Below are 144,179 nucleotides of genomic sequence, written 5' to 3' on the forward strand. Positions count from 1 at the left end.
TGAATTTGGCCTCCAGGTAGCAAATTCTTCCTTCTGTTGTTTCACTACAAGCTCATGCGCTTTTTCTGGGGCAGGGAACGTCCTTCTGTTCAGTGCATGTGAAGGGCTGTGTGCACTGCGGTTCTGGGACATGGTGTAGGGCTCCTAGGCGCTACCGCATGCTGCATAATTAATATTAGTAATGAATACTAATACTGTTACTAATAATAACAATAATAAGGGCTGAATACAAGTGAACCCCATAACCTTGCCCTTGGGTGCCTGAGTAGGAAACACGAGCCAAGGCAGTTCAAGAGAGACACCAACAACAGAGTTAGAGCAGTCCTGGCAGTTGGTTTTCCTAACAAGCATTATAAATGTGGCTGGGAGGGGGAGGCAGAGCACAGCAATTTCACATTGCTAGGCTCCACGTACAGGGCAGTGTACCATCACCGATGGAGTCATTTCAGTCTTGACTGGAAGCCCAGTGGGAATTACTGCTCTGAAACATTTTCCATTGAAGGGAGAACAGCCCCAGGAGCAACCTCTGAGAGTGGCACTGGGGTGTAAAATGAATTGCAAACAACTATTGCTTTTATGTCTTCTATACAAATGCTTGAGTGGTGAGACTCAAGCTATTATGGAAGGTTGCTTCATGGTGCCAGCCAGCTGGCTATCACTGGGATGGTTAGCGGCTCTACCTGTCACCTCTTCATTCAAATGAAAGGGATACACTTTGATTCTGCAGGTTCCTACTGACCCTTAATGTGATGAGGGATACATCCTGAGGGGATGCTGAGCATCTCCGCCTTCCAGTGATGACTGCTCTTCTCTCAAAGGAGCATCCTCTTGAAAAATTATAACCAATGGATGACTGGAGTTTGTATTTCTTACCCCACTGTTAATACTGCTGTTTTGCCTTCATTGTTAGGCCTGTTCTTGTGGTTTCAGAAAGCTATTTGATACCCCGAGAGGAGGAACCTAGTCTTCACATCGCTCCTTCAGCATGGTGTTCCTGCTGCATTAAAAAACATCTGACAGCATAACTTGCTCCTCCACAGCAAAGCCCGGGATGTGTACTGGCAGCTTATCATGTATTTAAGTCTTGTGTTAAATAAGAACAGACTGAAGCTTTGCAACCAAAAAGAAAAAAGGGTTTGGTTCCATATCCCAGTGATAATGTTTCTCACGGCTTCTGTTTAGCCCAGCATTTATTGCCTCTCCTAGGAAGACCCTTCAGCAAAGCAATTGTCAGAGTAAGCAAATATTGTATGGATGAAGGGCATCAGCGTGCCAAGCCAAATCCTGCCCACTTCCAGTCTGCTCTAAAGTCAAAGAAGCTCTCTTGACTTTGCTGGCCTTGTGGTGAATGCAAAGCCCAGCTCTTCAGGGCCCTTCCTAGTTGTTCCTGGAAGGGTCAGCCTCTGCTCTGAAATTCACCACACCCGTGCTCTTGCCAGCAACCAACTCTTAGGTCACAACCATTAACCTACTGCCAGTGCCTTTCAATTAGGTTTTAGCCCCAGCTCCTCCCCCATGGAAGGCTTTTCCTGAACTTCACTCCTCTGATGTTTAGAAATCATCAAATTTCCAGCCTTACGGGCCAGTTTGTTCTTGTGCCAACATTGTCCTTTTGCTTAAATAGCTCATTTCCCTCCATGGCGCTTACCCATCTTCCCCTCCCTGCAATATATTTATAGAGAGCAATCATATTCCCCACTAGCCAGTGCGTGCTCAGCACCTTCCAGTATAGGCCCTTGGCATCTGTCTTGTAGAAACGACATAAAGTGCTTCCTCTGCGTCTGAACGCAGAGTTCCCACCCTGTTCCAAACATGGTGCTCGCGCACGCTGGACCTGGTCCAAACGGCCTCAGGATTGTCTATATAAATTTACATGGCAACAAAAATAAATCGCAGCCTCACGGGACAGGCTCCTTGCAAAAAATGGAGATCTGTGCCTTTCTCCCAGTTCCCTCTACCTGGGGAAAAAAGGGCAACTCTGAGTTGCTGAGACTGAGTTCCCTTCTTGCCTCACTGATGCTTTTCTTGGGGTCTCACTGGGGACAGGAGCCCCTGCAGTGGTGCTGATAGGACCGGAGTTGTCTGGCTGCCAGGGTGAATCAGAACAGCTCCGTCTCTAACACCCTGCTGCCTGTTAATTAATGCATTAATGAATTGCCTTCTAATTCCTATAATCATCCTTATATTTGGGGGTGAACGGGATTTCAAGGTTGCAGAGCTTGCCCAAGGCCACGCAACAAGTTAGTGGCAGAGCCAAGAAAGAAACCCGGGTGCTCTGACTCCTGGGCTGGGTTGTGCTTACCAGGCAATGACACCCTTCGTGGCTGGGCCAAATTGCTCTCCTTTTCGTAAAACATCCTACGCACCGTTTCTGTCACTCCAGCAAATGCACTCGATGTGACGAAGCACCTTTTTTATTTGCCTTACAGCAAGACTACATAAAAGCGTGTAACAAACTGAGATTTGAAGCTGCCTTCAGCCTCTCGTAATCTCTGCAGACGTTATACTCTTTGTGGTAAGGAGCTTGGAAAGCTCTGCTTGCCTCCTTTGTGAAGGCAGATACGTGTAGCTGGCAGGGTATTGTTTTCAGTCCTGAGTCGAGCTCGCCTCCTGTATGCAGATAAAACTTCCTTCAAAGTCACTAAGAGTTTTGCTGAAGTTCATAAGCGCGATTTGTTTTTAACTTATATGTTACCTCACTGGCACAAACAAGTACAAACTAGTGCTAATGCTTTATGCAGCCAGTGCAGCAACTGCAGAGGGAGCTGAGCTGTGATCTGGTTAGTGCATCGCTGGGAAAACTCTCAGTTTGGATGACCAGATGTCTGTTTTTCTGTAATTAGTAAGAAATGGATCCTGGGTTTTTTAGCTGTTCATACCAATATGTTTTTATCTGCACATCTTAAAGTATTATCTGCACCTTAAAAATATCCTCCCAGAACTGCATGTGTTAACACGAGTGGTGTTGTCTACAGTATGCTTGATGTTATCATTATTACTTATTGTTATTTTACTATCACTATTATTCAGAGTTCATTACAGAGGTAATATTTTAAGACAAATTAGGCAGAATTTATAGAGACCAAATTCATCCTAGAGCTACCACATTGGCTTTGAATTGACTCACCTTGAGATGGTTTCATGGACTTTGTATACAAAGTGACAATTAGCTTCTTTTCAATTTCCTGTGTAGTTGTTATTCACCAGTGCAGCCTTTCTATGCACCAAGCAAGAATCTAAATAACAAAAATATGCATGTAGTTTATTATATGGATTAATCCTTCTAACACATTAATGTTTCCTGTGAGAGGTGGAAGGCTCTCCATTTATGCTGATGGTTATGGCTTTTGGGTGGGAAATTTTCCCTTTTGGAAAGAATCTGTTTATTTTCATTTTAATTTTAATCTTTTTTTTTTCATCTTTGAAAACCTGAAAGATCTAGAGTTGCACCAGCATTGCTGAGGGCTTGCCTGCACTCTGCTTATGACAGAAACTGAAAGTCATCGTGATTTTATATTAAAGGTTATAACAAGCAACAAAGTTTGACCAGGTTCTACCCTGCATTGCAGAAGTGGGATTTCAAATATTTTTTACGCAAAGGTAAAACCAGAGGCATAAAGTCCCACCTTCCAAATGGAGAGATTTTAATTGCTCAGCCTGCAGCTTCCTCTCCCAAAAGGGCTGGTCTGGGGCGATGGGATGAAAAGTGCTGTTCTCACTGTTCATACTGCTTGCGTGAGAGAAGGCATAAGAAGGCTGTTCAGGATTTATGGAGAAGAGGCTATGGAGTCCTTAAAGAAAGAGATCAGAGGAGGAGGCAGAAGGGAGGCTCCTGCCTGGTGGTATGAAGATTGCTGATTCAGGGCTGCAGCCCTTGCAGGAGTTAGTGTGCTCTGCGATGCGAAGGGAGCCAAGCCACTTATGCAATATTAATATTAATAACTGCTTTGCACTTCTATAGTGCCTTTCATCCGAGGATTTCAAAGCGCTTTACAAACATTAATTAATTAAGGCCCATAACACCCTGTGAGGTAATGCAAGTAGATATTACAGCTCATGCAGAGGCCAGAATTGCCAGCATTACAGGTATAATCCTCTAGCAAGAGTTAACTTCTTCTTGAGCAAGCTTTCTGACTTATAGGCATAAACAGGCTTCCCTTTAACACTGAGCACGTTGGGGTTTTTTTTCTTCTTCCCCTTGATCCGTCAGTCTTCACACGAGCAAAACTCCCACTGCGATGCAGCCAAATGAGGTGAATGAGCAGTACTTCCATCTCCCATCTCCCAGCTTCCTCTTTGATGGGCTGATAAAATTGGAGGATATCGAAAGGCTGCAGAGTTGTGCCACATATTAGTGTCCTGCTTCTGTGGGGTTTCCCTGCTCTAAATATACTTTGCACTAAGGAGATTAAGAAAGGAAGTGAACTAAAATATGTTTTATGGCACCTGCTTATCAGATGACCTCCAAACAACCTGCAGACGTTAGCTAATGTAGCCCTCATCACAGCTGGCCATAAATGTCATTAATGCCATTTTAGCCAGGGTTTTTTTAACCATTCCCAGCTCCTGCATTTCAGGGCCAAGGCAGGAGCTGGTGGGGAAAAGGTAGAACTATTAAATCTACCTCTCTACTGACTGCAGCCTTTCATTTAACTCCTGTCTTGCACTTTCTCAGCTCAGCATTTGTGCCCATTCTATTTTCAGCCTGCCTTTCCCTCCATGGGAAGGTGCAGGTCACAGAGTTGTGGGGTGCTTTGCCATCCAGCCCTGTGTGGGGCTAGAACCAGAGCTGAGCTGAGTGAAGTCCACACCATACAGCTCTCCAAAGGGGTCCTGTCCCAAACCCCAGCACTGAGTGCACACAGAGACCTGGGTTAACACCGCTTGGCCACGCTGAGTCACGTCATGCAATTAAATACCCTGGCGCGTGTTCCTCGGTGCATCCTGGCAGGATCAGACCTGGCCAAGGGGAAGCTGGGTGGTTGGAAAAGCCACATTTGTGCTTTTATATTCCAGTGCTCTCACGTACACCGTGTTTTGCAACAGGCAGAAAATTGCTGTTTATTGTATGGGCAAGAAATACCCATTTTTCTGCCACTAGCCTCCTGTCTCCCTCCTGGGACTGGATGCTCTACGTAGTCAGGGATGGAGCTGACTTCTGCTCCAAGCTCTGCATGTGATGGGAGTGTTATGTCTGCCCTGTTTTGGTAACTGCTTGCTACAGCTGGAGATGAGCAAAGGGACCTTGGGGGGGAATTAGTCTAGAGTACAAGTTCTCCAGGATTTGCCCATTCAATTGCATTCTGAAACTGCACAGACATTAGCTAATTAATGTGGTGAGTTCATTAAACCAATTAATTGCATTTCTTTCTGTGAGTGGGCTGGGCCTATCAGTCATCTTCATAGAGTGCAGTTTAGGATGTTAAAAATATTCTCTACATCAAATTAAACTTTATTAAATAATAACTCCTTCCAAATTCTAGGCTAGGAATGAACAACGTCACTCTAACCACAAGAGCTGTTTATTGCGCATAAACTTCTTTTACTGCCCTGCCAGCTGTGATAAAACCAATTCAGATGCTTATTCTCAGTACAGTAAGCACTTTCTCCCCTTTCATAGTCTTGCATTAACCCACCCAACGACTTCGTCCTTTTGTGCAGAGCTCCCACTGAAATCAATGGGAATTTTGTGTGTGGAAAGAATGCAGGGTTGGGAAGTTATATATCCACATATTGGCCAGCAAAGACATTGTGCTTGCCACAAGGGGCTTTCTGGCAGGCAACAGAATGTTTTGCAATTTTCAAAGACAGACAGAACTGAAGAAACACCTAAAGGCAAGGAAATAAAAGTTGTTTTTTACTTGGTTTTGATTCTGCTTAATTCTAGAGTCTGAAAATACCTCTTATTTTAAAAGAATTTTAAGACTTGTGTTTCAAACTCCCCCCTTTTTTAAGGTTAAAAATTATTTCATTTTATTCAACCTCCCAAAACTCATGGGTTTGTCATTTAGGAAGTGTCTTTATCAAGGCTTCCCCCCTGAATGTTTGTTAGACAGCAGACTTGGAAGGTGCCAAAATAAAATAGCATTTTTTTTTCAAATGATTCAACAAAAATATTTTGGTTTTAGATTTTAATATCTACATTTATGCTTTATAGGTCTAAAAGTTTTTGAGAGCCTTATTTTTGGCTAAAGGCACTCCGGAAGTTTTCTGTGTTAAGACAGTCTCAGCACCATGCAGTGAATATCGGATCTGCTTCTTGGCATGGACATTTAAAAATGAAAACAGCCCAAAATCATCACATCTTAGTAATAGCCTATCCATAATTTCTTCCTTGATGATGTACTTGATTTTGATTTATGGCTTCCCAGGAGCAAGAAAGAGCGAGATTTCCAAAGCTATTGTAAGAACAAAGGACACAGGTATCTATGTGTCACTGCAGGTGCCTTTGTCTTCAGTACCCACTCAGCACTTACCCCCATTGCATGATCTCTGGTGGTCATCAGGTCCAAGAACCAGTCCAAGTGGCCCTGCAGCATCCCTTGCAAGATGCCACCTCACAGGGGCAAAGGAAGGAAGGACATGTAGTGTCCTTTGTAGGTGAGGAAGGACAAAACCATTCACCTACCTCATGGGCAGTAGCTCAAGCTATATGACAGCTAACACTGTGCTCAACTCCATGTGCACCTACCCATTGAAAAAAAACCCCAAATCCCAATTTTTGGCTTGTTGCAACATTTGAAAGAACTGGGGGGAAGAAATCTGTTGGAATATTGTGTTTTTCCTTTCTCCCACCCCCTTGTTTTCTACAACATGCTCCATATTTCTACAGGAAAGCTTAAAACTGCTCAGCCAGTTAGGCTTTTTGGCTGATCTGTTTTCAGCCAAGCATTTCACCTCCACAGTGACAGCTGAATAGCCAAAACCCATGTTTTGGATTTCTTTGTCAGTCTCAAGCACCTAAAATGCAGGCAGTACAGCGTATCTAAGTCCTTTCATCGGGTCTAGCACTCAGCTTTGCAGCACTTTCAGAAACATCAGCCTTGGAAAAGATCTGCTTTACTATGTCTAGGATGTTTACGTCAAGACCTGGTAACATGAAGATCCTGCTTTCCAGCTTCCTCAACTCATCATTCCTCTTCTTAATTAAATTAGGGCAATTTATATCAAACACGCTAAGAGTAAATTGGAGACTCTTGGAAGAACTCCATCCAATTAGAATGACAGCTAAAAATACATTCATATCTAAAAGAGAAAGAAACCTGAAAGACCACAGCAGGCCACTGTAAGAACTTGAAAATAACGCTTCAGGGGAAAAAAATCAATTGCATTGTGGCCAATATTAATCTCCCATCAATAAACACCATATCTTTCACTGCTTATGGTAATTGCCCGAGTGATTCCTCTTAAAGTGGTTCTCGAGTACTTAGAGGGCCTCTTGATAGCATCTTATCAGGTCTCAAAGCAATGGTGTGAAAGCACAAATAGGAGCTGTGGCCTAGTCTGAGAAAAAATGTGGTCTTTAGAATGTGCTGATTTGACAAAAGGTTGCTCTTTGTCACAGACATCAGTTTTTCTCTGCTTAGTGGATAATTCTTTGAGAGGGGACTCTTCAGCGTCTCTCTGACACTGCTCAGCTCAACATGAGGTGGATTTTCTAGTAAAAGAAAGTATTGAAGCCAAGTGGGTCCAGACTCCAACTGCTGCTTGAAATGGACCTTTCTGGAATGCTCTGGGGGTGCTTCGGGGTGGCGTGTGACTTTGCATGGGTTCCTGCCTGAGGGCTTCTGCTTTCTTCAGCCTGAAGAATGACAGAAAGGAGGCCATGTGCTGTGAAAGTGCTGTTGTAAAGCTAGTTGTAACACCAAAGGGAAGTGGTCTTGGTGGTTTTCTTCTCTTGGAAAGTGTTTCAAGTCAGAACTAATGTCCATGAAAGCTGATTGCTGCCCTTAACTGACTTTTGGGAAGTAGGCACAGTGTCACATTTCTTGTGTGCACAATGCACTCCATTTGTTATCAGGCTCATCAACTCCCCTGCATGGATTTTAAGGATTATCCAGTTGAGTCTGCTTCTTGTGCAACCAGGACGCATATATTTCACAAAATACATAGGCCAGGTCCTGCAGAAAGTGGCCATCAGTGTGGAGTGAGCTGTTTGGGTCTTGAAATTTTGCATGTCTTCACAACTCAGGAATCATTTTGCATGTACATTTTATCAGTTGCTGATGACCCTACCTGATTTCTCACTGTACAGCTCAAAAGATGCTTGAACTGCCTGCATGATATGTAGCAGGAAGTATTGGCCAAACACAAAAAGGTTTCTGGGAGTCTGTTCAAGTAATACCATAGAAAGTCAGGCAGCAGAAGAGATGCACATAGGGATTTTCAGGCATCCTTTGATTGCACATACCGAGTATAATCTTGTGACTTTCACTTGTGCATACATATATGTACTATACTCTTCTTGAAGGCCACACACAGAGTTTTATGTCCTTATGTTCTCTCACCAGTGAGTGTTATATTTTGCTTATTATTTAGATTTCCTTAGGTTTAAGTGGCATTTTCTAGATTTTACAGAAATGTTCCAGAATTTATCCCTTCCAAGGTGGCATGTGCCATTTGAAATTAAACTAAAAGACATCTCTTTGATGTTATTTTTCATTCTAAACTTAGCCATCACATGCCAAAGCGCCAGTTTTGATTAAAAATGGCTTTCTTCATTTTTGTAAGTATTTTTTTTTTAAAGTAAAAATCTCATTAAAAACTAAATTTTCATTCCCCTGTAATGTATCGGCAAGATTACAGAACTCTGATTTACTGTTAGGATCGGAAATTAACTTCAAAAGACAAGAAATGGAAAGTGGTGGCTTATTCTCCCATGGCATATTACTGCAGTGAGACAGAGTGATATGGTGATATCAGAAATTTATTTTCTCCTCAAATGAAGAAAACTATATAAATTCATTTCACACCTACATATTTACTTCCATTTCAGGACACTTTTCTACCCTAAGTAAACATCTGGGACAAGTGACAGGCTGGTATTTACTACTGTAAAAAATGCTGGTAGATCAGAAGTTTCACTTTTCTACTACCTCTGATGCCAGCCATTATATCCTATTATATATTTTTAACTTAAATTAGGCGAAGTATTGAGTGTTATGGCTTGCATCCAGTTGTGCATTTAAACCCAGTCTTGACTACAAGCAGGAGTGGTCCCGCTCAGCCTGGTTATATGCCATAAAGAAATACATGTTGAATTGCCTAATTGGGTCTGTGCCAGGGTACAGAGCATTTTGAGGATCCAGGACATCCCACAGTCATTCTCTATGGTTTCTGAGTATCTGCCTTAAGTCATTAAATTTTCTGAAATGGCATCTCTGTTGTGGTATGTTATCCTTCCTTCCTTCATAAAAAAACTCTATTGAAGTTTCAACTCTGTCCCTAAGGCCTGATCCACACCAGGATAGGAGGCACTGGCTGAAGTCATCCATGTGGGTTGAGGTATCTTGCTGGAAGAGGCCCTTTTCTGACTCTGCTTGGTTTTAGCCTTAAACAAGGCATTTGATACTTATTCCAAATGGGAGAACTCATGGGCACATGTGCCCAGAACAGACCCCAAGCTCAGTGTTAGGACCTCAGATCACTATCTGAAGATCATTTAGTGCCTTAGAAAAGACACCCCAAAGCCCCACACTGCGCAGTGAGTGGTCAAGAAAGAAAACACAAAGCAGAATCAGTCTTGCAGGATAGTGTGGCTGGGACAAGTAGTCCCGAGGCTTCTCCTGAGCAGGTCTTCAAAGCACTGAGCACAGCCAGCTTTGTTTTGCTTCCATCAAAAGATGCAGTCTCCAAAGGAAAAGGAGGAGCCTCTCCCCATTTATATCGTAGTCCGGTGGTTAAAACCACTTGCCTAAGAAAAGCATGACGAGCTCTCGGTTTGCCTCTGCCTGGGAGGTTTAAACCTACGTTTCCCAATTGCCATGGGAGTACCCCGACCACAAGACTGCAGGTGACGCTGGGTGGAGAAAGCATTTCTGCATTCCTTGGTCAAGCTGTGGGACTGCTCAGGAAAGACGAAGAGATTCCCACGACCCTTTGTGAGGAAAAAGGGACGCTGGGGTTCTGAAAAGGGAGCATTTCCCCTTTTCAGTCTGATGCCTGCTTAACTAGATGAACATAAGTTTTGGATTTGGAAAGGGGGAGTGTCAATTTCAGGAATGAGTCAGGCATTTAATGAACAAAGGATCTTCTCCTACAGATTTATACCCTCTACAACCTTCAAATCTCAGTCCACAACTCTGTAGTGCAAAGTACTTGCGCAGCAAAAAAAAGAGGAAACTGAAACTTAAGGCAAGCACTAGGACATGGACTCATATTCTGTTTGAAAGTCACCTTTGGGGTATTGTGGCTTTTTCATTTCTTTCTCTCTACTCATTGGCATACCTTGAATGAGGAAATAAATGCTTTCTCCTCTCCTCCTCCCCATGCCCTGCATCTCACCCTCACACGATAACTTGGGGTTTCAGGTGGTTTCATGGGAAATGGAAACTCTGAGCCCCTGGGGCTGAGGAGGGCCCAGAGCCCACTGTCCCACTTCCTGGGTAAGCGCTTTAATCCTGAGGTTATTACAGGAGCAGAGGGCACTGGCACTGCTGTCTCCTCCTCTGCCAGCTGCATTTAAAACAAGAAAGCAACTATGACTGCATTCTTGAAGGGTGTGATCCTGCGAGCGAGAAGTAGGTGTGTTCCCAGCATACCTCCAGGATTGGACCCCGCAGGGGACTCTGGTGCCACTGTGCCTCGCTGTGCGAGATCGGGATGGGGCTGCCCAAGCCAAGCCAGGAGATGCCGATGAGCAGAGCAACCTCTAGGGTTAGATGGTGGAAGGAGGGAACTTGTGACTTGACATTTCCCCAGGTCTTTTCTGCTGGGTGTTATCAGCAAGCACTGAGGCCCTTCAGGAAGGGAAACCTCCATGAAGAGTCCTGATGGAGATGTGGGCTTTACCAGCAAGGTTTTAGCCCTGCCTAACCACCAGAATCCCCCTTGGGGATATTCTCTTTTGTTCACAAATGATAGAGAGAAGCTACATAGGTACCTTAATGTAGTACCCTGATCACTTAAAATGACATGTGGGCTTCAGAAGGATGTCTTTAAGTTGAAAGAGGGTAAATTTAGGTTAGCTATAAGGAAGAAATTTTTCACTGTGAGTTAGTGGGACAATGAAAGAGCTTGTTCAGGGAAATTTTGGTTGCCTCATACCTGGCAGTGTTAAGGCCAGGTTGGATGGGGTCTGCAGCAACCTGCTCTAGTGGAAGGTGCCCCTGCCCATGGCAGGAGGATTGAAACTGGATAATCTTGAACCCAAACCATTCTATGATTATATATGCTTGGGCTTATGTGCATGGTCTTAAGCATTGGGCTTACGTACATGCGTAAGTGATTTGAGACCTTAGACCTTGAGACGACCAGGAAGCAGCTCAGCTGTCATTGCCAGCTCATTCCCTTTAGACTTCCACTGCCGACTGAGATCCATCTAACAAAGAGGCTGCAGCAGTATACATCAGGCAGACTAAAGGCAATTTGCTACCTTCCAGTGGACTCATCATTACTTTTGTTTTGAAACAAAAACATATTTCTAAAAATGGCTTCCTGCATGTGCTGAAACAACATGGGACATTAGTCTGGAAAACAGGGCCATGTCTCCACTGAGGTCATGCAGGATCCTTTTTGTCTCACCTACCACGATTTCCCAGTTTACGAGATGGAAATAGCTTTCCTGTGACTGAAGGAGTCTCTCACACACTGTTTCTTTAAATTATCATTTGCAATCCCTCAAAGAGAAAGAGGCAAAGGAAACTGGGTGGGAATTAGTTGCTCCTTCATGTACATTGCACTAGTTACTGTGTGGGAGGATCATTATTTCTAATGATGATGGATGGTTCCTATATGAAAGGTTTTTTTGCCTCTGTTGTTCCCCAAGTTGAAGCAAGAAAGGGTTACTATTTTAATGAGAGAAGTTGAAATACAATTTATTGAGAGGGATGAAAAAGAACAGCCATAAAAGCTGAATCAAAACAAATGGAATGCTTTACCTGATCACTTCCATGGCATTGCTACTTTCATAATGCACACACACACACATGCACTGCCACCGATCTTTGACTTCAACTGTTCTGTGCAGTCTTTTTTTCCCTTCTATCTTCAGAAGGCAGTTTTCTCGAATAAATATTTCCAATGTGTATTTTTGCTCAAAAAGCAAAGAGGGGAAAACATGACTACAACAGCTTATATGCTCACAGTTTGTTCTTCTTTTTTAATAGCCCTCTGATAGGGACAGGTTCTACTGCTTAATGACAGAAACCCCAAACCTTATCCAACCTACGTGCTGCTGTTATTCAGAGCATTGAAGGTGCTATCCAAAACAATGGCAAAGAATCTGCTAAACAGGGACTCTCATATAAACACATAACTATCAGAATAAAAGCATCGGTATATTCCAATCTGCACTCATCTGATTAAACTGAGGAGTTGTCACGAAGATAGATAGATAAATAAATTGATCATATCTTTTTTTTTTTTAAATAATTGCAGCCTTCAAACTTAACATATTTTGACAGGATAGTACATTAAAAGCCATTAAAACAGCTGTTTTGCTGTAGGGAATATTACTTGTGGGTTGAATGCAGAGATATGTGCAGGTATTTATTCAGTAATCAATCATAGAGAGAAAAGACCTCGAATTTCAGTTGGAAGTTTTTATTTTTATCCTTTTCCTTACTACTGGTCTTTAAACCTACTCTGAGGAAAGCTATACATGCCCGGCTGGTGCTCATCAAAAGCAAGCAATCACAGCTAAATCAGCATGCAAAATGCCACTCAACCTTGGGCCTTTATTAAAATTTGCTGGGACTCAATTTGAGATAGCGATCGTTCTTATTAAAAAGCAAAATGTAAGATAGTTTTTTTATATAAATCTCTGGATGGAATGGAATTGTTAATCAGCATAGGCTGATGTGATTTCTCTGTTGCAAATCCTGCCGAGGGCTCAGAAGTGGCACATTACCATAATTCCTAGGCTAGAGCTGGCAGCTTGAAAAAGACCTGCAAGAATCTTTAAAATGCTTAAGCAAAGCTGTAAGTCACAGCAAACAACACACGCTGGGGATGGGTACCGCAGGTTCGCTGTGTTATATAACAAAGTTTCTCCCTTCAGTCTATTTGCTCTCACCACAATTTGCTGTTTTGTTGGGTGATTGTTTATGTTTCCTTGAGAAAATGGGTAACAACAGCAAAATCCCAAACCTGAGCAAAGCTCTGTTATTGCCCCTAAAACCCCAACCTATTTTAATACAACCCCACCGCAGTATTCGGAATTCAATATGTGGAGTCACTCGGCTATATGCATCTATACATATATATTTTCAACTTGAAACTAGCACCTATTATTTCAAGATCACTTTAGCACCTTTCCTATTCCCTGGTCCTATATTGCACTTATGCTGGTGCATTTCAGCCCTAAAGTATCTGTAGGTCAATGCAAAACAGATCCCCATTAATATTTTGTCTATTAATTTCAAAATATTGTTGAGTTAATTGTTATCCCAAGCACTAACAAAATTAGTCTATTATTATTGCTAATAATGAACACCAAGTCATGCAAATTTCAATTATTTTGTACGATGGAAAATGGTGCTGATCACTGCAGATACAAAACTACTCAACTGAACTCTGCATTATCAGTAAAATTATGATTTATATTTAATATTAGTATAACATTCAAAGTCTGTTGTTGTGACCACATTAGACACTGAACAAATGAATAGCAGGGAAGAAGAGTTTTTCTATGTATGTTTTATTCCATACACATTGTGAGGGTTAATAGCAGGTAAAGCGCAGTCAACGCAAATGTCATACTACCTCACTGGCAACACATTTTGGAGGCTGTGGCATCGATAGGAAGTGTTTTCATTAACTCAGATGCTTTTGGCTAAGGATCCAAGGCAGACGGTGGCTGCTTTCTTCTTGTCTTGAATCAGGAACGCACAAGAGGCAAAGGAAACAAAGAGCCTTTTAATGAGGTACTTCTACCTTGATATTGTTGGTCCAAATCTAGTCCAGGACAGTAAAATGGACGATTACAATTATTTTCTTATTTTAATTTGTTAAGGGTCTGGGAAATAAAGATGTTACTCACAGTTTATTTCTCATGGGAGATGTGTCCACCTAAGAAACGTACCTCCTCTGAGGGGTTTGTTGAGGTGTTCTGCATTAAGATGCCAAAAAACTCATTGCACAAAGAATGAGCTACCTGTTGACCTACAGAACAGCCTTTGCGAACTGATGCATATGGAAAGAGAAACTTGTTCTGATGTTGATTCTTCTGTACCTGCCTTGAAGATTGTGAGAACAAATCGGTCATAGATTGCTGCCTGATAGTCATGAGCAAATTTTAATTCCAGCATGCAGGCACTCCCTTTGGAAGGGAAAGGCAGGTTCAATTGCACATGGAGAGACAGAACTGCAACCTTGCAAAAATAAGAGACTTTGTTTCGAGAGCCAAACAAAATTGAATATGTTCCCCCCACACACATACATACACTATCATCAAATATTATCAATTTAATTGCTCCGCTCCTGCAGCTGTGAGCACAATATATCAGCTTGACTGGAATGGAATTCGTAATTCTCTAAGACACGTTCGAAAATAAAATACTGAGCTAAGTTCTCAGCTAATGAGAATCAGCATAGTTCCACTAACCTCAGATAAGCTACTGAGCAAGTAGCAATTGTTTGAGTCCCTCTGACTTAGTTGGATGCCTTTGCTTAATTCATTTACTCCAAGAATTTGTGTTTCTGTGCCTTTTTTTGGGATCTGATATACAATCAGCGCTTGGAATGAACCAGTACTATGTGATATGCCACAGCAGATCTCTAAAAATTAGTGGCTCTTCCATATACCACTATACTGGTGAACCCACAGTCATGGGATGCTGTGAAAGCATAAGAATATACAGACCTTAGGGGGGCACTGGAGAAATCAGTGGAAGAAAAAGCTGTTTAAAGTTGTTAAATTTAAGGACATGATCTCTGGCTCAGAAATTGTAGATCTGCAAATTGCTGGCATATTTGGGAAGCATCATCACATGTCTGCGCTTTTCTTATGTTCTTCACGGGTTTACTTTTGGCCTTTCTTAAAACAGGATCCTCAGCTGGGAAGGCCTCTGCTCTGGCCAAGTATTGCTGCTTTTAATTTTCCCAAAAATAGATTATGAACCAGAACTTTTTTTCTTCATTATCAGGACTTCTGTCTCCTCTTCCCCTACTCCAAGACACACTTTCCCCTTTATTTTGAACACACAAAAATGAAAAAAAGCAGTTAAGACAATAAATTTTATTTATTGTCTTATTTATTATTTATTAGATCATAAATTTCACATACCCATTTTCAGCTATTGTAGGTATAAGGCAAGAATGGTATTTTTTATGCTGGGTAGATTTCCCACTCCATACAATACTTTCAGTGCACAGAGCTGTAGTAATGCTAATTTTACGAACTAAGTAGAATATTTCTGTCTTCTATGCATTAGTCAAATTATTACCACTAAAGTTGAAGTCTGAATTGTCTATACCTATGATATAGATACGTACACACCCAGGTATATATGCATACTTAAATATATATATATGTTACTAGAAAAAGAGATTCTTTTTTAATCTTCGAGTTACTAACTTGTTCCTGCACAAAGAAGATGAAAATAATAACACCTTTCACTAGTTGTGCTGTGTTATTAATTATTAATTATTATTAATTTCCTTAGGTGCAAAGTCACAATAATTGGGCGTTTTGCATTTAATCCGGTGTGTTTCCCAACTATTGCCATGTGGCCTATTTGAGTGAAAGTTTAGCATTCTTGAAGGGTTATGTAAATGTGTATGTTAGTGAATAAACAGATGGCCTCTAATGAAAAACATCTTTTCATGAGCTGTGTCACACTGATTTGATTCTTCATTTATACATCAGATCTTTGATGTAATGGAAAAAGGCATAGAGCTGAGTTTACAAAGTCCAAATTTGAGCGGACATCTCTTAGAAAGGTAGGAAAATTTACACTGCATCAACTAGTGGTAGGTGAACTAGTGCAGCCAATTTTAGTGCTTGCGAACAAAAAGATGCAGATTCCAATCCAAGGATATATGACTGCCAAACAGATCTGTTTTCTGGGCATCCGAAGTGCTCGGAGAGATCTAGGAAAACAGCCTGGTTTTTCAGTTTGAAATAGCAATCAGATTGGAAGAGACAGAAATTATCTTTCAGGGGGGAAAAAAAGATATTAAGGAAATCAAAAACAAAGCCAAAGGAAAAACCCGACCAACGTACAACTTAAAGAGATGCTATGTTTATTTCCATTCATGTGAAGTGAAAATGGAAGAGGAGTTGACGCCTGTGCTGCATTTATTTAGTTTTTCCTTGAATAACTAGATGGTTTAGAATCAGGTTACGCAGCTGGACTTCACATTGCATTTGCTGCGGCTGCTTCATCAGAAATGCTGGTAGTATTTGTCAGCCTGGAAGTGTCTTGAGGCTGCTTCTGAGAGATACAAGGAGGCAACTGATAAGGAGAGCATCAGAAGGGCAGTTAATTGCCTCCAGTCTCTCGGTGCCGGGGAATATTTAAAATCTATGGGATTAAAGGCAGATTAAAAACTGTGGAAGCAGGAGCCCAATAGCGCTGAAAGATCATAATCAGCAAGGGTAATGGCAGAGCAAAAATGAATGTGGCAAATAAAATGACAGATAGGAAATTCAGATCCGCTTCTAATGCTCGAAGTTCCATCTTGTAAGCACAATTCATCTACGTGTAAATCATTTTTTGGCTTCAAGCTTATCAGCCAATCGGTGAATTAAAAATGCTCTTTCCTTGGAGGATTAAAGAGGTTGATTGAAGTCAGTGTGAAAACTGGCTAATAAGTCTGGAAATGTCAGGAGGGTGCTTCATAGGAACTCAGTGTACTTTTTCTATCAGTGCTATGAAACAGGAAGTTTGAAAAGCTCTGTAGTTCTGTTACTTTGAGAAATGCTTTTGTGTGCCTGCTTTTTTTTTTCTCTCCTGTATGTCAGAGTGTCATGCAGAAATATTTTAATTTGCAAGATGAATAGTGATAGATGCAAATGCTGAAAAAATGAGATTGGGAGAATTTGCTAAAATATGCAGAGAAGTAAGAGAAATTTCATTTCAGAAAGCACAGTCAATGTATATCACAGCCATGGGAAGTTCTAGGTTCCAGGCCATGAACTGCTTAGACATGTTCTACCTTGGAGGGGATGTTTAAACTTTGCTCCTTTTCCATGCCTAAAAAGCTAACGTAAGTGGTAAGGCCAGGGATTGTGTTAAGGCAGTCTCTCCACTAAACACTATCCCTAGCAGCACACCTCTAAGGATGGTGCATATACAAAAAACACACTCCCATATGGCATGAGGGTTTGCCATCAGTGCTACTAAAAATTAAACAACCATTTCAGAGCTTTATGTGCAAAAACTGTGTTGTTAATGTTTCCACAGCCAATATTCCATCTGTAATGCCCAAACTTGTAAGTGCAAATATAGTTACATGAGTATATTTATAGAATTTGACTGTGGTTGTCAGAAATGATTCTCCATACTGGTTGGACTGTGGAATAGTAACCTCTCTTTGTTTCAGCCCAAAATCACAAAGAAGGTCAAAAATGTCCATAAACAAGAGAATTTTCTGGAGGGAAAGCTGCTACCTGGGTATACAAGTTTCTTTCCTCCTGGGCTCTAGGGAGAAGGAAGTTGAGGGATGTGTTCAAGGGAGAACCCACAGTACTAATCCAATCTTTCGTTAGTATAGGGAGCATTATCCCTTGGGGTTATTAGAGCCATGAAAAGCAGTGAATGAATGAGAATGCAGATGGGGTAAGAAAGGAATTGATCATTCAGGTCCTCATAAGGATTCCCCAACTCACTCTCACAATTTCCTTTCTCACCTACCCTATGACCCAGATATGGCTGGTTGGCCCAGTCTGTTAGTGGAGACTTATTGGGAGCCCCATGCTTTGGCAGCAGCTTTCTGCTGCCTTTTGCCCCAAGTACATGAGCTGCCGCATGGTCTCAACAGGACCAAATGTCCCCATCACATCCTCATTCTCTCTCTCTATCGAGCTATTCTGGGGAATATAACCTTACCCTCCCCCCCCAAAAAAAAAAAAAAAAAGAAGGAAAAAATGATAACTTGTTGGAAAGAAATCATGCTGATGATTAGATTGCCCAGAAAATGTCAAAAGAAATGTACCTGGATGCTTACCTGCTTCTGCCCTCTAATGTTATTACTATGTCTCATGCTTGGGCTTGGAGCACCAAGTTGACAAGCTGACCCATGTTTTCGTTTGCCAGTTCATTCCTAACCACAACCAAAGAAACGTCCATTAATTCATATAACCCCTGTAAAAAATGATATCAAAACTCTCTGCAGCTCCCAGACTCTGAGTCTTTGATACAGGCACCTCCAGGGAGGAGAGGCAATGAGAGATACTGGATTCCTCTGCCTGCCGCGAGATGCGTTTCTGTTCTTTTTCACCATATAACTGCTTTTCATATAAAAGGCATTAACTACTGCAACTCTAACCCAGAGCTCATGTCGGCCAGCTGAAAGTCTAACTGCTATAATGCTGAGCAGTGGTCTATGTGCGTCTGGGTTATGGGAGGTTTCTTTGATCTCCTTATGCCCCCCGGAATGCATTTCTGCACAGCTTCAAGAAGAAGAGGCGGCTGCGCATCCTATCTCCCCAATCTCAACCTCACTTTACCCCCGTTGGTTCAGGCTCTCTCTTGGAAGGTGGGAAATGTGGTTTTGATCCCTCCGGGCTGAAGAAAGCACTGAAGCCAGATTTCTCACTTCATGGGCCAGCGCTTTCGCTAACTCGTCTCCTTATATTAAAAAAAAAGAAGGTGTGTGCACCCCTGTCTTGGTCCGCGTTTAAAAAGAGTGAGCAAAGCTCAGTTCTGAGTTCTTCCAGATGTCTCCCCTCAGGAGTGGGCTCGGCCCTCTGGAACCCAAATGGAAGGAGATATTTTGCTTTGCAAGACCTGATTCATGTACCTTAGGATGGGTTGGAGTTTGGGCACACCCTGTGTGCTCAGCATTTCCAAATTGGCTTGCTTTCAGTGGCTCCCAATGCACCACATGGAGTCTTGCCCCAGGGCTTCTCCCAGTTGCAGCAGACTTCCTGGTTTTAAGCCTCCAGGCTTGAGGCTGTAGCAGGACCAGAGAGGAGGTGTATGGAAGTGCTCCACTCTATGAGATAACTAACGCTCCTTATGCATTAGGTAGGGAGAGCCCAAGGGCCTAATGCTGTGTTTTGAGTTTCCGTTTTGGGGCCAGGCACCAAGAAAAATAGCACTTGCATTCTTTTTTTGAATCTAGTATTTAGTTTTTAATTTGGGAGAACCCTGTTCAGTACCTGTCTGTGCCATGTATTAATGGAGTTACATTGCTGGACATATTTAGACTTCTGAAAGTGGAAAGGATTTCTTGGAAAGCTTTCCAAAATCTTGTGGATGTAGTCAGTCATTCCTTAATCTTCAACAGTACTGAAATCAGCAGGACTCTAGGTACCTAATTATATCCCTGCAGTCACATCTGCAAACCCTACTGGGTGTTTCTGTACAGCTGAAAGCACACAAGTATCGTTATAAATAAGGCCCTCAGTGTCTTTGGGTACACCTCCTTAGATCATTTTGTATAATCTTACGTTTACATGTGCCTCAGCCAAACTGTTGTTTTTGTCAAGGTCTGTGTTAATTTTTTGGATGTGAACCCTCCAATCCATGACCTGTATGATACCTGACATGACTGTAAGGGCATCTTGTATGGCCTTGTAGTGGGATCTGTCATCATGGGCTTCTCTCTTGAACAGATTTGGATCTGCCATCCATAAGGGTAAATGGGACTTGCTGATACCATCTTTCCTGGCAGTCCCTCTGTGGTATGTATGGTTGTCCATGGTGGAACTATGGGCTTCTTAAGGGCAGCAGACTGTTGAAAAGCGGTATGACATGATTTCTTCAAACATTGCAGCAATTTCAGTTTCGAGTTAGCCTGTTACTATATTATAGCTACACAGGCAAGCAGGCAAGGTACTGTCTCTGTGCACAGTACTTTGAGCTGAGGATTGTTGGGCAAGATGGATCCTGCAGAAATGGGTAAAAGCTGTGAGGAAGAAAAGATGCTGCTGTTGCATTAGCTTATTATCACGAGGTCATATTCTTCCTTTGGACACAATACTCTCCCTTAAAAAAGCTATTTGCTTGGCAACACCAGAAAGAGACAGCAAAGAGATTGGAGCCCTTCCCTAAATCTATATGTGGAAGGGAAAACATGGTGTTTCTGATACCACTTTTCTCCAGTGGGACACCTGCTGGGTTTTTAATGGTATATCTCATGAAGTACACCAAATCAGAAACACTAAAGACTGCTAAGGTGGAGATAAGTAGCTTATGTGTGATGTGACAGAACTAGAGAAAGGATGCACAGAGCAAGGCTATGTGACCAAAGCAACACACAAAGGGAAGGGTCTTTGCAGCTGCGTTCAGGGTTGAGGACTAGGTAGAAGTGCATGGTTAGGAAAGCCTTTTCCAGTCTTTGTTTGCACAATGGGTCTCAGATTATGAGATTTATGATCAAGTGACTGAGGTCTACTTCACTGGACAAAAAGTCCATAACAGCAAAATCTCTTGGTCTTTAGAGAAGGTGAAATTAAAACTCTTTAATCGTAGGATAATGTTAGGGCAAATTACCCCAACTCACCACTGGCTACAAGTGCACACAAACATTACCATAGTTTACCAAATATCTATAGCTTAAGCTACAGGTAACTTGGTTTGTACCATGAAATGTAACCTTAAGGTACCTCAGGGTTATGTCGGGGTACCTGTGACCTTAAAATAAGCTGAGGTCCAAAATGCATAAATAATAATAATAATAATAGCAACTCCTTGGATGCAGCTGGACGTACGTGTCAGGAATCATCCTTAATAATGATGTGCATTAATGAAATTACTATCTGATAACAGTGATTTTCCACACATCTATTATAGCAGATAATCACAAAAACCAGAAAGCTGAGGTTTTTAGGCCCACCTATCAAACAGGAACACCTCACTCTTTATCTTTGTAATCACAGCTCCACAACCAGCTCTCTGGGGATGTCTTTTCACCTCTGGAAAACTGGGAGGACTTCAGTCAGATTGATAGGCTGATGCTATCCCAACCAAGGATAGCATAGCAAAATGCACCTGTGGGTGCCGTGAGAGTGTATTGAGGGTAGAATTTGGACAATAACTTACAGCTTCTTTCTTGTTGTCTGAGAAGGAGATAAGCTAATGTAGCTTCCAATGACCTGTATGTGTGTCTGAACTTCCTGGGTTTTGGTGGGCAGGTTGACCAAGTGTTTCACAGGTTGCTCAGTAAACATGGTTAATAAATCTTTCTGTAACAAATCTCCAGTGCCGCAGCTCTCACATTCATTTGATCAGTTATTGCTGGCTTTTCTGTAAAAAAGGGCTGCTACTGCATTTATCTTTTATAGTTCTCCTATCAGAACCATGCAACGTGGCCTGAATGTGACACTGGCAGGAAGATGGGAATGCACTATTGAGGAGCATGATGTGGCAGGTGAATTCTGCACAGCTCCCTTGTCGTTTAGCTCTGTATCCTTTTCCCTCTCTCCTCTTCCTTTATGCTTTTCTCCTCAGCTTGCGGTGATGCTCTTCTTCTGAGCTCTGGGTCCATGTCTCAGCCTTCTTTGAAGAAAATAAACTGACTCCAAACTGCAGCGGGCTGACTGCAACAACAAAACCCATGAAGAGATTCCCCTTCTCCTCCTTTTGTGAAGGCTTTCCTTGCTCAGTCTGTCCCAGGGGGATTGAATGCCTTCTACCACCTCACTCTTGAGACATTGAGACCTTGAAATTGAAAGAAGAGTGGCGTAGTCTGGAGGAAAATGGACCTGTGTTCGAACCCATGCAGCTCGTGATACGCACATTGTCGGGTGATAACAAAGGATTTACATAGGATTTACATTTTTCTTAGGGGACGTTTAGCGGAAAGGGAGCAATCAGTAGCAATGACAGATGAATCCATTTGGCGGCAAAGGCTGCCTCTTTCACACAAATAACAGGCTTTCTCTTAATCTACAATTTGTCACTGTTTATTCTGCAGTGCAAGCCTTTTAATTGCCCTGCGGCATCCTATTCTTGTGATCCCTGGGAAGCCAGGGGGTAGTTTGGGAGAATTAGAGGGCATTTCTCATATAAACCTAGAAACCTGAACAAGGCTTTCCAGAGCTCAGTCAAGTTTTCTGGGTGAGAATATAGGTGGAACGTGACTTGATCTGTGACTCATGTGTGGGCATGGTGTGGAATGAAACAGTCTGGCTCCCATCACCAGTAGGCAGGTTGGCATTGGTGTTCTTGCTGCTTAGCTCTTGCTTTTCCGGGACTGGTGCTGAAGTGGATTCACAGCTCTTTATTAGTCTCCTCAGCTCCTCTTTACCTCCTGACATGAGAACTATGAAAATCTGCCTCTTGCTCCAGGAAGGCAGAGGGCACGAGAGGAACTTCAAGCAGACATATCTCCATCAACTTTCATGCAAAGCTGCTTGACCTAACACCATGTTTGCTCCCAGCTTGCTCCTTGGTTATTGGGATGTTGTCATTCTGGCTTTTGTTCCAGTCATTTTATTCCTGCTCCAGTCATTTGTAGTCTCAATCATTAACAGAGTACTGATTCAATTTAGAGATGTAGAGGGTGTTTGGGAATAACAATTCCTGGCTGGAAGTCATGGATAAACTATGTGAAAACTCCACAGTCTTCCCAAAACAGTGGGTTCCTGTTGAACACAAGATGGTCCTGGGTGTCTATGCCATTTTTCCCAGAGCCAAATCAACATAAAGCACTACTCTTCCCAAAAAAGTCTCCTCTCAAGTAATCAGAACAAGAGCTATGGCATTTTTAGTGTAGTGTCCACTGCTTAGTTTAAGCCACTCCTTGTTCCCCTGTTAGCTTGATTATATAATCCTATTTTAAGGTCTCTCTTGAAGGTGACAAATGATATTTAGGAAAGGGTTCCTAATGCATAAACTCAGTTATGCATCCATATGGAAGCTGATATTTACTCTAAGCAAGTAACCAGCTTCAGTGTGGTTCAGAATTGGTGGTCAAGCACTCGGAAAGCAAGAAATGCAGTACTGAGTTTGGGAAGTCATACACTGGCTAATCCAGATGGATCTTTGACTTCCTATATATATGCCTGAAAACATCTTATTATATGACTACAGATTCCTTGCCCCAGAATGCAACACTGACTATAATATAAAGCTGTTCTCACTCTTGGTTGTTTTGAGCTTTGTCTTGAGTTTCAATCAGATCTATATATCAAGCTAAATTTGGAAAAATGATCTGTTTTTTGTTGTTTGTATATATGCATTTGTGCAGAATTGGACAAACTTCCTTCTACTTTATTATGAAATGAGAAGAATTTCAGGGAAAGTAGTATATTTCAGAGAAATATGAACTGAAAATTCCCTCCAGGGCAGAACTTAATTCTACAATAAAACTCCCATTCAATGTATATGCAGAAAGGTAGCTCAGCTGCAAACTTAATAGCAACCCCAGTATTTGTCAGTGTCTGCAATGGACTTCAGATACTCCTCCTATTTAGTGCCTTGGTCAGAATCTACATCAGTCACTGTAGTGGGTACAGTTGTTCTCCTGTGGAAATGATTAATTGTCTAGATAAGATTTGTAATATCATTAGCTTTGTCAAAAGTTGTATGTAACTGAAAATCATCATAGAATTGGTAGTAATGACCCAATATATTTCATTGCCGATAGCAGGGATGACTGAGGACTTTTGTTTTTTCTATTAAAAACTCCAAACAAAACCAAAGCCCAGATTTCACCAGAATCTTTGTCACATACATGAATGCTTAGATCCCCCTATTTTGGTGATGTTTCCAGGTTAGCAAGAGTAGATCCCATTTGCCAGAGACATTTGAATATATAATAGAGAACGAGAAGGGGATTTTCAGAAGGAGGGGCTTAGTCAAGGAAGCTGAATCCTCACCTGGAGAGGAGCTCTGTCCCTGTTGGTGTTGCTGAGGTTCCTGGAGAGATTAATGAATTCTGGGTGTCCCTTTTATTAGTCCCCTAGGAGCCTTATTTAGGTCTCTGGCTTTGCAAATGTGCTGAGCCATTACTGTGGCAGTTAGTTAGAGTTGATAGGATCTATGTCTGGAGTATAGGACAGTTTTAACAATGCTGAGGTCTTAGGAAAGTCATACCCTAGAGAGGTAAAATGAGGCACCTTAAATCAGTGGACATTCTTGACAATCTAAGTTGACTTCAATCTCTTGTTCTTAAGTACACATGGGGAGCAGTAGCACCCTTTTTTGACCTAGTCATATAAAATGGGAAGAGTTTCAGCTTTTCTTGCCTGTCATATAATGTCTAACACAATTTGACTATAACATTTTCTACTACCTCTAGATGGTAGTGGAATGCAGATCCAATTATTGCTACTATTACTATTATCCCTGCTTTTATTTAAAATGCTATTTTTACAACGATTACTTTTATTAGTAATGTGATCCTTATTGATTAATACCACCACTGTTGCTATGAATAATAGTGGCTATGGTTTTGCAGGCCACCCTGGCTAGGTTATTCTACACACAATCATTGCTGATTGCTGAGAAGTAAGGGACAGGGCAAATGATCTTTCCTTGTAGATGGAGTGGGTAATCTCTTGGTCAAAGTCTGGGCTAGCTGGCAGAAGACTGTGAGAAATGTTTGTTATCTTTCTTAACTATTCCTGTTTTTCTTCTCTTCTATTTCCTGCTATATTCAAATAACGAAAATAAAAAGAATGCCTAGAGGTGGATGAAGAGCGGGTGTTACATGAGCCAGCAATATACTCTTACCACAAAGAAGGTGAATGGTATCCTGGGCTGCACTAGATATAATACCAGCAGGTTGAGGGTGGTGATCCTTCCCCTCTACTCAGCACTGCTGAGGCCATACCTGGAGTGCTGTGTCCAGTCCTGGGCTCTCCAGCACAAGAGAGATGTGGACACACTGGAGAGAGTCCAACAAAGGGCCACAGATGTGATGAAGGGACTGAAGCATGTCTCCTATGAGCCTGAGAGCACTGGGACTGTTCAGCCTGGAGAAGAGAAGGCTCAGGGGGACCTCATCAGTGTAGGCAAATACCTGAAGGGAGGCTGTAAAGACAACAGAAACAGGCTCTTTACAGTGGTACCCAGTAACAGGACAAGAGGCCATGGGCACAAACTGGAACACAGGAGGTTCCCTATGAACATCAGGAAACACTTTTAAACTGTGACAGAGCACTGGCACAGGTTGTCCAGGGTGGTTCTGCAGTCTCTTTCCTTGGAGATGTTCAAAGGCCATGTGGATATGGTCCTAGATCCCTCAGCATCTTTCGAGTTCCAAAGGAAGTTGAGGTCAGGCCAGGACATCTCACATGTGCATGTGGAGAGCAGCTTTGCAGCTACTCTTCCTTTGGCCTTGGGGATCTAAGGAGAAGCTGTGACACTGGGCAGGGCAGCTGCTGGGGCTTTGTGAATCACTGCATGCCTGGGGGCAGAGGAGGGATCTAACGGTGGCACCTTAGCTTCCTTGGGCTCCTCCTTAAAACTGCACCTGGATAAGGTGGACCTAGGAATCACGGACCTTTTATTTTGTTATTATTTTTCATTCATAGGCCAAGTTTGCTGTGAAATGCAATTTTAGCTGTTAAAGTCCCTTGCAACTTTCAAGTCATCTCTCTTGGTAACTTCACTTGGGAGAGTTATTTGTAGAGCAACTTCACCAAAAAAGTGAAGGTGAAAAAAGAATAGGACATATCAGTCTCATCAAGTGATTGCTCAGGTGCTGGCTTCCTTGTGTAGGAAGTAGGAAACTCGGTTTCAATATTTCTTCTTTCTTGGAGAGTTCCCATGCTGTTGGGTATGAAGAAGCGTAAATGTACTCAACCCTTCCTGTCTTATTTAATGCTAATATGCAGTCACAGAGAACCCACAGACAACGTGCTAACCCTCAGGAATTAGTCCATTTAGTTTTTGCACTGACTAGGATTTAAATTCGTTTTCAAGATTGGAATAGATCCAAGGGGAGGAATTAAGTGCAGTGTGCTCCCATAGCACTCCCCAGGGAGGTGAGTAGGATATTTAGTGTGGAGGCAGCTGAATCAGGAAGAAAGTTGGATTTGAGCAGATGTTTCCCAACCAGCTGCTGAGTGGCCTAGCCTCCCAGCTGGAGGGTATCCGAGGGCAGCATGATCTGGATGGCTCTGGAGCCTTTCCACTTGGCAGGCAATAATTCAGAGCTCACACAGACAAAGAGCCAGGGTGAATCACCAGTCTGCTGATTAGGCAGCTCTCCTGGGAGGGAGGCACCTGGATCCCAGATCCAGGTTAGGGCTGCAAAGTGGAACAGCATCAACTGGGAGGGATTGGAAATACTTAATGCTGCCTGGTAAGGAGGCTCTTCTTGTGTGGGAGGCATGAGTTTGAATCCACTTGGAGCAGGGAGAGAATTTAACGCAGATCTCCTAAAAAATAAAGGAAAGCTCTTATCACTACTATATAATTATGGAATTATGGGGATGGGATGGCTCTTCCTCAGCCATTGGGTGTTAAAGTGGACATTTGATGTTGCTTTCTTAACAACAATACTTTTTGATCACCAGGACATTCTGCAGAGAACAGAAGAAAAGAGTGACTTGTGGTGATACTTTCTGTGGGATTATATTCTTCTTATTTATTTCTTTTTAAATGCACTGGGGCTTTTAACCTGCAAAGCAGACAATTACTCACAGTCCCCTTATTGGCAGTGCCATACGCTGCCTTAGAAAGTGATGAGAACATGCTTGTATATGCAGCTAGTCACATTATCCCTGGGGATGGTCTGGTGGACTGGGAGCCAAGGATGGCCACAGAAAAGTTCGATGGGCCTGGGAGAACCTGTAGCTATGAAAAGAGAATGGGAAATTTTATTGTCTTGGAAAAAAACTCCATAATTTTCTCTTAAATGGATCCGTTAATGGTAAGAAATGTAGTCTTAGGGATGGATTCTTTTTCATTTGCACCAGCTTAAAGCTGAGTCAATTTAACCCAAGGGGGTTATTCTGAATTGAAACTTTTGTAAAACTGGGAAGAAAAATGTCCAAAATTATTTATTTGTGTCAGTCCTATGAAACGTGTTAAGAGGAGTCTCCCCGCCTTGAACAGAAGTGAGCTTTAAGATCCTATCTGGTCTACCGCTGTCAGCTTGGCATCTTCGCAGTAGTCAGTGGTTGCACAAAACTGGCCAATTTTTCCATATATAGCGTTGCTAAATTACCCTTTCTGGTTTTGTTTTATTACCCCCTCAGAGCAATGATCTCACCGATCAGTGTTGTGTTGCTCTAAGGGAGTGGCAGGGGTGGAGCGGGGTGGGATGAGCAAAGCCCTGAGCTTTTTCCAGAGTTCCCTGCATATGCAGAACATTTCATTGTCTTCTTTAACACGCCCTCACCTTTCACACAGACTGGAATTTGACACACCAGGTTAGAGAAAGAAAGCGAGGAGAAAGGGGGTGGAAATAAGCACAACACAAGAAAAAACCCAGCAAACAAGATCTTATCATGGAAAATATCCATCCACCCTCCTGATAATAAAAAAAAGCCCCAGGTTAGGAAAATAAAAGAATGACTCTAATGAACACTCAAAATTAACATGCAAATACACCCATGGTTCCTGGCACAGATGGGGAGACTGAGCATATCCCCCTTCCAAAAAGGCATTTTTCACACTTCTTGGAAAAGGGAAATATTATCCCAATTATAGATAGTTTTGTACTGTCTTGAGAAGGTTTTCTTCTCTGTTGAGGAAAGCTCTAGATACTGCTGCTCCCTCACCCCACCCCATACCCCACATTCATTTTACCAGGTGGCATGACGAAACCCTCCAGATCAAGGCAGGTTTCATCAACAAGGCTTCATGCCATGCCACCCATAATTCATCCCAGCCTGCTGTGGCTTTCTCCCAGCGAGCAGCACCTCTTGCAAAACCAGCCCCTGTCTCACACTCCTTCCAAACTCATGTTCCTGAGCAGCAGCAAGAGTATGAATCACTAACAGAGCATATAGACCTTCACTCCACTCCGGCCAGTTTGTGTCATTGCCTTAATGTTAATTACACACCATAATATGTGCATTTAATTTCCGTGGTGTTTCAATTAAATTAATCAGGCAATTAAAATTAATTAAAATTACAGAAATCACCTGCAGAAGTGCTTGAAACGTGGGGGAGGGGAAGGGAGGGGTTGGGAGGGAGCTGGGAACGTAGATGGCTGTGTTTTCACAGACCTTCCTTCCCTTGATTAATTTTGGGGATAGACTCTTTCAGAGCAGGTTATTTAAGGATTTAAAGACTGTTCCAAGGCCCACTGAAGCCAATGGAAATCTTTCTGTTGGCATTGATAGGCTTGGGACCAGGCCACTAGCCCCAAGTGCTCAGGAGAGATTTAAGCGGTAGGTGATGAAAGACCTGATGCTGAGCAGAAATCCCTCAACACCTTTGAGGAACAAGGCCAAGGGCCCTGAAGTACCAAATCAGGGTCAGATTTTGAAAGGCCATTGGTTAAGGACAAGGATAATATCTGTGGGAGTTGGGTGCATCAGTACTTCCAAGGTCTGGACTGACAAGGTATTCTAAGAAACTTAAAGATGTTCTTAGGGTCAAAGGACTTTTAAAACACTACCAAATGTATCTCACCCTGAACTTCCACTGTCTTTTGTAGCCACTGAGAGTGGGTCCTAATTTCACAGAGGTGTTTCCTGCCTCCTTAAGTCTTGGGGAAATTACTTAGCTTCTCTTTGGGTAAGCTATTTAGCCTTTCTTTAGCAACTCCCTTCCACTACGCAGGGATTACTGCATTCCATTGCTTCACAGATGGATTGGACTCTTCTCTGTAGAAGAATTTGAAGATGTCACATCGACCTGGACAGTTCTCTTGCGGCTTATAACTGTTGTACCAAGCAAACACAGTCACATGCTTGTCTTTTAACCAAGCCATAAGTTTTTCCCCAGCACGGAAAGGTTGGCCCTTTTAGCTTTTAAACAGCTACTTCCTCCACAGCATCCTACTAGCCATCCCCAACTAGTTCTCATGTCTGGGAGACAGGTTAGGTCCTTCCACACTTTCTTGGAAAGTCTCTGCCTGGCACACTCCTGTCTCAGTGGGTGAGTCACCCATTCTTTGCTCCCATTCTTTGACCCACAGTTGGGGATATTTATACCGCAGTCACTGAAGCTGATGCAGGTATCTCTGAGCTGCCTTTAAATTAATTTGCCAAAGTACCATTGTTAAGATAGCTGTAGTTGTAGGGAACGCTGTGTGGGCTGAAAAACCAGGGGATGAAGCAAAGTAAATGTTCATAATTAGGCTGAGCTGTTCTGGCTGCCCTGGCTATTGGAATCTGAGCTCGCTGTTTTAAAGATGTAACTGCTTTTTCACACATTATAATTTCCCTCACATTGCCAGATAATCCCTCAGAGTTCCATAGGCAATTACCCATGCTTCCTTGTGTCCAAGAGGGAGTAAAACCTTATCACCTCTGCCCCGATGGCACCCGCTTCTGCTCTGCACTCGTGAGCCACCTTATTCTCTCCAGTTGTTTAGATGATTAACATAATTAAGTTATGCACACAGCAAATGTTTAAGGCTTCTACTTAGACTGAACTTTACTGCCAGCTTCAGATCAGAAAGATTTAAGTGCGTTATTTTTTTCCAACCATATCAGTCCATATTTTCTCTTTCTGTATACGTTGCATCTTTTACACTCTTAGACAACTGGGCCATAATATTCCAATTATTAGCCACTTCAGCACAGTTTTCTGCTGCCTTTTTTCTTTCTCAAGTCACCACAAAATATTTGTGGATATAGAGCATTTTCCCACCTTTTCAGTGTTTCGATCTGTATCTTTATTTTTTGTCTTATATCTTTCTCTACTTCCCGTTTTTTAAAAAAGTAGGAAATAAAAAGTGCAGAAGGAGAAGGAAAAAACCCACCCAAGAACAGAAAAACTTGATTTTCAAAATTAGAAGTTTTCAGAGGATGATGGCACTTTTCTTCTGAACAACCCCAAATTTTAATTACAAATCTGATGATGAACACCCTTTCTTGTCTCCAAATTTCTCTAAGTGACGAAACACCCCTCTCTCATTTTGCTAATTCTCCTCCATCTGAATTCTTTGACACGGCTTCTTGTGTGGCCTTTGGCACATCGCTTCACCTCAGTTTCCTCATCTATAAAATTGCTGTTAATCCCTATATAGTATCACCCACGCAAATTGCCAAGGCTTATGCCTGAACAGTGCTTTGAAGATAACTGACTAAAGTTTCAAAAGGACCTAAGAGATTTAGGAGTGAAAGTTTCATTAGCTTTCCATCAGATTTGTACTCTTCTATCTCTGAGAGCCTTTTGAAAGTCTGCAGAATGCAAGACTTCACTCATCACAGTCATACTTCTTGTTGTCCTCAAGGAAAGGGATTGCTCCAGGCTAGTTTTGGCAGAAGATCTTGTTCCTCAAAAGAAGCAAGGTGAGACTTGGAGCTCTCCAGTTTCTTCCCCTTCTCTGGGTACAAGATATGAAACCCTGAATGCATGCTTTAACCATCCCAGGCAAAGCGGTATCGCTCAGGCATTTGGTATTTATATCGGTAGATCTACTTGGTTCATTTTGACTGAGAGAAGGGAGGGAAGGCAAGTATCTTCAGCTTTCCCGCTGGATTTGAGATAGTAACCTGGGAGGCAAGGGTGAGCTCCTTTGGATGGTGCAGAGGTACTCACCGTCTTCAATTAGCAAAACTGCTTCTTGAAGAGAGAATTATTCTCTTCTTTTCTGTGACGGCAACTTGATGGAGGGGTTGCAAAGATGGCCCGTCAATCTTGGGGCATGCTGGTTGATTCAAGAAGAGTCACAAAGTTTCTCTAACTGCAAGAGAATGATCTTACTGCTCCATTTGTGAGTCCCAGGTTCTTACTAAAAGAACAGCACTGAGAAAAAGTCAAAATTACTAGGCAGACATACTGAAAGAATCAGAATGGCTTGGGTTGGAAAGGACCTCAAGATCATCCACTTCCAACACCCTACCATGGGCAGTGAAATTCAAATATTAGGCTGTTTTTTTAATTTTTGAATTTGGGTTTGCTATCTTGAGTTCCCCTTTTTAGTTTTTCTCAAAAACTATGAAAAGGGAAAGAAAAAGAAACTGATCAACCAAAAAAAGCTGTACAGATAGAAGTGGCTTAGCTGTTTGGTTTGTTAAGCTTCAGCAGCTAAACCGCTATTCTGAAACCACCTGGAAAGGAGGTTGTTTTTCTCTGTGGGACTTTCCTTATCAAAATGAAAATAGAAATGAACTTGTGAAGAAAGACACATTTTCTTTGGCCACAAATTAAATATTTTATTTTCATTTCTATTTTACTGGCATATTTAATGCAGCAGAATTTGAAAATGAAATATGATTTGAAAATAGGAATCCGGAAGGTTTTGTTCCAATAATTTTGAGGCAAATAAATAGACTCAAATGTGGGTTTTTTTTCCTCCAAAACTGCCATATTTGACATATATGTGTTGATTATTTTGATCAACTGGACACTACATTTTGCCTAAAATGACATTCTATCTATCTATCTATCTACCTACCTACCTCTCTACCTACCTACCTCTCTACCTACCTACCTATAAATTGTCCTGAGTTTGGAAAATGGGTCCTTAAGAAAAAAACAGTAAATATCATTATAATACTGAAAAAAGACTATTTTCAGGGATTGACAGCACAATGCTCTGAATAGTCTAATGCAATTTTGATCCCACCCATTTTTGTGAGGGGGATGTGGTGGACCAGCCATTCACAATAGGTCCTTTCAATCCTAATTATTCTGTGATTATCTAAGTATCCGTCTTTAGTAGCTTGTCCTTATTATGACAAAATTGGATACCTTCCAGTTTAATACATTCAGCCTTTAATACTATGTTTTTCTTCAATTTACAAGAGATGGAACAAACCCAGAATCAGGTCACAGTGACATTTTCTGGCTGAGTAGGCAACTGAGCCTACAAGACTGAAGTCTCAAAACAATGTCACATTGTAGGTTTCCCATTTTCTCCTCAGTGGTGCAAAATCTAATAAATGCCAAAAGCTCAAGAAACATCCCTAAAATTCTTGTTTGGGGAAGTCTGACCAACAAAAAAAATTCTCTTGGGAGATTTTATTTCTCAGTTTTAGATTTCTTCAAACTACAGTGGAGTGCAATTGGCCTGAAAGCTATGTTTCTGCAAGGACTTTGATAGTGTCCGTGCCTACTGCCAACCACAATTGAGAAAGACAGGGGACCCAAAAACCCCCAGGAAAATTTAGCTTGTGATGGAAGGTTCTTGGTATGCAGCAGAGTTTCTTTTCACCTCTGGAATTGCACAGTAGATTCTAATTAGAGCTGTTAATTAAATACATTTTGTTAAAACATGTTGCATCAAAGCTGAAGCATTTTGTAGAGAAGTGTCTATTTTGTTAAGCGTTTTCTTGGAGAGATTTTTGAGGTTCAGGGTTCTGGTCAGGGAGAGTATTCAAGGAGAAGCAGAGTCTCATTTCTGGTACAGGGATAACACAGAAGTGCCATTAAAATTCCAGTGTCTTTTAATTTAACAAAACATTTGAAAAGCTTTTTATTTTCCTCTTTTTTCTTCTCTCCAGTGTGGAGAGAAAACAAATTTAAAACCTCTAAAACTGTGGTAGAATGGAATTGTTGTCCTGTGGACAACTCCTGTAATAAAGCCAACAAACTTGTCATGCAAAGTCCAGTTCCTCCCTGTTGAACACAGCAATTCACTTATGCAGCCTTACCAAGTGTTTCATGCATTGCTAACAATTATGGGTGCAACTTGGTGGTCATATTGAATTCAATGGCAATTTTCCCACAGATTTTATCAGGAACAGAATTTATCCCTATATGTTTTAATTGTATAACTCATTTCTGTTATGGCTTAAGACTCCCCAGTCTATGCCAGCATGTGAAATTCTGATGAAGCTTAATGTTAGCGGCCGCTGCTAACTGTTCCTAATTATCTGATAGTCATCTGAGGCCTGAATTTCATAGATGTGCAGCTCCTCTTATTCCAGTTCTAATCAGTGGTAATTTGGATACTTTGTCCATCTCTAAATCAGACCTTTAAATGACATTCCCAGTCCCATTGTCTCTAATGGATGCAGGTTCATACTTCCAAGGCAAAACCTTTCCTTCAGTTAGCAAAAGAAGTTAAAATGAGCTTGGTTAAAAAATTCCAAACTGTCCTTTTAGGTGAAATAGCAAGTTTTATTCCTTTTTCTTTTTTTTTTTTTTTTGGTGGGGGGCATCTCAAATTTAGGGAAAACCATAGACTTTTTCACAAAATATTCTGATACGTCAGCACTGAGCACAGCTCTGATACCAGTGTGTGATGGGGAATTAGGCGGACAACAGAAGTCCTTGATGTTCCCCACTGCCAGAAGACACACACCATGCTAACATGAACACCCGTTAGAGCTCTCATTTAGTTACCCACTGTTTGGGAAGGCTACAGGCCTGTACTCCAAAAGCTTGATTTAAATTAAGATTCAACATAAGACCTAAAAAATTATTTGTTAAGTTATTTCTATGTTTAATCTCTATTTCTCTAGTGCCAGATTTCCAGATCCTCTGTTTTCTTCTTCCCTTTTGGGAAAAGGGAAGTTTTGCACTTCTTTTTAGTGCCTTCTTCCACTGGCATTGCAAGGACTATGAGCTGATGCACACTCCCACCAGCACACAATAGAACTGCAAGGGTGAAATGGTGCCTGCTGGCATGTTATAGGAGATTTCAGCATCTCCCCTCCCTGCTGCCTTGTGGGAACTGTGAATTGGGCAGTACTGTGCATCTGGGGGTATCTGCAGCAGTGGGTTCACAGGAAGCTAGTCCTCCCAGGGCTATACATTCATGGTCAAGCGCATGGCTGGATGAGATCCTTTGGCACCATAGGTTTTGCCAAACCCTTCTCAGCTTTGTAAGTTCAACTAAAAGGATTTTCTCTCAATGGGAATGGAGAGTTACCTTGGTTCAAGGCTGATCTAAGAAATTGGAAAAGGGGGTTTTAGACTCTTCCCACTCGGATGTCAGTCATGTAATCAGGATTCACATCTAGGCTAACACCCTGCCTCGCCTTAGCTGTAACTGAAAACGAAAAAAGAAAGAATGGAGTCTCTATGCTAGAGGCACAATTGTATCAAAAGTCTAAATTGAAATACAGGTATTTTTGCCCTTGGCCACCCAAATCAGGGCATCTAAAATGCCTGTTTTCCAGTCAGTCGATACTCAGAAGTTTCAGAAAATCAGCTCTTGGAAATACCAGAGAAAAGCTTCCAAATTTAAGAAACTTTCTGTCAAAAATTGGTGCTTACTGGTCAATTTTGGAACAATTTACATATCCTCCCCACCCCAAAATGCTTTTAGGAGGTTTAAATGACCATGAGTATCTTTTGATTTTGGGGTCAGACACAAAACTGCTCCCAAGATAACACCATACCTACCACATTCCTGGCCTGGTGGGAATACTGGCTTTGACATGGAAAGGTTTATGTCAGGAATGTTGACACAAGCCTAAACGGAGTGATGTGGGAGTCAGGGAGGAGTGTAATGTGGGAGCTCTTTGAATCTGTCTTTCTTCTTTTCTTTGTAAGGGGCTGTAGAAAAGATTAATTTTCTATATCAAGTTTCATTCACTGAAAGGGCTTGGAAGATAAAACTCATGAATTAAAACCAAAACTGAAGCAAGGACACAATGTGGGCAAAAAGGGTTAAGGGACTGAAGAAGACACAGTAAGTCTCCCAAATGCAGTCCAGATGTTTTCTGACATTTTAAAAACACACAGTCTCTTCCATCCCTACTTACCTTTACGATGCTGTGAATTGTTGAGATCAATGAGACATTACTGAAGAGGCAGTTTCTTTCCAAGGTTTCTTCTATTTGCATCATAAAGTATATGGGCAAAAGAATGCATTAATAATAACAGGAGCAGGTCTCACCTGGTATAATTGTCACAGCTTCCTGAAGTCAATAGAAGGTCTCTGATTCACTTTTGTCCAGCAGGGTGATTGCCCATGCCCAGTGCTATTACAAGAACCTTTATAGATAATGTCACATTGCTCAATATTATGTCTATGCAAGGCTGTGCCACGTCAAATGCAGTGGTGAAAGGTATGTCAATAGAGAAAGGCCTGCAGTATACATGGGAGTTTCGAAGTCTCAGGATGAAAGAGTTGCACATCTAAGAATGAGAAAAGAGATGGCAACAGCATTGGTCAGTAACTGCAATGAAAGCAATCAAGTGCATGAATAAAGATCTGCAGCTATAAGGATAGAAGGAAGGATTATGAAGAACTGAATGACACCCAAGTAGAAGAAAAATCTATTTTATTTGTTATTTCAGTTCAGATTAAAATCAGAAAAAAAAATAAAGAAGGACAGAGAGGAAAAGTTTTGCTGTATTAGGTAGGTCACACCACGACCGAATGAACTCAGGTTGATTCTTTCCCTGTCATGACTCACTTGTGCATGCTCATGAAGGGGTGCTGAATTTGGCAGACAAAACACAGAGGCAGTCATTTCACATTTTGTAAATCCTGTTGGCTCAGTTTAATCTGCATCCAAAAATATTGCCTGTGTGATGAAAGGGATGGGCTGAGCAGTGAAGAGACATTTCAGTGTCCAGAGTGGCTGCTCTCATCACCATTATCTTGAGCCTCTCAATTCATTCCTTTTGTCCACCACCCACCGAAAGCTGATGGCCTTTTTTCCTAGGGGCAGGAAATTATAACAGCAGCAAAGACAGCCAAATTGAGGGAAGTTATGCCTCTTCTATTTAGACACTGAGCAATTTGGGAGCAGTACAGTTGCTGGATGTTTCCCACCACAGTCACTTGGAGCAGTGTGGCAACAAAGGTGCGGGCAAACAAGCTGAGCCAAACCCTTAAGTTACATGCATTAAAACTTGCCCTCTAGCCAGTGGCTGGTAAATCTTTTTGAAACACCATGGGCTATTCCAAAAGTAATGTCATGGAGGTCAGAGGGGGCAGAAGGAAATAGCCTGATCACAAATCCGGAGCATTATTCTGGTCTAGGATGAGATTTAGCTTAGGGTGCTGCAACTCAGTCCCATGACACATAGCTTTTTCTATGGGACATCTTTTGTAGGGAATGTCCACCATTTAGCCATCTTCGTGCTTCAAAGGCAATAATGACTTCAGAGAGGACTTAACCTACAGATGGTAGCTTCTGTAGATAATTGTATATTTCTAATTTACTTAAATACTTATTATATAATACTTTTATAATTTACTGTCTACTTGGTTGACTTGGTATCTGTGTGTCTTTTATCTTCCTTCATTTAATTTTTCCTTCTTCACCCATGTCTTTATTATCTGTTTTGTTATTCCTTAGAAAGATAAATTACAGATGATGCCCTGCCACTGAATATATCTTTAACCAATGTATATTTAATATCCTTTTTTTCTAAACTCTTTTGATTTACTGTCTTTTCCTTATCCCCTGTGATAATAACCAGCCAATGCATTACCTTGAGATTTTTCTTCCAAAATTTTCTCTTCCCCTTTTCATGAACCTAAATATATGTTGGCCAATGGCCAAGTAATTTTCCATATCAGCAACCTCTCTGCTTGCATGCAGCCAGGAGAGATGTGCCTCTTGTAAACTCTGCTTTCTCTAAAATGTGAAGTTCTTGTCCTCTGAAAAATCCCCAGACTTTCTATTTAAAATTAGCTGGTCAACCACATGCTGGCTTCCTGCTTTTGATTTCATTATTTTCATGCACTTTTGTTCAGGTCTCCCTACCACTGCTTAAGACAAAAGTAATACCTCTTTCTAAAAGCGCTCTCACTGATGTCAATGGTAAATTCATGTTGTCAGGTATCATGAAGATGAAGAGTGGTAAAATTTTATTCCAATTGATATTAATTTCTTCACCACCTTTGACACTACTCTTAGAAGCTGTTGAGTATGGATTGGTGAGCTAAAGGTAGTGGATGGTTTGGTTTTAGTGGTCTGTGATCCAGAGAACCAGGTATGAAATCAGGAGCTAGCACCAGTTTTACCTGAGAAAGATGGGAATAGGGTGGCAGAGTCTACAGTAGAATAGTCCAAATATGGCTCTGAATTATGCTTCTGTAACTACAAGATAATTTGATGCATCTAGATTAAATTAATGATGTACATCAATGTAGAAAAAAGAGCAGAATATGGCTCTATGTGGTAGATCATTTTTATTTGAAGCCTAAACCTCTACTGTTACATTAAACAGAGCAAGCACTGTCCACACTGTTTAATTGCTAGCACACCTTTTGGCCCATGTTAACTAGCACTTTCCCCAGCAATTCCCCTGTGAGGGGATATTCCCAACAGATAGCATGGAAAGAGATAGATCTCCCAGTTTTTTGGGGAAAGAAGAGAATTCAGCCTTATGGACCTATCCTGCAGCATTTGGTTTCAGAACCAGAGAAACCAATATATGATATTGATGTAGCTGACACGGATAGCAGGCAGTATTGCTGTGCAATACATGCTCTCCTAGCGTGGTCAAGCTGGCAGTGAATCAAATACAGACACATGAGTTTTCAGCACCAAGCTGAAGACCCATTTATGGTAGCTGCACTTGCAACAGAAAAGGATATGTAAAGGGTTAAAGCATATCTATTAGGATGACATGATTGAAATGGTCCTGTGTACTCTGTTGTAGGTAGTTCTTGAGTATGCACAGCAGTAAAAGGAGACAGAAGGCAGGAGTGGAAATCTAGTTGAAAACACGTGTACTAGGAAGGGACTTTTGGCATGTAATAGCACGAAAAGGTCACACAAGCTAGTGTGGGTGGTGGAAGACACCACAGAGACTAGCACCCTCACAAATGTATGGGCATGATATTTATCACTAAAGTCTGTAAGTACCAAAACAAAGACACAAAAGGAGACAAAGGGGATTGACTGTTTCTGAAGATAAAATCAAGTGCAAAATGAGGGAGAGGAAGGGACCAGACGCTGAAGTGGGAGTTGGAAGGTGCCTTTAAAGTAAACAGTGAAGGGACATAAAGGACAGTGATAGGTGAAGGATATGGTGGGTCTGGCATTTTGTTCCTTGGAATCAAGGAAAAAAAGTCTGTTTCTTTAGGAATATAGGGTTGGACCTCACTGGATTTTAAACGTACTATGTTAAAATACCTGCAATATATGGGATGAAATATTCGTTGGCCTTATTTTACAGAAGATCCTTCAGTTTTATTTAATCTACTATGAAGGGGTAGAACTATTTTGATCACTGCTGAGTGAGTGATGGAGACAATAACACCCTAAAATGCAAGGCCCAATATTAACAGTGCTCAGCCCCAGTTTTGCTTATAGCCAATCAGGGACTGGCACTAGAGATTTCTGAGCCCAAAGTGTTAATGGAGGAGCAAGTACTGTGGCTATTGCAAAGGAAATTATATTAATAAAAATATTTCAGAAAAATTCTGGAATCCTTCCAGTCAGTTGGATATTTTTATTATGTTTAAATACTCATGTCAAAGTCTCATTTATTGCAGACTTTTAGGAGAGCAAGAGGCATTCCTGAACGTCATGTTCCATATTTTTCCATTCTGTCTCAGACGCATTAGATTTCATTTCATCAAGGGAGACACTATTACTATTCTCCATGAAAGTCTACTGTCATGTAGGAGGAAGAGCATGGTAACTACATTTTGCAGATGGGTCACTGAGGCAGAGGGAAGTGATTTATTCAGAATCACCCAACAGTCAGCCCCTAAAGCAGAACTGAGGGCAGGGTCCACACCTCCAAAATCTCAGGGTAATGAATAAGCACTTAAGTCCAGCCTGAGCTCAAAGCCAAAGGAAGTCTAGTTTTGCACTGATTTTCAACTTGAGGGTGTTTTGGACACAAGTTACTTATTCAGGTTATTAATTCCCTCTGATCGTAGAAGAAACCATTGGACTTTAGAGTCTCCCTGCTAATCCAGTGTATAGACTCTAACACATAACATTTTAAGCTGAATAGGTTACTAAGGATTATTCCCAAATTTGGCTTCAGCAGCTGTTCAACTCCTCATACTGCCTGTCATCCTCATAACAGAGTACCCGAGGGAAGAGGATGTCCCATGATGTGACCTAATTAGCGGATGGGTCCTTTTCTGGTCTGATCTCATGTAAAGAGTGGGGATCCTCTTCCACTTCATGTAACACAATGCAGTAACTCATCTTTGCAGCCATGCATTTCACACTGGATCATACCCATCTTGAGGGTCATTTTCCCCTCTTGGCTTTCAGCATCAAAAAACTGTGGATAGAGACGTCCTTCTTAAAACAATATGAAGTCAACAGGTAAAAAACCCCTTCATATGAAATAAAAATTTCAACTGTGTGGATTCCAGTTCTCTTAAGTACTGTGTATCCCAGTTTCCAATTCCAGGAATTTTTCTTACACAGCAGAACCTGGCAGAAGAAATGGCTCCCATTGTGTGGGAAATTCCAGCATTTCCAAATTTATTTTGTTCATTAGAAGTTGTGATGTTTCATGGAATTGAAAGTCTAAACTGTTTTAAGAGAAATACAGAAACACAGAAACACACTTATCAAAAGGGAGGTCATTAACCTGAACATCTTGGCACAGGTGGGGACTCAGCTGGCCTGAGGTATGTAGTCCTGGCCACCACACTTTAAAAAGAGTAACAAACCATTTGGAAAGGACCCAGAGGAGAGTAACATGAAGGGAAAGAGGTTTAAGAAAACATGACCTATAATGAAAAGTTGAAGGAATTGAGTTTGTTTAGTCTAGGAAAGCAGTGAAGGAAGGGAGGTATGATAGGAGTCTTCAAACATATAATAGGTTTTTTAAAAGAGAACAGTGATCAATTGTTCTCTATGTCCACTGCTGGTAGGACAAGAAGAAATGGGATTAATTCGCAATGGGAAGAGTTTTAGGTTAGTTATAGTAAAATCCTTCCAACTCTGTAGACAGGAACAACACAACCTTGATGGGCTGCAGGATCATTACCTCTGGAGGGTTTTTAAAGCAGGTTGGATACATATCTGTCAAGGATGATTTAGAAATATTCGACGTTATATCAGAGCAAAGGGTCAAGTTGGAAGTCCTCTTGAATTCCTTGCTACTTTACTCTCCTGCTGTAAATTGCTTTATCCTGATAATGCCTGCACATTGTCACAAATCACAAGGTACATCAAACATCTTGTACTATTGTGTACGGTCATTCAAAGCAATGAATGATACTTGCAAATTTTTAATATTAAAGGTCAAAACAAAGAAAAAAACCCCAAATAAAACAAACAAAAAAATCCAAACAAAGCAAAGACTGAAGGTCAAACTAAATATTTCTTTTCATCTTGTTTTTTTGAAGCATTGCCAACAGGAATATTATCACTGTTGACTGCGTCCCAAGAAATATCTTGATTTTGACAAAGCAGCTTTTTCTGATAGGAAGTTGTACAATCAAAAAAAAACAAAATAAAAAGTTAACGAGTGTTGTTGCATGAGGATTGATGGGCCTTAAAACCCTGATGGGTTTTACTCTAGCTATGCATAAAGAATATATTTTAAGCAAAATTTCACCTCCTACGTGGTAGACTTGGGATGGGAAAGGGTATTTATAGAATAATCCTTCTTTCAGAGCTTATGACAGGCAGTTCCTGCAAGGGAGTACCTGTGAACAGATGAGGAGAGTTTCAGAGGTGAAGATAATGAAAGCTTGGCCACAGCTGAAAGGAGCTGGGTAGCTGAGGGGAACCAGAGAAGTTATCATCTCTCCAAGCAGGACTTGATGTGTGAGGCATGATCCAGTCTCTGATAATTTCTGTATGCATGGAAGTGGGGGAAAAAAGAAGGCTAAGGAATTCTCCAACAACTAAAAAGTTGTGGAGAATAAAGACCTAATTATCTCTGTCTTCTAAGCCTTGCTGCAAGTTGCATCGAAATTCCTTTTGGGTCACAGAAATGCAATTAACTCAGTAATCTGTAGAGAGATGTCAACCTATAATCAGCTGATGTTTGTTTACCAGCAATTCTCATTAGATTTCCCTTAATTAAGAAGCAGCTACCTTGTATTTAGGGCTCTGTGGTTGTCATTGATGCTTTCTTAGAGTGAAAGCGGCCCTAGTTTGTCAAAGTGGATGTGCTTCTGTTAAAACCACATGTTGTCCTAGGGTTGAATGACGGACCTGACGGACCAAGTCTTCCTATATGCCTTGGGATTCTCAGGCTTTTGATTACACAAGGCTTTTTTTTGCTGTCATTGCAACCACCTCCTTGAAATGACCCTACCCCAGTCCAATTTCAATCTCTGTGATGTGATAAGGTACTTTGAGGTGTATTTAAAGGGATCTGAGTTAGATGAGACTACCCTTGGAAACAGTCAGTATGGGATTATTACAGCCTAACACGCAAGTGCTCATCCTTCTTGTAAGGAGATGTTACAGATATCCATGGGGAAGCCCTGAGAGGTGCACGAGTCAGCCTGAGGAACTCCTTGAGGAAGGGGCACCAGACCTTCACTGCGTGCTCCCTGTTGCCAGTAGTGGCACCATTGCAGATGGCTGGGTTTCTAGTAGGAAGAGAAGTTGCAAGAGAAGTTGGTGAGAAGGAAATGACCAAGAAAGTGAAAAACTAATTATTTGATCAAAAGCTTTAAGAAAAAGTTAACTAAAACCTTGGGTTTCTGACACGTTCTGCCCAATAACTGTAACAACAGGAACTGAGATGGGCACAAATGACTTATGCAGAGACCTGATTGGAGAAACTATTTTTCTTCTTTTGACTCCACTAAAAAAGACCAAGTGTGGATGAATGTTGGATGTATAACCCCCAAAGGAAATAATTCATAATGAATGCCCTATCCCATTTTAATTCATTTTGTGTTGTCTCTGTGTGGCAGGATGTCTAGAGGCCAAATACTGTTCTCCATAATGTTGGTGCAGTCCCATTGATACATTGATTTCAAGAGGTCACACCAGATTATCATAATGGCTCCTTCAGGCCGTAAAAATCTATGAATACGAAAACATGGGAGAGCAAGTTGAGGAGAATACAGAAAACTTCACTTCGTATTTTGTGTGGAGGAGACAGGGGAGTATGAGGGACTGTAATCCAATAGACATAGGGCCTTCTGATCAGGAATGTGAACACTTTTCAGGTTGGTACCTGTTGAAAGCTGCTACTGTTTGATGTCTCTAGAGTAGTTTATGTGAAACCAGCTGAAGGTTTCTGTACAATTCTTTGGAGCTAAGTCTAGTGAAGTCTATAAAGAGGCTTCATTGACTTCAAGAGGGCTCAAATCCGGCCTTAAGTGAATAAATATTCACAATAACATCAAACTGTCCACCATATGACACCTCCTACATTCAATTTAACCCTCACTTCTTTTCCCCTCCAATGCAACCCAGCTTTATCTGAGCATCTGCTTTGAAACACAAGGAGAAACAACAATGTTCTTTTAAAAACAGGCTTTCAAATGGGTACCACTGTAATAAAAGATTGACACTCTCTAAAAACAAATATTGCAGTGAGAACCGATTGAATTTCCTCCATAAAAATCTCTTAAATACCCACATCCTTTCCCCAGGGACAAGCTTTCCATAAACAGGCAACATTCTTTTGTTGTTGTTGTTGTATTTTTAGCAGTCTTGTACAGTATCTTGTCAAGATGTCATCAATACAACCGCATTGACATTTTTAGTGCAGCATTTGGAAAGCAGGCTGGGTTTTTCAGTCTGGCAAGCCAATATAAGTCAGTCTCCAATACTTAATTTCTCTATGAGATCCTTCACTTCTATTATAAACAGATCCAGCACTTGAGAGATAAATTTCTTGGTAACAGTTTGGACTTTTTTATGAACCACCTGCAAGTTTTCTGCAAACAACATGTTTTATGGGAGCTCAAGGCAATGTTCACCCATCAAGACCTGACAGTAAGAAGTGGATGAATGAGGCCTTATCTCAGCCACACATGTAACCTTCTGTGTCCCCTGGCTTGACCTCCCTCTGCACTCATTTATGAAAATGATTCATCTTTAAAGAGCTTCCTCGCTCTGCCTGGAGGCTGTAGATCTTTCTGCACTGGACTTGTAGGCTGAGGTTATAAACTTCGGCATGGAAGGCTTACAGAGGGGCTTAATTTTGAACATTAGGGGAAAAAAGAATGTGTACACTGTGTACACACTTAAAGAAGCAGGTTGAAATGTAGAGAATTGAAAACATCTCTTTTAGTGAATACTGAGATTTTTAAAAGGGAGGTGGCTGAAAAAGTGGGTCTCTTATTGATGTCACATTAGATTTTTAGTTAAGAACAAAACAATTTTGAAAGCTATTTGTTCTCATTTTTTATGCTTCTTGCTTTATGTGTGTTTTTTTTTTTTTCTGGGCAATAAAGAATATAAAATAAGGCACTTCTAATCAGTATTACTCCCTGGCTCTTAGGCATTCACACTAGATTTACCCCGAACTGAAGTTGTCGGGGAGGAGAAGCACAGTCTTTCATAACAAAATAATCTCTTGGAATAATGTAAATGATAGTTTTAAAAGTGAGCAAAAAAGCATTCTAGCATTATTTTGGCACTATTTAAGTTCCTGCAATACTAAACTTTATTCTGTTAATGAAAACCTTCACCATGTCTCAGACTTATTTCTGCTCTTTCACTGCTACAGGAAGTAAACTTCTACTCTTCTCAGCAAACCTGAATATCTGTAATTTAGCAGTAAAAACAACCTGTAAAAAATAAAAGCTGCTGTCAGCTTCTGAGTTAAGTTACATGTTTGAGTTTCGTGGGATAGAATACTTTGGGTGTTATCTTAGGGTTTGTCTCCTTTATATAGACAAGCTACCCAAACTCTAATCTGAAGTGCTTTATCATCCTTGCAGGAAAAAAGAAACACCTTCACCTCTGCTGGGAGACAGTTTAAGCTTGAAGGCATTTATTCAGCTGGGTTAGAGCCTGATTCCCCTTGGAGGTGAAAGCTGTTCCTCAGGACATGGGTGAGAGAAACATTCCTCCAATACAAATAGTCCCTGCACACTGTCCTGCTAACAGCTTCTTTCTTGAGGTCCAGGCATGGAAAGAAAGGTCCAGGCAAATCTTCCCACTATTAGCACAAGAGAGAGACGCATAGTCTAAGAAAGTCTAAGTATGGAAGCCCTTGAGATGGGTCCTCAGGAAGATGTAGGTGAGGGCATATTCAAGGTGGTCACGGTCGTACCGATGGAACTTCTCTGTGGGAATGCTTATCTTCAGGTTAGGCACACCCTGCTGAGTCTGTGAGATACTGGACATGGGCTTGAGATCTAAACCCTAGCATGGAAAGTGTCTGCCCTCACTGACTTTGTATTCACAAGTATCTCCTAAGCAGGTAATATAAATCCTAGAAACGCATAGTTTATGTTTAAAGCCCCCACATTCCTGACATCCTTTGGCACGAAAAGAAGTTCCCCCATACAACTTCTGCTCTAAGGTGATGCAGTGAACTTAACACACCATTCCGGCGAAGTGTTTCCTGTTCTAGAGTAAATAGGACACACAACACATCTGTGTGTGGTGCAGCTTTCTCTAGCTCACAAAGCATCACAGGCAGTCATAACACTAATACCTTTCACCAGCTGATCATCTCAAAACTCACGTGGTCTTGTTTTGGGCTTTTTTTTTTTTGTTGTTCCCCTTACATATCTAAAGCTGTATAGATCTTGATTGCAATCACACCCATTAGATAAATCCCATTGGTTCCGGTGAGAGCACTGGCCTTTATCTCAGAGAGCTTTTCTTACTCTCCCTTGCTTATCTCTGTCTATATTTTTATAAGACACTTCCAGCCCCTATAATCTTCTGTTGCTGAGCATTTTTAATCCAACAAGTTGTGTTCAGACATGTTATATTGATGTAGCACTAAAGACACCTGGGAAATAACTTGATATATATGTATTATAGTGTGTTGGACTGCAGTGGTATGATCTGGGTTCCTGCAAACACTGTGACCACATTGATGTCAGCTCTAGTCTGTTCCTCATCCGAGCTGAGTCACCTTGGTGTGGACACTCTCTCCTTTGATCCTTAGACCACCCTTTTGTCTCCTCCTTTGAAGTAGACCATCTTTCTGATCATCCAAATAGCCTTTCTCAATACTCCACTTAATCTATAGTCATATTTCTAAACATAGGGTGATTGTGCTTATACATATCCAGAATGTCCAACTAAAGGTGTCTTCAAATATACAATACAAGCTATTTTTCCTATCCCCATAAATCACTGAAGAGCTTTAACAGTTCTTGTTGAAATCTGGTGAAGCTGAAGATTCTTTTGGTGGGGTTTGTGGCTGAGCTCTCTGTTTGATTTGTGTTTTGCAAAATCATTACTGAACATAAATCTCAGCTGCTTCTTGATGAGTCTGCAAATGCCACCAGTTGGCCAGGCAAAGCCTGGTTTATTTACAGAGTATCTGTCATTGGCACATAGACCTGGGGGTTTGTAGTTGAACACAGAAGTCTTATGACTGTGTTTATGGTACACGATTTGCCGTAGTTAATACATTTAAGGGGAGGGAAGATTGAATGTGTCTACTTCAGCTAGTCCCTGGGAAGAGTTGAATACCAGCTGTTTGAAGGGAGGGACGGAGACAGACAGACGGCAGAGCTCTCATGTGTAAAAGATGACAAACAGTATGCCTGAGGAACAAGGCAGCTGCCAGCTTTAGCAGATCAAGTGTATCTGAGTTGTGTTAAATAAACTAACCTGATTCAGAGAGGCTGTAGATATTAAAGATCCTGGATACCAATGAATAAGGATTAAAGCTCCTATTCTTTTCTATTCTAATCTATTCTAGCTCTTCTGTCATTTGTGATATCAAAGATCCACATCTACAGAAGGATTTACAGCACTGAATTTAGAAGCTTCTGATTTTTAGGAGCTTTGTTGATACTGGGTTGCCTAATTTAGGCAAGTAAGCTTCTTATGCAATGCGTGGGGGCATCAAGCACTTCACTTCCAAAAGGGTTTAGCATGTGGCAGCACAAGGTAAAAGCCCAGTTTGGTGGCAGGAAAGCCAAGGATAGGTGTGAGGCGTTGTTCTCCTTCTTTCTTAGGAAGCCAGGTGCCCAACTCAAGATTACAGGCAGATACCATCTTTCATTCAGGTTTCACAACCTGCTTGAGAGTCCACGAACTGTATCTCCAACAGCCACTTGAAACACTCACTTGGTATCTTGGAGGCTTTATTTCAGGTCTTCCCAGACTTAACTGGAAGAGGTCTGTGTCTCCCACTTGAATGGATTAAAGTTAAAATGCAGAATAATTCTGTCTTATTTAGACATTTTATGCAAAGGTGGAGCACAGAAGACACTGATGAGCAGAGTAATCTCTGCATTTCAGCTTTACTATTTTCTCAAGAGGTGAAATACCTAGAATCACCTCCATCACTACCTATTGGGGATACTGCGGCTTTGAACTGGGATAATTCCTAGAGCAGTTATGCATTTAATCAGCAGGCTATTGAGACTACCTGCCCATGCAGGCTTCGCTGAGAAGATAACTGAATGGTTTCTATATCTTCCTGCCCCTGGTTGCTGATTTCCTCACTGACATCAAGATCCAGGTTTGTGCCTGTACAAGGATAAAATACCGAGTGCTAGAGCATCAATAAATTCATCAGTGATTCGCAACACTGTAAGAAGCAACTCTGTCCAGAATTGGGATAGTGCTGCTCAGTGGCTTGCAAAACTACATGCAAAGAGCTTGTGATGCCTTTGAATCACTTCTCATTTTGTGTTTCCCACTAACAATCCTCTGAGTGGCATTTGGCAGCAGGAAAGTTACGACAGAAAGGATAGCAGCCACAGGGATCTTTCTGGGTCAGAGGGATATTTTCTGACTGTTTCATGTTTCACAGAATACCAGGCCTGAACCATGGGAAGAAACTGGATGGCCACTGGATGAATTTCCTATGCCTGATTGCCACGCAGGCTGGGAGTTTTCACCCTATTTTGTTTAGATAGCTGCCTCTGATCATCTCTACTTTCTTATTTATTGGCATGCTGACAGCATGCCAGTGGCAAGACAACTCCCTCCAGTAGTTCCCATCATTTGGAGCTCAGCTTCCTCCCTCTCCACCTACTGCAGCTATTAGGCACATTCAATATACACCCAGGCATGCATGCACTAAAATACCTAGGTGAACCCAAGGAGCAGCCAACTCAAACACAAAACAGGCCTCCAAATAATAATACCTGTGGAGCCTGAAGAGTTGCCTTCCTTGCCCAAAAGGCTTTTTAGGGGGTGCTGGGAAGGGAGGGGAATGGCTTTTGAAACCCCAAGGTTAAACCCTGCAGTGAAGATTTCCATTTCTGTGTGCCTCCACACTTCTGGGGTGACCAATCTGGGATACCTGCAATGGGCCTGCAGCTAAGCTTCCTCTTCAGCTGTCAGGTCCCACGGGAGAGGGGTGTACATCACTCAGCCTGGCTTAATTTTGCAGTAGCTCTCTGGCTCCCCACCACCTAAGTGTTAATTTAGCCTACAAAAATGGGTAAGCCTGCGGGACCAAGGGGTTGGCTAACAAGGTGTTTAGCCTATGCAGATGAAGGAGTACTTGGGTGCAGGACAGGACTTGTTCCCTGCGTTAACCCTCCTCAAACCCTGCTGTTAGGAATTGGTAGGAGTGAGGGGGGGATATTTTTCCCTCCAAGGCTTGTTCAAATGGAGAGGCTATTTGGGTAGGGCACCGGGCAGTGTTCTGCAGGATGGAGTCAGTTTTTCCTGACTTTTCCTCACTTTTTTATCATTCCCAGACTAACTTCTATTCAGGGCAGGCTTGCCAAGTGCCAGAAGTAACTGGAATGAAAACCTGGGGGATTTCCCAGCCAATTTTCACATAGCCAAGCATCCCAAATGATGTGTGTTTCTACTGCTGAATCACTACATATTTAGGACTGGGGTGGTTGGTTGTACAGCCCATTTGCCCAGAGAGGTAGAGATCTGAGAGAGGCACCCTTCTTCTTGACACAAGCCTACCCATGTTTTGCACTGGAGCACAAGGAGGAGAGATGCCCCTGAGAGGCCACTGCATCCCCCTCTCTCTCAGAGGCAGCCAGCAGGCTTCAATTTTCTGTACCTTCCAGGCAGCTACACTGCCTCAAAATAAAAGTATTTAGCAATACACCCATTTTCAAATTACTGCTCTATGCCAGAGAAAGAGCATTAAGAAGTGAACAGTATGTCTACCACTGGACACCACCTGGTCTGCTCCTTGAATAAGACAGCTGTAAGAACTAAGGACATAAAAAGAGTTGTACCAACTATACAATGACCCACCTAACACATTTACCTCTTCCTGACAGGGGCCAACACTGAATACACACTTGGGGAAAAGTAAAACAGCAAAGTGAGACTTCCTTAGAGAACTCTCCCAACATCTTGAGATTTGCATGTCAGCGCCTTCCGGAGCCAGAGGTAATGTCTTTGTATTTAATAGCTCTTGAAGAATTTCTTTCATGAACTTGTCCAGTCCTTTTTGAACCCATGTAAATTTACAGCATCCACAACATCCTGTGGCAAGGAGTTCCACAGCTTAATTATACATTGTATGAAGAATCATTTCCCTTTGTTTGTTTTGAACCCGTCTCCTCCATGTTCCATTTAATGTCCCCTTGCTCTTGTTTTGGAAGAGACAGAGAACAATTGCTCTCAATTTCCATGCCTCTTTGATTTCATAGACCTCTGTCATTACCCCTCATTCACAATCTGGTCCCTAATGAGCAATCTGAGGTTTTCATGCTACTCTTGATTGCTTAAAATTGTCCTTCCCACCTAATGGGATTCCATATTGGCCAGTGCAAGGGTTTATAGAATGAGGAAGAATAAAATGTCTGGGTGGATTTGTAATATCTGCAACCATCACCATTTACAGGGAGCAATCTTTGATCTGTGGGTACTTGGGAAATTCCTCTCAAGCATCCATCTGAGGAATTATGAAGGAGTTCCCTGTCTTGCATGTACACTGCAAAAGCAATCAGAGGATAACACCACATTTAAATCTGCTTATCACAACCACTATCAGGAAGAGATGACAAAAATATACTGTATGTTTACCGAAAGATCAGTTCTCTTTGTTAACTTTTGGTTCAAATTATATAGCCAGTAGACACTTAACATGTTATCTCATTGAGATATCAGTGATACTGTATTACAACATTACAGAGAGGTTTATAGACTAGTGACAAGAAGCTGATAGTTTCTCAACTGACATATAATTATCTAATGTGCTTGATGTGCCAAAAATTGCTGCTCAACTTGGATGAACTGAAAGCACAGAAAGAGAAACAGAAAATACCTGAAGTATTTGGTAGGAAGGAGGAAAAGGCAATCCTTCTAGCAAAAGCTGTTTCTTAGAAAAATATTTCTGGAAAACAATAAATCATTATCAGAATGCTGTTTTGATAATAAACTTGAGTTTAATCACTGAAATTACTCATCAGTTTATATTAAGCATATACTTACTTGCCTTGCTTGATAAAGGTCTGACTGGTTCACATCCAGAACACCAACCTATTCATTCATCCTCATGTTCACAACCTGTAAAGAATTCCTGACATCAAAAGTTGAACCTGTGTCCAAACAATTTCAGGCTTTGGGGTCTTTGGAGGAGCTCTAGATAGAGAAACGAACACATAAAATGTTCAGCTTTGGGGTCAGTCATCTGAGCGCTTTAGGTAATTGACGATCTGTGTGTTTGTGCAGTTGCATTTGTAACATCAAATAACTGCATGTTCCTGCCTGGCTCATGTGTGCTCACAGGCTACTTTAATCCTGAAATTTTAGTGAGATTCCAAGAAGTAGTTGGAGAGTTCTCCAGGTAGCTGGAGGGAGGAAGGGAAGGATACATTTCTTCCTTAAAACTCTAAACCTATCTTTAGTTAGCTAAATTAAGAATAGGTATTCAACAAAAGCAAAGATGGGTGGGTGGCTCTTCTCTTTCCTTCAAATGACTATCATTTCTTCTGGCACATTTGAACCTAGTCACCAAGAGGGAAAAGTTTGTATTCTATATACACTAGAAGGTTGATCCAGGAGGTCAGCGTTTGCAGTCCTGCAAGAGACTGACCTTTATTTTCATGAATATCAATTTAGAGTGAATGTGAGGCTCAGATTCAGACATCTATTCCCATTTAATTTGTATACCTCAATATGTTCTGGTATCTGTGCTTGAATATTATTGTTTATTTCAAAAGAAAACCAAAACTTATTTCTTTTAAGATGAATTCAACTGATCCAAAATTAAAAAAAATGCTTGTCATATCAGGGCAGACCATTGCAGAGGTGCACGTTATTTTCTATGCCTGGAAGCATATTCATCTGGCCGTAATTTTGTCCCTGTACAATGGATCTCTCTGATTTTGGTACAACATAGAGTTCCTTCTCCTCATTTAGCAAAACCTCTTCATCCAGTAGAGACATATACAAGAACTTGACATGGCTTATGTGCTGTTCTCATGACACAACTGACCATTATTCTTGATTACCTTGTCCATTCCCTTTCCTGCCCTTTCTGTATCCAGAAGGAATTACTTCTTCTGCTTACCTGTCTTCTGCTTTGATTGCAAATGTTCTGGAGCAGACACTTCCTTTTTGTTCCGTGTTTCTTTGTTCTTTTGTGCAGCTCTCAGCAATCTGAAACCAGTTTTGGTTTTTGGCATGCTTAAGTTTGATGTGACTCCTAGACTACTAAGTTTACATCTACTAAGCATTACACACATACAAATAGCAAATCATAACACCAACATCCGGGTTCATGGAACTTGCTCACTTTTCCGTGCTGTTGGAAAAAGAGCCTTCACTGCCCAGCATCTCAAGATGCAATCTTGCTTGTCAATGGCTGACTCTTCACACTGACATTTCAGTGGGAAAGTCCCATTTTGATTTTCTCTTTTTTTTTTTTCTTTTTCCCCCAGACATGCAAGATTCTGGTAAACGGGATTTTTTTTTTTTTTCTCACTGTTTTTTTTTTCTCAGGTTTCTCCAGCTGTTTATCTCTCTTGCACTCATTTTGGTAAAACTCATGTGCTCAAATCAGGTGTGGGTAAAACGACACGTTTTTACCTTGCAGATAGAAATGAATCAACTTCTTGCTCTGCTTATTAGGCAAGAAAAAAAGGAGGGAAAAGCAGATTTCATTTTAGAACTGCAACTTTTCCTTTAATTACAGCTTGAGAATGAAAATAAATTCAGCTGCTAGGCAAACAATTATCTTTCTGTGAAATTCTTTATCTTCATTAGTGTTAATGTACTTTCTGTGCATCAGACCACCTGCTCTTCAGAAGGCCCATAGAAGTGTTTCTCAAGGGCCCAGCTCTACCCAGACTGTAGCTAGGTGATGGAGGGAGAGAGGTAGACTTGCTATTTACATGATGCAACTACTGAGCAGAACTGCAGTTCTTGTCCTAGGGCCAGCATGCCCCATAGGAATCACAGAAAGAGTAAGTAGAATACTTGTTGCATAGTAGGGTGGAAAAGGAGGAATCTGAGACAGCTCTACTTTCTGTTTTGGCAGAGGGTCATCAGGAATTTGGGGTGGTCTGTGGTTTGCTTATATGTTTGTTCCCCACAATCTCAAACGTGTGATTTGCACTGCCTCCTAGGGTTTAAGCTGATGGCTGAAAATCAGTTCCGTCACACCAGCACAGAATTTTGGGTAACAGATGCAGGGAAATGTGAGTGTTTTATTGCCTCATGAATGCCCTTTTCTGGATATCTAACCAGACTTCCTGTGACAAAAGGGCAAGCACAGTAAGGAAAATGCCTTGTGCTAGGGCCACTTTCTTGCCCACGAGGCTTCAATTTGCATAGTGAGCTGGGTAAAAGGAAGTTCTGCCTATAACAGGCCAGTCTGGTCCCTTAGAGCTTCATTGCAGCACTCTGCAAACCCGTTCCTTCTTGTTTACTCAGTAATTGCTCCTGCCCTTGCTTTCCAGCAGGAAGGGAAAAGGAAAGGTAATGTGACCTTTGGTATTTTGAAATAACATGATAACTAAGCGCATCTTCAAAGGACGTGACTATTGAAGAGCAGCTGGGGATGGTGGTGGGAACAGCCTCCCCCTAACATTAGGCCTGGTGGAGGAACCAGAAGAACCTGCAGAGCTTGTGAGAAGCAGTGGGGGAAACTAGGAGCGGCCAGAGCAAACTCATTGTCCCCTTTCATTATATCTGAGATTGACCTTTATTAGTTGCCTGTGGGTATAGAATGGGCTCAGCTGAAGCTCTTCAGAGGAGGCAGAACCCAAGCACCCATGCAAAGCAAGGAAAAGGAGGAGATGGGGTGGAAGGGAAAGCCAAAGGGAGATTGCTAATGGTTCTCCCTTTAGGGCCATGACTAACCACTGTAGAAGCTCAGCACAGTTTTAAAAGGACTCAGCTTTTCAGCATCTGGATAAACCAGGAAAAGATTATTACTTCTGTTTGTGTGAAACAAGACTGGTGAAGCAGAAGGCATCTGAATGCCTCTGAGGATACTGGTCAGAGAAATTAAATTCTAATTATCCTTCAGAATCATTGCTTAATGGAAATTGAAGATTTCTGCAAACGTTAGCTTTCCTGCAGGGAAAAAAAGAAAAGACCTTTCATCTGAAAATCAGCAGATCCAAAAGAAATATTCTGATTTCTGGAAAAAAGGAAATTATTTTATTTCTCATTTCACACAAAATTATTTTGGGGCACACTACTCAGAAATGACAAATCTCCTGCAGTGATAGAAGAAGCCAAAACCTTCTTACTCTACTTCAGGCTTCTACACTAACTTTGAAAGCACTTGACTGAAAACAGACATTAAAGGAAATAGTCACAGATCAGTTCCCTCATCAGTGTGACCATATGAAATCTTTGATTATGAAAAATAATTTGATTCTTATGAGAAGATGACCTGTGTATAAAGGCCTTGGTCAAAGAAAGGGTTCCCAAATGGATGTCTTTTGTTGTGGGCTAGGAGAAGTTTGTGTGCAGCGCTCAGAGATAATTTCTGGTTCTTCTATGGCCTTATACTGACATCTGACCTCATAGACAGTGCTCCACGAACAAAACCTGAGACTAAGGGCAACGTAACACATCTCATATTTGGCTTATAATAGAGTCTGAATGTATGAATCTGAGTGCTTCAGATTCAGCAGCGATGAATTCTGCGTTTCACTTCTTTACAGTGCTAAGAAAGGCTGGAGGTCTATGGGGTGATTTCACCATTTCTTACTCAAACATAGGAATGGGGTTGGTGGAAGATGAAAGGAGCCTTGACCCCTTCCAACATACTCTTCTGCTCCTTTTTCCCTCCCCTCCATGCACTGGAGTGCATTGCTGAGTGTAACTGGAACAGGGCAAGGCAGATGACTGCCAATGTTTGCTGCTTAGAATCACCCGGCAACAGAAGGATACTGTTTTCCAGCCCATATAGAGTTATGGCATATCTCTATAGTCATGAGAAAGGAGCAGTGTTTGTAAACAGCAGTGTTCCACCCCTTTTGAGGCAGATGTAGGCATAAATGGTTTACTGTGATAGGGGTGTCTAGGTTGACTTGGAAATTGAACCTAAATATGTATTTTAAAAAACTTCCACTCAAACAAGTGATGTTAATACTTTGAAACAATACATTAAATATATAAATAGAAGAAAAAGTCATTTAAAGAATCATTTTGCTTCATTGAAAATAATTATTTGCTGTAAGCAGGGCTCATTTTCAATAGAAGAAGAATTTGGCAGGTCAGAATCCCATCAGCACTGGGGTTATAGACAAAATGCACCCTTCAGAGCAGCTGCCATGGCCTCCAGGCATGCTCAGGTCCTCCAAGATTAGAGTTGGCCACTTTGAAGGTGGAGAAGCCTCACCTTGTTCTTGCTAACGCCTCCAGCTCTGCCATCCTTCCCTGGGGGGATGTGGTGACCTTTGTGGTAAAACTGGACACCTTGCACAGCTGCAATTATTTCTAATGGGGATCATAAATAAAGAGCGTGCTCCACTCTCTCCTTGCATTTTCACATTAGACTCTTGTTTAGAAATGTGAAGGAATGGGTTTTCATGAGAGCTCTGGGATGTAGGAAACAGACCCCTACAAAAGAGCCCTCATCCTACAGGATGCCAGCTAGGAAAGGTGTCAGGATGGAGGTTTGTTTCTGGGTAAAGGTAATCACTGTTTCGGGAAACCTCTCAGCTGCACCGGAGGAAAGAGGCTGATGGTGCACGGACGTGTGTGGGCAAGCTCCTCGCTGACGGGGGAGAGCTCCATGTGTCGGCACCCGCATCCAACCATCAATCATACTGAGGCCATATGTACGCGGCAAGCACTCTGCGACCAGACAGAGGAGGCACATGATGCAATGGGCACAGGTGTGCAGCAGACACCAGGGAAAGGCAGCAGGGCTTTGCATACATAAAACGTCTTCCCTCTGAAGTTCTCAAGGCGATTTGCAAGCATTAATTAATTCCCACAACGCCCAAGGATGGTAGGCAAGGCAGTGTCACTGGCAAATTAATTTTATAGGTAGTGTCTTTGATATCACATGCTCATGTGCTCACTGCATAGGATTTTGATGTATTCTATTACTTACCCAACACACCTGTTGCCCTTCAGCTCTTCTATGCAGCATCCTGGATGAAATTATTATTATTTCTATTATTATTATTGCTATTGTTACTGTTACCATTAGCAGTATTATGGCAGGACTGGTGCTATGAAGTAGATATGTACATTGGAAGAGAAAGTCATTGCCCCAGAGAGCTCATAATCTAAGCAGACAGGATCTGCATTTGTGCAAGTCCATGCTCGCACTCCAAGAATGCCTGCTGTAAAATACCTCAGGAAAGTTTGGGCTGGGATTGACAAAGATGGGTCTGTCTGAAGGGGTTTTTTTGCACTGTTCTGCATTTAATCTGTCTTCATGTTACAGGATGACTGGACATGAAGATATTCTCACCTAAAGATCTCCTGAGCTGAGACAGTGAGTTGCAGCCACCTGAGAGCCTTGTGCATTGGTGCTAGGTTGACATCAATCTAAAGTGATACTCATTCAGATGATTGAAGATATACAGACACTTTTGTCAATAAGTAGCATTCTCATAGAAAATTATCAAAATTTGAAGTAGGTTTTTTTTTTTCTTTTTCAATTTCAGAGTGATCTTAAATTGAAGAAAGAGTGGAAAATGATGTGGGTAATTTTTTCTTAATAGTGGAAGCTAGCAGGAAATAGAAGTTTATTAGCCATATCTACCTGACATTTGCTGGACTTGGGAACAGGCATATTACTAATTGAATCTTACCAGTGGAGTGACTTCGGGCATTTAATGGCATGTTTCAAAACTTGTTTCTTCTATTTCTTCTTTCCTCCTCTCCTGTCTTCCTGGTTTTGTGGGGTTTTTTTGTTGTCTGTGTTTTTTTTGTTTGTTTGTTTGTTTTTTTTGTTTTTGTTTGTTTGGTTGGGGTTTTTGTTGTTCTTTAGGGGTTATTTTTATTGGTTTGGGTTTTTTTTTTTGTCTTTGTTTTTGTTTTGCTTGGGGTTTTTCTTCCTCTTTCTTTGTTTTCATCTGCTCCCCAGTCAGGTGATCCCAGCTATTAGATCCAGATTGCTTCCCTCAGCTGGCCTAAGGCATGCATAAAAAAATCAGCCACTTTCATTCCACAAGGTATCTAACCTCTTCATAGGTACTGATATATCAGTGCTTTCTTATGTGTAACATAAATATTTATCTACCAGATAACAGGATGCGAGTGCCGTGGTTCACAGCATTGCAGAGCTGACCTTCAGTTTGGAATTCATATGTTTCCTCAGTAATTTATGCTATAGGTTAACCTTAGACTTTGTCTTTTCTATCTGTGCCCTGAGGAAAAACAAATAGCCCAATGCCTGTTCCAAGCAGTCTGGATTTGGAGTCACATCTCTTGACAGTGGTATGTTCTGTTTCTTGGGCCTTGGACTTTAGAGAAGAGACTTAGTAGCATCATATCTATGGGGGTATTTCACCAATTCTTCATATGATGTTCTGTAATCTGGTGGAATGTTGATGTTGGCATGGCTTTGTTTGGGCCAGGTCCTTGAATTACAGGCCTGAATGTTGACAACCTTTATTTTTTTTCTGTCATTACAGATAGGTAGATGGTTTGTGCAGATCACAAATAACACAGGTGTGAGTATGCTCCCTTGTGGTAAGCCATTTTGTTGTCACATCATTTACTCCATTTCTGTCAAAGTTCATCATGAAATCATTTGTTTTCTAATAAAGATTGTATCAGTCACATTTAGTGATCTTTCAGTATGATAAGCATTCTGGCAGGGTGTCCCATTAGCTGAGGCAAGAAAAGGAAGCAGAGATGTTACTTTTTCTCACCAATAACGTTGTTGTGCATACCCACCAAGCTCTGGAAGATCCAGGTTCAGTTCCCCCTTCTGCTTAAGGGGATTTGAACTTGTCTCTCCACTTCCCTGACTGCTCTAACCACTAGGTTAAAGAATATTCTAGGGCAGGGCTTTCTCAGTTCCTCATATTGAAACCATTTCACTTTGCATAGGTTAATTAAATATTCATGGAAACAGGAAGATGGCAAGCCTATGCAAATGACTCTGTACCTTAGTGGTATAGTCTTTCATTTGGAAGCAGGGGCTTGGCTTCCATTATCCACATCAATGAATACTTAAATGAAAAATACAGAAACATTACCAGAAGCAGGTACAGGAACTGAGGACTTCCCCTTCCAGGTGAGCACACTAACCACTAAACTAGAAAGTCATTCTCCCCATGACACAGGAAATAATGAAATATGGCATACAAATAAAACTGCTCCAACAAGAGAACTTCAGACAGGTCTGTCTTGAAACCTTGCACTGTGAATATTCACCCATAACTTAAGACTTGTGTTCAAGTTCCTTGAAAAGAAAGCTATGAGTTTTAATTACCAAGGTGTGTGCTGTCCATCCTTAGTAAAAGAAGGGCATTGCCACTATTTCTTGCTCTTGCTTGCCTCCTTAATTTTTTATGCTTCTTTAGATGATCAAAGAGTTATTGTGTTGATGAATGGTGTATTTGTTCTGTACAATGTTTGTTCTGTACAGTATTTGAATGTTGCCTTTTTTGGCTGAGTTAGATAGATGGCTTATTGCCTTCTGCACTTGCTTCATAAGAATAACTTTCCCACCACTGGGAGATTGTGCTACTGAAAGGAAATATATGTTGTTGCTAACTTCATTGTATAGGGGCTTTTTCAGGATAAGGGATAAAGAGGCAGATAAGATATATTCTTGATCTTACATCTTTCTGGCCTCTAAACATGTGTTTCACACCCACCAGAAGAGAGCAAGTACACACTGGTGTTGTTATCTCTGTAAAAGTGGTAAAGATCAGCATGTGGACTCACCTCTTGCCTTTTGGCCAATGGCCTTCCCACTAATTTCCAAGAAACCTCACTATCAATCCTTGTGAGACTGCTTAGGCAGATGTGCTTAGGGAAATCCACTAGCTAGATCTTGCAGTTGAAGTGGGAAGAGGAAGGTTTAGTGTGGATTTACTGGGTTTAGGTTTCAAGGTTTTGGTAGCAGGGGGACTGCAGGGGAGGCTTCCGTGAGGACAGCAAAAGCTGCCCCCATGTTGGACAGAAACAGTTCCTGCTGGTGGCTGAGCCTGTCAGTGACATTGGTAGCACCTTTGAAATAACACATTTAAGAAAGGGTAAAAATATGCTGTACAGAAGGTGGGAGAAAAAAAGTGAAAAAATATGAGAAGGACAACTCTGCAGACACCAAGATCATTGAAGAAGGAGGAGAGGAGGTGCTCCAAGTGCCAAAATGGAGATTCCCCTTATAACCCATTGAGAAGACACAGGTTGTGTCCTTGCAGCTGATGGAGGTTATAATAGTGGAGCAGATATCCATCTGCAGCCTACTGAGGACCCCATGCAGGTGGATGTGTCCTGGAGAAAGGTGAAGCCTATGGAGAACCCATGCTGGAGAAAGCAACTGGCAGGACCTACAGCCCAAGGAAAAGACTCCATGCAGGAACAAGTTTTCAAGTAAACTTCTGCGAGATCTACACATGAGCAGTCCATTCCTGAAGGACAGTACCCTGTGAAAAGGATCCATGCTGGAGCAGTCTGTGAAGATCTGCAGCCCATGAGAAGGGCTCACACTGGAGAAGTTCCTGAAGGAATGTACATCAGGGGATACCATATCCCATTTTGCTTTCCCCTGTGCCACTTTGAGGGAGGAGATAGAAGATTGGTGGGAATGAAGCTGAACCTGGAAAGAAAGGGGACAGGTGGTTGTAGTTCTGTTCTTATTTCTCATTATCGTACTCTGATTAATTAAGAGATAAATTCAAATAATCTCACTAAGTTGAATCTGTTTTGCCCATGGCGATAATTGGTAAGTGATGTCCTTGCCCTTACCCTGACCCCAGTTTTTCACTGTATTTTCTCCCCCTGTCCTATTGAGAAAGGAGAGTGACAGAGCAACTTGTTGGTCACTTGGCCGCCAACCAAGGTCAACTCATCACAACGCGTTTTGTCTCATCTCACTTGAAATATCTACAACAGATTTGGCCTCACCTGAGATAATCTCCTGGGCTTCCCTGGCAGTCAATGGAGAGAAACAAGACTTTCTAGGCAGCAGTTCATCTCATCCTAATGTAAACATAAATACAAAGCAGATGAAACTTATCTTTTAAGTGCTTCTTGCTCTGTTGGCTGTTTAAGGCAGCCTAGAGCGTCAAGCTCAGATGTAGGTTTCTACACCATAGCTGTCAAGAATTAAGTAAGATGGCTTCTGTGTTTGACTATTTCATCGAGATCTATTTGTGGTCTGTGGTTCTGATTGCCCTGAAGACTTGAGATGATTCTGCATATACTCAGTGGCAGAAAAGTTTTGCAGAAGTAAAATACCAGTTGCTTCCATGGGGGACAATTCAGAGCAGCTGAGAGTCCCAGACTAATAGAAGAGGGCAACACTGTGTGATGATACTACCCCACATGCGACGACATCATTGGTGCATCAGCCAGTCACTGGAGTCATTATTACAAGCCCTCAGAAAAGTTAGCTCAAGTGCAGAATGACATCAATACAGTTGATGTCTCTCTTCTTCCCCTCCTTTATATACCACAGAGGTATCAGAGGCTTTAGGACCCCTCGACGGATCTCAAAGGAGCCCAGGACTTCAACCTCATTTCAAAAAGCAGCAGTTAGTGTCCTGCATACCTGTACAGTTTTGGGGCTAAGTTGTTCTGGAAACATCAGCGTTCAAGAAGAGAGAAATGCAAGGGAAACAAGTGTCTTATCCCTTCTCTGCATCTTTATATAACTTTTCTTCCTTATTTTGATCACTATCAGATTCATTTAATTAAAATAGCCTTACATCTGGCTCTAATTCCTTTTTTTCTCAGACAGTAGATCATACTTCTGCATTTTCATCAAGGCGTGAAGAATCAGGATGTACATGAGCAAGCTGATAATACCATTTCATCCAGCAACACGATGGTGCTTCCTAAAGGCATGATGCATCATTTCAGATGTGGCAAAGCTGAGTCACTGACACTCTTAAGTGACTAATCTTAACAATGCGCTTTAATTCCATAATATGTCATTGTAAAGTTTGACAGGTTTGATATGTTCATTTCAACATTCCACTATACTTTCTGTTCCCACAGTGAATCTACTCATTGGGAAGACAAACTGGAAAAAAACCAACCCAACACTTGAAAAACTAGCTAATTTGCCTTTACATTTGTCTATGGACCAAATTCTGCCCTCATCAATGGGATGCAACTTCCATTGACTTTACTATTCATATATCCAAAGGCAAAATCTGTTCCTATCTATCAATCTACCTACTATTTTATCTACTATCTGTCTGCTTAACTCTATTAATTAGTTAATGTTTGTAAAACACTCAAAAGATGTAAAGCCCTATAGAAATGCTAAGTATTATAATTATTGTTATCTGACTGCTGTATCTCTTTACCTATCTAGCTATCTACCTTCTCTATCTATTATAATAACAATAATACTTAACACTTATATAGTGTTCTTCATCTTCAAAGTACTTTACAAACATTAACTAATTAATCTAATCTAGTTATCTTGCAAACAACTCCTTTAACAAACCAGTGGTTGTTTCTGTAAAATAAAATTCTTTGCAAAATAGAAAAATTGTATTTTGGGGGAGTTATTTTGTTCAAGTTTGACTATGATAAGGCAATAAATATGTATAAAAGCAAAGGAAGAACGCGGATTAGAAAAGCTACATCACTAGAAAACATAGAGCTTGCAACAGACTATAACATGTCGTAAGCAGCTACAGACCATGAAGAGATCACCTGAAGAACTTATTACTGAATTACATGATGTCTTAGTTTTGATATATAGACTTCCTTGCTACAGAATGTGATTTGTTTTCCACTTGTTATTTACAAAGAGCCATGAAACCAGTTTCTTCTTCCGGTCTTGTTTAACATCTTTGTCGCTGACGTGGATAGTGGGATTGAGTGCGCCCTCAGCAAGTTTGCTGATGACACCAAGCTGTGTGGTTCGGTTGATCCGCTGGAGGGAAGGAATGCCATCCAGAGGGACCTTGACACGCTTGTGAGGTGGGCTGATGCCAACCTCATGAAGTTTAACCATGCCAAGTTCTACACCTGGGTCGGAGCAATCCCAGGCACAGCTACAGGCTGGGCAGAGAAGAGATTCAGAGCAGCCCTGCGGAGAAAGACTTGGAGGTGCTGGCCGATGAGAAAATGAACATGAGCCAGCTTCAGTGTGCGCTTGCAGCCGAGAAAGCAACCGTATCCTGGGCTGCATCAAAAGGAGTGTGACCAGCAGGTCGAAGGAGGTGATCCTGCCCCTTTATTCTGCTCTTGTGAGACCTCACTTGGAGCATTGTGTGCAGTTCTGGTGTCCTCAACATAAAAAGGACATGGATATGTTGGAACAAGTCCAGAGGAGGGCCACGAGGATGATCAGGGGACTGGAGCACCTCCCATATGAAGACAGGCTGAGAAAGTTGGGACTGTTCAGCCTGGAGAAGAGAAGGCTGCGTGGAGACCTCATAGCAGCCTTCCAGTATCTGAAGGGGGCCTACAGGGATGGTGGGGAGGGACTCTTCATTAGGGACTGTAGTGACAGGACAAGTGGTAATGGGTTCAAACTTAAGCAGGAGAAGTTTAGATTGGATATAAGGAGGAAATTCTTTCCTGTTAGGGTGCTGAGGCACTGGAATGGGTTTGCCAGGGAGGCTGTGAATGCTCCATCCCTGGCAGTGTTCAAGGCCAGGTTGGACGAGGCCTTGGGTAATATGGGTTAGAGCGAGGTGCCCCTGCCCATGGCAGGGGGGTTGGAACTTGATGATCTTAAGGTCCTTTCCAACCCTACCTATTCTATGATTCTATGATTAGTGTCTAACCAGAAGCAAGTACAAGGCTTTCAAATGGAACAGATCAAGTTGGATTCTCAAGTTCCAGATCTGCAAAAGTATGTAGACAAGTTGCTTTTTTCCTTACAGAAACAGTGGTGACAGTGACCCAGAATTTTCAAAGTGTTCAGAAGGTGCAGTGGGGCCAAGGGGTCCGAAAACTTTGAGACCAGGCTCCTTTGAACACAAGTGCACCTCTAAATACCTCCGTGGATCTTCATCTAGACTCACATTGCTCTTGGATAAAGACAGTTATCGCTGCGCATATTCACAGCATCCTGGAGGCATACGGTGAGATCTAAAAGCATGTGCAGGCTTTTTTGGTGCTGATATATAGGTTTAGACCTTTGTGCTTCTAGACAAATGAAGGCCGCACACTCAGATCAAGTACTGCTTGACAATTGTCCTCACTACTGAATTGCCACTTAATTGCCTGACTTGGTTTTAGACTGTACTCAAGAAGAGTCTTCTACAGAGAGGGGTAAGGAAACTTGTGTGTACCTTTTGGCATTGGGAATACAAATCAGTCCTGGCCCTGGCACACTTAAGAAATGAGGCACAGCCATAGTGAAGGACTATCCAAGCCTCATGTGGCTTACAATAACACAAGAGAGCAGAAAATGAAACAAAAACAGAAAAAAAAGATTGTTTTCTGATGAAAGAGTAAGGGTTTGCTCTTTTTTTCCTGTTTGGGGTTTTTTCTTCTTTGTCTCTTGTGGTATCTTTTTATCTGTCCTATTTATTTATCTACATCAGCAAAATGTAGCTTAGTAAGAGCTAACCTAAAAATGAGTTAGGATTCTCCACTGAGCTACTCCAACACAATTTGGCAAGCAGCGCAACTGCGACCACTCTTGGGCAGAGGCTTTTGTCTGTATTAGTTCTGCCAAAAAAACCTCATTGTTTGGCAATTTCCCAAGATCTCTTCCTCCAGCAGCTACGTTAACATAAAACATGCCCCCTCCAACTAAAAAATTATTAACTTTTATGTTTCTTTCTCAGGCCATCTTGCAGTCACAGATGAATCTTGCCAGGTACCAGTCTGAAGAACCAATATGTCCCCCATGCCACTGCAAGAGGTTTCTGAAGTTGCCTTTTGTGCAAATAGCTGTCACTGCAAGAGGTTTCTGAAGTTGCCTTTTGTGCAAATAGCTGTCATTGTGCAACAGTTATGTTTGTAAATGAGAAATGAAACAAAACAAAAAGTGTCATTAAAGGAGGTGACACCGGTCTGGATTCATACTGCACATCAATCACTTTGTCATGCGGACAAGAATGGCATATTGAGTCAGATCAATTACAGGCAAATCAGGCTTCCAATGCAATCAATGCAATAAGCATCTGTTTTTCTGTTGCAGATTCACAGAAGGTGATCTGAATGTGGTTCTTGTCAGTCAGGCAATGAGAGCCAGCTAGGTTGAAATTCAGGGATATGGGCTCAACCACACACTCCCTGATTAACCTTGTACACAAGACCTAACCTAGCCCCTACATTCATATCTTATTTTTTCCCTAGCGATGCACTGCATAAATACAGTGCTTTGATGGTCTTAAATGTTATGCCCAGTAGGGCTTGAGAAATGAAAGTGCTTAGTTAAAGCTATGGCTGCAAAGGAGAAACATGTATACAGTTAGCATCTGACAATGAGGGATACATTGAGATACGAGGTATATAGAAACCTAAAATTAAGGGTTGATGTTGGAAAAAACTGGGTCAGAAATCTGGGATACTTTGCCTAGAAAGAGTGAAGATACCATTTGAGGCTGACACAGAAGGAGGACTTTGGATTCTGTTTAGGGCAGCAGTTAAAGAACTGTAAAACTTTTGATTTTGGAAAGGGTAGATGGCGTTTACCCATCTCTCGACCCCTGTGTTCACTGTGGAGTGTCTGAACATCAGGCCCTGTGCAAATACAACTACAACTCCTCTTTCTCCCACCTCCCCTTTCTTTCTCCTTCCCCAAAGGTTCCTGAAATTCTTCTTCCCTTTCTCTCAACAAACAAAACCCCATGTACAGAAACCCAAACTTTACAGTTTGTTTGAATTCAAGGCACTTTGCAGAGGAACTGTTACTTGTACGCTCTCCTTGGTGACGCAGAGGAAGACAGAACATGTTTTTAATTGCCAAGCCAAATGGTTATGCATGGGTCCTGTCATGCTTGTGTGAACTTGTTCCTCCCCAGCCCTCCCTTTCCTCCCCACTGAGACAACCTTGCCAAAACTCTGAGAGTGGTCACAGGGAAAACACGAAGCCTTGCAGGGATTTTGGGGAGTAGACGTCAATCTGTCAGAGGTGTCACCAGAACTGGATATATCTGCTGATCTGTTACCACTTGCTAATTATGGATTCGGCAGCTAATTGTCATAAATCTCAGTAAGAGATGTGGAATGAGACAGGGCTTTCAAAACGTCATGGCCTGGATAGGTTTGCACTCGGTGAGTTGTGAAGCAGAAATGATCATCCCCATGCCAGGGTTCTGCTGCTGTGTGATGCCCCAGTGAATACCTGTATTGTTACAAGTGCCAGTTTGCTCCAAGCAGCATTTCTGACATTCTTTTGCAGACACGGTGAGCGTCCAGGACTAGAACAAACTGAATCAGTGAGGATTTTGTTTAATAAGCCCAGAGATGCTGGTAGTCACAGCCAGGCAGATGTTTTACAGGATGAAATCTTGCACCCCTCGTCAGGCTGACTTCCTGGTCCACCCTTGAGAAAGCAAAACTCTGCCAAACAGCCCTTCAGTCTCATGCATTCACCGTGCAAACCAGCAAATCAGGCACTACCTCAGCGGGGATTCAGATTGCTGCTAAAGATTGTCCTGAGGATTAACACTCTTGAGATGTGATTCAGCCCGTTAGGAGTTTGGAGTTGGAAAGAAAAAGGTTTAGTAAGTTTCATGTGGCTTTAGGTGCCCTATTCAGTTATGTCCAATTACCTACCACCTTACATTACCTGTTTTAAACCTTTCCATGCATCTTGAAAGCTACAGTTCAGGGTAGAAAGGGTAAAGCCAAGTCTTCAGCATCTCAAAGGAAACTAATTTTCTTAAATGCTGAGCACCTTCTCAGGAAATCAAGTCCCTTCAGGGTATCTGCAGTTGAACATCCAAAAATAACTACTTGAAACTTTCTGTAGTTCTGAGGATCACAGGCTTTGCACTCATGTGAACAAGTCTTCAGGTAATGGGTAGCTCCTGTAAAAAATCTGTGCAAAATCTGTGTTGTTAATAGCATGACTTGTCATTCAGAGAGAATATAGTTAAGGCTGCACGCAGAAGAAATGTCTCTCTTAACAAGTAACTCATGGGTTTCAGAAATTTTGTTCTGCTTCTATTTCCCTAGTTCTTTTCCTGTTTTCAGCCAGTTTCTGTAATGTTTTCATCTTGTCCAAGTTTTTATCTTAAACCAAGATTACCAACCACTTTTGGAAATATAAACCACTATCTGTCACGTATTCCGTTAATATCTGCCAAAATTCGCAGGTAGAAAGACACAACAGTCTATTTTAAGGTCGTTTTTTAGTAAAGCTAGCTGAAAACTCCACAGTGGAATGTTTATTTATCTTCCCAGTTGAAAAAGCTGATTCATAGTAATTCAAACATTTTTGCTGGGATGGATCAGGTTTTGATTCAGATGCGACAAACTCCAAACAGAGTACAATTAACCTCTAATGATGAGATTTCCACTGGAAACTAGACTTGCAAGATGCTGTGGTCTGATGGGAACCAGCTCCTGGGAAGCACACCAGCACATCAGGACTGTTGTCAGCAGGGAATCAGGAACCTGAAAAAGTTAAAACATTTTTGGTTAAAAGTTTTGATGTTTGCTGCTGGGTGGGAAAGGAGACAGAAAGAGGCCAGAACACCATGAGTCATTTCTTCCCTGAGCTTCCATGCCTGGCCGCCTAGCTGTCCAAGAAGTCAGGATCAATTGCTTTGTCCGGATAAACATGGGGAGTTTATTTTGAATTAAACAGAAATTTAATATTAAAATGTTGAAAACTTCTCTACAAAGAATGATTCCCCTTTACAAAGTTCCAGTGCTCTTAACAAGCCATGGCCATCAGTGATCAAGTCCATTAACTGTTCACTTAAAAATGTGTTTAGCCCTCTATCGGAAATGTAATGTTACTTTTTGGGGAGAGAATTTGCTCTGTGTATCACTAAATCTACATAGGCAAAGTTCTTTCTGACTGAATTCTGCAACCCACATCTTTATTTCTGAAGGCAAAAGCTTTTGTGTACTAAAAGCAGCCATCGTTTCCTGCAGAAGGCAGAGATGGACATCAACAGAAACCAAAAAATTAAATGAACAAATGCAAAAATTATTCCCCACAAATCCAAACTTGCTTAAAAAAAAAAAAAGGAAATTGAAGACAATAATTAGTTCCAAAACATCTGTTTTGAAATTTCTGCCACTGTGATTTTTAGGAAAAAAACTTGAAAAGGACCTAAAATGTTTTCTTTGCTTGAGAATGAGATAATTTTTAGTCCTAATTTTACCAAAAACCTCATAGGAAATGTTTTGGGGTTGACTTAAGGCAAGTCAGCTGTCCTCAGCCATACCTCCCTTTGCTTTATGGTAGTGCATTGAGTCCGTGCCAGCCCTGGAACATCAGCCTCTCCAACAGAGTTGACTGGATGACCAGTCCATTTCCACAGTGGAATGAGTCTTATGTAACAGGGTTATAAGTAGGCTCACAATCTGGACTAAACTATGAGAAAAATGACTTTAATTGGAGCATTAATCCTCCATTTAGTGCTCAACTGCTGCCTGAGTTAGGAAAAGACCAGGAAATGCAATGTGGCCCAAAGACCTTAAATCTGTTGCTTTATTCTCCTTGTTGCTCTGGGGAGGTCAAGTAAATAACACCAAACCATTACTTGACGCAGGTGGTTTCCTTCCAGCACAGTCATGTCCCTTCTCCCACTGGAGAGACGCTTCCTAGATGTGAGTGTGTGCTTTGTGTGAGAGCACGTGCAGGTGGCTGTATGCTCATGTAAATCACATCTCCTACTTGCTGACAAGTCCTGGTCCCTCTGGAGTTGGCTGGGTCCCAGCTGTACTCCAGCAAACAAACACACATCCTAAAGACCAGCACCGGGTCTTGTAGTTTCCATCTCAGGCAATCCTTTCCCTTCTTCTGCCCAGATCCAAGCTCAGCCTCTGTCACTGATGACAAATGCAGCAGCCAGGGTGAGAACAGTGTTTGGCTTAATGGTGTTTTAACACTTTGCAGATTGCTGTCCTGGGTGATTATAGAGTCTTCCGCATTTGTTTGGCTGGAAATATGGAAAATTAATTAGTAGCAGAAGGGTATAACTTTGCCAGCCATTAACTGAATTATAAGTAAGTGTTTTCTTTGTCTGGCAATATCTTACCTTGTCCTTGTGCCAAAAATATCTCATAACTTGGTATTATATTCTCTGAAGACAACCTTTTCAATGACTTTATGTGTGAGATAATGTAATACCAGTAGGAGAGGATTATTTTTTCTTCCTTCTTTTTCTTGTGCTGATGAAAGGGGACATAGCTACATTTCTGAAGGTCAAGTGTTTGGAACCAAAAGCTGTTTGCTTATCCAAATTTTGTTTGAACTGTGAGTGAAAACCAAAAAAATCACAGCTAATGATGAGAAAGAGAGAGAGAAAAGAAGAAAGGGGGAACCTTCTCTAAGTCTAAATGCTGTTGCTTACTCATTTTCTGATACAGAGCATGATTTGCTGTGGATTTTTTTTTGGAAGAAGAGAGAACGAGATTTAACATTCAGTCTTTATTTTATAGTAAGCAGTATTACAGCTGATATGTCTTCCATCTGCATATTTGCTCTAGTACAAAGGTTGACGTAGCTTGATAGGTGTTTCAGTTAGAAAAAAAGGGGGGGGGGAAGGAAAAATAGAGAAAAAAAGAGTGAAAGAAAAGAGAAATAACTCATCCTTTGCTCTAGGCATGTTTTTAGAAAGCCGCTATAAAACAGACAACTCCTAATTTGCCTGCTGTCCATTAATCAACATAGCTGCGATGAGGATAAAGCATGTTATCATTCCTCCACTTGGGCCTTCACGCTTTTTCAAATCTTCTCCTTTCCATTACTCTGCTCTGGATAGTGGCTGGGAGCTGAGGATGTCTTCTGTTGACCAGCCCTTTTCTCCAGACCAGTTATTATCTGGCTGCTGGGTGTGCAGCTGCTCATTGTCCTGGCCATAAAGGTATAAAATGTGACTCATGGGAACAGGAGATGCATATTTGGTGTGGCCAAACATGGGCCAGGTGATGAATTTGGTGCATGATGGATGCCTTGCCTGTTGGTTCATATAAGTAGGGAATGGTCTGAGAGGATGGCCTGAACATCTCTTATTGCCCTTGCGTGCAGAGGCACACGCCATTCAGCAGGCTTTCTGCTGCAAGTCGCCCACGAGTACCTGCCTGTTTTCAAAATTAATCAGTGTTGACTTGGAAGCACTTTCATCTGCATAAACTTTCTTTCCCCCACCCCCTTTCTCTTCCTCATGCTGAGACAAGCTATCATGAATGCTACAAGAACAGTGGAGGTGCTGTCTAGACACCCAGAGCATCTCAGCTGTTGCTGTGAGCATGAGACTTGCCATGCCAAAATAGGCGTCCACACATGAGGCTGCTAGCAGGCTCATCTCCTACTCTCTTGGCCAAATCTCCAGCCACAAAAGCCACGTCTAGTCAGTTGGATGTGCTTTCAAATGTCAGTAGTTGGACTGATTAGCAAATACAAGAAATGATCCTGATTGTGGTGAAACCCTAAATTGTCTAAGAGAGAATTTGTGAAGTGCTTAAACAAGAGGTCTGTGTAGAGTTTTCCTATATTTTTTTTGCCTAGCAACACAAATGGATCTGAATTCTTTGCTGCTAACGGGGATTGAAGGCCTCAGGGATCACAAAAGTGCTGGTTGAAGGGGATGGCTTGAGGTCTGCAGTCCAACCTCTAGCCTGAAGGCCCACTTGTAACATCGAAGCAGGTCAGCTGTGGGCTTGAAAGCCCCAAGGATGGAGGTTTCACAGCCTCTCTGAGTGGCCCAATTTAGTGTGGGGCTGCTTTCCTAGAGAAGCTCCTCCCTGTGACCAACCTGGACCTTCCAAGTCACAACCTGTGGACATGGCTCCCTGCTTTGACACCTAACACTAACAAAATGAGATGGGCTCTTTGCAACTCTCCATCTCATATTTGTACGCTGATTAATAAATAGATCAGTTCTTCCTCTTTGACAGTCTAGATAAACCTCCTACAAGCCCTCCTTGTATGTTAAGTGATAGAGGCACCTAAATATTTTGCTAGCTTTCTGATGAGTCCTATTCAGTTTGTCAACGTCTTTCTTGAACTGGATGCAGTATTTCAAGTGCAGCCTCTGTACTGCTGCACAGAGGGAGAATAGTAATTTCTATAACCTGCTGGTTGGTCACTCCTCCAAATGTAACCCAGCAAAAAGCAAGTTATATTCATTGTTGTCTCACATTCAGTTTGGTATCCACTGTTATTCAGCCTGTCCCTACCTTTACTGGTCCATAAGGTTATTCACCCAAGGTGAAGAAACTACCACTGTCTTTTCTGTACTTCATAAGGTCTCTACAGCCTCAATCTTTAAGTTTCTAAAAACCTGCCTGACTTGAAGATCTCCTGTTCAAGTTACCAGCTAGTGATAATATGCTTGATACCATGCAATAAATGGATGTTGAGCTAATTATGACAACCAGTTTTCAACCTGTATAGCATTTTAGTCTTTCTTCAGCATCCTAATGATAATCACAGAATCATAGTATAGTTTGAGTTGAAAGGGACCTTCAAAGATCATCTACTCCAATCCCCATGCAATGAGCAGGGACAACTTCAATTGTGCTGTAGGTGACAAAATCCTTGTTGTATTTAAGATATGCAATGCCTGCTGCTCTTCCCGCGTTGTTGTAGCCAGTCATTTAATTACAGAAGTCCATCAGGTTAGTTAACCATGATTTGCCCTAGACACATCTGTGTAAACTGTTACTGATTGCTTCTTGTCTTTCAGTAGATTGGAAGCGGATGCCAGAGGATGTGCTCCCAGACCTTTCCAGAGCCTGAGGTGAGACTGGCTAACCTATAAGTTCCCTGCTCTTCCCAATCTTAAAGGCAGGCATAATATAAGCATTTTCCATCATCAAGAATTTGCTGTCTCTAGTTGACATGATAGAGAACTTGCAGTCATGTCAGACAGTGCTTGCAGCACCTTCAGGTGAGTTCCTTATGACCCTAGTGTTTGACCATATCCAGTTTATCTCAGTTTTCCCTTATTTCTTGCCTTCTCACTATCTCTCTCCTCCCCAGATCATGCTGCTGGGAGTCAGAGGTCTGGGAACCAGGCACAGTTTGTCAAGACTGAGGCCAAAAAGTCATAACAGCAAGGTTATTGATAAATGCACGCTTACTCTGACTTTCCAGTTGCATGCTTGTGGAATCACTTCTTGCTGGCTTTTATGTGGTTTTAGCTTCAGCTGGGTTTTGGTTTTCCTGATATGCTCCAGGCTCTGAAGGATTAAATCCATTCTGGTTCAAGGGAGAACACAGGAAGACATGGGATTTTGCATGTGGATCAGCGCGTGTGCTCTTGCTGCTCATCCTGAAGACCCACGAAGACCTGCCACGTCCCATGCACCTTTAAACTTTACACGGAACTTTTTCAAGAGGGTTAATTTATGGTTGATGTGTGAAGCCATACAGTTACTTCCCCTCTCAGTGTTCTGCGTGCTGGAAAGCCACCTCCCCTCGGTATGGTACTGTGTCTGGTTGAGGGGGAAGTGGGCTTGCAAACCTCCTTTTGTGCAAGGCACAAAGGAAAAGGGGTGGCTTGTAGGCAGCAGCCAAATGAGAGGAGGCTCTCTCCTCTCTTCAAAGGGCTTCCTTTTCCCCTTCTCTCTCTATTGTGTATTCTTTAAAAAGACCACCCTTCCCTTCTGCAGAGGGAAAACATCAAAGGGAATGGTGTGGTGGGGTATTTCCTTGTGAGCACTGACTTACCTTACCAAGGTGAGGAGTTCACAGGAGGTTCTCTCTTGTGAAGCATGTTCTGGCTGCCTGGTTTTGAATGCTGAGCTCACTGGGAAAATGTTCTTACATCTTCAGGCAAGCAGCTTTGCTGGAAAGCCAAATCTCTTCTCTCTCCCACTTTCTGCTTATACAATTACATTTTTATTTTATTTTATCTTATTTTATTTTATTTTATTTTGGCCTTGAGGTTTTCATGATTTTTTTTGTATGGAGGGTAGTTACAAAAGCTGAAATGCAACAGAAAAATAAAGGTTCTGTTAAGAAGCTGATCATAAAAAATTCACTCTTCGATTTAGTATGGTATATTTACACAGGAGAATGTGAAATTATCCTATCCCAGGATATAGGGAGGAGATAAGTTTGCTCATGCTTGTAGCAGCATAAACATTTGATTGTTTTACTGGCTGATAACCTTAGAAAGAACAGTCAATAAGCAAACAGCTGTATCAAATTCTTCTTGAGGGAGATGGAGTTTAAGTTTAAAGCCATCAGAATAGCTGCAAAGCCCTCCATTTCCTCTTGATTTAGGGCAAACTTGGTGGCGATTAAAACAAAACTCAGCTGTAGGCCAAGAAATTTGTTCTCTTTTTTTCCCTCTGCTTATGTGATTTTATCCTTAAGGGTAGAGCTGTTGTCCACAAAATCAGTGGCTTAACCCCTGTCTGTAGTTAAGGGCAATGAAGAAAGAATTTTCAGCCATGAAAGTTTCATTCCACAACACCTTTTAACACTTCTCTTGTATATTGTGTGCATATATGTATTGTAGATACGTATATATAAATATATATAAAGGTTTTTTCTTTATTGTAAAGACATAAAATGAATAAAAATTCATTTAACCTATAATATATAATTAACTAGAATATATATCACCTATAATATAAATGAATAAAAATTCATTTTACCTATAGACCCATTGAGAACACGTCTGCATGCCTCACCCTGAAGCAAGTTCTTACACCCTATTTCCTTCCCCATGCTTTTTTGGAGGGTCCCAGCCCTACTGCAAGTATCATTCATCTCTTTATGAAGCCATTGCCCAAGCACTGCAGCATGCTGGAAGGCAAATTCAGGCTGCTTTTGAAGGCGGCAGAGTTTTGAGGATGGGAAGATGAGGGTGGGAACCATGTGGGAGCTGCTGGTTTGTGCTGTGAGATTTACCAGGAACACCCAGGATATCAGCTCAAAAGCCCAGAGCAGCCAAATGGGGCTGTTTGTTGCCTCAAACCCACATGTCGCTGAGTCTCAGTACTATAGCCACGTCTGGAATTCAGGTATCTAGACCTAAAAAAAGAGAAGGATTTCCCCTTCACCTCCCCCCTACAAACCACGATATATTTCATATTCACATCCACGATCTCCATCCAAAATGCCTCTGCTTAGAGCCCAGAGGTGTGTTTCAAGCTAAATCCCAGATGTGACTCAGAGTCTTATAGCAGAGTGCATGTAAATACGCTTCATCACGCTGGGAGCCAGTTGTGCAATAGCAGGGGGAGAAAGGCTAAGAACAAATCCTCTCTGTTCAAGTGGCAAGGATGAGTCTTACCAGTCCACCAGTGAAAAGAGCAGAGGAAATCCTTTGCTAAGTACGAAGGATCTGATTTTGAACCCACGTAGTGGAGGCTGGCCAGAGCTTGTGTGCATTTCTGGAAGCTGGAGGTGCTGAATAGAGGAGCAGGGTTTTTGCTCTTGTCAGCACTTTGGTCTGTGTGTGGTTTCCCCATTGCAGTCAGCTCCAGGCGCTTTGGAAATCTTATTCCTGCTGCAAGGCAGAGTGGGAAGGGCTGACAAGGTGGGTTAAAATATTGAGTAATGAGGATAATTAATCAAGGGTCTTGTGCAGAATTTCTACTGGGTTTTCTTTTGTCTCAGGGCAAGGAGCAGCCTCCAGCAGGCCTCCGGCTGCAGTGTGGGCGCTCACTAGGTTTCAGGTCAGAGTACTTGACCTCAGAGTCTGCTGTCTCTCCAGGCTGCATTGCTTCAGTTTGAGAGGGTTATTAATTGGGAGGTAATCCGAAGGTCGCGTTGTGCTGAGGGTATTGCCAGTGAGTGGGAGATGCTCCCTGACTCTGCAGGTGTGTAGCCTAAGAGGATGAGCAGCAGGAGAAGTACAGGTTATACAGCCTTTTAGTTTTAAACGTTTCTGAGTCCATAACTAGGGCAAACTCAAAGTTTCCTGGGAAACAGGGAAAACGTGGGTTTGTGTTCATCCAGCAACATGACATCCTGAAGCCACCCAAGGCACTGGTCTTCACTGGTCTTCACCAGTGGCTTCATGCTGTACCAGCTGTAAAATGCTGAGCAGTGCTTGTACTTGAGGGGCTGCAGGTAGTGACTGTTTCCCTCAGTGCACAAGGACGAGGAATACATCAACCACACACTTTTAATTTCAAAGGAATAAGGGAGAAATCATCAGAATGGAAAGTCCGAGTAAAACGCTTTGGGGTGCATAATACGGCCTTCCTCTTCCCCTGGTGCTGTTTAGTAACTTGAGGTTACATTTTGGGCTGCTGTTCAGGAAATCCAACTAACCCTGGTAGGAAAATGGTAAAGTGCAACTGCAAGATAAATACATTATTCAAGGACCAGCCACCCCTTAAGGCATTTCACCCCTTGGGCGTGAAAACACTCGAACAAGTCTCATGTCCCTTGCATATGATATTACTGCTTTCCCTAAAACACAGCTTTTGCTTCCTCAGAGAAAACAACTTTAATTAATTCTCTGAACAACGTTTCTGCCAAGTCTAACTGGCCCCGTGTATTCAAATTACAGCAGCGCTCAGCCTGTGTCTTATAAAACTTGTCATGACTGATTTTCACCCTTTTTGCACTGGCTGGAAAGAGATGAATTCAAAGGCATTCCTTCTCATGCAGGTCCAGATTGAAGCATGTGTTTAACATAAAGTCTGCAGTGATGTATTTTGCTGAACAGGGGCCTTTATAGAAATGGCAAATCTATCCCTTTTTGTCATTCTGTTTTTGAGTAAACATTTCTGCAGTGTAACATTAATTATGGATTCTCCACCTTGATTCAGGATCGTGTTTAGGCTGCTGTTCCCTGTTAAATCATCTTCCTTGACATGTGAAATTCAGGCTGCCTTTGTTAGATTAAAGTCTTTTTATCTCACCTGCCTTTAAGCTTCATCTACTTAGTCATATCACTGGGTAGGTAACAGAAAATTGCCAATATGTCACCCAGTGGGTAAATCAATTCATGAAAGGAGGCCTAGTGCTTTTAGATTGACTGCAGAATGGCTCTTTTCTTTTTTTCCAAGCATATCTTCCTCAGCACACCTGGGTATTCCTCCTGAGGGCTCAGGAAAAAAGTTTGAATTGCCTTGTTCTTTATTAGCTACATCCCGTCTCCTTTATATTACAGGTGAACGTGATTTGCTCCACGGTGTTGTATTCCTAAGAGAGGTACTGAAAGGAAAAGGGCAAATTATTGTCCCAGTGATGTGGAAAGCAGGAAAATAGCTGGCAGGAATATTATCACCAGTAACAATCTGGGATGTTTTCTGCATATAAGGATGCTGGGAAGGGACTCTTCATTAGGGACTGTAGTGACAGGACAAGGGGTAATGAATTAAAACTTAAAGAGGGGAAGTTTAGATTGGATATAAGGAGGAAATTCTTTCCTGTTAGGGTGCTGAGGCACTGGAATGGGTTGCCCAAGGAAGTTGTGAATGCTCCGTCCGTGGCAGTGTTCATGACCAGGTCGGACAGAGCCTTGGGTGCCATGGTTTAGTGTGAGGTGTCCCTGTCCATGACAGGGGGGTTGGAACTGGATGATCTTAAGGTCCTTTCCAACCCTAACTATTCTGTGATACGTCTGAGAGGTGGTGTCCTGCCCAGTGAGGTGTGCGTGAGACCTAGGTGACCTCATGTTTGAGAAGAAGACTAGTGGGCTCCTAAATGGCGAGTTTTCTCGGGTGCCTGACTCCAGAAGTCTTCAGGGAAAAATTTCCCATTTTTCAGAAAGACACAAAATAAATTGTCTGTCCAGGGGTGTGAACTGATTAATAAAGAGTTGGGAAAAAAAATGGGAGGCTTCCCTATCTGTCCATTGCAAAGTCTACCAAACCTCCAGGGGCTCCATGGGAAAGAGACTGCAGAGAGGGGTCTGGAGATTGGTGTTTTCCTTGGGCAACAACAGTTTTCGCGAGAGTATATTTGGGGAAACTGAGGCAAGAAAGTGCATCTTATGTCTTGCTCTTTTCTTTCAACATATATACATCATTTATACCTTAGAAAGCAGAGCAACTGTTTGAGACTCCTGCCTGTGAAGGCTGTCATTTTTGACTATCTCATATTCCTCAAGCAGGCAGCTGACAAAGGCTGATGTGCTGATAAACCATGGCTTGATCTTCTCAAGAGTGATGCTGGTCGTGGAGTAACTGAACTGAAGGGGTTTGGTCCGCACTAGCAAGGCAGCAAATAGCAAAACCATGGTACTTATAACAGGAGGCATCAACCCAAGGGAGTCCAAGGTGCAAGAGGCACATCAAATCATCCTGGAGAGTTTTACAATAGAGAGAGCTTTACCAGCAGCACATATGTATATTTTAACGTCATATGGTAGGTAGAAGGAAGAAGAGGTAAGACTTCAGAACTCCTTATTCTCTGCAATCTGCCACAGTGCAGTGTACAAAACAGTGGGAAGCTCAGTTCTCCCAAGCTAAATCACTCTGGAAACAGATATCCAGAGTCAGTGGAGATATTTCTGGTAAAACTGCTTAGCAGTAACAAACTGAACTCTCAGTTTCATAATAATAGCATTATTTTTTTTTTACACAATTTTAAAAATGTTGCTTCTCTAAGTAATTGTTTTTAATTTTTATTTTTGGTGGAAGAAGGGGTCTTCCTCTCTTTCAGTTATAAAACTTTGCCAGAAAACAAACAAAGCACTTTTTTTTTGCTAAAACCTCAAGGTTTTTAAACAATGACCCCTATGTCTGAGTCTGTAAACGCTTTGAAAATGTAAAACAGTATATGCTTGCTGCTGAGCTATATGTCTGTCATAGACAACTAATGTAAAACTGTTAAGGTTCTTCAGAAAGGTATTTGGTCAATGTGACCCTTCCTGTTCTCTCACTGAAAGTGGAAATCAGGAATAACTCAGTAAAATATATGCATTTTCTTCAGTGTAAGTGGAAGGAAAATCAAAATGCGTGTATCTGACATACATTAACTTAAAGTCTGCTATTAAACCACAAGTCATGAAAGACTATGGGAAATCTGAACCCCTGCTGATTTTTGCTAATTCTATAAAGAGTCTATTTAATTTCCTCAGGAAAACAAGGCAAACCTTCCCTTGAGGGCATATGCATTTTTGAATGGGCTACAAGTGAGTCCCTAAGGGCTCAGTTATCACTGATCACAGTTTGGTCTGTTGGATATTGCTAAGGGAAATTTAGTGTGATTGTCTGTGATCACTGGCATGTGCTCATACCCATTAGGAGACCTATTCAGCCCACTGACATTTGGTTCCTAGGAGAATAGGGTAGCTGCTCGCAAAACATTTAGAGTTTGCAGGATTTTTTTTTCCTCCCCACTCCTTCTCTTCCCCCCTTTTTATTTTCAGACAGAGGAGCAGATGTTCGGGATCAGAAAAGAGCCTACAGAGATCTGCCATGGTGGGAATAGGGTGCTGTATTGCTGCGAAAATGCTATATACAAACCCACTCATCCTGTTTTGTTAAGTTTCTCTCTTAACTCTGTTCTGGGCAACTGTAGGGGTGATGTAGAGAAGCAAAAAAATCACCTGCAGCTGCATCTGTTGTGCACAAGTGAGCTTTAGTTACCTCCTTCTAAACCAGAGGTGCTTTCAGAGGGTCACAGGTCTGGCACCAAACTCACCACTGGCATTAGGTATGCTGTAGTGCGATTGTCCCTTATCACTCTAACTTGCCTTTACAGAACACAGGCTCTCTCGGAGCTGACACTTACAGTCTTGAGAACTAGTCTCACTGATATCAAAGGTTAAAGTCAGTGTATATATGCATTGGGAACTGGTAGTGGCACCTGTGTGGTTGTTTACTGGGTTTAAAGAGCAAGTTGCTGCTATGTGAGAGGTGAAGAACAGATCTGTCAGTGTCATGATATTCAGCCCACTGGATGCAAGCAGGAAGCATGGGGTGATGTGCTGTAGTTTCCTGAATGACAGCCGAATGTCCACAGAGGTGACAGCTGGGTATAAAATACCAGAGTTGCTTTCTTTTCTGCAGAAGTTGGATGTAGGTCTCACTGCAGCATCCTTTTCTCTGGGGTTTAATGAAATCCTGGTACAGTTGCTCTTTTGCCAAGATCCTATAGGATAGGAGTGGGGAAAACCTCTAATTAACCCAAAATAAAGTTCTGAAGTTTATGTAGTAAGAAAAAAAAAGGGGAAAAAAATCAATCTAAGTTTTGGTTAAACCACCAAAACCATCAAACAGCCTCTCTGCATTCTTTGTATAACCTTCTGGTTCTTGTTTAGTGCTAGACCCAAACAGACCCATCTTTTATTTTCCACTCCTATCTCACCAGTATTGATGATTTAGCCATTTCTTTCAATATATGAGAATAAGTTGCGGAGGCCAAAACCAATGTGGCTAATCCCTGCTTGTGTATTTTCTTCTTGTAGGCCTGCCAGATCCCAGTGCTTTGCCTAGAGACTTTCTCCATTAGAACAGATTGCAAACAAACTTGTTTTCTTCTTGCATGTGCGTCAGTGAGAAGTTTAGGGCTAGTCCCAAGAAAGGGTGGGGAAACAACCCAGGTGTGAAAATGCCTGCATGTATATGCTTGCAATTAAACTGTAACCATAGATGCAGACGGCTTTTTTTTTCACGCTGTAGCTTTGCCATTAGCTGGCTCCAATTCAGCATTTGAGTGCTGTTGAATTTCCAGCATTTATTTCGGTGCTGTTTTGCTGGATATTTGGCAAAAAAGCCCAAGTATTTCTCACTTATATGCAGCTGGGCTTTCGCATTAGTCTCTTGTGGAGGCCAGAGCATCCTGACACTACCCATCCATCCCCTGTTATTTGCTATGACTTGCTTTTGTTCATGAAAATATTTAAACTAGGTTTGATGCTGAGGTTTTTGTTGCTCATAAATAGCATCTTTTCTCTCATTTTTCCTTCAGTACTGTGCTTGACAAAGGTTGCCTAACACAGCTGAAATGAAAGAATAGCGGGGGGAAAATCACTTGGTTTATTCTACCATTCTGGCAAAATTTATCTGGACCTTTGGGGATTATAGAATGACACAGAGCTATGCTCTTGCAAGTGAAGTAGCTTGGCAACTTGGTTTAATGCATAGCCAAGACAGATGGTAAAAGGTGGCTATGCCATTAAAGTCTAGAGACAAAGTGCTGTGGAGGGCAATTAGGAGAAACATCTGGAGAAGAGCCCAGGATACCTCTGCAGTGGTTTTCTCTTTATCTTATACTCAACATCCTGAAACAGAAGGACATCCAGTTAGCCATTAAGAGAAAAATGTAATCACAGCTTTTGCCTGCTTCCTTGATCTGTTACAAAACACTCTGAAGTTTAATTTGTGAGAGCTTATCGTGTCTCTGGAGGTCATTGGAAGACAGGATCTATCTGCAATTACTAAATGTTATCCATCTGGAAGAAAAACCCCACTGCAACAACAGAGAGAGATTCCTTAAACATAATGTGGTTTTCCAGTGGAATCACTCCTCATCTTCAGAGTATCACCTGTTGCATAAATACATTGCTACAAAGGTAACAACTGGGAATGATCTTAAAAAAAACCCATAATCCTTGTGTTCCCAAAGGCAAAATAGTTCTGTGGTGTGAAGATACGGCTCTCACCTGACACAGTGCCATTAGTTCAGCTGAAGAGAATCGCCTATGGGCAAACATCAAACCGTGATGGATTTGGTTATGTGGGTTTTTTTTTCCACACAGGTGTCTCTGAGTAACTTTTTGTAAATCTTTGGAGATGAAAAATCAGGGAATAACTTCATCATGTTGTGTTATTGAAAAGATTTACTGAGCAGCACTGAGTGGATTAATTGGGTGGTCCTTCAAGAGCCTAAAATCTGGGGGGTTGCTGTGGGTGTGAAATCTCCCTTTTCATGGAGGTGGGGTGTTTTCTCCCTTTATTCCACCAGTGTGGGGGTAATAACTCTGCAAAGAGGAATATGTTGTTTCTGGCTTATCATAGCTTTTAAAATTGCTAGTAACTGTCACATACTACATCCTATAACAAATGAAACTGATCCGTGCACTGTGTTGGATAATGGAACAGCGCTAATTAGGAGACAGCGAGAATGATATCGACCCCCCATGACTGTCACAAGCAAAACCATAGAGCAGCCTAGGGAATGGTTATAAAGAGAGTATCATGGTCTCAACCTTGCCTAAAGGGGAAGTCTCATAAAGCTTCACTATAAAATTTATCTGACAGGTTTCCAGGCAGTAATTATAACTCTGATTTATACGTGTTTAATATCACTTCTGGGTTGTTTTTTTTTTTTTTTTCTTTTTCCTCAAAAGATTCCTGGAAGCTCCCTTTCATGAAAACGGATCCAGGTAGCTGTGATGTCACAGCACTCTCAGCATTTCACTGGGCAAGGTTTTGGGGCTGTTGTGGTTTTTCTTTAATTTTCAATGTGTATTACAAACCGTCTTCAACCCACAATTCTTCGCAGTTGTCCTCTCTGATGTGTAGGTTATGTCTATACAGAACGGTTAAACACTTTTTTTCCTGTAGCGAGATATAAGTGGAGTCATGAATAGACTCAAGAGATCCATAAAAAGATCACCACATGCATTGAGCACAGACCTCTTAAGCACTGAGTGACTTGCAGAGCACTGATACTGCCACACCGCAGAAGAGGGGAGGGATGAACTGTTCAGCAGTCCACCTTCCAAAGAGTCTCATTTTAGGATCCCAGTCTTCTTCCAGGTATGGGTTAGCAGTGGTATCCCTGAAAGCCCCTAGCATATGGAGCCTTTGAACAAGGCCATCTAACTGACCATCTCAGTGTAGCTTTGGTGACTTTAAAGGCATGGTATTACCAAACTGAAGCTGGAGCTTCCCTCCGTGGTCCATGAGAAAATCAGCTTCCAGTACCCTGGATTTATGAAATCGTTGATAAAGGAGTCAGGACCAGAGAAAAGACTTGTGTGGATGCTATGCACTTCAAACTGTGATCATGGTCTTTCCCTGTTTTCCTCCCTTTCTCTAGATGCTCCAATTGAGCATGCATGTCCAGAGCATCCCGAAGCCCTATTGACAAGTCTTACAAATACAACAGATCTCAAATAAAACTGGCATTGTGCTGGTGGGTCTTCAAGCAGAAACCTGTAACTTTTCAGAAAGAATATATAAAATCTGTTTGTTAAGCCTGGATTTTATATTATGACCAAGTAGCTAGATTTTTATTTCGATTCCCTCTTTAATAATAATGAGGTATTTTTGCAGGGGAAATACAGCAGTCAGATCAAATGCAGGAGGAATCACACTGAAAACCACTCCATGCTTAGCTCCAGTGAGGCAGTGTTTCTCTGTGAGTTACAGCTGAATAACAGCCCCTACCTCATCTTTGCAGAGGGATGGCACAAGGAAAACATTAGTGCCTTAACTTCTACATTGCTCTCTCTCCATCTGTGACATGGAATCATAGAATAAACAAGGCTGGAAAAGACATCTATGATCATCAAGTCCAAGGTGGCCATGAATTGCCCTACAAATTCCCCCTGGGAACACTGAAAGTCAGAATACACCACCAGGTCACTTCATTTATTTGTTTTAATCAGAATGGGCTTGGGAATTAGTCATCTCCAGTTTACTTCTTTTACCTGTAGCCTGTAAGGAACCATCAGTCCCCTCTCAAGGAATAGGGGATATGAATGGGGAACATGATCTCTGTATGAGAACCCACTGTGCTGTTTTGCCAGGAGGGTGGCAGAGTCACTCTTCAGGCCTCTGTGGTCCTGTTGGTGACTTGCAGAGTGGTCCTGGATGATGGGCTGTTCTCATCTGCAGCCATCTATTGCTTGCAGACAAGAGAAAAGGCTGTTTGGGCAGCAGATGAGACCCAGACTGGGAGCCTACACACAGCTAATTCCAGAGGTAGCTGCAGTGGCTTGTTTAAGAGCAGAGGAGATAGCAAAGCTGGAGTTTCACCTCCAGCTGGCCACAAGGAACGTGACACCCAACACAAGAACATGTTGGCACACAACATACTGTTGACCGCAGTGCTAAAACCATGCAAGTGAATATAGCAGGAAAGGGAGCAAGCTAAATATGGAATATTGCAATGCTTAGATGTCTGTCATATGCAGTGCTGAATAAGCCAGCTTGTTATGCATGGCCCAGCATGTCTCTCCCCATAATCATGCTGGCAATGACTTTTCAGAACTGGTGTATAAGTGACTCCTAAGAAATAGAGCTGGCTGGCGACCAGAACCCAACGAGATGTAGTGATTTATCATTCGGGTTTGAAGAATATAGGGACACAAGAGGGGAACAGAGATCAGCCAGCTGTGTTTGCTGTCTGACATTCAGCTCCACACCTGGGCTTCTGAGTTCCTGGTTTTGTGGTTTGGTTTTGGTTTTTGTGGTGGTTTGGTGTTTTGGTTTGGGTTTTTGCTTTTGAGAACCAGAGTTTCTGATAGTAATGTGGAGTTTCCTGGCCTTCAGGCTTCCAGGCAATGCTTCCCAGGTCACTGTTCTCACTGCATGAGAATACTGGCAGTGGTTTGGCACACCAAAAAGAGAAAATTGCCATATGTAGGGGAAAGAACAAGCTGTGTAAGGTTGCTATGATTTGTGAGTATGGTTAATCTTGGTGGAGGTAGCCCAAACCCCTGACTTTCAGGCTTTTGAAGCTGTCTTTGAGGTAGAAATCCTTGGGTAGCATTATTGATCTCAGACAAAAATGAGACTTTATCAGCCTGCTTTTATGATTCTGATGGTGTTTAGCCTCCAAATCAAAACAGGAAAGTACAATTGTCCCCTTCAAAAAATAGTGGCATGAAAAGAGACAGATTGACTTTCCCAGGCCAAAGGTCATCATGTTAGACCAAACTTAATCACATTGCTGTCCATGCAGTAGGAGATTTCACTGCTAAAGGTGGATGGAGCTTGTACATTGAAAACATCTTCTGGAACATCAGCTCATGTTAAATACATTGACCAGCAACTCCTGTTGCTACTGGCTTTTGAAGTCAGTCTGGTAAATGGAAAGACACTCAGACAGCTTTGCTGTGTTTATCATTTTCACTTGCACTGAGGTTAGGCTTCATGGACTGTAATGGAGATGTGGCTCTCACCCACACATAGCAGCTGCTTGAAACTGTATAGTTTCAAGCATTGTCTTCATACACCCCCCTCATTTTATTGACTTACCAGCAAGGCAACTAAATAGTTTGTGAAGCAGCTCCTGAATGTGTGCACAATTTGATCCACTAGAAGAAGAAATAAAAATTGGTTAACCCTCCAGGTATACTATCATAAACTCAAATTGTGTGTCAGAATTATGACATGCACCCTGCAGATGTTCACACTTTGTCCATACTCTGTTTCAGATGCATTTGCTGAGGAGCAGCAACCTTGGAAGAGAGACAGTACAGAGAGAAGGGAATTTCACAAGGTTGCCATTTAGTTTCAATCTACTGCTGCAGGAGAGTCAGAACCCCTGTAACTTCAGGGTTATGATGTTGCAGCTGAGCTGAGCCTCTGTCTCAATGAATTTGCATTCACGTTGCCAGCAGACTTCATTTTGCACTGGCGAAACACCAGGTCTTTCCGCAGTAAAACCACCCCATGACATTGCTGCTGGAAGACAACCACAAAACCTAATCCCTTAATCCCACTTGAGAAAGCTGTTTTAAATGGGAAGCAGAGTTGTGTTAGCTTCCATGCTCACATGACTGATTCCAATCTCAGTTATGCCAGCGCAAATTGAAATGCACACTATAACATAGCAAAATGTGCTCTTGATCTGACCCAGACACTCCAGCTCCCGTCTGCGTATAAGGTGGCTCCATGCTACACTGATAGATGCATCAAAGACTCAAAGAGACAACGTGTATCAAGTTACTGGCAAAAGCATGAGCTGAATTAGGAGTTATAATTTTCAAAAGCCTTTTTTCCCCCTTCCTCTTCTAAAAGTAACAGACAGGGTCCAGACCACTTATTTGCAGTATTAAAGATTCATGTTCAGGACTATCTCTGCTTGCTTTAGAACAAATTCTCTGTTTTTTAGCATATGCCCTAATATATAAGCTATTCTCAGATAGGTATTTCCTTTCTTATTTTTCCTAACCTATGTTCTATATTGTATAAAGAATACAACAAACTTCAGCAGCAATGTGGAGATCACAACTCTTTCAATATGCAAAGTGGTGGTGCAGACTGTATGCCCTGCTTCTTGAATGAGGAGTTCTGCAATGGGGGCATCATTTGTTCATTAAAAAGGTTTAGATTTTGGTCACATGCCAGGGTTGTACAGGGAAAAGTCTAGATAATTTTAAAAGCAAAAGTGGAAAAAAAGACAATCAAAATCTCCCTCTCTTGGTCTTAGAAATTAGCAGGATCAAAATCGTTGTCTTCTATCTCACCACTGTAGCTTAGGTATCATTAATAAAGTGCCCTGTGCTGCATTCATTCTGTGTTCAGAGCTCCCATTATTCACTGTGTGTGCTGGGTATCAAGGCAGAGAAAAGTAGAAAGTCTCCAGAGAGAAATAAGTAAGTGTCTGTGGTGGTTCATAATGGTTTGACCAAAATTGTGATGACATTTAAATAGAATTTATAAAGTGAATTTAAGTCCTTGGCTGCAATGAAAAGCCATTATCATTAATTTCCTGTGGTTTCTTATGAGGCTATATTTCTTAATGTTAAATATATGTGCTTTTATACTATTTTTCTAGAAATAATAATTATTTCTTCTTTTTTTTTTGCCAGTGGAATAGGGACTTTTATCCAAGCAGCTTCCACCTGAGGCAGCAGGCAATACACACTGCTGTTATTGCAGCTTAGTGCTGAAACTGGAATGATATAGCAGTACTCCATGTAGGCAAGTTCTTGAACTCAGGTAGAACCTGAGAGCTCATACATTACCTCCACTAATACGTTTGGTTTAATTATACATATATATATATTGCTCTAACTTCACTGGGCATGATTAATTTCACCTTATTCAGCCCATCAGAATTGATAAAATACTTACCTCCTGGTAGCAACTGGAAATTGTTTTCACCTAAATTTAAACCATATCTTAGACTATGAGGAATCCCTTCCTTTTAAAGTGTCTTTTTTTAGGCAGTTGGATTCCAACCTTAAGAGTTTTAAATGAGGTTATTATTTGGATTAGTAATGTGAGATGGTTTCATAAGTGATTTTCACAAGGCAAAACACACAATGTCATGGAAAATAGCACTTATTAATACTAAAGGCCAGATCTGATCAAACAGAAGGCAGAGGAATGCTGTGACTAAACTGGAAGCAGTCCCAGCGTTCTGTGATGCAACCTAGCAAAATGAATCAGATTGCTAGAAATGGGATAAAACTCATTGTCTCCTTGCAACTGCTAGGATTTTTCCTTGTGAAATGATACATTTTTGTCTCATTTGTGTTAAAATATAGGTCTTTCACTATTGCTTTTGGAACACTCTTTGCAGGTAGTGATTTCATTGTGAGACAGGGCTACTAATAAATTTCTGGTCTAGGAGAGCAAGTGTGTAACTATTTCACCTGAGAAATTACTCATTTTATCAAGAAGCAGATGGAATGTGAAACCATTCCACAGATTTGCCCTCTTTAGTCCTGGTAAGAGTCGTATCAGTGCAAAATCATACATGTAAACTTGTAGAATCACTTATAAATTTTACTGTCCTTGGATGGCCATTTTAGTTACATTAGTTAGCCAAAATCCAGATTAGAACATAATAGGACTATTGTGTTCTGTCCTGTCCTATCCCATCCCATTCCATCCTATCCTATCCCACTTGCCATGCAATAAGGAAATCCTGAAAGTGCGTTACTAGTCTGTTCTTCAGCAGATAAAAGAAAATTCTTATTCTGTTTTTTTAAAGAAATGGCCCAGTGAAAAACTGTAAATGGTTAAAATTAACCATTTGCAGTGATTTTCATTGCTAATAATTGTTTGCAAGTAATACCGATGTTAAGTGTGAAAATCATGTGACTAGGCAATGTCTGATATTAGAAAATAAAAAAAAAAACAAAGAAGAAGAAAAAAAAGGTGGCTTTTTTTTTCTATGGAAAAATGCTTTAATGAAACAAGAAAGACATTGTTAAAAAATGTCAGTACTGATGTTTGTTTTTTTTTCCCACTATTTAATTGGGCATGGTAAACAGCTTTTGTTTAATTATTGTATTTTTGACACCTGTTTTTTGCATGAAATAAAAACTTATTTTCAATGAATAAATTATCAGCAAATGTTTTAGAATCATATTTTATTACAAATCCCGTAAAATATTGATTAAAATATCCAAGTAAAATGCAATAGCTGTTTAATTATAGCAAAAGTTTATATATGCTAACGTCTCGAAATATTATAATTTGCTTTTATTTAACCATCTCTGTAAAGTACAATGAAACCAAACAAATAATCTCTTAATAGTGCATAGTAAGTAGAAAAAATATGTGTTTATGCTGTGCGCACAAACCTGCCATTTGTTGTCACATTAAATACAGAAGAATTGATATTTTGTTAGAAGGATATATATCTATTAATGCAGACAAGCATCAATAAGCAGCTCAGTAATTTCCCAAGATTTCTTGGTATGTAGATTAATGTATGTAGATTAATGTAGATTAATAAATGTGTATTGAGATACTTAAACAGAACAATGTTTTCCTAAAGTGCTGAAAACATTACATTTATCAGGTATGACAGTGTTTTCTCCTAACTTTGGGAAACGAAGTCCCTTATTAAGACAGTTAGAGTCGGTAAGACCATCTTTTAGTATCATTTGTTTTAAGGTTTTTTGTCCATAAATTAGTATTATACCTCATTCAACACTTTGAATGACCATCTTCTTCAAACAAAATTAAACTAATGGATTCGGAACCTGACTATTGTCACGAGAAAACAATATGAAACCCTTCTTCAAGCTTTTATCTATCTCCACTGTCATTAACTATCGGCATGCATAAGAGCACATAATGCACACTAAACACTGACTTCCCCCTATTCCAAACTAGATTATAACCACCTGAAGATGAAAACCCCAAAAGCTGCTTCTACCTCTACCTTGCTGTAAATACATGGGCTACTTGGTGGTGGTTCAGTATGACAACGCATCAGTTTCCCTGATGAAGAAAGATGCCATTTAAAGAAATCAGCCTTATTATGTCCCAGTGACAAGCATAATTAAGAATGTCTGTCTCTGAGAGGCATAAGAATAGAGGGAAAGCTTTTGTTCACCTGAGCACACTACCATCCTTGACCCATCCAAGTAATTTAAGCCCTGGCTGAATTGGACAAGGACAGGTGTAATTGGGCCCCAGTCTCCACTGCTTCCAGCCTTGCAATTACCCTAATAAGGTTGTCTGTGGAGGGGTCAGTAGCTAACGGCCAGTTTGGCTGGAGCCTTCTCTAAGCTGTCAACAGAAGGAGAACAAGGAGTCCATTGGGTCACAGCGCGACACAAAATGAATGCTGGTAATTGATCTAGTGACAGCAGCGTCTGTCCTGAGATGAGAGAAATGGAAAGAAAAAGAAAAAAGAAAAAAGAAAAGCTGCAATGAAAGACTTGATGCCAAAAACCCCTCTAAACGAAAAAGAAAGTCCACAGAGAACTCATATCCTTCTGAAGATGTGGCAATGGGTGATGTTACCTGGACTGTAAGGGGCAGGCAGCTATGAGGACCTCAAATACGGACTTTTCAGTTATGAACAATGCTGTTGCCATCTCAATTCAGTTTTTTTTTTTGGTGAAAGGAACAAACCAGGCCTTTCCACAAGCTTTTTCACTTTGCCCTCTCAACCCACTCCCTCCCAAAATACCCAAAGGCATTCGCAGGTAAGGATCCATGGGTAATGTTGACAGATGGGCAATTATGTTCTCTTGGATCTTTCCAGGGAGGTTCTGGATCTGTCCTTGAAAATGCTTTCCCAATTAGTGGTGTGATTCAGCGTGTATATTCTGAGCTTCATTGTTTCAGGTGGGCTAAAGTGTAATTTTAGCTCATCCTGCCATCACTCTGTTCTTGTGACAGTTTTTAATTAAACACAGTCTTTAATCAATTAAGTGGCAGCTGCAAGTAACGTGTTAGTGCTCTGAATATGTCTTTAGAAATAGCCAAACTTGCAGAAAATGCAAGTTCAAATACCAGCAAGGAAGAGGTTGTCTTTCATCCTTTCTTTGAATTCCATGAAATTTCCTGTCTGGGTCTACACATCAATATCTTGCCTAGACATAAGAGACAGACTTCCAAAAACAAACCATCCCTCCTCCCTTTTTTATCTGCATGGTAATGCAGGATAATAGAAATAATAGTAATAATAATAAATTTTGAAGCTGAAGTTAGGGATTGCAGGTCTAAACTTAAAAATCCCTACACGTTTGGAAAGGGTGTTGGTGTTGATAAGGACCCTTGCCTATTATCCCTTTGACTTCAGGGCTAGTGTAGAACATACATGTCCCTATACATAATTAAGCTTATGGTTACTTATTATGAAGGTAACAATATTAATAATAACTGTTATTAGTCTTTATAGCTGAAGCTAGAAGCTAATTCCTACTGCTTTTTACAAAGGGATAATAAATGATGCACACTTACCCTAGTTAGGCATCTAAGATTTAGCGTCTCTCTGCAAGGTGATCAGCCTAGAATCAACTTACATATATTTATTTACAAAGTGAACAAATATGACTGGGAAAATGTGAGAGAACAGAACTGCCATTATACATGTGAGAAATGAGAACAGAGACACCAGAAGGTTACGGGTGGGATTGCCAAATGTAAGAAAGTGGAGGTGCTTACCCTAGCTGTTCTCTTTAATCACTAGAGAGAAGTAGGTGACAGCAGCAGGCAAATGATTCAGCCTTTAGGGAGGTGGCTAAGAATAAAATGAATTAAGACAAATTCTGCCTGGAGGAACCTCCTACTCTCCATCCAATCAAGGGACTCTGGGGTGACTAGCTCAGATGCAGATGCTGAATCTTGAAGGACTAAGATTGGCTGTCAGAATGCTGCCTGTGACTTGTGCATGTTCAAACTTGGAGCCTGTGGCATGGTCAGAAACAAGATTGACTTTTTTAATATTCACTTACGAATGAACCTAAAGCTAAACATCTTTACAAGAGCAGGAACAGGGAATGAGACCACATACTACTTCTCACTGCCTATGTTTTACCATTACATTCTGCATGGAGGTCCGTGACCCCCAGAAAGCTGAAATCTTACACCACTTCTCACACACAGATTTATAGCAGAATAGCAAATTACAATGATATGGAGTCTGACATCCCAGTTCATAACCATGTGAGTTTAATAACCACACAAAACCTCTGAGAGCTTAGTGCCATTGGTGCCTATGACCAGTAACTGGTGATTTGCCTTACAGAGAGGCCACCGTGGGGAACTAGACAGGTTTGATTTGAGAGCGCTTCATGGCTCCATGGATGCTACGGCTATCATTCCCCGCCAAAGGGAGTTCATGGTGATAATAATGATTTAAAACAAATATTGGCTTGCAGTGTTTTTCTTTTTCTCATCCTTGTGCTACAATGCCAAGGAAGTTAGAGAGAATGCTGGCTACTGGAATGATGGATTTATGACTACAGCTGACGCCTTTTTTCCTGCTGTGAATCAGGAGTTTTGAAAAACAGGCGTGTGTCTTCTGCACAAATAGCCTGTATTAACAGAATGCATCAGGTTCCAATGCACGTGTTGAGGCCCATGCTGAGCTCAGCTCAGAAACCAAGTGCCTGTCCACCATACAAAGCCTCACACACTAGTCAGACACCAGTCTCCCTTAGATGCATTAAACACCGAATACAGTCTCTTTTCCCTATCAAACACATCTCAGAGTTGGAAAAGAAAGCAATAAAGAAAGTAACAAGAAAATAATCAATCTATTCCTATGTTGTGTTTTCAGTGTAGGTTCTACTCAAAGAAATTCCACTCAGATGCTCTTCCTTCAGCTAAAGTTTTGTTTTATTTCAAGGTACAGATAAATTTGGGGACCAGTCATATTTTGAGGTGACACATTTGACTTAATCTCTGATACAGTAAATTAATCGAATTTACTTCTCTGGATATACATTATATTTGGTGGTTGTGCTGATTTCTGCTGGGATAGAGCTAATTTTCTTCATAGTAGCTTGTATAGGACAGTTATCTTTCAGCTTTCTGCTGAAAACGGTGCTGATAACACAAGGATGTTTTCATTACTGCTGAGCGGTGCTTGCACAGAGTCAAGGCTTTTTGTGATTCTCACACCATCCCACCAGTGGGTATGCAGAGAGTATACAAGGAACTGGGGGAGACAACTGGGACAGCAGACCCCAACTGGTCCCAGGGATATTCTATACCATCTTACTCAGCATATAGAGCTGGGAAAAGAAGAAGGAAGGGGGGAATGTTATGGCGTTTGTCTTCCCAAGTTATCATTATATGTGATGGAGCCCTGCTGTTCTGGAGATGGATGAACACCTGCCTGACTAGGGGAAGTGGTGAACAAATTCCATGTTTTGCTTTGCTTGTGTGTGCAGCTTTTGCTTTACCTATTAACGTGCCTTTATCTCAGCCCACGGGTTTTTCACTTTCACTTTCCCTATTCTTTCCCCTGTTCCACCAGGAGAAGATGAGCAGCTGTATGGGGCTGAGTTGCTGACTTGGGGTTAAACCACAACACAGGAGCAATCAGTTAGTTAAAGCTCGGACTGAGATATACATAGAATAGTAGAATCATAGAATAGTTAGGGTTGGAAAGGACCTTAAGATCATCCAGTTCCAACCCCCCTGCCATAGGCAGGGACACCTCGCTCTAAACCATCTCACCCAAGTCTTCATCCAACTTGGCCTTGAACACTGCCAGGGATGGAGCATTCACAGCCTCCCTAGGCAACCCATCCCAGTGCCTCACCACCCTAACAGGAAAGAATTTCCTCCTTATATCCAATCTAAACTTCCCCTGTTTAAGTTTTAACCTGTTACCCCTTGTCCTGTCAGTATAGCCCCTAATGAGTCCCAAGTTGTCCATGAAAGTGAGCACTCATAGAAGCCTTCCCCAAGTTCTGAGTTTTTATTAATGTCATTTGAAATTGCAATGGATTTACAAATAAGGTTTTCTGTCTGTAAGTTCAGATGCATTTCAAAAATTTAAGGCAATGTCCTGAAACTCACACTTGAGTGAGGAAAAATGTTAGCAAAGAAGACCTAAGAATGAGAAAAGCTATTTACCACGAGGAAAATGACACCTTAACAATTAAAAACCAACATTAAAAACTCCAAAATAAAAAAAAACCCCAACCAACAAACAAATAAAATCCCAGGAAAAAATATAACTCCAGTGGATAATTTGATGCTTTGCCAAAATTATCACAAATTCGGAAAACCCAAAAAGAAATTAACAGAAACTAAAGAATACAGAAACAAAATCAATGCAGGTTTAGAAAGAGTCATTGAAATCAAACCAGATGAACACTGAAATGGATTTAACTCCTTAGGAATCGCAGACTATATCCCAAAGTAGTCATGGTGTGTAATGAGCACTTCTCCAGCAAACTGTAGCTTCTAGGGAGCCAAACCATGGGCACTGGCAGTTAGGCAATGGGTCCAGTTTTTACTTCCCATTTTCTCTTTTTTATTACTTTTCCCACTGGATATCAGACTGTTTTCTTCCACTTCTTGTGAACTTTTCTCATTGCAAGCTTTTTGACAAACAGATCATCTGTTACATGCTTCTCTGTGCCTGAGGCTAAAGGACCCCCATATCTTGGTCAAAGGTTTTGCAGTTGCTGTAAGAACGATGAATCCCACATGGAATTTAGTTAGTGCACATACTGATCTTACACATGTGATTCATTTGACTGCCAGTGTATACACAACAATAAGAAATGGCCATTATGTCTTTCACTTTTCCCTTGGCCTATGTATAAATATTTCCAAAACAACTAAAACTGGTCTATAAAACCACTGATGAATAAGAAGGAATGATTTTAACAGGATGATATCTAAACTGCTTTTCCTCACTTAATTTTTGTAAGGAAAGACATATGATGGAGTTATTGAGTAGGCATTAAATAATCAGATTGATTATCCTTTCACTTATAAGAACTCTACAGTACCAATTTCACTTTGTATCGTTTCTCATTCAAGCTTAATAGACTTAATTTGCATGGAGAAATATTACTTTTCTTTGGGAAAGCTAAAAATAGAAACTGAAGCAAAGTGACTATAATAACCAAAACTGCATGACAGAAGACTTCAGATAAGCATTTCTGTTCCTTTATACTGTCCTCAGAGAAATTAGTGTAATTTGGATTAACGAGCAGTGACATGACATCACTTAATCAGTAAAGCTAGAGTTTAACACAGATTTAATTTACTCTTCAATTATTTAAGAAGTTAGAACATTATTAAAGTTGCTGGAAAATTTCCTCTTAAAATCAACAGGAGATAGGTTAAATGTAGTGGGCTGTTCTTACCATAAAAACACAACTCTCTCTCAATCTTTCACATTAGGTGAATTGTGCTATCACTGGTGTCTCATGTAAATCCCTCAATAATTGCACTGCAGGTAGAGGTAGTCCAGGCTTCAGGAATTGAAAATTCTCATCTTATTTATGATTCTACCTAAAAAATTCCATTAAAGAACAATTCTAACACTTCCAGTGATGGAAAAAGAACTTGGAGGTATGAAGAAAGTACACACACACCCAGACTTGTTCTGTCCATATGAGCCAGCCAAAAGAAGCCAGACCTGGCTATGAATTTGTATACCTACATCAGCATGCCTCTGACCACAGCATAGTCATCCTGCCGTGTGCACCAGTTCTGGTTATCCTGGAGTGGTACCAGTGGAGCTTTGGTCACCTACATGTATCCACATAAAAGCTCCTTTCTTTTTTCACTCTTGTTTGTACATGTATTATGATCAAAAAGCCTTTTTCCCTCATTCAGATGGCAGATGGGTGGTTCCCACTCCCTGAGCTACTCCAAATTGTGTTTTATCTTCATTGTTCTGTGGGTGGTCCTCTCCACCATAATTTATTACCTGCAGATGACAGAATGATTGGTTTCCTCCTGGGCCTTTCCATGGGTTCTCCTACCTAAATGTTATTGGAAATATTCCAGAAAAATACAATTTTTTCTCCCAGAATCTACTGATTTTTCAACATTTATTTCATTTAGAGAGTTAAGGTAGGATTCTTCTCACCTGCTTTTGGGAGGGTAAGATTCAGTTCACAGATTGAGATATAAGTTTGGGGGTTTTGGCATGTAGGTGTCTCCAGGCAAGCTAAGTATCTGAGCAGGGGAGGTCCAGACCACACAATTAGTGGAGCCTACAGGGCTATGGCACACATAGGTGCCTGCTCCTTGCTCTTTCTCATCTCACTGAGGACACTGCAGGGCTAACAGGGAACCTACAAGGCTGCAACCATCTACGTCCCTGCCATTTCAGTGCAGTTCAGATGAGCCAGAGCAATGACTCTTGCTCATTTGAGTGTACTGGATTAAAATAAACAATCTCCACCAATATAAAGTGTGTAACTGCTTAATAATGCCTTAGTAAGTCCTTCTGGCCTTCTCAGTTGGAATTTGAAAATTATAGTTAATTACAAGCGGCACAAAAGGAGTCTTGTAACAGGAAGTTCTGGACAGTATTAATAACAGGTTTTGTTAACAGAGACACCTATGCTATACAAGACAGCTACATTAGGAAAAAAATAAAACCAACACAGAAGTTTAGACACTCAGCATAACAGGTGTTAGGTAAGTAAGCAACCGAATTGTCCACAAAACCATGCAAGAACCTTTGAGCTTTCTAAAAGCCATGTTTTAAGCTGTAAATAATGGACTCATTGAAAATTCATATGCATGCTAAGAGCTATAAAAGAAAATCGTTACACAGATCTGTAAATCAAAAAAAGTAAGCTAAGTTCTTGAGTTTGTGAAACATGGAAGAGCTCTAAGCAAAGCAGATAGCTTATCTTTCTGTAAAATGGATGTGAAGGTTCCTCATAGACTTCAGTGAATTAAGTCCTTGCTTTAACAAGAATAAGCTGTCTGACCAGGCCAAATCCATCTAAAACATAGTTTCATCTGTTCTTTGGATGTGCAAATTCCACAGAACTGGAGTTTCTCTGGTTCTTTCTCTTTGTTTGTTAAAAGTAGCAGTTGTACCCATTCCTCTTGGGTAGGCAATACATGAGGTTCATGCATTTGTCAGTGTCCATTGCATAAGCAATGATCTTGTGCACTTTTTCCAAGTAGTTCCTTGAGACTCAGCATCCTACTGTCAGGAATGCTTTAGTTCCTCAGCACCTTCTGTTTCCACTGTAGAAATTAATCATGGGAAGAAAATGCTTTGGGACGTGGTTTTACATTGCTTGATGAATGTACAGCTGCTGGGAGATTGGAACCTTCATCACACCACTACTTTTATTCTTACATTGTCAGAGACCATGTGGAGGTACCTCATGTTTTCAGTCTGCTGAAAGAAACTGCCATGAAGAGGACTATATAGTGGACGAAGCATGAATAGAGAACACTCAGTATGCGCTTGATTTTGCTGCATGTATACCTTATAACTCACTCAAGGAGAAGAGGACTATATAGTGGATGTAGCATGAATAGAGGACACTCAGTATATGCTTGATTTTGCTGCATGTATAGTTTATAACTCACTCAAGGCTCTGCACCTCATTACTTCTGGGTGGGTCTCTCCCACCAGGATAATCAGCCTTCATTTAATGATGTTTTGGTCTATCCAATTTAATGCTAAGAGGATGGACACAGCAAGACTGATGATGTGGACAAGTCCATAGGCAAATCTGTAACAGGATTATTCAGACAGTACAAGAGGCTGTTCCTTTACTCCTCATTAGTTTTCTAGAAGAACTGGTGGAATTTGGATTCTCTTAAACGATTTTGCACAGATCAGCTGTGTGTTAGGAAGCAGAACATAACACAGACTCAGTCTGGGACCCAAAGACTTGGATCATTACTTCCTGAACTGCTCTATTCCAGTCTTGAACTAAAAAACAAATGAAGACATGATAACAAAGAGGCAACAAACAAGCAAAGCCCAGCAACACCAGCACAGAAAGAAAGGTTCAGAGAAAATGCAAGTGAAAGCACTGAAACATCTACTTCCCAGATGTCTTCTGCCTTTCAGAGCTCTGAAGGCATTGCCCAAGTATGTCACAGCCACAAGTGGACAGGGCTTCCCACACCTTGTCCTGACCTGTAAGAATCAGTTGGAGTTAACCACTGTGGAAAAAGAATGCTTAATCCATGTAAATCTGAAGGCTGGATATTGCTTTGATGGGAAGAAAGTGGACAACGAAATTTGGAGCTTATAGTATAATAGGGAGCTGTAATGGGAAATGTACTGAGGCAGAAAGGAGATGTAGCTCCTACATTGCATTTAAGCATCCGGGCTGCATCATGGGCTATGAGGTTTTAAATCTATGGGTGTGTATTCTTTATGGGCATGATTTTTCACTTCAGGCATGAGCCCTTTGTTCACACCTTGGTCAGTCAGAGGAATGATGAAATATCCAAACTTGGACTTGCATTGGCAAGAAAGACGCAATGAACTCAATCTGTATTTCTATCACAGAGAAGGCTGATTTCAGCTTGTATAGATCTGCATGACAAAGTTACCTTTGACAATAGTGTTCTTGGTCCACAGTCTAAAAAACATCCAATAAACAAAAATAGCAGGCTGAAAAATTCAAATGGAGAAGAAGTAGGTTTCAGCCACGAACCTGGAACAGCAAACTGATGCTTTAAAAAAACTTTTTTCCTTATTTCTGGGTACTTACAAAATGAAGACTGAATGTTTTTCCCTTGAAGGGCATGCTTACTTTCGAACTTGACTGAAGAATACGTTATGGCCTGGGCTGTAACACATTCTTAAGTGTCAAGGTTTGGGGTGACATGGTTTAATGTGAGGTAAGGGGGGTTGGAACTGGATGATCTTAAGGTCCCTTCCAACCCTAACTATTCTATGATTCTAGGCTGGGCATCCTTTAGCTACTCCAAAAACCCTCCAGCAGCTTTATTCTCTGAGGAGATGTCTCTTAATCTAGAGACACAGGTGGTACAAACAAATTTCATAGTTTTCCTGTTTGTTCCCTTTCACTGTTTCTATAAGAACCAGAAGCAGCAAATAGTACCAAACATATCTGAATCCTGTCCTCCATCCTCCTTGATTATGCCTTTTGTCAAGGGCTGTAATGAAGTGGTGGGACTGAGGAGAAAAGTTTGAGTGAACTTCAGGTAAACTTCTCTCTCACACCTAATTATTCCTGAAAACCATAATATTGACCAGTATCTGAGTAGGTCTGAAAACCAGACTATTCATATTGAGATGAATGAACAAAATTGTCTACAGCTACCTTAGAGAATACAGGGCCTCTTTCTAAATTTCTATACACATAAATACATATATATATTGCATTTTAATTGCCCAGTGCTTGTTGTCAGATCCAGATTGGATCTCTTTGGCCCCATTTCCATTCACATTGCCCACATTAGACCAACCCCTTCACCTGAATGTGCTGACACAGAGGAGTTTGTTGGCACACCTTGGGGAGGGAGATGCAGAGAGCTGGAGGTGGCAAAGGAGACTTGCCTGCAACCTGTTAGTGTTCAGGGTAAATACCCACTGAGCCATCCCCTGCAGCCTGCTTTGGCTTGCCTTGGGTCTCTGCCATAGACCCGCTGCATGGCCATGAGGGTGATAATCTTTCTATGGTGTCTCACACCCCCAGCTGTCCCATGGAGACGACAATATTTTCTTGCATCCTTAGTCTATGGATGATCTGTGTGAGCCTACACAGCCCCTGGCACTAAAGGTAACGGTAATGGGGATAATATTCCAACTGTATGAAAAGGCACATGTGGGTGTCTCAGAAACATGACGACTTGAAGACTGCTTTCTCCTCAAAAATGATGCAGCCTGGAATCCCTTCAAGGCTCTTGTGTTAACAGCATAGCAGTGCAAATGGCTTAGGAGTGAGCATGCACTGAATTACAACCTCCTCCTACAGGAACTCTTGAGTTCCCTTTAAAAGAAGCTGTTCGCTTTGCTGCTGAGCTAACATGATTAAACACGACAGGTCTGGCAGGGCTCTTCCACATTGTCAAATCTTGAACAAAAGGCATAATTTTCCTATTTCTTACAACTCCAAACTGCCTGCTTATAGAGATGGCAATTACTCACAGGCAGCACAATTCAAGATCTTCCCAGTGTTTATATCTCTACATGAAGCACACATTTACATGGCAACGGCATGGGACAAGACATGTCTGTTAATTTTCCCATCATAATTCATAGCAGGACCCTGCCAAAAAAACACTGGAACTGATTACCAAGTGTGACTACAATCGGATCATTTAGCAATTTGAGTTTCCACACGTTTTGTGTGAGGCTGGGCTTTGTTTCACTTAAAGCAATAATTGCATTCTAATTTCATAATGTGGGTCGTGGTTGCTTCATCTCCCTGTGCCTTCAAGGAAAAGAAAAGGTGCACAGAGCACAACAAACATTCTTTTTTTAATTAATTTTTTTAAATGAGCTAATAAATGTTTACCTGCTTCACAGGTGTGCTTGCTGCAGAGTGACTTAATTATTGTTCCCATAGGAAGGATCACTAAAGGATTAAGCATTGGTATTATCCCCACTAATATGAATTATGATTTTATGAAAAACAGAGTTAACGAATCATTTTTAGAAATAAACGTATGGCGAAGGTTTTCAAATAAAAAGTGTTAAAGAAGGAGTTAAGATTTAATAGCTTAATTCAGACAGAATTTCAAAATTGAGCAGAAACAGATTATTACAAATATTTGGACATCATCCTGCACAATGCTCAGATTTGCCTGCAAAGTTCCCCCAATGAAAATCCTACATCCCAGTAGGATAGAGCCAGAGCTTGTTGGAGACCTCTTACCTTCTTGTACAGAGCACAAAATTCCATGTGCTAGTTGGAGAAGTGGGTCATTGCAGTTTATCAGGTCATATAACGTGGCAAGTTGCAGCATGTCCCAGCTGGTCTGGGTTTCGTTGGCTTACTCATCCTCAACTCCAAGAGGTTAACATGGGTTCCTACAAGTCTTCAGTCCCAGCTACTTCATGACAGGTCTAGTCAATCAGCTCCTACCTTTATCCCTAAACACAACTTGGAGATGCTGACAAGAAGGATATGGGCAGTAGGGGCTTACTTTGTGTTTAATATATAATATGTGATCCTTCCATTTCAATGGGCTTCGGACTAGGCTTTGTACTGACTCCTTTCCTAGAAATCAAAGTGTCTGAAAATAAAGACCAGATAACTCTTACTTAAAACATAAAGAAAAGCCAAACTGTCTTCTTATGGCCTGGTTGTGTGTTCAGTTCACTGGGTAAAAACCTTGCTGGATGGCTGAGCCCGGAGTTGTAATGAACGGAGTTAAATCCAGTTGGTGACTGGTCACAAGGGGCTTACCAGCTTGAGTTGGTTGGAGTCACCAACTCTAACCAGCCACAGGGATGTTCTCCAGTGCTCAGTGTTGGGGCCAATGTTGTTTAATGTCTTTATCAATGGTATGCATGAGGGGATTGAATTCATCCCCAGTAAGTTTGCAGATTACACCAAGTTGGGTGGGAGTGTTGATCTGATTGAGGGTAGGAAGACTCTGCAGAAGGACCTGGACAGGCTGGATTGACGGGCCAAGGCCAGTGGTATGAGGTTCACCATGGCTCAGTGCCAGGTTCTGTACTTGAGTCACAACAACCCCATGCAACACTAAGAGCTTGGGGAAAAGTGGCTGGAAAGCTGCCTGGAAGAAAAGGACCTGGGGGTGTTGGCTGACAGCCTGATGAATATGAACCAGCTTGTGCCCAGGTGACCAAGAAGGCCAACAGCATCCTCGCTTGTATCAGGACCATTGTAGCCAGCAGGACTAGGGACATGGCTAAGTGGTGTGCTTGGCAGTGCTAGGTTAATGGTTGGACTCTATGGTCTTAAAGGTATTTTCCAACCTAAATGATTCTATAATTATAACTGCAACTGCTCACAAAAAGATTTAGACCCTGAAGGCTCCCACCTATGTTTTGCAGGTGCAACCATCCTTGTCTGCAAACAGAAATGTAAGTCATATATGTCTGCCATGTCAGCTGAACAGATGTGCCACAAACTTCCTCAAATGTGGTGTTCTTTTGCTCCTGTAGGACACTGTGGGCTGATGTTTCTGCATGTATTAGCTTCCTGAACGCATTTCTGTGTACGCATGTAACTAGAGACCATGCATGGGGGCTTGCTTGACTCATGGCTTAATGGCTCACATCATGTGCTCTAAAAAGTGTGTTGGTGTGACTTAAGACTGAGTAGCTCTTCTTACAACATGCTCCATGACCACCTTCATTAACAATGTGCCTTAGCTCTTTTATGACATTTTTTGGTTATACTTCGAAAGACTTTTAAGTTACCGTATCCCTAATCCTTCCCAGAACTTGACAGGGAAGGTAGCTAAGCAGTTATCTCTTCTTACAAATCAGCAAAAGCTGCTTATGTGAGTTTCCCACAGGAGGAGCAGTGCCAAATATAGGATTAGGATTTCAAAACATCTAGGACCTTCTTTCTTGTGTAGGTCTGTAAATGTCTATGAAGAATTTGGTGATATAAAGAGTCAGTTGTCTAGACCAGAGAAGGGGTAGTATTTGCAGTCTGATCATAGCCATCTAGATCAGAGCCCACGTGATGTAAAGACTCTGCTTCTGCCCTTTTGTAGCCAACAAGGAAAGGATTTTGCAGAGCATAAGTTAAAACATGCCACAGATCTCTTCTTTGAATCATGCCTTTCGTTTTCTCTTGTATCTTTTACAGACTGCAGTGTTAAGCTTTCTAGTATAGCTATATAAAGATAGGTAGTAGAAATACCCTTCTCTAATGCTGCCTTCACCTATTCCATGATGTTTATGCTAGCTGCATATGTAGAATAGGTTTTAATTCTAAATAATTGTTGGTTCTTGGTTTTGACATACTAAGTAGGATTCATCTGCCTAAACACAGGCATTTTGGGCATATATATGAGATTGCATTATCATTAGGTGCTGCAACTGCAGGGGAAGTACAGGTTTCCCTCAAATCCTGCTTTACAGCATGGAGATCTCTTAGCTTCTCCAGGGTACTCAAAACAGCCCAGGCACCTGTGTTTAGGCAACCTTGATCCATCCATTTGTAAACAGGCTCTTTGATGTCATCAGAAGGTATCAACTATTCTTGGAAGTTGGATAGTTCTGTTTCTTCATCAGTTTTCCATGTGCCACTAATTCAAACAACTAGAATAAGCCTGGTCCTCATTAGCCAAATACTCCAAGCAACTTCATGTTGCTTTATGGTCTGTCAATAATTACACTGTGAAAACTTACAAAATAACAGAAATTTGTTCCTGGTTTCAAATTCACCACGGGATTTACCTTAATTTTCCTTCCATTTGATAGTTTGAATAATATATTTTGTCACTGCTGGTTTTCCTTGTTTTGGGCCTTGACCTTGTTTTGAGGCCTAAAAGATAAATGGAAACACGGGTTTGTGTATTCATTGTAACAGTGTCAAGCAATATTTTTTTATGATTTGAGGAGAGTAAGCATTAAATTAGCACTGATCATTAGTATGGGAAAAGAGACCTCTATGGATATGTCAATGACAATTCTTTTCCAAAAGGCTAAAACACATACATCATTACCCCTTTTTGGATAAATACCCTTTATTATTGAGCTACCTAGCTGTAGCTCAACATTTTCTCAGTTGCTGTCAGTTACATCTGAGACACACAGCGTGGCTATGTTGTGTACTTGCTATGATGGGAACACCCTTCAGCTCTGCCTTTGCACATGCAGGCAGGTCTTTACCTACTGATGTGTCACAAGAGAAGCAGACGAAACACAAAGAAAGGGGAAAGGGCGTACCATCACTGTATTTCCTTCAATTGTCTAAGTAGTAATTTAGACTATTGTAACTTCCCTATGTTAATTCAGACTTCGAGACATTCTAGAGAGAGAGGCACTTCTAGAGACTGGATTCTGCCCTGTTGTCATGGGCACCTATTCAGTGACCTGTGTGGCTAAGATGACTACCAATGGATAGCTATAAAATAAGTAAGATTAATCCTGCTCATAATGAGTTGTAGGATAATGACATCCCGGAGGGATGGGGATCACCATGTTTACACACATACAGAGTGTGTTTTATCCATGACCATTTCATCTGATCTCAAAAGTTAAGTTGGGTTTGGGTATTGTCTAGGGTTAGAAGACAGCATAGGAGGACCAAGAGGTTTTCCCCGAGGCTGGACAGCCATTAGTGGCAGGGTGTGTGGGATAATATGGGTGAGTATCTAGGCCAGTGGGCCCCTCCAGTGCTTTGGAATTTCACCACTGAACAAGTGCTAAATCCAGAAAAATTAGTAAAACACTCAAATGAGGTGTGTTGTCATCCTGATCGTACCAGAGAGGGACAAACCATGGCAACATGCTGGGGCTTAGCCTTTGCTTACAGAGCCCTGTTCAACACTATCCAGAACCTTCAAAGGGAAAAATATGTTCCTGGATCTGGTGGCAAAACAACAGACAACGCAGCTACTCCAACTCCAGATACAGCAGCTACACCAACCCTAGTGACAAGTACAGCAGCTACTCAAAGTCTGAATACAACAGACAGTGCACCTACTCCAGCTCCAAGTACAGCAGCCACTCCAACCACAGTGATAATCACTGCAGCTAAACCAAAGGACCAATTTGTGCCCCACATTGGGTGCCACAAAGCTGTTGTGGTTTAAGCCCAGACGGCAACCCAGAACCATGCAGCAGCTCAATCAGGTCCCCTGACTTCTTCCTCCCCCCCTGCTCCCAGAGGGATGGGGAGGAGAATCGAGAGAATGTAACTCCCATGGGTTGAGATAAGAACAGTCCAGTAACTAAGGTATAACACAAACCACTGCTGCTATCACCAATAATAATAATGGTAAGGGAAATAACAAGGGAAGAGAATACAACTGCTCACTACCTGCTGACTGATACCCAGCCTGACCCAAGCAGTGATCTCGCCCTTCTGGGTAACTGCCCCCAGTTTATATACCAGTCATGACGTGCTGTGCATGGAATACCTCTCTGGCTAGTTTGGGTCAGGTGTCCTGTCTCTGCTTCATTCCGTCTTCCCATCCTCCCTGGCAGAGCATGAGACTCAGAAAAGTCCTTGGTCAGAGTTAACATTACTGAGCAGCAACTAAAAACATTGGTGTTATCAGCTCTGTTCTCAGGCTGAAAGTCAAAAACACAGCACTGCACCAGCTACTAAGAAGGAGAAAAATGACTGCTACTGCTGAACCCAGGACACAAGGTCATTCAGGAAACCAGCAGCAGAACAGGAACACAGCTATGATCTGCAGAGTCCTAATCCAGAGTGTGACCCAAAATGCACCTCTCCCACAGTCTTCAAACAGAGACAGAAAACTCTCCTTCACAAGAGTACCACTTAAATTAAATTCCACATCCATTTTATCACCACTGTCTTCCAGATGAAGTTGGTAGATGACTAAACTGAGGCAGATGCTGAATCCACCTAACCGTTAGCATGCAGCAAATAACTGATGAGCTGGCAAGAAATCTATTTTCTCCTTCTTGTTCCATGCTTCTGTCCATAACCATGACTTGTATTTATGTAGCTCAGCTTAGTTTTAACTTGGAAATAAGGTGGATAGTCTTCTCCCATTGTTATTGTGGGGATTCCACAATTGCTTTCCAATTAAAATGTTATAGGGCATCTAAAACACCTACACAAGGATAGCAGAAATGTTACAAAATCCAGTGGAGACCCACACCTTTCTGGAGAGACAATGAAAAAACAGGCAGGACATCCCAAGGCATTTCAGTTAGGAATGGATGTGATTAGGCAATGGGAAGGGTGGACTAAGGCTTACAGTGTAAGACATCTTTCATGTACATGATTTGGATAATCTAGGTGTCCAAGCTCTGATTATTATTAATGGAGAACTAGTGCTTAATTCAGATGTCGAAGCATAGATGCTGTTCTAGCACTGAGCTAGTGCTATGCAGCTCAGTTTGAAAAAACTCTTATATTATCACGTTGCAAGAGATTAAAACCATTAGAATATTACAGTGCCTTTTTCTATGGGATGATAGAACAGATAAACTTTTGATGTTGCTCCCTAGCAGGAATTTGCTCAGGGAAGATCCATGCTTATGTGGTTTAGAAGTCGCCTCTTGCAAGAGGATCACAATGACCCTTTCTGGCCCCCACATGTATCTATTCCATCACTGGTCTACAAAATTCATAATGCAGAAAGACAGGGAGAGAGAGGGAGATGGGGGGGGGGGGGGAAAGGAGAAATTTACATTGAGACTGCATTGTGTAACTAACAATCATCGTAATAGAATTACTGACATTATGGGCTGCTAAAGGAACAGTTAGTAGCTTGTCTTACTTGTCTGTAATTTACTCTGTGTCTATTTAGCCTTGATGTACAACCTAGGTCAATTGCTATGCCTCTTTCCTATCTTCCTGCTTCTGAGTTATAGAGAGAAATGTGTGCCTCATGAATGACTATCTCTCCTGGTCAAGCTCGTCTCTCACACTGTTCAGCAGTGCCATGTGTTAATAGATAGTGCTGAACAGTTAATATCACCAGCTAATTGGTGCAGCATGTGTGAAGCAGATGGATTTAAATATAGAACGTGGAGGCTGAAGGAGTAACTGAAATGCATAAGTGATAAGGATTTATTATTAGAAGAGATTAATGAGCCCGCCTTTCCCAGTTTCCCTCTGTCCTTCATCTCCCATCCTCTTCCCAGGCCAAGTGCATTTTTAGTTCTTCTCTTTCAGGAAGATTTTATTCCACTGTTGATAAAATTAGGATGGACAAGTTTGTGCTGGCTGTATGGCAGCACCTGGAAGGCCAAACCATTTATGCCATGTACTGAGCATGTGGTGTTTGTGGAGACTCAGGTCTGCAGTAAAAGTGTAACAACTGATTTATAAAGCGTAGATGAAGAAGGGATATATAAAGAATGGAGGGAGAAAGGTGGAGGTGTGTATTTATTTTAATGCAGATCAGTTGTCTCAAAGACCTGCAGTATCAAACCAGAGTAGGATATTCCCTTTAAAAGAACTTTGGCTCAAGTCTCAGCTCTTTGCTAGGTGTTTCTACTTGAATGCAGCTTTCCACTGCCTTTGCTCTGAGGCTTATCAGTGCTGCAGGCCAGGCTACTCCTCAAATCTAGGTTACAACGGAAACAGAGGTAGTTTTGGAAGTATCCTCACTCCCACATTTAATCCCCATGGAAACTTCCAACCTAACTACAATAGTGGCTCCAGAATTAGGAACCAGCTTCTGGACTTCTGTCAAGATAAACCTCCTTCAATTCATCCTCAGATGGGAAAATGAGAAACTTAGGTATTTTCTGTGGAGGTTGCCTTTCTCTCTGAGATACTGGGACCATCATGTAAGCATCCTTTAAGCCCACCCGAGTAATCATGTGTACATTTGTTTTTTCCATTTTGCAGCTGGAGATACTAAAATTCACAGAGTGTTAGCCTAGTGTTTCTTTAAGATGAACATCAAAGCTCTAAACACTGATCTTGACTGAAAACCAAACAGAAGAATCCATAAGGAAAGATGCATTTTCCCCATGCTGTTCTAGCCAGCCTACCATTGCTCTCTCCACTGTTTTACCAAGTGGCTGGTAGCTGGACAATAGGCACAAGGCAATTCATCAGGCAAAATTAGTCATGCACTTCAACTAAATAAGCATGCCCATGTTTTTACTTGTTCATGGCTTAATGCTTACTGTCAGGAGGTAGAGGTCCAACAGCTATTGGATTTGATGGCCAAATACCTTTCCTTGAATTCAGTGTACAAACAGGTAAATGGAATTTACTCACTCTTGAACTGGACAGTTTAGAGTTAACTCAGTTCTCATTAGCAGGCTTTCAATTCCAAATAGGGGAGGTTACTCATTTATTTACTAATTGGATTGATTTTAACCATATTTTAAGTGGTAGTATGTCTCTGCAAGACATTTAAGCTATGTCTAATCTGGAAGGCCTGGGGATGCTTTAACTGTGACATGATGCTGGAAAGACACAAGTCCCAAAGAGACAAAGACCTCTTCATCCTGAGACAAAGGGGCACAAAATCACAAAATGGAATATAGAAACATTTTCCATGTGAAGGAAATCTGTGTACATGCATTAAAAGGGGGATGTGGGGACACTGTGTGTAATACTTCCCTATCTATCTTTGATAATGACAGGAGGGGACCTGGACACCTGTGTGCAACGTTGGATGCCTGTACCCATATCTGTATCCATTGCCTCATCTACGGACTTAGTAGACTTCACCAGGTTTATGAACTAAGGACCATATTAAAATATTTTTCAGAAAAAGGGCTGAAAAATCTTCTCCAAATAAAAAAAAAAAAAAAAAGTGTAAATTTATTTTCATCTGTAAGATAAACAACTACATGTATGCGGAAAACCACATAAGGATCTAAATCATCCTCAGTTATACCCATGAGACCACATGAAAATGAAATAAGGGCAGGATTTTCCCAGCAAACAGAAGTTTCTATGGGTTTACTCCACACTTTACAACTTCCCATGTTTCATTCAGTGACGGGATGTGGAGTGTTATCCATTGCTGAGTTTGCTTAACTGAGCTTGGGTTTGGGCATAGCAAAGCTCCTCTAAGCTGCAGTTTTTGGTTTTATTGCTTAGGTTCTGTTGGAAAGATAGTTACAGTTATTCTAACATCCCTTTTCATAAACAGATTACCATTGCAAAATGCACTATGGGGAAGTGGTAAAAAATTTGGGGCAGGATTAAGGTAATCCTAAAACAAGCTCATAAAAACCACGCAGAAGTGCTCTATTTTTAAACAGAGACAAGATGAGACACAATCTTTTTTCAGTAAATTTTCTGGAGCAATAAACCTTTAAACCCAACATACAATATACGTGCGTGTTTGTGTGTGTGTGCCTTTGTACATGGGTATGTCCTTAAACTTTCCTTTGCCAAGATACAAAGCCCAGCTTGTCAGCGTTGCATCATGTTTGCAAATCTCCTCTTCAGTGAAATTTGTCTGACATCAACTTTCCCCTCATGTAAGCATAAGTCTTCTCTGGCAGATGAATGTTTGGCTGTTTTTTTCATCCCTTTCATACTCTATTTCTCAGAACATGGATTAATTTTAATTATTACTATTTTATCAACTTTTTATAGAGGTAGTAAAGGGACAGGCCAGAGATAAGAATTTAATGCTTATTATAACTTTAAATCTCACCCTCTTGCTGTCTGTAGCCACACCACCAGTAAATAAAGGGCAGATTCTTTTGTTCAGATCTGATCCTATAGTCCTGATATTATTTCCTCTTTTAAAATACCTGGTTTCATATAGGTGTTTTTCTCCCATTATTTAAGAGCTGAGTTTGATCCTTAATGACGTGAGTGACAAAAGCCCTGCTGGCTTCAATCGAATGGAAAGAAGTGTTTAGAGTATAAGCTTGCAAGCTCCACCTAAGTTTCTAAAACAAGGGGCAGATCCTATAGAGATAAAAAGATGCCCTATTTTTGTGGGGCAATTTATCGTACCCCTAAGGCAGAGTTGTCATAACTGCATGGTGCAAATTGTTGCAGACTGAAAGTGGAATTGCTATAGCCCTATCTTGTAATGACAGTAATTTATATTGGCTGAAAACCTACCCCGGTGATTTAGATCCTGATCTTGTTTACACCAAGCTTGATGACAAAATTGATGGTGGATTCAAATGAAAACCAAAGTCAAATGCCACTGAAGCCTCCAGGAGTATTACAATTGACTTGAAAGACAAGCAAGAAAATGGGTGCTCATATGAATTCATTGTAATGGAAATTACCTGGAGGAGGCAGTTCTGCCTGGACTATCTGTGTGACTTCACATGGTCACACAATTTTCCCTGTAGGATCCAGCCAGACTTAAGGCTCAGATTCTTCACTCTTTTCACCTCCCTGCTTCTTTATGTCTGGACACCCTAGTAATTTGTGTCATGTGTGAGGAGTTTCACCATAAATACTTTAAAATCTTTAGGTCTTTTGGGTTTTAATTATGGCTTCCTATTTTTAATTGCCACTTCTTTAATCCTGAAAAGATAATGCACTGATTTCAAATCATGCTTCAGGGTGGCAGCTAATTGCATACTTGGCCAAGTACTGGACTTCCTTGTAATGTTTGTCTCAAGTGCCACACAAAAGCAATTTGTGGTGCATTTTACTAGCCAAATGTATATAATATTACATATTATTAGAATGCTATTAAAGCAAAGACTTTTGTTGTTCTCCAGCCAAACACAAAGAACTCTTTTCCCCTGTATAAAGAAGTCTCAAAGCTAAAACTTCCTGCCTCTTCCAGCTTCCAGCGGTGTCCTGACCTTAATGAACTGGGAAAGGCTATTTTTCTCATTCAGGAAGAAGCTGCAGATATTTTCCATTCTTGTGACTTAGGGCAGGACAAGGTGTAACTGCACCATGTGGGGATACCTCTGAGCTAATTCCAAATAACTTGTTTGGGGAGTGCATGCAAGAGAGTGTGGAATAAAACCCATTATTGCAAAGCCTACTGAAGCAGCACAGTTATAATTCTGCTAAACTCCCTGCTTCCAGCTATGCCCACAGAAGTTGCTTTTAAGCTAAACATGTTGCAGTCACATCATAACCTTGTCTGAGCTGTTCTCTTACCTTTTCACCTCCTTTCAGCTCACCTTCTAGGGGTAGTCTCTCATTATTGCTTTGCCTGACTCAAACCATGCAAGAACCTTGCCTGCTCCTGGTGTCAACATTATGATGGCAGACTCAGGCTGAATGTTCAGCACCCAGAAATAGCTTAGAAAATCAGTTCCTTTTCTAGGTCAAGAAACTGAAGCAGACAGACATTCTTGCCCCAAAAGATGGTTTTGGGGAGCAGAATAGGAGCTGTGCTTAAGGGCTGATAGCAGGCAATATGACCATCATACGCATGGGGAATTGGGAATGGGACAGAGCTGTCAATTATATGCAGCCCAACCTATTGCATCGCCTGTACTGAGGGATAATTTGCTCTTCTAGCTTGATCTTGTCCCATCACTCTCAGTATCCGTTAGAACCAGGCCTCATTGCCTGATTCCATCTCTTTTCCTATCTCAGTCTACCCTTCAAACTAACTCTGTGGCAAGCATTTCCTACAATTCCTCTCTTCTGGTGGCATAATTATGAAGCGTACTTGAAGCAGGGAAGAAAGGGGAACTGGAGAGTATTCCTGCTTTAAATTAAATCCACACACATGTGCCAGAAATCTTGTAGCAGAGACTTCACATCCTTGATCTACTGAGGAGATACCAATGGTCTCAAGTTTGCATTAGTGAAAAGCTCCTTAGAGCTGTTATTTACAATATATTCAGTGGGGAAAAGGAATTTAGGAATTCCCACAGGAGAATTACTGGAGCCAGTAACTCAGTGTATAGTAGGATGAAAAAGGCAAAGAGGGTTGACGGCACAGGGGAGATGGAATACATACCAAAACAATGATCAAGCTCAGCTGGTCTTCACATGTGGGAGTTGTGCCAAACTGCTTAATCCTTTACTTGAACAGCACCCATGTGCCAATGCAGTGTGTATCTCCTCAGAGAAAGGCAGCCTCGAACACTCTAGCAGCAATGTGGGTCTCATATAGGAGAGACACAACTATTGACCTTGTCACTGGCAGCGTAAATAATGTAAAAGTCACACACTCTATAAAGTCATCCCTGTCCCAGGCTGATAGTTACAGCAAAGGCCTCATCCACACTGCTCTATCTAGTCTTTTTCTAGATGGACCGAATGCATCCATGCTAAACTGCACATGGCAAACCATCACCTCTGAGTCCCATCAGGAGCCTTGGTAGCCCAGAGGTACAATTATTTTGTATGTGTGGAGATTCACACTGCTTAAAATCATGTGAAGACATAGCCCACCAAAGAGCTGGCCAGACTGTCATAGCCACTCAAGGGTATTGTCATGGTGTCAGGACACAGGGCGCTTGCAACCCAGAAAGCCAACCGTACCCTGAGCTGCATCAAGAGGGCATGACCAGCAGGTCGAAGGAGGTGATCCTGCCCCTTTATTCTGCTCTCGTGAGACCTCACTTGGAGTATTGTGTGCAGTTCTGGTGTCCTCAACATAAAAAGGACATGGAACTGCTGGAACAAGTCCAGAGGAGGCCACAAGAATGATCAGGGGACTGGAGCACCTCCCATATGAAGATCGGCTGAGAAAACTGGGGCTGTTCAGCCTCGAGAAGCGAAGGCTGCGTGGAGACCTCAGAGCAGCCTTCCAGTATCTGAAGGGGGCCTATAGGGATGCTGGGGAGGGACTCTTCATTAGGGACTGTAGTGATAGGATAAGGGGTAATGGGTTAAAACTTAAACAGGGGAAGTTTATATAGGATATAAGGAGGAAATTCTTTCCTGTTAGGGTGGTGAGGCACTGGAATGGGTTGCCCAGGGAGGTTGTGAGTGCTCCAACCCTGGCAGTGTTCAAGGCTAGGTTGGATGAGGCCTTGGGTGATATGGTTTAGAGTGAGGTGTCCCTGCCCATGGCAGGGGGTTGGAACTTGATGATCTTAAGGTCCTTTCCAACCCTGACTATTCTATCATTCTATGATCTTAAGGTCCTTTTCAATCCTAACTATTCTATGATTGTATGATTCTATGAATTATGTTGGAAAGGCAGTATTCATTACTGGTGTGATCTTACCTGTGCTGTTTATAGACAGAGCTCAGAGATTTACCCAGGGACCTGTGAGTCTGATGATCCCCAGCATCCACAGTAAGCTTTTCAGCAGCAGTAATGGGTCTATATCTCTTCCAGCCTAAGGCTGGCTCCTCTCCAAGTTGGGAAATGCCTGGACAGATTGAGCCTGGGTTCAGAGAGAAGCGCAGTCTATGTTTGCTCACCTCCCACAACAAGGCTCCCTCAAGCACCAGGAGATACGTGTTGCCGAGTCCTGTTTTGTTTGGATTGTGTTTTAGATAAGTAACATGAGAAAGGCTCACAAACCCATCTTTCTGTTCAGATGGCACAAGACTTGAATGGAAATATGACGTATTTCGCTCATCACTCAGGCTTTTAAACTAGTGCAAGATGACAATTTTGAAATGCTAACTTTTTTTCCTCCCACTTTGCCTTGACCTGAGTTTAAGGAACTGACAGATTCTTTCCACCCTCCATGTCCCCTTCAAGAAAAAATGAAGTTTTGGATTTCAGCAAATTTGATGTTATTGTACTTAAAAGATCCAGTTGGAAATGCAATGAATATCTTGTTGATGACATCCCGGTGACAACTCAAGTTAATAACGGTTTTAGAAACTCATTTACTTCAATTGACTTTTTGCAAATGCACAAAGGCTGCCAGTATCATTAATGTAAAAAATGCAGGGAAAACCCGGCTCCCTTTCATTTCTTACTTTCTGTTTGAAGTTGAAAATATGTTACAAATAAACTGCTAAATAGATTTAATATTTGACATAAAGAACCTCTGTCCCAGATGTCTGACATGATTTATAAATTACTATGCTTATGGAAATTGCATTATTGCTATACCTTATTTTGTTGTAATGACTGGATATTATTCCTTGAGCAACAGGGAATAAAATAAATTACTGATAACTAAGTAATGTCCTGTAAAACACAGATATAAGCACAAATTCTATTTATATTTGAGCAGTGAAGTTTGAGGTTCAGCTATAGAGCAAAAGATTTAGCATGAACATTTTAATGGTCAGCCTTGAAATATTCACAAGCCATTCCTTAATTTTGTTAAGGTTTTGGAATTGTGTTTTCTAATGAAGACAACTCATCAGAAGCCACCCCATTACCTCTTCTCTAAAGTGAGCAAACTGTATTGTTGCACTAAGTCACTCACAAGGAAGAGAAACAAAGTCTTTAATGCTGAGGATCTCATTCATGACAATTAGGATTCCTTTTTCCAGTGACTGCATTTTCACCTTCAAATCCCAAAGGTCACAGAGAGGTAATGTTTTCATTAAAACATACCTGCTAAGGTGACCTAAGCCTTAACATAAACAAAGTCTTTTAAATGCAGACACCTGAAATACCTTGGTTTTCAATCCTGGCTCCAGTGTTTGAATCTCAAAGGTGAAGAAGGCACACCAAATTCCTTTGAAGCCCAGTTTTCTAAACTTAAACTACTTACTAGAGGTAGTTTTCCATTTGAAAACAATGAATCATGTATGTGAAATTACATTTTTAGCAATTTTTACATATGCAGTATTACGTATGTAGATGTGTATTTCCAGTTTGTAAAGACAGTATTTTTTAAGTAATAATATCCCAGCTTTTCTTTTATAAATATAGCTTATGTTTAATATAATGTTTAATATAAAGCTGAGGTAAGGGTGGGTAAGCCCAAGAGGAAACCTTTCAATACAGCATATTTCCATAGCCAGTTACTGGGTACCAACTGAGGAAGACCTAATTGTGTCAGATTTTTAAGGGTGCAAATCATCATCAAACAATGTGCACAGTTCACATGGATTAGAACCTGAGCCCCAGGTCTGAATAGTTTCTGTAAGGATGAAGCAGTAGCTTCTCTAGGACCTCTACATTTTAATATCATTGAAACCTATATGGTAAAGAAGGGGTTTCATCTATGTTCCTGGTTAACCTGCAGTCAGTATTATGCTTCCACCAAACTCCCTCGGGAAGGTAGGTGCCAGACTTATGTTTCTTCTCTTTGCATAAGGAAGCAGAGTAAGTCTAACCTTAAGGACTTTCTGTCCTGACATCTTCACTGCCCTTTCCTCCAGCAACTTCTATTTTGCCTTTAATTATTCTGATCTTGTGCTATAAAGTATTTATTCTATGTATGCATGTTCTTGTGTTCTTGTTAGTGGTTGTTGATAAATGGGGAATACAAGCAGCAGGAGAGAAGGATTCAAAGTGCTTCACCAGATATATTAAAAATTGGTAACAATTGTGGTTTACAAGGGAAATATTTACAGCTGCAGCATGACTTGCTCAAACTTTGCTAAGAAATGAAGAATTCCTTAGGAATTCTTCTGCAGCTCAGATCTGCTGGATGTTTTCATCTTTTTATTAGTAGAAATTTATTTAAGTGACCTATCTGAAATGAACCCGGGGCTTATAATTGCTGTAAATTTCCACATTAAACAAACGCCAATGAAACATTCAATAGACCTGGAATATTTGCTGCTTGAAGAAAAAAGCACTGTACTTTAGTAGATAAGAGGTGATTTTAATGTCAGGAAACTTATTTGGTACACAATATGTAGGATCCAGTCTAAGTTCTGTGTCTGTGCATTAGGTTTGTGGCAAACCAAACTTCCTCAGGTAATTCCCAAGATGACTAAACAGTGCAGAGAAGCACTTTTGGAGGAAACCAGAGGGAAGTGCTTCCTAGCTGCATGTTAGAACCTAAGTTTAGTGTCCTAGGTGGTAGATAAGCATTCATCTGCTGGCCTCAAAGCCGCCTATCTCCATTGCCTGTACAGGCAACTTAAGTAAGGGAAGTTCACAGAACATAATTTTAGATATCTAAACTTCTTGTCAAGTGAAGTGGAAAAATACAACAGCTCACCGAGGTCTGAAAGGTCATGAACAACAGCAAACTGAGGTGGTGGTCTCCAAACTCAGGAAGAACTTGCTCTCTAAATGCATAATGTCTTGTTAAACCTGTCAGCGATACAGGTCAGAGTGTAGCCAACTTTTATGCTGCAGGCTTTAAGGCCACTCTTCCCTGGAAAAGTTAATTCTGCTGCTTTGTCATTGCACAGATTTTGGCAATGTGGCAAATTCCACTTCTGTTCAGTCAAGCCTGAGCCTTCAAGAGCAGTAAAAATGCTCAGTAATAATAGCTAGATAATTATAAATTAACTATTAAAACTGAAACTGGCCATATCACTGAACTGATGTGCATTGTAAAATATAGAACCTGGGAAAATAGTTATTGTAGTTAAATGGTAGCATGATTTAAGGAAATGGCTGCAAGAAGAAACTGAATTGTAGACCTCTCCTGAAAGCATGCACCACTCAACTATACTGTTGTTCTTTAGAATAAAAATGGATGACCCTTGTGGTTAGTGTCTGCAGAGTTGCATGTTAGCAAAAGCACATGAGTTGGGTCTACTCAAGGGAAGAAAATCAAGCAAAAAATTAATTACAGGGAAAGGAATCTAACGATTCAAGTCTGTATATATTAAAAGAGTAACATAGGAAAAGACTGAGTGAATGCATGTGTGACGAGAATGCCAATAACAGATCACAGGAGTGTGAAACTGCCTTGGATCTCAGTCCAAAGTCAGTGGAGGCCTGTGGACTCCTGTAGAATTTTGCACCAGGTCCTTGGAGATCCCTCAGAGTAATCTCAGCACTTGTGAACACTGCCCAAAGACATTAAATGAGTAGCATGGGCATGACTGGCTTTCTTTTTTAACAGGTAACTAATATCTATGATCATCAGTGGAGCTACATCAATCACACCAGCTACAGATGCATCTGGGGCCCAGATATGAATTACTAATGGAATTGTTATGCTGGATGAGTTCAGAAACAATAGCAGTCTGCACTGGGATGCTCAGCCTTCTTCCTGAGTGTGAGAGAACAAGAGGGCAAATAAAGTGAGCAATCTTAATCACTCTACTTAATCCCCCACTACATGATGCTTAGACAGGTCACTGATGTATCTGCTTTGTGCAGGTATACAAGGAGGTGCTGAGTTGGGAGTCCTTTGAGAAGGTCTTTGTGAACTGCAATGAGTGACCTCAGCTTTGCAAACTGAGGGTCACACACACTGCACAAACGCTGTTTGCTTTTAAGAGGAACCTTGGTTCATAAAATGGTTCCTCATATTTATTTTGATTTGATTTTGTTGTTACTTTTCATGTTCAGAGAGGGGGACAGGACTCTTTGCTAGGGTCTTTTCCTATATGCTTCCTACATTTCACGCTTGCAGTCTCAAAGGCTCTGAAAACAGATGTCTGCTTTGCAAAGCAGGTTTTAGTTTTTTGGCAATGCCAGACATTTTACAGTAGAAAACACAAAACAAAAACAACACCAGTGACTTCTGATGTCTGTTTCCTTATCACCCTTTGTTATACTTGTTAATCAGGGTGACTGGGAGTATTTTAAACATTTATAACGTATACCTTTCTTACCCCCCCCCCATCTGTTTATTTTACAACAAAATGAACCTTGGGAAAAAAAAGTAGCTGCTATTATATATTTTTTTTTCAAAGTGAAGAAGTAAACATGCTGCTTTCACATTTGCTACATCAAACGGATGCTATTTATTTAGTCGCTTGAGGCAGGAGGCCTGATCAGAAGCGAATTTCTTTTATGGCCTAAGGTGGCGAACTATTTTTAATAAGAACAATGCTTAAGGAAAAGAAAATTCCTAAAAAAACCTCTTCAATCAGTTGGAGAGGAGAGAAGGGAAATCCCCTCTTGTGGTAAGGAAAGGTAATGAGCTGCTGCTCCATAACGCATCCAGCCTGGGCTGCCTTAAACTTCCAGTGTTAGAGGAAAGAGATGTGCCACCAGGCATCATCTCATCTGACAGTAAACAGGAAAACAAGAATCCCATGCCAAAAAGTTCCTTTTCTCCCATGTGTATGAGCAAAGGTGAGGACAACCCGGTTAGCTCTTGATGCCTGCTCTGGGGACAAAGGTGAGGTACAACCCCTCATTTCCTTTCACAGCTTTGCGCTTGTTTTGCTCAGTAAGTGCATGCCCTGTATTCAAATGCTCAAAGGAAAATAAGAAAAGTTAAAAATCATAAATGTAAAATGATTTTTATTGGAATCCCACAAGCAAGTGAAATGGCCCAAGGCGGAGGTAGTTGTCTGGGTGAAAATCATCCAGGAACCAGCTCAAGCCTTGTTCCATAGCCTCATTCAGTTTACGAGTATAGACATAGCCCAAGGTCTTCTCTTTTTAAACCGCTTGCCAACAACATGCAAGCTAGAAATTAGAATCATTGGAATGAAAGCTGATGTAAACAATTTCAAAACCAAGACTATTGAACTCATCATCAAAAATCATAAGACTCACCATAAAAAAAAGACATAAAAGCTTCATTTTTATATTTCCAGAGTTAAGCCTTGAAACAATGATATGTTTGTCACCTGATTTCTATCTTCAGTGTAAGCAATTATGAGTGCAAAACCAGCAAAGATGACTGATTGTGCACAGCCTAACTGCAATGCACAATTTGATACACAATGCAAACATAGTAAAAATAGGACAGAATTTAAAATTTCAAAATTTGATCTATCATTACTATATTGAGATACTAAAAAATATTCTGGAAACTTTGAACTGAATTTCTAAGTGATAAAAATGTTGGTATTTTACTCTTTAGGCCTCATATTTCAGAGTATTTTAAATGGACTTTTAACTGCAATGAAATCTTCACCTTACAACCACATTTCCCCCCAAATGTTATGGTTTTCTTCTGCATACAAAACTCTCCAAATATACCTATATGGTCTGTTTGAAACCCATCCCTTTGGTGAGAAAATGCACTCTTGCTGTCTTGACTAACAAATAATAATCAGCATGTTAATGTGGAAAGATAAAACAAGACTCTGAATTGCTCATTTGGGTCAAAATGAGGTTATTTCCCAGGGCATAGGGAATCCCATCTGAATTGGTTACTGCAGTGACACAAGAAACATGCAAACTGTACCCTTGATTAGAATCTGGGAAAGAGAGATAAAAGGTTTATCTGTGTGGCAAGCGCTGTTTGATGGACTATTAGATGGCACTTTTTTATGTTTGCTTAAATCTCACAGCTTCTGTTGCTGCTTTATCACTAAACACCCACCCCCCAATTAATAATCTTGCTTTTCAAGGAAGTCTTTCTGGCAAACAAAAGTGATGAGAACAAATATATAAATGTCATTAGTATTTTGCTTCCAAAACGCATGCAAAGAGAGGCATGTGTGTGTGTGAACGTTTAGGCACCATCATACACTAACACGCAAATTTGCTCAAGTGTGTTTGTATTTCAAATGCCCTTCAGCAGGTCGAGACTTTCAAGCACTCATGTTTGTGAGCTGACATAAACTCGGGCAAGCAGACACTACAGCATGAACCTGTGGCCATAATTTGAGATACAGATAGGCGTATGCTGTATCTATATGTGCCCAAAGATTAATATGCATGTGTATATATTCTCACATATCTCTATGTATACATACACATATAACCAGTCATGTGCTAATGTACTCATGCATATTTATGATATGATAATATAATATATAACATAATGCAATATAAAAAGCATATTATAATATGTCATCAGTATATCATCATCCTATATTATAATATATTGTACATTATGAATATATAACATCACATATATATCAATACACACATATTTTCATTTACATAATATCTGTATGTACACTATACCTACCTGTGCATTAAATAATACATACATTGTGTGCATATGCCAAAAAAATTGATAGAAGACTAAGTTTAAGTAGGATTTAATGTATTTTAATCTCCATTTAATGCTTTGTCTTGTACGAGAGGCTCCAGTGAGACACTGTGATGATCTGATTTAAGTCAGCTGTGCTCTTGGTATGACTTCAGAGTGATTACAGCCATCACACTGCAGTGGACTGACTGAATGAATCAGGTCAATGGCTATAAATGAGGGAAGACGACATAAAGGTGGACCTTGCAAAGTGTGATGGGTATAAGGACTATAGCCAGCTCCGTAATCAGATACCCCAGATTACCATATTGTATTTTTTTATGGGTTAGTGTGAATAAAAGTTGCTGCTTCTCCTCCCAAAGTTCCTTCAAGTACTTCCTAGGGCATACGGCTATAACTCACTCCCACTCACTCAACAGTTAAATGTAGAAAGGCCTACAGGGAAAGATCTTTGCTTCAGAGGGCTTCATAAGTTCTGTCAAAGGACAGTAGTCCTCCCAAAGACTAATTTAATCTTTGTTTTCCTTTAAAAATACAAAATCAGGCGAATTTCCCCCACAAAGAAATGTTGTTGGAGTTGAAGCTGCATATGGTCATACCCTGTGTACTGCATCACTAATCATTTAACAAAGCAGAATTAACACTGCGAGACGCTTCTGGGCATGTGCCTTTTGCAAAATATGAGAACCAAATATACTTACAGGCTTCTTCCCCCCATCCATTCCTTCCTAAGCTGGAGGTCGCATCCTGCTCTTCAAGGTCATGTTCAAGTACATCATTTGCTATTGCGCTAAGCACTTTTCACTGCTGATTTTCTTGAGAATACTGATTGCATCACACTGAGCACAGAACACAACAACTGATCAGTTAGGTGGTCTAAGATAACTTTCCACCTGTTTCTTCAGTTGGTTGGAAACAACGGTAGATTTCCAGTGTAGCTTGCAGCAAATCAAAAGCTGTTCCATATCACATCAAGAGCAGTTTTACTTCCTAGATGGGGTTTTGGCGTGCAGCCTTTTTGTGTTTCGATAAGACTGATGATGTTGCCTTTGTCATTGCTCCCTCACCTGTCTGCCAGATGTTGTCTTTCACAAAGACAGCCAAGTTGCCTGCTTGTTCTGCTGTTGTATAGCCTCAAGTTAGGGTGGTTTAACTTCCTAGATAGGGCTACCAGGCTGCCGCATCCAACGATCTAATCCTCACTTGCTTCTGCTATCTCAGAGACCTAATCATCAGCTAATGAGCCAGAGGGACAACTGGTCATGGTGCTGCTTCAGCTGTTGTAACTAAACCGGAACCAGATAGGAATACTGAGAACATATCTATGTTCTGCATATTAATCAGTAGCCATAATCTGTGTCTGAGTTGCATTTACTTCATGACTGGTGCAGGAAAATGGGTCACTTTTAGGGCATGGTTCATCTTATCATAAAATAAACATGTATAATAAGCTGCATTAATCATACCTCTTGATTACTAAGGCATCTCAGGAAGATTAGGTGGCATGTAGCCATCAAAAAATAAGTGAATCTACTCCCCAGTAAATTGGAATCTCGGGACTTTTTCTTGGTCATAGCAGGAGAGACCTGATGGCCAGAAATGTGTTAATTTACAAAAACTCCACTGGATTAGATTGTAAATTTATGCTGTGGTGCTCCAAAATTCTTCAAACAATATTTAACAATGCTTCATTTCTGGAAGCATCAAGGAAAAATATCTCTGTAATATGTGTGTGTGTATATATGTATACGTATACATATACATATATGTGGGAGAGCCAAAAAAAAAGCTAAAATGAAAATGCACCAGAAATTGAAACAAGTTACTCTAGATAGTATACCTTAATCCATGGATTGCAATTAACTCCACTTCTCTGCACCTGAGTCTATTCACTACGTCAAAGCCAAACCACTAAAAGTACTTATTTCTCAGTGTTTCGGCTATTCATTGGTGTTTTCTTCCCCTGTTCTCCCATCCCAGTCCTCTTACTGTCTTCCTGGAATGATTTACCATAAACAGTGAAAATTCCCATGTCACTATGTCCAGTGCAGAGTAACTGGAAAGTGTGAATGCTGTTTAGAAGAACTCATTGTCCGATTTATTTTATGCCAAAAAGAAGCACTTCTGCTCAGGCTCAGCCTTGTTAACAAATTTCTTCATCCACGGGCAAAGCAGTCACTGTTGCCAAATTATGCAGTAATGCAGACCAAGCAGGACTAGTTCTTCTTCCAGCCATAATGCCACTGATTTTCTTTCTTTATTTATTTTTACTTATTCTTGATTTACATCTGTTCCAGGGTGGGTGAGCGAGGTCGAATGACCCCCAGAATGCAGCTTTTGATTTGTTCTGCTGAATGAGCATCAGGATTACTATACCAAGGAAAATCCCCCTGAGTCATACTAGACCTTACAATACAGTGGATATTAAAAATGGCAAACTTTGATGACCTTTCTGTTTCAACTGGAACACAAGCAGATTTAAGAAGGAGGTTAAAATACTTTTTAATGTTCAAAGGTGTTCTCATAGGTAGAAAACTACTGCAATTCTAAGGAAAGACATTATATAGACAAGAATGAAAAAAAGGTCTACGTTTATTTATTTTGTAAGCTACCTATCCCTCCCCACTACAATAACAGTAATTTCATTGTTAAAAAATAAAGGGACTACATATTCACTGGGGGTGCTCAGAGCATATGGATATTTCCAACTATGGAGGCAAACAGCAATGAAAAGTAAAAAGACCTTGACATGAGTGCTTTGAAAATGCAGAGATCACCATGAAAGGGGAATCTGTGTAACAGGGCGAGAGTGACTCTACATCAAATTACTATAGGGTTTCTACCTCTTCCACTGCAATACTAGATGAGGCAGTGAGTTGGAAAGCTGTGATTAGAGCTGGCCTGTGCTCCCAGTTTGCACTCCCAGGGGAATTCCAGCATTTGGAAGTGAGTCCTTGTTTTGAATCACAACAAAGCAGTTTTATTCTCAGAATTTTCCAGGAGCTGAAATAAAATTATGATGAAAGATTCAGGTCAATCAAAAAATTCAATTTCAGGTTTAGGGCTGTGGGTTTTTTCTTCTTCAAAACAGTTATTGTGCCAAATAAATGTATTTTTAAGTTTTTTTTTAAACAAATGAAAATATTACAATACAATACAATTGAATGTTATTTTTATTTTCCTTATGGTAGAAATAGTTATGACTTCATATATAGGGGCATTCAAAGCTTCTATTTTGAAGAAAGCATTCTGTGATAGGGCAAGAAGGTGGCAGGGTGGAAGAATTTTAAGTGAACTTCAGCTTTGTCAGGGGAAAGCAGAGACTCATGGGTCTCTGCAGGGTAGTATTTCCCAAGCTGTGTTTTTCATCTGGACTTATTCACTACCAGACTTCATAAAAAGACACAATGGATTTACCTGTTTTAAAACACTCAGAAGAAATCACTGCTTTCGCATAGCTGCTGCATCACTTTGGTCAAGGATCCACTTTCTAGTCATGTATCTCCAGCTTGTTTTTGTAGCACATTGATGGTCTTAGCGTTTTTATTCATTACTTGGAAAAAGAGTTGTTTTACAGTTTCACCTGTAAAAAGCCAAAAGACAGAGCTGATTCCTGCATGGAATTGTGCTATTGGCTCCAATAAGGTAAATGCAGAGAAACTATCCCATAAGAATGGAGTCTCTCCAGTGTAAAAGGTAACCCAGCATCCTCTGAAGGGTGGTACTGCAAGACCAGCATTAACCTGCCTGTCCTCATCATGTGGGTAAAAACCAGAGCAACGCCAAACAACTCAAATACCCCTCAGTGAGACATGAACACTGATAAATATTTGTGGGATCTCTTCATTTGTTTTGCTTTGAAGAAAACGAGGTACGTGCTGGAAACTGTGTTGCAGATGCAGCTGAAGTTGGATGTTTATCCATTGATTAGGATTTTGATTAATGATCTCTTTTGGGGGGGCTGGGTTTCACTGTAAGGAGGTCATAATATGTGCTGCTTGTGTGGAGAGAAAGTGGACCTCTCTATCCAATAGTTCACAATCGAATGTTTTCAGGTATGGGATGGAAAGCGAAGGTGTTCAGCTTACAAGGGGGCTAATATTGTAGAAGTCAGATACTCTAAAGGAATCAAAAGAATTATGTTCCAACCCAAAATTTGTTTGGAAATCTCCTGCATGACCAATGACGTTGACAGCAGAAGCAGGAGTAAGACAAGAAGTATTAAATTGCCTGAGAAAGAATCATTCCAGTCCACAAAGCTTGCAACCTAAGCAGATGGTTTGTCAAGGCAACATTACTGACTACTGTTGACTGAAAGAAGATAAATGTACACAGGAAAACTGCAGCAGATGCACAACTGGAACTAAATCTCCTGAATGCCCTGTTAGTATTGAAACGGAAAGGCCTCTTTGCCTTCTGTTCAAGCTTAGTGAAGTTTAGCTGAATTGGGATCCAGGACTTCTCATCCAGAGACATTGACCTGCCCAGTGTTTCAGCTTCCCTATCTGCAAGGAGTCATAATGTTATTTACATCAGGTTTTCATTTACATCAGATTATCATTTACATCATTTACATCATGATGTTAGTCATTAAAATGCTATAGAATTCTATAATGTTCTTTAAAATGCCATAAAAGAACAAGATTCATCCACTATTCATTACTCATTGTGTAGAACTACTCACAGGGTAAGTTTTTTTCCTGATCAGATGCACATCATCCTTATAACCAAATGAATAAAGTGACTACCAGAAATTACTGTAATGCTGATGGTGAATGACAAATACTTTTATTCTGTGAATCTCATATGTTTAAAGAAATCACTGAATGAAAAACAGCCTTTCTGCAAATGTTCCTATGAACTAAAGCCACCCAGTGCAAATAGGCACGAGCAGCAAATTAAAAACACACACCAGATCTTGATCTCAGTTCAACAAGTTTTGCTTGGGCACAAGTCCATTGGCTTCTTCACCCAACTGAGTGAGACACAAATCAGGCTGACATATGTATGCATGTCAGATAAAAGTGTGCAGGGTTATGTCCATATCAGTCCTGTGATAACAGGACAGATACATGTTAGGGTGGAACAGTGTTAGCAAATTATCTCACAAAAGGCTATTTGTCTTCCCTGGGACGTGTGCCACCATTTTAACAAGTCTGAATAAATCTACATTCCTGACTTCCCGTCATGGAGACTTAATGCAGCTCGGTCAGCAAAGGGATCCAGCCTACAATAAGTAGACTGGAGAAGGAAAAGCTTTCAGGTCTTACATTTGCTTTCCTGTGGGTGCCAAGCAGTGCAACGGGGAGAGGGTGAATGAAGAGACTCATTAAAAGATGTGGTTGGCTGGATTCCCTTCATAATGACCGGCCAGATGTTGAAACACCAGTGACATGTTTACTCTTATCTAGAAATAAAGGCCCCCAAAAGATCTGCTATTTCTTTATTAACTATGAAGGATACTGAGGGAATCTGGGTTAGGTAGGGTATATTTGTCTTGTTGGATGCAGATAAATTTGACTTGAATGATGAGTCAGAGCTTCCCATAACTGGCAACCTTCAGCAACAGCAAAGCATAAAACTGCTTCATTTTATGTGTTCCTGTATTAACCAACAGTGACAAGATGACATGCCCAAGTCCTCTGCACCGCAGGTTTCCTCTCTGTGACAGTAAGAACAGCATCACAGCAGAAACAGCTGGAATTTAAGCTCCCAGTTGGCTTTGCTCAAACCACCATTAATTTGTCCTGAAGTGCACTGTAAGCACTCACATGTACTGTGTTTCAGCAGCAGTCACAGCAGCCTGCGGCTAAAATCTATAGCAAACAGTAACTCCTTAAACTTCTTCAGTTAAATATACAAAGTTGGCTTGCCTACACCTTAAATTAATCAAGCACAGATTCACAGTGAGGAGTGAGCAGAGAAAGAAACCTATTTTCCTCTTCCCAAAACTCAGCAGAATGGAACGAATGACCTGGATCACATCTGCTTGGGCTCACAACCTCTGCTTTTAGGTTATGAGCCCTTGTGTAACCAGCCTCTGACATAGAGATATTTACAAAACAAACTCCTGATCATGGGATCTTACTGTCAGCTACCGAATATTGTTTGCTACATTGACCATAGGGCAGCCATAGATTGAATACAATAGCTCTGGCCAGCTCCTAACCCTGTTTACTGGAGCAGGACCTAAACTGGTGAAGTTTACATATTGTTTAATACCGTGACCTCCTCGCACTTGCTAATCCCTCATCCACCGCTCTGCAGCTTCGTTCTTGTCCGCAGCCTCCAGACTAATACCCAGAAAGATGCTTGGATTTCCAAAACTGCAAGCCATGCAGCTGTCAAATGTGCAGGGGACATTTTGTTGAGTCAGCACCCTGCCCCAGCATGACCACAGCTATAAGATCTCTCTTTCCTATGGATAATCGCATCTTCGCATGCATCAAGCGCCTTCCTGCTGTAGCAAGATGTTGATACTAGCAGTGAGATTGCTTCTCGCTCTTAGGGCAAGCTGAAATACAACCAGAGAAAAGGCTTTGGGGTCTATTAACCAGATAAATAATATTATAAAAAAATCAATGTTAATATCAAAATCACTAAACAGCAAAATCACTAAATTTTCCCCATGATGATAATTAGAAAAATACTATCAGATGTTTTTGTGGATCATTTTGTATTCAGGAATATTTAATTTCTTATGAACTCAGCAATATTCTCTTTTAGGCAGAAATACCCAGTTCTTCATTTGTGTAGACTCAGAGTATGGGCTCACAGAGAAGCATAGAGGACATAAACCCACAGTGCATCACCCCTGTACCATATCTGCACGCTGATGTATACTTATCTTACTGCACACATAAGGTTGTTTCACCCCTTTTTTATGGACAGTTTAGTTGCTTCACATTTTTACTGCATGCATCACAGGCAGTGCTCAGGATGCAGCTGATGAGCTAAGAATTCCCACCCTGTCTACATCTTAGTCATCACTTGCAGAACTGTGCACTAAAAATCACAGTCATGAAGATGATGGAGTTGCACTAATGTATAGATAACAGGGGACCAGAATAAGGAGGTGGCATTTGCCTTCCCTGTGAAACTTCTGTTCCAGCTGGGAAAAAGTGGGGAGACACTTGGAACAGCACTACACCAAATCTGAAGTGAAATTTCAGGCCAGTCAAGGTGTGTTGAAGAGGAAGATCTTTCCTGGATGATATTCACTGGGAGAGAAATCAGAGCAGATAGGCACATAGAGCCCACATCAAAGTAGTTGTGTGTAGAGCCCAGATATATATGCCCCAAAACAGAAAACCTGGCAGTGCGTGCCATGAAGTTTCATTGAGAAACACTGATTCAGCAGTTCTGAACAACGTGAAGTATCGCTGCTATTACAGTGAAGCCTACTGAAATATCTGATTATTAAGAAACACTGAAAAATATAACCTTGTAATCACACTAGAAAAGAATCTGCTCCCTCCAAGAAAATGCCTTTTTGCTCTTCCATCTTTGAAAACCTTTTCTCTATTCTACAAAAGAGCAGCTCTCCCCTAGTTAATTCTGCTTTTTAAACATCAGTTTTCCTGAAATGTGGCAAACCAAAGGTTAATTTCAATGCTCTGCAATAGCAGTTCCAAAGGAGTTGTTTCATTTGGAAGTATCTTCTTAAAAATCAAGTAATTCTCAACATCCATTGCTTTCCTGAAAGAAAAAATCATCATATTTAGGCAAAGAATTGTCCCTCTGAATGTCTTTTTTTGAAACAGTGGGTCCAGTGCTAAATAGGTATGCAGGCCATGAAAAAGTTTTACAGTAAATAACTGAAGGCAAATAACACTGAAAAGAAGGGAGAGGCTTTGAAATTAAGTTATGGAAGACTTTATTAAGAAGTACTAAACAAAGGCCTTCCCTGAAACACTATCATGTTAATATTGAAATCAAATACCTTTTAAATATAAGATATGAACTTCACAGCCCAGATTTTCCCAAGGTTCTGATTATGAGGTAGCAGGAACAAGCCCACAATAAATATATGCTGATATCTGTTTAAAGCAGATTGTTCCAAAAGGTGCGATAACTACTACATAAGGATGTTGTCCTTCAATAACTAAGAAGGAATTAGGACCCAGAGCAAAGGCAAACATGGAAACCCATTTAATTATTGAAAGAGGAATTTGGATGTTTCTGAATCCTTTTAGTAGTCACCATTTAGATCCTGTTTTGAATCTAGATCCTTTTCATGTATCAGGTCAACAGTTATTCTGTATAATGGAACAGAATTGTCTTGAGGGAAATGATGCCTTCAAAAATGTTTGCCCTGTCCCTTTGGCCTGAGGCATCATCCTTAGAGACCAAGCCATTTGCAGCAAAGAAATAGCCTCTAAACGGAGCTGTGAAAATTGAAATAACATCTGGCACAGTGAAATAAATATGTAATTATCATCACCAAGCAGAGCAATGGGAACCAGCTATTCTCTGTTCAGCAAGAAGAAAATAGTTAATGCCTAAAGAAAGAATACACCCTAAAGAGCCACATTAACCTTACCTAATCAGATGCTCTAATACTGGGAACTTTGTCTGGATCACCATTAAAATAAGAGGTTGTTCAAATGGGTGTGTAACATTTAACATGAATCTGAGATGCTTGCTCCCTTTCCATCCCATGGCAATACGTTCTATGTTAATTATATGCTGTCTTAAAAATCCATTAAAAAGGGATTTAATCCATTTCAGAGTGGCTATGTTGCTCATCAAACACCTAGAACAGTTAGCATCTTGGTAAATAGTATCAGCTAGGTAAAATTTAGAGCCCAAAAGGCATGTCATCTTGTTTGACCTATTAAATGATAAAGACCAAAGGACTTATCTTAAAGTTATTCCTGCTTTTAACTGCACTAGACCCTGACTTTGCATCAAAGATCGCTGTAGTGGTTGGTGATAAAAGGAGTTGTTCCAATATTTAATTACCTTCATTTATTCCAGCCTGTTTTTTAGTTGCCACTTCAACATTTTGGACCTTGCTATACTTTCAGTAGAATAACTATCTTCCTCTTTGTTCATCACTGATTTTCAGTCGAAGTGTAACATCCTGTTTGCTCAGGTTCATGTTAGACAATCCAGATTGCAATTTGTCTTTTTCCTAATTCACTCCTTCCGTGTTTTCTGCACTATTACTATACTTTATCAGCACTGACTTACAGTTTTCTTGCAGGTGCATTTGCAAATAATCATTTCAGGCCCACAGCTCTTAAAAGTGATGCTTTTCAGCCAGTGATCTTCTCCAGTCACCTCTGTGTAAGAGGCCATGTGCTTCTGCAATGTCCCTCAATAGAATTCTCTCCAAAGCTAAGACATGGGGTGCTCCACATACATCTCCTTTCCCAGAAGAATTAATCCTGAACACATAACCCTGGTATAACCCAGATGTCTCTGATGAACCTTGTTCTCTTATTTGGACTGTCAAACCCCACTTGAAAGAGAAATGCTACTGCTGCCCAGAGACAGCAAGTCTGTTAGTGCTGGCAGAGGTATTTCCTGAAGATCAGTTGCCTGATCCTGCTGGGGGTATTGCATGACTGAATTCATCTCAAGCAGGCCAGAAGGATCCTTTTTGTCTGGAAACTTTGACCTGCTGTGTGAATTGGATCCTGAGTGACTTCCTGCTGAAACCAGGCAATGTCCATTCTATCAGAAAGGGGACTTAAGGAGGTACTTAAGTACCATTCTTGCAATGGTTAATGCAAGAAAGGGAACATTTACCTGGGCTGCAATATTCTTAGAACATAATCTGGATTTCAGCTGGCTAAACCTTTTGCAACAAAACCTGTCAATGTATTCTTGAGTACATCAGAAGCATTATCTCTAGGATGCTGCAAGGCCCAAGATGTGGGATACCACTGGCAGAGGTTCCCAATTGCTCTTTGAATGGTTTGCATGAAGCTGATGCAACCATTTTTAGGTCATCTAAAATTAGGAGACCATGTCCTCCATGGTTCTTCATAGACAGATATGGGCCTGAACTCCAAAACCTGACGCCTTCCTATTGTACAAAAGTTTTGAGCATTAGGGTTTTTTCAAGTTGGTTAAAGCATAGAAATACAGCACCACAGACAAAGAGCAGTTATGAAAACATAAAACACTTTTCATAATAATGCCCATGGCTTCTTTTTTAATCAGTCAATAATTACTAAAAGTTGGCTATTTTTTGTTTTTCGTTTTGACCCCACAATATGATAAGGACATGCAAAACAACTTTAAACTATCAACAAAATATGAATTGATCCTTTAAAAGAAATCATCAGAAACCTCTGTGCATCACAATATGGTAACTTAGATTATTTTAGAATATCTTAGGGCAAAACCCCATTGTAGTTTCTCTGAGCTGACAATGCAAATGGAAAGATGACAGTTGTGACCAGAGTTTTTGGATATGAAAATGCATAACAAAGCTGTTTTCACTCCTCCATCATGTGACAGAGAACAGGTCAAGTAAACTCTTCCACACCTCAGTCCACCTACAGTTTTTAGAAGTCACTTGATCTCGAACTTAGATGAAGCAAAACAACATTCAACCTTCAGCATCTGCTGGTTAACATAACCAACTTGTCAGCTCACTGCCAATGATGCACCTTATTTCTGATTTCTTTTCCATGCTTAAAGATACTAAACTCCCCCCCTCCAGCTTTTTCTTACCTTTATATGCTCATGTCAGAGATCCCGCATTAAGCCCCAGATACTAAAAGCAGCTTGCTCCATGGGTCGAACACTGGATGCAACAGACCACTTCGCTCTTCTACAAGAGGGATACAGAGGTTCTACTAACTCCAGGTAGAGGCTTGGTGTTGACAAAGCATTCATCCTATTCCAAGCAGGATAAGAGACATCCTGACCCTTCTTCTGCCTTCTCTGGCTGGTGCGTACCTGTGTGCTGGTGTCATGTGCCAGATGAGTGTGCTCCACACTGTGCTGATGCAGCCTTGGCCTCAAAACCCACTCACCTTTACCAGGCTCTGTCTTCTCTCTGCTTCCTGCCTCACTGGACAGAAGGGTTGACGCAAATAAGAATTTTTTCCCACTGAAACTATATAAATCATTTAACTGGAATGTTTTCTGGAATCATGCTGATCAAAGAGATTTGTTTCAATTGAGATGAGGAAAAAAATAGCAGTAGGAAAACGGGAAAGGGGTTTTGAAAAAAATGTAAGTGTTTTTTATTTGGACTCTTTCAAAGCAATTTGAGGTGATGCTTCATTTAAAAATATACTTCAGTTCTATTTAGAGTAGAATAAACATCCTTTCCTAGGGCTCAGAACTGCAACATTTCATTTCAGCTTAGAAGCAAAATATACTTGAAACAAAACTTCTTTTGCTGCTGTTTTTGCTTTCACCTCTCATTTTGCTCTCACTTAAAAACAAAAAAGTCAAAAACAGTATGGAAAAGGTAACTGTGAAATCCAGAACTGGGACCTAGAGAAAAAACATTCTGGGTTTGACATCTCTTTCCACCTCTCATTTATTTATAGAGGAAACGGATGGGTTTCTTAGCATTTTTCGTTCATCTGACTGTACTCATGTCTATAGAAAAAGTGCATGATCATACCGGAGCTATCTGCTATTAATCTGAGAATGTATTTCCAGGTAAGGGGAAGACAATTTGCAATCCTGCTACTATGGTTGCACATGATCAGTGGAAACCTGAAAACCAGCACAGGTTCCTTTGAGAAGGGATGGATATTGCAGAGACCCGTGAAACTAATTTTCAGTAGCTTTCCTCTTTTCTTTTCCCTGTTTGACTTCCAAACGGGAGGTCAGGTCAAACTTCTGGCTGGTATAACAGCTAATTACACCCCCTATTTGGCCTAGGATGCAGGGTGAGGCATAAATTAGGACCTGATAGCTTAGCTGGTGCCATGGTGGGTTATTAGATGTGTGTCAGTGAGCAAAGTTCTGATCAAAGCCCATAGAGGGGCAGCCAGAGGTCGTGAAGCATGGCTGGGGACTAATTGCTGAGCTGTGTGCTAAAAGGAAGTTTGCAATGAAAGGCCATTAAGATACAGCCTTTCCGATCAACGGAGCAAAGCTATACTGGAGAAACTCAGATTGCTGAGCAGGCAGGGGATCAGGGGGTCTGGTGCAGAACCTGCTTTGGGTGATGGTGGTGGCTCATCTCATTTCCAAAGAGGTTTCCTAAGGAAGGGCAAGATCAGTTCCTAAGCATCAGTCCTGGCAAAAACTTATTAGCACATGGAAGTGGTTGGTCAAAAGAAACAATACTTTTTTAAGAGTCTGCACTTACAGTGAAATCTGTCTGGCTGTAAAATGAGCTGGTGGCAACGCACAATTAGCTCGTAGGGCAGAGGATGGTGAGGGCAGAGGATTTAGTCAGATATTTGAAAAACACCCCAACATCTTTGAATGATGGCTCTTACAGGCATTTAGATGAAAAGGTATAACTTCTTTTTCTTCTCAGAACTTGCCTACGCGCTGTGCACAGCCCATCAGCCACTTTTTGCATATTTTACAAATGGGGAAACTCAGGTGAAATAAAATAAATATAAGGATTTCTTAAAAAAAACACTCAGACTCCACAGTTCAGACTTCCTGGAGTCCCGATGACACAGTTAAGTTGATTTAAAGAGGAATGAACAACCCCTTCCCTATTTTTCCTCATTTTGTTACAGAAGCTAATCACTTGTGACCTACCGGTGAAATCTTCAGTCTTGTTTCCTTTCAGGTCTTTTTCAGAGCTTTGAAATGTTCCCAGTTAAATCTTTCTTAAGGCTGGTATCCATCTCAATTACTCTCCCCTCTTCCTCACTATATTTTGAGTAAAATAGAAGAATTCCTGGTTCCTTCTACATTCAGTGAAGATGAGGACAAACATTTCTTTTTTTCTGAACATCAGTATAATTTTTACTTATGTGACCAGTTTAAATGAGCAAAGTATTTAAGTTGTAACATGACGCAAGCTCTAAATAGCAGAGACCAAATATTTTCATGTCTGTTTGGAAAGGGCATCTTGAATATAAACAACGATAAATAGCTAAGAAATGTCTGGTGGCTCTGGCCAAATATGGATTATCAGAATCAAAGTTGGAATTTCCACACAGAAAAATTTCCACTCTGTCAACGTTTATTTTCAGTCTGGTTTGGGACAAAGTGTCACATTTTTAGGGAAAGGAAAAAGAATCTCGTCAATGGTTAACTCAGAAATGTTAAAATGTATTTGTGTCACTTTGGCTTCCAGTTTATCCCAATTATCCTCTTGCAAAGTTAGAGAAATTGTAGCTTAGATGAGTCATGTCCAGCATTCCTTCGTGATTTTTTTTTTTTTTTTTGCCAAAACTCTGTTTCTTATGACCCACATATCCCAAATCAAGGAACTTGATTTGTGAATTAGTATCAGCCTGTTGGGCCATGTCACCTAATTTAAACAGAAAACTGCAGGAGGGACAAATGTTGTTGCAGATTTAGCTTAGCAAAAGCTCTTCCACAAAACCCACCTGTCTGGGAATCACTTTTCAACACTATCCTCCTTTTCTTTGCTCTTGGCTCGCATTTTTCCGTTTTCTCTCCCCTACCTGTCCTTGGGGTAAGACATGAATGTGTCATTGGCAGTGGTAATTATTGACTGATATAATGCAATTACCAAGGCATATCACCTCACTGTCAATTAATCCATACCTTTTAAATGTACAGTTTATTATTTGAAGGCATACAATGAACCTGAATAATATAAACTGTGGCTGCAGATTTCTTTCTTTGAATTAAAGGAATTTTAATTCCATGTAAATGAATGAATATAAGGAAAAAGACATTGAAACAAAGATTATAATTTCTGTGTGTTATTTCATAGGTGACACAGAAAACAAGACCAATATTTAATAGCTTTTCTAGCTGCTTGCAATATATTTTCTTTTAAAGAAAATCACTCACTGTGTTAAAGAAAGAAGGGAAAGAAAAACTTGGTTGTTGTTGGATTTGTCTTTTTTTTTTTCCCTTGGAACTGAAGAAAATGAAAAGAGAAAACTGTTTCATGTCTCTTTCTGTGCTTTTCATACAACTTAACTAGATTATTAGAAATGTTCAGTAACAAACTGTAGATAAAAGGAGCATTAACTCTTGAGTCTTTATGATGATCAAGTCTTGAAGTCATTTGAAAATTGTATGTGGAACATGATCTATTACATCTTACTGCAAATAAGAGCTCATATATTTGGGCTACAGCTAAAGAGTAACATCTGCCTATGTACTGAAGAGCTAATTGCTAGCAAAAGAAAAACGAATATGTTTGTGACTTTGTATGGTAAACTCAGCAGTAAAGAGAATAAGGTCCTGATGTGGAAAATTGGAATGTCAGCTGTTCTACAGAAACAAACCGTTCTCCTGTGAGGAGTAACAGAAGAGATCTTTTTCTTTCTATATCCTGATGCAGAAGGCAACTCCAGGACTGTGCGATTTTAAGTTGAACTCCCAAACCCATAACTGATAAGGTAGCTTCACTAGATGTTGTCAGTAATACTGCCAACAGTGAAGATGCTCTGGCAACAAAACTGCTCCTGTTGAAGTCAAAGGCAAAATTCCTTAACCTGTATTATACACCTTGGTCTTTATGTGTTTTAGAAATGAGCCAAACCCTCAGATTTGAAAGTGGCATTTGAACTTCCCTAAATTCCGGCTTAATTTGTTACTGCGCTTTAGGTTTTTGCTTGCTGGGAATCCAGGCTGATACCATTTGGAAATTTCAGATCTGGATCCAGTTTTTGATTTAACGTAAGCTCAACACTTCAAGTTGTTCAGTTCCAAGATTTTACTTCAGGTCTTTCTATTCTCAGTTTTACAACTTCATATGTGCCATTGTTTGAAGTCTCTAAAATGATTAATGTGCATGCAACCCTATGAAAACATTCTTTGGTGTTCCTCCAAATTGTGGTTTCATACATGTGAATAAGAAACAAAGAAGAAATATTATCCTTTGCTTGCACTGCAGCAAGTACAACTAGTCATTTAAATATAGCCCCAACCACAGCAAAAATCACTCAACTGTGTTTGAAACTTTGTTTGTGGAGCTCAGCTTCATTTTACTAGAGCAGCTGTTGGAATCCAATGTCTTTAAATACTCACTTGTATGAGGAAAGAAACCTGATTGAATTCTTCAAATGATGTAAGCTGCTACCAGGAGAATTACAGGAAGTTCATTCCCCAGAGCCCTTTCACAAGGCTTTGGTAACGCAATTACTTAGTCTTATTTAAGCACCTCAGAAAAGGGTCCTTGAGTGTAAGAAGAAATTGTGGTTAATAGACAGGTAAGTAAAGTGTATGCATCTGGAACTGAGGAACCATAGGTATGAGGTTCAAAAAAGGTATATGTGCACACAAAATTCACAAATATGCATAAACATAATCCATAGACATTCTGGAAAATAGTGATTTAAGAAAGACCTCCAAGCTACATGAAAATTATTTTCTGCATAAAATCATTTTCTGTAAAAGTTGCTATAATGCAGAATATAATCCTGTCATGTAGACTCTGTGGGTTATTGAGTAAAAGGTGATGCTACTCAGACACATTAAATCACTAAGATTGATACTGAAACAATATGTGCAGTACTGCTATTCATTTAGAAATCAAGATGTAGACAAATAAGAACATGTTGATGATGACAGAATAATTTGCGTTCAGGGTCCAAACCAAAAATGTCCACTCCTTCATGAAGTTCTTTAGATTCTCTGCTGCAGACACTCATGCAATATTATTGTAGCAGCCTTGTCAGTGCTTAAAATTTAAAAAACATTACTATGGTGGATAATTTTGGTCTGCATTTGTTCTTCTAGTGTAGGTATATGAGGTCAGTCTTCCCAGTTGCTTCTACAATCTGCAAGAATTTCTCCTACCCTTCCTGTTCTGAAACTGAACCCAGAATGTCCTCTTTTAATCCCTGATCTCAGTTATATGGAAGCAAAAAAAATGTTTGACAAGACCATCAAGTTTCCCCTAACCCTTCCAATATACCCCATAGGTGATGACTACATGTACAGGCACAAATAGGGTCTATTGGCTGTTTTAGAAGCATCGTGACAACCATAGTTTCCGGATTAAAAATGGATCTTGCATGTCTAACCTCGAATATAAAATTACTGGATTCTATTGTATAGTCATATGTTGATCAGGAAGTGAACTCTGTGGATGAATACATAGTTTCCCAGTCTGCACAAATAAGCAGTGTAATAACCTCATGGAGAACATGGAGCAGTTGCAAACTTATGAGGAGATCCTCCTAGTCAAATGTATTCAGAATTATAGATAAGCCTGCAAAAGAAAAAACCAGCATGGACTGACATCTTCATACACAGCCAATACAAATCCTGGACCATACCCAGGTATAAAGTAAGACTGCCTGGAGCCAAAGATATCTCAAAATTTACAGTGCAGTCAGCATTTCCTGACCTCACTCTGCTCAAACCCCTTTTCCCACAAAAGAAACAGGAAATCAATACCTAGTTTATGCATTTATGCACAATTCTTTAATGTCTGACTATAGTTACATTCGTGGCACTGCATTAATATTGACATAGGCTCCACTAAAATACTAGTGAAGTACTGGGGGTACTAAGGACATCGAAGTTACATGAATGTGACTACACAAATTAAATAATTTGGAGTCTGTTTACTGGACTCCAAATATTAACACAGTATAGCAAATCATGTAAGCCTTCATATCCTTCGGCACATCTGCTCCTGTGTGTAAATGATGGAAACCTTTTTGTTCCGTGTGCCCTGTGTACTCTGGGTTTAACTCACTAGTGATAGGTGCTTAGTTTGAGCCACTTAGTTGGAAAGTGTAATTTTAAGTTCCTGGTCAATGTGTGTCATGTCTTTTCTTGAAAGAAGTCATAAATCTTGATTAAAATCCTGCTGAATGCACTGTTGCTGTGCTGTTCTGGATCTATATTACTGGAAATAAGAACAACATTTGATGCTAAGGTAGTGGGGCAAGGACAGATCTGTATTTGATGTGAGTACAGCTCTGGCAATGTAGATGAGCAATACCCCACATTGTGGGTCCCCACTAGATTTCATCCTTTCTCTCCCACTCAGAAAATCAGCTTCCTTGTTGGAAATCTCCGTTCTCCCTAAGCATCTCCCCTGCAGGTATGCACTGGTTTGAAGCATATCTAACATAGCAATTGAGAGGTTTGTTGGGTTCACAAGCAGCGCAGAAAGCAATTTTACTTTCATACTTGATGTTCTTGTGCACATCTGACCAGAGTAGCCGAGCGCACATGTTGTAATCTTTCCAAAAGCAGTAGGTTGATATCAAAGACTTTGCAGTGAAGCAAGGAATTGTGGCAGTACTTCAAGGAACAGGTTTGCAATTAACTGTTAAATACAGATTGAAGGAATGCCCTGCTTGGTTGCTGCAGGCTTTCCTTGCAAGCCAGTGATGACTGAATCTAAAGCACAGAGCATGGCAAGATGATAACCTGTTAGCAGGGGGAAAAAAACAGGGGAGAATTATTGAGTAGCTGATAACATGCAGGCAGACTAATGGTTTCAGAATATTGCACAAAATAACCAATCAGTCCCTCTGAATTACAATTCTGTTGACAAGAAATGAAAAGGGGTGTAAAATAACCAACTCACATTGTGTACATGTGAGATTTCTTTTGAAAATCAAAGCAAGCTAGAAATTGCACAGTCTCAGCCATCAATGGATATTACAGACAGCAGTGCACGTAATCTGGAAATAAAAAAAACCCTAAGAATACACTTTGCTGTCAAAAAAATTCAACGCAACTCCAAAAGCCTGAGATTGCTTTTATATTTGGTAATGTAGTCTGGGGTCTAGTAACACTCAGTGGTTCTAATTTTAGGACAAAGCACATGGAACAGAGTCTTTTGATTCTGTTTTTCATCCTATTCTTTAACTATTAAACTTACCTGTTTGCACTACTGTTCCTATTTGGATAGCAAGCTCTGTTGTCTACAAGATGTCTTAGGTGTATAACACTTTTTAGCATGACCAGATACTGATTTTACCTTGATGTGGTTACTGTATTAGGAGGCCATGGTTTAAGATATAGGCCAGCTGAAACTGGGCTTCCAAAACTTCACTTTGCTAGTAAGAAGCAAAAGGAGAGAGAAAGCCTCACATAACTTTCTGACTTCATACGTATGGTAACAGTTTTGTTTATATCAAACACTCTGTCCTCATTACTCATTACAGTGTGCCCTATGTTACTGTGAACTCTTCCAGTAAATAAGAGTATCTGTCTCTCTTTGGTGGTATGTCCTAGTGGATGAGCATGTCTTTAATGAGAATGACCATCATTGTTGCCCAAGGGCTCTGGGATTTTTGTAATGCCACCCTTCTATGTATCACCGACCAAGGGTAAACCTAGGATCAGGGCATATAAAACCAGAGCTATGATACCTACAGATTTTTTTAGATTTTAGACATGATTAAACTCTTGTATTTCTGTGACTTGCCACTCTTCAGGGTTACAGAGCCTCAATATGTGAGCAGCTATTACATTTGAGTGGAAAAGAAAACTTTAGGTGCATTAAGAGTCACAGCGAAATAGGAACTAAAAGTTTTTTCTTGTAGATGTTGCTCTCCAGACTAAACCAAACTTTTCAGAGGGCTGAGGGTTTGTGAAGGATCTTCAAAACCAATTAGCATCAGAAGAATTTGCAAAATGATGCTCAACATGTGTCAGGTATTGGCACCAAGTTGTTCACGTAATTTGCTTAAGCAAATATTTTTCCTGTGCAGTTCATGATTTGGCATGAACATGAAGATCAACACTGAAAAAAGTAGGAAAGTTTATAGTGCAAAAATATGGCTATTTCTCTACTTTCAGAACTTGGAAATAATGCAGATAAAGAAAAGTTACCGCTGGCTCTGATTCAGTCCCAGTATGCTGGAGTAAGTAGTTGCCAGTTGAAATATCCTGTGACCATACAAAGAGTTGCATATAGGGCTGCCTTATTGTATCACTGATTTAGCCAATGGTCAGCCTCACCTGCAAAATGAAGTCAGATTTGAACCAAATTTGAACCAGATTTGAACCACCCTTCAAAGAGCAAACATCACTGCTTCGGCATTCATATCCCAGGTAGCGAACTGATTTTCTGACATTTGCTCAGGAAAGTCTTCTTTGAGACTGGAGCCTCCCAAAATTATATCTGATTCACAGGTTTTGTGTCATTGTTACTACAGGCAACCTGCCAGTGCAGTGTTCTGCAAAGATTAGGTTTGATCTCTTCCTCTCATCCCAGTTTTGTGTGTCTATTCCATCCCCATGATCTTAACCCAAGCAGGGTGTGCCAATATCAATAAGTAGCATCCACACACAACATCTCTATCTAAAACTAGGCATTTGCAGCATTGCTTAATGTCAGTAGTTGCTGATATTTGAAATAAGAACCTATGCAAAGGAAGTTAGTAAGTGAATGACTCAGTTTAGATTTTACCTTGCACTCTTGCTTTCTGTGGAAATAGTCATAATTATGTTGACAACATGTGTTTTCACTAAGTTTTGCTTGGAACCTTTGACTTTAAAGTCAGTTTATTGTTGTGGGAATCAGTGTTGATAGGTAAATTAACTGTTCAGCTCAAAGTGTTCTCCTAACTTTAGAGATCTTTATTTTGTTTAACCAGAGAAGTCAGCCAACTCAAGCCAGAGAATTAGCTGGAAATTGCTAACAGTTTAATTCAATTTGAATCTGGGGACTCTTTGGCTCCAGCTTTTCTATCAGATCAGATACTCCATTGCTCTTAAAGGTCTGAACTTCAAAACTACTTTACATCCTTGCGTGAAGTATACAAATATATCCAGTGGTGCTAGGATCTGGTGATGGAGGAAATGATTCACACAAAGCTTCCATTTTAATTTTGTATGAAGAAGCTCTACAGGATTAACTGCTCTCCTGTGTAAATAGGAATAGCAACTTGGTACAGGTAAGAACAGCCCTTGGGTTATTCTGTCAAAACATGGGAAACTGGAAGAAGGAAGAAGGTGTCGAAAGAAAACCGAGGGATGATGGTTTGGAGACAGATTCCCTGGGTCAAAAAAGTGAAGAGAACAGTTTAATATGTGATTATTATCTTTCTCCATTTGATTGAAGTGACTGTGTCTCAGAGCCAAAATAATTTTGCTAGTTTTGTTGTGTCCAAACACAAATGTGGAAAAAGTTTTATGATCCAGAATTGGGTTTATTTCCTGATTTTTTTTCTTTCTTTTTTTTTTTTAATTTCTGATATTATCATAAAAAAAAAGAATAAAAATCTTGGTAGATTTCTAAGAATGACATGTATGATGGTAAATGACCTCATGTTTTCTCATTATAGAAAACCAGGTCTGTAGCATTTTGCCTTTCAAAATTAGATCTTTTCATCCATATTTAACCTGGAGGTAGGGATTCTTCTCTCTGTTTTACATGGGAGTTAAACAAGGCAGAGACCAACTCTTTAAAATGCTGAGTGAGCTACAGGTAGGGAGCAGCCATAAAAACATATCCCCAGCTCTGAGCAGGAAAAATCTGACCGTGAGCACCACTGAAAAAGCAGCTTGTCAAGTAGTGACTTGTCTAAATGTTGGTAAACCAGAAGATGAACAAGCAGTCTGGCTGCAGGATCCCATGGTCTAACCTCCTGCTCAGCTGCAACCACAGCATGGTTGTGCCAAGAAGCAGCCATGTGCATGATGTGCAGTAAGCCCTTCATGGGGAATGCTATGAGGCACTTGACCTCCTCCTTCCTCAGGCCAGCAGTTTCACCTTTGCTTATCAGATCATAGATACCATGAGATCCTTCATCAAAGTAGTGTTAAAGTTTCCAGAGAACCTTTTACAACCCATCATGATGGTGCAACCAGTGTTGTTGGTTGAGTAGTCTTGGGTGAAAGGCAGCATCACTAGAAATTCCAAACTGTAGTAAATGTAGCTAAATTGACATAAGGTTATCAGAATAAAAAAAGATATATTTTTCTTTAGACCCTCCCTCCCCCACACACATATATACATGGCCAAAAATACTGTATGCTACCCCTTTTTTTTCTGACCAGCTTTCTTTAACTATTTAACTATAAGGCAGTCAAGAAGCTAAAGCCAAGAAATTCCTACCTAAATGCCTATGCAACATGCCTGCATTTCATAAAGTCTGAAAACTGTTACATAGACAGCCTGAGATAAATAGGAGGTTGGAGTTTTAGCTCATGTTCCTAATCACTTGCAAACAGCAGCCAGTCACTGAATTGTCATGATCAGGAGATTGCTTTCACATTCTTGTGAAACTGTGCCCATGACACTAAGCTGTGTGGTTCGGTTGATACAGCAGAGGGAAGGGATGCCATCCAGGGGGACCCTGACACGCTTGTGAGGTGGGCTGATGCCAACCTCATAAAGTTCAACCATGCCAAGTACAAGGTCCTACACCTGGGTCAGGGCAATCCCAGGCACAGCTACAGGCTGGGCAGAGAAAAGATTCAGAGCAGCCCTGCGGAGAAGCACTTGGGGGTGCTGGTCGATGAGAAAATGAACATGAGCCAACTTCAGTGTGCGCTTGCAGCCCAGAAACCAACCGTATCCTGGGCTGCATCAAAAGGAGTGTGACCAGCAGGTCGAAGGAGGTGATCCTGCCCCTCTGCTCTGCTCTCGTGAGACCTCACCTGGAGCACTGTGTGCAGTTCTGGTGTCCTCAACATAAAAAGGACATGGATCTGTTGGAACAAGTCCAGAGAAGGGCCACGAGGATGATCAGGGACTGGAGTACCTCCCATATGAAGACAGGCTGAGAAAGTTGGGGCTGTTCAGCCTGGAGAAGAGAAGGCTGCGTGGAGACCTCAGAGCAGCTTCCAGTATCTGAAGGGGGCCTATAGGGATGCTGGGGATGGACTCTTCATTAGGGACTGTAGTGCACAGGCAAGGGGTAATGGGTTAAAACTTAAACAGGGGAAGTTCAGGTTAGCTATAAGGAAGAAGTTCTTTATGGTGAGGGTGTTGAGGCGCTGGAACATGGTGCCCAAAGAATTTGTTAATGTTCCATCCCTGGTGGTATTCGAGGCCAGGCTGGACAGAATCTTGTGCAACATGGTCTAGTGTCAGGTGTCCCAGCCATGGAAGTGGGTTGGAATTAGATAATCCTAAATCCTTTCCATCCCTAACTCTTATGTGATTCTATGATTCTGTCAGTAATGCTCACATGCACATCTAAACTAGTCTCCCTCAGCTGCCTTTTATTTGTCAAGTTGAGAATACAAAGACAATATTTGGGCATAATTTTTCACATGCTAAAGTAGCTGCAAAAATAAACCATTTAACTCCACTATTTATCAATGGATTCTAAAGAAACTAGTTCAGATGCAGAAGCCTACATTAAAGATGCCCGAGCTAGTACACATGCTATCTTATGGAAGGAAAAGTATTCCCTTCCTTTCTGAAGTCATTCAAATTATGATGTGTGTAAGTTCTTGAGAAGGGCCTTAATTACAGGCAGTAATAAAAAAATAACCTCCTGTCCTCTGGAAGCAGCATGCAGAGATGGAGAGAGAAAAAAATTAAAAGAGTTGGAGAGAGAAACAGAAATTAAGAACAAATCAGGCAGAACCTAATTCTGCAGCATCATAATTACAGCACTGAAAAAAAGTTGGGACTCCTAATTGCTGTTTTATGCACACTGGAATGTTTCTGTCTTTAAGCAAATGATCATCGGTCCAAAATGCCATTGATGACTTTGGAAAGAGACCTTGGAACAAGACTGAGTATGCTCCTCCAAAGTGAATGCCACAAGCACTGTACTAAGATCACAATTTTTCTCGCAGCTTGACCTTGCTGTTGCAGACATTGCCCAACATCAGCAGGAAAGGCAAAGTGTTCCTGTGCCAAATATCTTCTGGCCTGCATACTACAGACAAATTTCCTAGGAGATGGAAGTAGAAACAAGCTAAATTAGGAAATGAGCACTTAAGTTTTCCAGTGCTTAGACAAGTGATGTAGCCTAAAGGTTATGGTATAGATGCCAGAGTGACTCTGCCAGTCACAAAGTGGTAGTCATCAGTGCTTCTTCCAGGGCTTTTGAGCCTGTTGGTTCATGTCAGGAATGCTCTGATGATGCCTAGCAGTCTGGCCTCTTCATGAGACCTAGGTGAAGGAGCAAATCCTTGCCTGTGAAGCTGTCTAGACACAAGCTAGCGTGGTTCTACCTTGTCTTGCCAGGAGAGAAGAAGTTCTGGGCACGTGTAGTCTTGAGTACCTAGACAACTTCAATCAAAACAAGTGAGGTGAGGCTGAGTGACCCCTAGTGTTTGTAAGAAGATTTTAGGATGGCAGTTTGGGATTTGGGAACACTAGTTCCTTTCAGTCTCCCTGCCTGATTGACTACATGGAGATGGACACTTGTCACCACACTGCTGTATGCAACTGGCTTGTCTCTAATATCAGTGGGAATATACTTATCCTAACATTGAATGGTTTTGAAAAAGCCAAGCACTTGTGTTTAGACAGTAGAACACAAGGTAAATAAGATAACCATAGAATCACAGAATGGTTTGTGTTGGAAAGGACCTTAGAGATCATCTAGTTCTAATGCCCCTGCCATGGGCGGGGACACCTTCCACTAGAGTAGGTTGCTCCAAGCTCCATCCAACCTGGCTTTGAACACTTCCAGGGGTGGGACAGCCACAGGTTCTCTAGGAACCTTGTCCCATTGTCTTGCCATCCTTATAGCAAAGAGTTTCTTCCTAATGTCTAATCTAAATCTCCCCTCTTTAAGTTTAAAACCATTCCCTCTTGTCCTATCACTACAGGCACTTCTAAAAAGTCTTCAGGTTTCATGTTGGCAGCTCCTTTTAGGTGCTAGCAGCAGCTCTAAGGTCCCCCCTGATCCTTCTCTTCTCCAGGCTGAATGTCTGTTTTGAACTGTCTGGCAGCTGGGAGGTTGCACAGGATGAACCACAATGGACTTCAATCCAAAGATTAGAAAGAAGCATGTGTATGTAAATTCTCAAAGTCCTCTACAGCTACACATGGGCAAGGTTTGGAGGCTTTCGTTTTGTCAAGTATCAGCTTTAGTCTGCAGCTGCCCTTGGAGTAGTAACAGCCCTGTCTATGCCATTTTGTAGAAAGTGGGTCATGCTGTTGCTTGAAGTGCACGTGGATTTTTTGGGAGGCAGAAAGGGACAATTGTCTGCGAGGGGTTTTGCAGGGGTTAGAGTGGGTGGTAACTGTTGATAAAGTCATTTACTGGCATGCTTCAACTTCACCTTAGAAAAATTTCACCCCACTTTCCAATGAAGAGGAGAAATCAAAAGTCCAACATCACAGTGCCATAAAGGAGAAAATGCAGGGTAAGCGGAATTTGTCACCCTTTAGGTTGAATGTTCACTTTTATTTCTTGCACATGCCAAGTTGCCTGCATTCTGTATTTCCCACATATTTCTAGTTGTAGTGGAAGGGGATGTGGCTGAGATCCAGGCCTGGTGGACTGTGAACCAGAACATGAGTGTGAGAACAGAGAAGAAAACTCACAGCAGCTGCAAGTAGAGAGCTGGGGCCTGAGACTTGCCAGGATTAGGTAGAAAGGTAAGAGGCATGGTTTCTGTGCAGAATCAATTTATTCCAACAGAAAGAAAAAGCTCAGCTCTAAAGAAATGGGACTGAAATTTTTATGCTTTGGCAAATATCATCAGAGTTTTTTCCTCTGTCCACACTGGGGCTTGACTATCTTCCATGGAAGCAAAAAAGTGCTTTTAAAGAGCAGTAGTTGAAGGTAGAAGCAATAAGCAAGGAAGCAAAATGTAGATAACGTTTTGGTTATCTACCAGAGTTAAGGTCACCTCACAAGACATAGCTGGGGTTCCAGTCACTTTGATGAAACTTTATGACTCTGGAAGTGCTTGCTCCTTCAAACTGGTGTCTTTTAAAAACCTGCTGGACTGGGAAAGAGGTGTTGGAAGTGTGATTTCAGTGCTGCAGTGAATTACATAACAGGCCTTTTCAAACAGGCCATTCAATACTTGCACGTAAGGCTTAAAAGAAAAATACCATAAATTACGTAACAAATCTGATATATTTCTTATATTACACCTACCAAAACACACAGTTGTTGATTACTCTGAAATACCATTACAAGGACATATTTATGATGCTATGTTCTCTAACCAATATCCGTAGCATTTCCTAAAAGGAAGCTTTGTATTTTCTAGTGTTTTGATATTTGGGGTACCATAATTTTCAAGATTTTATCATGGATTAAAAGAGTTAAAGGATGAAGGACAGAAAAGAGAAGGGGTGTGGGGTAGGGAGGTGGGAAGAAAAGCAGGAAAGAAACCTGACATTATGATGAAATCATATGATTCACTTAACAGGCATATTCTGAAAATCATAGAATCATTGAATAGTTTGGGTTGGAAAAGACCTTAAGATCATACAGTTCCAACCCCCCTGCCATGTGCAGGGACACCTCCCACTAAACCATATCACCCAAAGCTTTGTCCAACCTAGTCTTGAACACTGCCAGGGATGGAGCACTCACAACTTTCCTGGGCAACTCATTCCAGTGCCTCACCATCCTCACAGTAAAGAATTTCTTCCTTATATCTAATCTAAACTTCCCCGGTTTAAGTTTGAACCCATTACTCCTTGTTCTATCACTACAATCCCTAAAGAAGAGTCCTTCCTCAGCATCCTTATAGGCCCCCTTCAGATACTGGAAGGCTGATATGAGGTCTTAACACAGCCTTCTCTTCTCCAGGCTTAGCGGCCCCAACTTTCTCAGCCTGTCTTCATACAGGAGGTGCTCCAGCCCCTGATCATCCTTGTGGCCCTCCTCTGGACTTGTTCCAACAGTTCCATGTCCTCCTTATGTTGAGGACACCAGAACTGCACACAATACTCCAGGTGACGTCTCACGAGAGCAGAGTAGAGGGGCAGGATCACCTCCTTCGACCTGCTGGTCACGCTCCTTTTGATGCAGCCCAGGATACGGTTGGTTTCTGGGCTGCAAGCGCACACTGAAGCCAGCTCATGTTCATTTCCTCATCGACCAACACCCCCAAGTGCTTCTCCGCAGGGCTGTCCCAAATATAATTAAAAAAAAAATTAAAAATCTTTGATGCTTGTAGTTCTTATCTTGAAAATTATGTTCTTTTTGTTGACCAGACAGGGTTCTCTCATAGAGAAAGATGGAGTTCCAGTAAAGCAAAATAAAATTATAAACAAATACATAGTAATTTTTCCATTTCAAACACAGGGAAATAAATCACTGTCAACACAATTTCATTTTTTTTCTCTTTCAGCTTTTTCCTAACAAAATAAAGTCCAAGCTTCCACCATAAGGTGTTCTAATGCTTGTAAATTATTTGGTGGGTGCTTCCCTTCTCCAGTTCAAATATTAATATACAAGTTGGAAAAGTAAGAAAAGTAGACCTCACATTTGGCTAGACTCAGGATATCCATCATTATCAAGATGAATCCTAGCCTTGCCGTGGAGATTCCACCACCTACATTAGATAGCTAAGCACAAAATAACCCAACTAAACACAAAGAGTTTGCATTCATCCATGTTGTTTCATGCATTTGGCTTGTTGGATGGCCAACAGAGTGATAAGAGAATGAGGGAGGAAAGATAGAGGGGATTGTTGCAAATGGATGATGACCCTTTCTCCACCAGTATGGGTTTTGATAGTTTGAAGTGATATTGCAACTACCCAGGTACTTTCAACTGGTGGGAGAGTGCCAACTGAAGAGATCTTTTAGTTAGATATTCTAAAGCTATACTTTCACTGAGGGACCCAACACTACCTCCCTATTTCTGGAACATGGCATGGGGCACATTACAACCTTACTCAGCAGTGCACTGCCCTTCTCCTCCCAGTGTCTGATTTCCAAGAGAAAGGAACTCTTCTGTAGAGTGCACAACCAGCATCCATGGCCAGGACCTTGTTTTGAGCCATCAGGATCTGGTATCCTATGGCATGATTTGCCAATGTTCTTGCTGCCAACTCCAGCTATAGCTTGAAGCATCTCCTGGAGAAGCCGACTCTGGGGCCAAACATCCCTGTTAGCAATCTTATTTGACTGTTGTCCGTATTACCACATCAACTGTTTCAGGGCTGTTGCAATGCAGTGTATTTTGATGTAGGGAATCTGAAGTACACTTGGTTTTCCACCTCCCTATCAAGGTCTCTTCAGCCCAAACAGATAGACCATCTCATCCCCTTCTCAGCAGGTTTGCCTAAATCTCAGGGGAACAGCAAAAGCATCAGGCTGATATTCTTAGAGAGATGGTGCTGCTCCACTTTTCCATCAGCACTGAACTATGCTTGAAGTGAAACATCTAGTCCCAAATTGTCATTTCCCTAGAGGCCACAATGCATGTGTGGAATTAACTATATAATTAGATTATCCACCACCGTGGCCCTGGCAAGATGAAATAGTTTGAGCATAAGTAAAACAGCTGTATTATGAGTTAGGAGTAAGGTAACATTTTACAGACTTTTACGCTACAACAAAGAAAGATAAGTGTGACATGAAAGTAAAAGTCTTTTATCTGTGTATGTCTTTGAAAACAGTCTACACAGACTCAAAGCATCTGTTAATCAGATTTTGGGCCATATCCTGCTCCCAGAACAGTTAATACCAAAGCTCACATTGATTTCCTCAGGACAGAAACATGCCCTAAAGGAGCATTCTACTTCTTCATAGACCTGCTTGTTGGAGAAGCATTTGTACTATTCACAGAGGCAAAACAATTTCCTGGGAGCAGAAACTCCTACCTCCACTCTTAACAACTTGGCTATTTTAGGAGAAAAATTACATACAGCATTAGGATTCTGTTTTTAAGAATGTTTTGTTCATGTTTCTCATGCTGCTTCTGTGCCACCCATGAAGGTGCAGGAGCTGCTTTTTGATTCACAGTATTGATTCACGCTTTCTCTGTATCTTTTCTTACTTGTCAGATCTTCTTTATTTCACCCTTTCATATTAATTGTTGGTCCTGAGCTGCCGATAAAATATATACAGGGAGGTGAAATATTTGTACCAACCTCCATAGAGGCAATGGGCACTGGGAATGCCTGTCCGCATCAGACTGCAGGATCATAACCGATGTTCACATTGCTATATTATTCTGGCAGTGCTGCATGCTTTTACTGCTTTTCAGTTTAAACTTAAACAGGGGAAGTTCAGGTTGGACCTAAGGAGGAAGTTCTTTACTGTGAGGGTGGTGAGGCACTGGAATGGGTTGCCCAAAGAAGTGGCAAATGCTCCATCCCTGGTAGTGTTCAAGGCCATGTTGTACACAGCCTTGGGCAACATGGTCTAGTGTGAGGTGTCCCTGTCCATGGCAGGGAGCTTGGAACTGGATGATCTTAAGGTCCTTTCCATCCTTAACTATTCTATGATTCTATGATTTTATAAATACTTATTCAGGGTCATCCTTTATTTCAGCACTTCTGGTTTAGTTCTATTTACATGCCCTTGTGTTGTACTCAAGTCTTGCCCTTTCTTCAACAGAAATCAAAAAGAGGCAATTGCTGCTTACATGAGAGTTACACAGGTTAAGTTACTTGTAATGTTCTGTTAACTAAGTAACAGTAACATAACCTGCATCACCTTAGTGAAGAAAATCCTCAAAATACAGATTTGGATCTTTATTTGCAGAATGTGTGATTTTGGGCTCCTCCATTATTTAATGTGGCTGCTAAGCCACTGTGAAAGGGGAATAGTTTCCTTCTGCTTTAGTCCCCAAAGTCTGATCATTTGATGCTTTTGAGACACTGAAA

General features: G+C 41.0%; 1 long non-coding RNA gene across 1 annotated transcript; it reads left to right on the forward strand.

Annotated features, from left to right (window-relative positions):
* The first annotated feature begins 964 nt into the window (after window positions 1-964).
* On the forward strand, window positions 965-62,130 carry LOC133208358 (uncharacterized). The gene is made up of 3 exons (XR_009724338.1): window positions 965-1,073; window positions 48,559-48,670; window positions 61,735-62,130. It is a non-coding gene; the product is annotated as an uncharacterized LOC133208358 (long non-coding RNA).
* Window positions 62,131-144,179: the final 82,049 nt, after the last annotated feature.

This window comes from Neopsephotus bourkii, unplaced genomic scaffold (assembly GCF_033783945.1).
Source record: "Neopsephotus bourkii isolate Nb327-2 ecotype Australia unplaced genomic scaffold, CSIRO-AGI_Nbou_v1 NB_266, whole genome shotgun sequence".
NCBI classification, from domain to species: domain Eukaryota; kingdom Metazoa; phylum Chordata; class Aves; order Psittaciformes; family Psittacidae; genus Neopsephotus; species Neopsephotus bourkii.